Source organism: Arachis hypogaea, chromosome 1 (genome assembly GCF_003086295.3).
Source record: "Arachis hypogaea cultivar Tifrunner chromosome 1, arahy.Tifrunner.gnm2.J5K5, whole genome shotgun sequence".
NCBI lineage: Eukaryota > Viridiplantae > Streptophyta > Magnoliopsida > Fabales > Fabaceae > Arachis > Arachis hypogaea.
The window spans coordinates 98,868,246-99,011,112 of NC_092036.1; the positions used below are offsets into that span (position 1 = coordinate 98,868,246).

A 142,867-nucleotide genomic window follows, 5' to 3' on the forward strand; every position below is an offset into this window, starting at 1 on the left:
TTAACTCAAGTTTCCTACAGTGTTTATTTTATTTGCCTTGTCTGACTGATGGTGGTGCACATGTCGTAGGTGAAGGCAACGCTGCGGCAGAAGATGGCGAGTTTAGTGTTGGAATGGAATTTGGTTCGAGAGAGTCGGTGATATCTACAATCAAAATCTACACTATCTCTAGAGGAGTTGATTACATTGTGTATGAGTCTGAGCCACAGACGTTCTATGCGAAATGCAAGGGGTATGGTGCAGGGTGCGATTGGCTTATCCGGGCTAGCTTAATTCGAAAGAAAGCTTGTTGGGAGATCAGGAGATACAATGGCAAGCACACGTGCACCATGGGAACGATATCACAAGATCATGCCAAGTTGGACTCAGACACAATTGCAGATGCCATTAGGTCATTGGTCGAATCAGACCCCTCGATAAAGGTGAAGTCTGTAATTGCAAAAGTTCAATCCAGGTTCAACTACATTGTCAGTTACCGCAAGACTTGGTTGGCAAAGCAGAAAGCTGTTGCCAAGGTTTTCGGTGATTGGAAAGTTTCTTATCAGACTCTGCCAGTATGGTTGAAAGTAATGACGGTTAAAATGCCAAGTCTCGTCTTCAAATCAAAACGCTCCCTGTTTACCGTGAGACTGAGGAGGTTCAAGGTGTAAGAGTTTTGCACCGCATTTTTTGGAACTTCTATCCGTGTATTGTAGCATTTAGACACTACAAGCTACTGGTGCAAGTTGATGGCACGCACCTGTACGGAAAATATAAAGGTGCACTTCTGGTAGCGGTTGCACAAGATGGGAATCAAAACATTGTGCCTATTGCATTTGTCATAGTCGAGGGCGAGACGGCAGACTCAGTAGTGGAGAATGACCTTTCATTTCGCCTACTCGCAAAACGTGTTGAAACCCAGTCAATACCAATGTCGCTGCAGCTACCTCGTTAAAGGTATTTGGCGGATCCAGGGCAACAAATTTCTGATAATATGCAAAAAGAAAAATGATAATTATTACATTCTAAATAATATCGATTAATAATTTGTTCAAAAAAATTACCAACAACAACTAAACAGTATTATTATTATTATCTTAAAACATAATAATAAATTATTAAAAAACATAAATATTTATCTATTATTTATTAAATAGTATTATTAATTATTAAAAATAACTTATTTTCACTATCATAATCAGTATTATAAAATAATCATAATAACTCTCTAATTATAATAATAATTACTCAAATATAACAATAATAACAATAATAATAACCATTTATTATATTATCTATAACATAAACGGTTTGTTATTAACATACAGTATTAATTATTAGGGTTAAGTATTGAAATCGTCCCTAAAGTCTGGGGTGAAAATCAAAATCGTCCCCAACCTTTTTTTGTTATTAAAATCATCCTTAACGTTACAAAACGTTATAAAATCGCCCTTTTTTATTTTTTTGGACCAAATTACCCTTAACTATTAATAAAAATAATATTAAAAAATAAAACCCCACCCCACCCACACCCAGCATCCCTTCGTCTCTCCCTCCACCCCAAACCCACCCCCAATTCCATCATCACTAGTTCCCACTCCCTCGCCCCCTCACCCCACTCCCTCACTCCCTCACCCCCTCACCCCTGCGTCCAACCCGTGCGCCCAACCCGCCGCCGCCCCTTCGTTCTTTCTATTTTTCTTTTTATTTTTTTTAATTTTTGAAGAACATATATATGATTGATGATGGATTCTTGCTAATTTTGTGATTATTTTGTGATTGATGTTGTTGCTGAATTTTTTTATTTATTTTGGTGATGAAGAAGGAAATTGGGGGTTATTGGGTTAGTGGTGATGAAGAAGGGGGTGAGGGGTTGAGGAGTGGGGGGTTACAATGAGGGGTTCTGTGACTGCCTCTGCTTCTTCCTCTGCTCTGCTTAAACTTCAGCTTCTGAAATTGTAACTTGATGATTATTGAACTTTTGGATCTGAAAATTGGAATTGTAGTTGATGATTATTGAATTATTATTTATTGAAATTGATGTGATTATTGAAATTGTTATGCTTCTTCTGCTTTTGATTTTTTTGTTTTGTGAATGTTGCTGTTAATTTGTTTTGTTATGAGTAATGAATGGTGAGAAAAAGGAGAAGGAGGAGGTGGAAGGAGATTGGGTGAGTGAGGGGTGAGAGGTGGGAGGTGAGGGAGTTGGCTGAGGGAGTTATGGGAGGGGAAGGGAGGGGGAGAGTTTGTTTTAATTTTTTAATATTATTTTTAATTATTTTTATTAATAATGAAGGGTAATATGGTAAAAAAATAAAGTGAAAAAGGACGATTTTATAACGTTTTGTAACGTTGAGGATGATTTTAATAACAAAAAAATATCGGAGACGATTTTGATTTTCACCCCAAACCTTAGGACGATTTCAGTACTTACCCTAATTATTATTACAAAATATTACTAAAGTATTAAACATAATAATTTTTTTAGTTAAACATTATTAAAAAAACCGTTTATTATTATTATTATTATTATTATTATTATTATTATTGTTATTATTATAAAAAATAATAATGAATCTCTAAAAAATAATAATAAATTATTACACATTATTGTTATTATAAATTATTAATAAATTATTCTTATTAACATGGGATAATAATAATAATAATAATAACAACAACAACAACGTCGCTAACAATACAGAGATTAATTTGCCTATTAATAACAATAATAATATAATAACAATATTAAAAAAATTAAACAGTAATGAGAAATAAATAACAATATAATATTAGTTATAATAATATTAATAATTCTAATACTACTAATTACAATACAAATAAAAAAAATTCGAATAAATCTATATATTTATTGTTAAATATTAAAATAAATTACTTACAAATTGAGAATGATCTAAATACTCAATAATATGATCTTCTGGTTTGGTATAATACTATAGTCATGCACCATTTTTTTTCTACACCGTGCAGTTGTTTTTCTTCAGCAAGCTCCTTCACAGTTAACTCTTCCTTCTTCATTCTCATTTAACTATTTTTCAGTTCTCACTTTATTTCAGTAACTAGTTTTTAACTTTGCTTCTCTTTCAGTTTTTCGCTTATAAAAACCAAGATGAACACTCTTCGAAAACACGTGGCGCGCAATTCCAAGTTGGTCAACACTTGCTTCTGTCGGCATGCAGGACACGTTTTGTTTGCTGGTTCTTTTCCCTCACCAATGACAGCCTGCGTTTTGTAGGACCTGTATTTTTTTTATTTTAACGCCTGCAAAACGTTACCAGTATTTTGCACGTTTCTGATATAATTGTGAACAACACATCATGTATCTATATACAAATTTATCACTAATGTTTTATTCATAACCAATTTAATTTCTAGAAACATGAATCAAATTAAATTTTTAAAAGAAAATCGGGAATGAACGCTGACAACTGAAAGGAGCGAGGGTTTTATGAAGCTACTCTTACGATGATAGAAAATTGGATGTTTGGAATTGATGTGAGGCGATCATTTTTTAAATTAGACATACATTACAAGACAAGTGGTCCTATAGCTTGACCTTTGTTAATTGTTATTGTGGGTTGGACCATTTCACCACACGAGCTTCAAAGTTGAAAGAAGCCTTCACGAGTGGTTTTAATTCCGTTTGCAAATTTTGTTATAAGGCCCAGGATGCTGGGAATCACGTGGAATCCGCGTGCTATATATTCCTCTTCCTCAAACCCTAACAACAAATCACTGACACCAACAACCACTCTGATCGTGATGTGGGGAGCAAAATATGTGTTGTATTCATACCTTGATTCGCAACCGCAGAATCTAATTAACTTAATGATTTGATTAGTACTGTAAAAGTAATAAAGTACTTAGATTATCTCAAACAATATAGCACAGCATATATTGTTATTAATAATTAGAGTTTATGATAAGAATAAATAATTATTTGTATTTATAAAAAATAAAAATATTGAGATATATATATTTATATTAGGTTAAAATTAAATTTATATTCATATAAAAAAATTTTGTATGACAAAAATATTTTATATGGAATTTTAATTTTTTTAAAAAAATATTTTTGTTACATAAAAAATATCTTATATAAATATAAATTTAATATTAATTTAATGTGATATATATATCATTGTTTTTATTTTTTATGGATACAAAATATTTATTTATTCTTTATTATAATAAGAGAGAGAAAGAGGAGGGCAAGAGAGTGGTGGGGCAAATGAGTTTGATTTGACTTGAAGTTGTGTAAGCGTAAGGCAAGTTAGAGAATATGGTTTGGCTCACTCTCCTTGAAGGGAGCGTGTCTCTCACTCGAAGAAAGAAGTAGTAAACAACTTTGAAGGGTTGTGTGGCAGTGTGGGTGCGGGTCGGCAAAAGGAGAAGCATTGATACGGACACATTTACTCTTTTGTCCACGCTTCTTCATTGCCTTCTTTTGTATTTCTATATAGTATAATAAAGAGTAAATAATTAAAGTAGTCTTTTTAAGATTATTTATTTTTTAATATATTTTTTAATTAAATTTATTTTTTAAAAAATTTAAATTAGTTATATTAATTTTTTATCATTTTTTTATTAATGTTATCAAAATTTATTAATATGATATATTAAGTGACATTTTTATACACATTTACAAATTTTAATTAACTATTAATATAATAAATTTATAAAATTAGATCAAATAAAAATTTAATTATAGAGAAAATTTGAAGCATTATAATTTTTTAATTGGAGTTAATTTTATCTAATTTTATAAACTAATTATGTTAATAGTCAATTAAGAGTTTTAGGTGTATGTTAGGATGTCATTTAACGTACCACATTAGCAAATTTTGACACTATCAACAAACAAAATAACAGAAGGACTAACATGATTAATTTAAAAATTTTAAAGGACAAATTTGATTAAAAAAATCTTTTAAGGATCCATTTGAAAAATAAGTGATTTTTCACGGACTAATTTGACCATTTACTCGTATAACAAATAATGAGTTAATACTTAATTTCGCACTTTAATTTTTAAATTTGAGTTCAAATTTAAATTGATTTCTTAAATTGTAATTAATTTAATTTAAATTTTAAAATTTATAATAATAATCTATATTGACAAACAATTATTTTTATTGTGCGGTTTGCTTAGTATATGGTGCCTATATAAGAGAGAGTTGGGTTTTTTATTGAAAATATATCAAATTTTTCTTTGCTACATGGATGACTTTAATGAGGTTGTGCAGTTAGAATAAAGAAAAGACACTAGTGTGTTAACAACAACAGCGAAAGATTTTAAAACATGGATGCAGGATATGAAATTGGTGAATATAAAACTGAATGCTCATAAGTTTACGTGGTTTAGGAGTCAATCGTACACAGGAATTGATAAAATGTTGGTGAATTTGGTTTTATTATTATCATTTGGAGCACTTTGTTGAAAAGGAATAATAGAATATTTAAGAATCAAGAAATAGGTGTTGCGGAAATAGTCAATAAATCGATTAGGAGTTACAAAGAGTAAAATGATATTTAATCTTGAGTTGTTGATGATATTGGTAAAAACAATTAAAAATTAGTTTATTTTATCTTACTAGTACTTTTATATTGATACTCCACCTTATATATTGTGTTTAACCATTTATTTCAAACAAAAAAATTTGTATGAGTTTTTTAATTAATTTTCGTAAATGAGATATTGATTTTACATATTAATTTGTCAAAATTTGAATTTTTTATCGTTTATCTTTGATTTCATATGGCTGATATATATTAAACCTCTTATAAGGTTGTCTGGCTCTCTAGCATCCTAAAAAAGACAACAATAATAAATTCAATTTGAAAATTGAGGCTTTCGGAATAATAGTCAAACTTTCAAAAATTTTAATAACTCAATTAGCTCAAAAATTAATGTGAGATATGATTATAAATTTTGGGATCCAATTTGAGTCTATTGAAATTTTGAGAATTAAATTGAGTCAAATTTTAATTTTCATAGACCAAATTAAATATTAAATTTAAAAAAATAAAACTTAAATTTATGACAAATTAATCTTTAATCTGTCGATTTGAGAGATATTATAATCAATAAAAAAATTTAAAATAAAATAATCTGTTAAAACAGTTTAAATTTGCCAAATATAATAAATTTAAACTATTTTTTTGTTTTACTAGTATTATGTTAGGGAATAATACTATAAACGATAATGTTAGAAGACAAAAAAAATTAAAATTTATCCTATTTATTATTTATTAATTATTACAATAAATAATAAAAAATAAAAAAGATAAATTCTAGATGTTTTTTGTTAATATTTTTTGTTATCCAACATTTATGAAATTCACCAAGGATCGAATTCTTGACCTTTCGGATCTAGAACTTTAATACTATGTCATGAATTCACTCATAAGCATAACCTGACAGGATAATGAAACACTAATGTTCATATATCTAATACTTCCTGAACTTTTATTGTACACATTGTACGCTTAGGCCATTAACTTCTTATACTTTCTCGTTATAAATAGATAGTTAGGATAGATAGGTAGCAATAGCATTGGTGATTAGTGGCATGCAATTATGGATAAATGGGATCTTGAACTCGGTCTTGCTCTCCCAAGCAATTCTCCTTGTGCAGGCTCTAATGATGATATGGAGGAGGAAGAGGTTACACATCCCACTCTGTGTCTCCTTCCGTTAACTCCTGGCCACTCATGGAGGAAGAAACGGCATAGGATGTACGTGAAGGTGAAGATGGAAGGTGTAGGGATTGCAAGAAAGGTTGACCTCACCATGCACCATTCATTTCACACCCTTAACCATGCCTTGCTCCACATGTTTGGAAAACCCCCTCATCAATTCTCAAACTCCTATCGCCTCCTTTTTCAGGACCAACAAGGCCATTGGCTTCTCGCCAAAGATGTCCCATGGAGGCAAGTACCCACTTCATTAATTATTCTTCTTCTCTAAATAACCCCTTTATACTTACTTAACCTCATTTTCTCGTTCTAATGCAGAACTTTCCTTAACTCTGCGCAGCGTCTCAAACTGCTCTGAACCACCACCACCATCGTACGAAACTAATAATTAAAAATTATTAGATAATTTAATATGTTTGGCTAAATTATTATCAAATAATTTTTAATCATCAATTTCATAAGAAGATAAGTGTAGGTAAATTTTTATATTATCAATTGTGTATTGTCTGACTAGTTAGTTAATTTATATGCTATAATTGTAATATCTTCGATCTTATCACCAACTATCTTAAATATCTCCGAACAAACAAGCTGAAATATCAACCAAAACATAAGACTATAAGAGGACTCCACTCCATCTCTCATATCTCTCCACTTCAAATTAAGCAAATCCTCGCTTCCTATCAAAAAGATAAATATTATCGAAGCATCCGAGGGAGTTTTTTTTCTTACCAAAGGTATGAAAGCTTGAGTTTTTACTTTTTATAATCTTGTGTTAATTTTTCATTTCACTCTTGCTTCTCAACCATGGTAAATAGGAGTAGTGTTTATTTTTTAAGTGTCGAAATAAATAAAAGATAAACTAATTTAACCCAACTTCTTCAACATCAACATTTAATTTTTAACATTTTTTAGGCCTTTTTCTTTGGACATTTATTTTTTAGGCATTTAAATATGAATAGTAACCGTCGGTGGTTGAAAGTTAACGACTAATTTGTAGTCTTTGATATTTAACTATTTAGTTCAACTTATTCTTAATTCTTAATTAACATCAAAAGTAGCTGTTGACTCAAATTCACATCACTTTTTTTAGGTCATGCAACTAATTCCATTGTTACCATTTTGGTTAAAGAATTGATTGCATGTTGGAGTAGAAAAAAATAAAACAAAATTAACTATGTATACGAAAGAATACACCGCCATGAGGGGTTTTTTTGAGACGTAAACGGACTTAATGATGAGATTTCTCAAGCTTAACTTGGGCTTTCAAAAGTTGAAAAATGCATAAGATTTTGTTGGGTTTGGAAAGCAACAAAAGAACATGGACCGAAACGGCCGCGGGTAGCAACAAAGGAGCTCGATCCATGACGAAAAAAAGGAGGTTTAATTTATTAAGGTTTTGTAATCTTTACATGTATATCTATTAGGGGGGCAAAGCAGGCCAACCAGCCCCAACTTCTCCCGTTTCGCCTAGGTCTGTGCCATAAAAGGAACGGATCAATCCTTTCCACAAATTAAAATAGATTTAAAATGCTAAATTGTCCCACTTTATAGCGAATTAGCAAATCCGCACGCTATCTCGCTTGATTTTTTTTTAAAAAATTCATTAAAATTAATAAAAAAATAATAATTAAAAAATCAAATATAAATAAAAAATAAGTAAATTATAATATAAATTTTTTTAATTTTTAAATTTAATAAAATTATTCAAAATAATATTTATCAATAAAATCATCTTTATTTTAAAAAATAAATCACATAATTTAAGCATATATACAAAATTATAAAATAAAATAAATAACGTTAATAATTAAAAGAAGAATAAAAATAAAAAATATTTAAAAAGTATATAATTATTAATTTTATAGCAGTAATCACTTTTTAATTTAATAAAAAATAAAATAAAATAAAGAATTTGACCCGATGGGCCGATCTGCACCGCCAAACTCCGCAATTTTGATGGTGCGGATTTGGTAGATATCAAATCTTAACTCGACTCGCCTTTTTAGGAAATTCGGCGAGTTAGCCTGACGGATTCAACCTGTTTTAACACCCCTAATATACATGTTACAAAGAAAATACACTTTTAAAACTAGCTCATTTTGGTGTTTAAGAGAGAAAAAACCAATTAGGTTAGTGATATCAAATTTCAGATTTTACAATTAACTATAAGTAAAATGGTCCAACATCTTTAGCTCAATAGTTCAACTTTATATTTTTAAATTTTAAATATTATTGACTAACTACAGATTAAAAATAATAAATTATGCTGGCCTATAGTATTACTCAATTAAAATTTATATATTATTTTTTTAATTTTTTTATTTGTCATTTTTGTGTATGCAAGTATGTATCGGATTGTTTTAATATATGTTACGCTGCGATCAAATAATATTCACCGATGTCAATTTAACAAAGAAAATTATGTAGGCGTTAACATTAGACATTCACGTTTTTTTAGAACCTTCTTTGTGAAAACTTTGCCCCATGTTAAGTCCAGATTGACAAACTGAAAAGGTAGACCTTTTTAACAGAATTGATAGATTATGTTTGATTAAATCTATTACTTCTGCTTTATCTATTTATCATACGTAAGTCTCTCTTTTTTTTTTCTTTTGTGTGCATAAAAGCTAATGCTATCACAAGGTCTTTCTTGTGGAAGGAGCAAGTTGATGAGCGATGCCTTAAACTGGTCAAGTGAAAGATAGTTATTACTCTTCGTAAGTTTGATGGCCTAAGTATTAGAGATACGAAATGCATAAGTCTGACTTTAATGGGCAAGCTTTTGTGGCAATATCTTCATAGTCTTAATAAGCTCTGGGTTCGGGTCTTGAAGGCTAAATATGGTCAGGATGTTCTTATGGAGAGCAGGAATTTTATTAGTGTCTTGGGTATTTAGCGTGACATCATAAAAACTAAGATCAAGATACAAGAGAGGTTTTCTTGAAACACCGATAGTCTTTCTCAATCCTTTTGGTTTGGAAAGTGGCACCCGGATGGTTATCTTATTGCTTTTGTTCTTTTTGTTCATATTACGAACACAATTTGAGGGTGAAGGATGTGTGTCCCACGATCACTGGAATTAGAGAGTATTGTTCACTCCTATTGATAATGACTTTAAAATCAGGCTAACTTCTATTCGACTAGTTTTGTCTTGTGGCTCGGGATTTAAAATGTCGTGCCATCCAGTCGATTCCGTTGCCGTAGAGGCTTAGCTGTCTCTCCAATCTTCCCTTGTGCAACCTGGTGGAAGAAGATGTCTTGCATTGCTTCATAGATTGCATTAAAGTCCAAGCTATTTGGCATGCCTTGGGAATTGGACGAAACATAGATGGCATTGGCAGAAATTTTCATAGTTGGGCCAAGTTTAACCTTTATGCTAGCAATTGCTTATTTTCCGCGGCAATTTGGTGGATTTAGCATGATCGCAACAATGATGTTTTTAAGGATGATGATGCCTGAAATACTTTTAAGATAATTCTTCTAATTAAAGATGTAGCTAAGGAATTTGGTGCCATGTCTGTTTTTATGGGAATGCAAAATCGAATTCTCCTTCCTTTTCTTTAATTTCTCCTCTTAATTCAATGATTAAATTGAATTGTGATGCTAGTGTTTTGATTTTTCGGCATGTGGTTGATTTTGAGTGCATTCATAAAGATCACTTACGTAAATGGATTAAGGATTGTTCAGGTATTTTTTCTTGAGGTCAATATTGTTAGAAGTGAGCTTTTTGCCATATTGTGTGATCTCTGTTCGACTTGAAATTATGGATTTAAAGAGGTCATTTGTTAGACGGATTACATCGATGCGTATCATGCTATTGTTCAAAACTCTTCGGGAATTTATCTTAATCTCACCGTCAAGATCCAAAAACTATGTAACAGATCCTGGACTGTGGATTTGACTCTAATCCAACTGACTGCGAATGCAGCAGTAGATTACATGGCGAAAACTGCCGTGCGTTGCAATATTTCTTATATGAAGTGGTTGTTGCCCAGTAGGATTTGGTTGAGTTTTTAGCAAAGGATATGTCTATGGGTGTTCAACTGTTCATGGATCCAATCCGATCCATATATCTGCGGTGTTTATTCGAATCCAATGCGAAAATTATGGATATAGATCCGATTCGCACACTAATAGAATTGGATTGCGAAATTTTTGTATGTATCCGCATATTCGATCCACATATCCATGGATTCGCAAAAATAAATAAATAAATAAGTAATTTTTTATGTTTTATTTTAACTAATAATTATCATATATTTTGTATTATTTTATTTTTATTATTTTAAAAAAGTATATTTAATATTATTTTAAGAGTAAACATGTTTAAAAAAAATAGAAAAAAGGACTTTATTAAGTTTTTTAAATAAAAATAAGCTTTTAAATTTTTTTTTATATTTTGCGGATATATCCGATACACGAACCGATTCGCAAATGTACAGATCGGATCGGATCTACTCTTAAAACATGTGGATATTATATCTAATGATTTTAGTGCAGATCGAATTGAGATTTTGACCATAACCAATCCAATTTGATTCGCGTTCACATTAGATATGTCTATTTTATTTTAGTTTTTTTTTTGTGTTTCTTTTGCCTTAAAAAAAATCTACTAATGCCAGTTCAACAAAAAAAAAAATTGTTGGCACCGTCACATTTTGTTTTAGATCTTATTAATTATTAGTTGTTGATTTGAATTGATTATAGTTTACCCTAAGGAATATGATAGATTAATCATTAGAAGTTGAGTATTTAGAATTCTAATTCATCTTTTTAATTATTTTTTTAATTTATAAATAATTTTTTTTTGAATTTTTTATCTTTTTAATATTTTAAAAAAATAATATATTTAAATATTAAGAAAAATAAACAAGACACTTAATTATTTTTCATATTATATATTAATTCTGGAAAGATGATTAAAATAAATAAAGATGGAGTTTACTGCACATTGAATTGGCGTGGACTATAAAGAAGTCAAGAAGTGAAGAAGGAAATACAAGATGCAATAAATGTAGTATAACTAATTTAATATAATTTAATTTGATAAAAAGTAATAATTATTTTAATTCAAATATATTCTTGTATTGTTTGTCAACACTAGAATAATAATAATAATAATAATAATATAATTGAAAATACTTAGTTATTCCACCATGAATTTCAAATTTATTAAATTTTAAAACAAGATAAGATTAGCTAAATCTATTTCCCAATTCAGATATATATGATTTAATTTAATTTAAAATAAGATAAGATAAACAGCATACTCCCTCTATATATAGGAAACACCAACAAAGAAAAATAAGTAATTCTTATAGAATAGAGAAGAAATACGAAGAAGTTGCAAAATGTTTCTTAATTAAGTGAGACAGGCATTGATAGTTTGCACTTTGCAGCAGGATTGGTCTTCGTACAAAAGGTAATTTACCTATTTTATTTGAATACAAAATGCATGGTTATGATTACTTTATTACTTTCATGGTAATTTAATTAGTTTAGATAATAGATAGTAGTAATTTAATGAAGTGTAGATGAAGTTGAGGGATCCAAAGAAAATAGTGATTAATGAATTGTTAACGCGACGGAGAAGGCGCAGGGTCTGGCCGCTTCACCGCCGAAGCGACGTTTAGCGTTGTGACACGTCATCACCTTCATGTGGTGCATATTCAGAAAGTGCATAGTAGTTAAGAATGCTTAACATGCTTATTATGTTGTTGTCACTTGTCAACGTAACATTAACCTCGCTAACAACATGCTTTACTTAACTAGATACAGAGAGAGAAAGAGAAAGAAAGAGCTACCTTGTCTCTCACCCTCACGGTGTTTCTCTTCTTCTTCTTCCTCTTTCTTATACCTCTTTCAAAGTTCGAAAAGCCATATCTATCAATTTTTTTTTTATTATTGTGAATCCGTTCGTTTCTGTGAGGGGACAGAATCCATTGTTAAGATTCCTTGGAGGTTCCCTCAACTCTCTTTCATTCTCCTTTTTGGTCCTTTCTGTTCCATCTCTCCCACTTCAACCTTGCTTCCCGAATCTGGAAAAAAAATTCGTTCTTTCTAAATAGGTCGGTAAGTTTTCATTCTTGTTCCTCTTTATTAGGGGAACAATTGATTTTGTTGATGTTGTTGATAAAATCTGAATTAATGTATTTTGAGTAGTTTAATAGTTGTTATGTATCTCCATTAGGTTGTTCCAATTTTAGGTACACAAAAATAGAAATGGACGATTTTTCATTAATTATTTTGGTTTCTATTATAATGATTTGTTATGTAGATTATCTCCTGTAGCTCAGTTTTATTTTTCATTAATTAGTTGTTGATGAATGCTGTTGGCATTATTTTGTAGGTGAACATACAAATCCAATGGCAAATAAAAATCGATTGAGTTCTGGTTCTAAATACAAAGTAAAAAGGGTCCATTATTGTGTGTTGCTAGCATTATTGGTGTCATTATGTGTATTAGGGATTGTATTCCATGGTAGAAAGATTTCTTATTTCTTCAGACCCTTATGGGACAATCCCCCTAAACCCTTCACACGCATACCTCACTACTATGCTGAAAATGTAACCATGGATCACCTCTGCCATCTCCACGGTTGGTCCCTTCGATCCCACCCGCGCCGCGTCTTCGATGCTATCATATTCAGCAATGAATTAGACATGCTTGATATAAGATGGCACGAGCTTCAACCTTATGTCTCCAAATTCATCATCCTCGAGTCCAACACCACATTCACAGGCATTCCAAAGCCTCATTACTTTGAATTAAACAGAGAAAGATTCGCCTTCGCCAAAGAAAAGACTGTCCATGGCACCTTCCCGGGAAAACTTGCAGTGCAAGGATCATATGAGGACCCATTTCTGCTGGAGGGAAGACAACGCGCGGCCATGAATTCGTTGATCCGGCGAGCAGGGATATCCAATGGAGACATTCTTATAATGGCTGATACAGACGAGATTCCAAGCCCACAGACACTGAAGCTTTTGCAATGGTGTGATGGAATCCCTCCATTGATGCACCTTGAGCTTAAGCACTACATGTACTCGTACGAGTTCCCGGTGGACTACAGCAGCTGGCGAGCGACGGCACATGTGTACTCGCAGCACACTCAGTACCGGCACTCGCGGCAGACTGACCTTATGTTGGCAGATGCAGGGTGGCACTGTAGCTTCTGCTTCCGGAAAATGTGGGAATTTGTGTTCAAGATGACTGCATATAGCCACGCAGATCGTGTGAGGTACAAATCGTTCCTTAGCCATTCAAGAATTCAGGACATAATTTGCAGGGGTGATGATCTCTTTGACATGCTCCCTGAAGAGTACACCTTCAAGGACATCATCAAGAAGATGGGGTCCATTCCCCCTTCTGCTTTTGCAGTTCATCTTCCTGCTTACTTGATTCAGAATGCTCATAACTTTAAGTTCCTTCTTCCTGGAGGTTGCTTGAGAGAAACACAAACTCCACCTTAGGGTAACAATGTTAATTAATTAGATCATGCTAGGTTAATGTAACAACAATGTATATTTCTAGTTCTAATTAAACTTTTTAACAATTTTCATTTCTATAACTGCGTGTGCATTAATTCTTAGTCACAAATTACGTGAATGGAATAAGGATTTAATTTCTAATTAATTAAAGTTGTTGGTAATAAATTATGTCATAGCTAGGTGGTATGTGTGGGATAGTACCATAACCACTTGTTCAACACTCGCGGTTAGAACATCCCTAAAGTGTGGGTAGTTACCATTACTTTGTTTTTTTTTTTTTTTTTTCATACAACTCACACACACACATTTTAACACACTCTATCTGAGGGTTCTTAATCCACTGTCTCCATCGAGACTTGAACCCGGGAATGTAAATTATGAGATTTAAGTTTGATGTCTCCATTGAGATTGGTAAGATTTTTGGAATAGATGCTTATGCATTTTGTTTTGTATTTGGTAAATTAAAGAATTCATGTACTTATATTTGCATTTTTTAAAAATTATGACATTTTTTAAAGTACCTAAAGGAGAGTTTTTTTTTTTAAATTAGCTTGTATTTATCAAAATTAAAAAATCTAATATAATTTCATATATTGAATAACTGGGGCGGAGTTAAAAATTTTTTTGAGAGGGACCAACATAAAAAATATAAGTTAAGAAGAGAGAAAAATTAAAAATTAAAAAGAGACCAAACTAAAAAATTAGAGACTTATACATATAAATTATTAATTTTGAGGGGTCATTGCTCCCTTCCCTCTAACGGTTGATTAATGTCTAAATTTAATTCTTATATTAATTTTTATTATAATATTTTTTAATTTTAAAAATTATTTTATTAAATATATTTATTATTATTTGTATTTATTAAAAAATATTTTTAAATTAATTTATCAAATATAGATATTATAACTTCTAAAAAATTAATTTTTATAAGTTATTTTTTAAATTAAAAATTTTACCAAACTATGATGAGCATGAGAATTAATATATTGATATTTGTGGTCAAGATTTGGCTAAGATGGTAGCATGGTCCAAAATTTGATATACTCTTTAATTATTAATTACTATTATTGTTTGCTCTATAGTATTTTATCTCTTGAATGAATTAACTAAGCTAAATTGTTAAGTAATCAGAACTCCGAATAGTTAAGTAAAAAATTAATATTCCATATATGGATTGTTATCCTTTTAATTTTATACTCCCATGTAAGAAAAAGAAATAGTGCATCGCTCTTACGCTCTAGTCTATTGTGTTTTCCTTTATGTTTTACAGGTAGTAGGATTTATAATTTTATATTATGCTGGTTTTGCCAAATAAAGGAATGAGTAAGGCATAACTTTAGGTAGATATGTGTGTCTTTACAACTAACACTAGTGAAGCTATTTAATAAGAATAATATTATACATTCACATTTTTTAAATTAGATTAGTTTAATATAATAAAAATTAATTATAATCACTATTATTTTAAATTTTATTATTTAATTTAATTAAACTTAATTTATAAAAAAAATTAGGTATATAACATAATAAAATTGTTTACGGATTAATTAATGGAACCAATATCTATGTTATATTATAGGATTTAAGTAAGATGTATTTTTAAAAAATATATTAAATATATTAAAAATTTAATATTTATATATTTGTTAGTAAAATTTTTTAAATTGATCACTTTTAGGTGTCAGTTAAACACTATATAATAATTTATAAATGAAAGGACAGTAACAAATTTAAATATCCACTTAATTAATAATTAATTAATTAATTATTAATAAGTAACAGATATCAACAAACTGGCGTGAGTAGGCAAAGACTTATGTTTGGTTTGGCGTTTGAAATATGAAAAATATGAGTTAATATTTAAAATGATCTTTGGAATATGATTTTAATTTAATTTAGTCTTTTAATTTTTAATTGATTTAATTTATATTTTGTAAAGAAAATTTTATATTTTAAATTGTTCAAACTGTAATGTTGATGATTTGATAAACTAAAAGAGATTAAAAGAAAGAGAAAAATAAGTTATTTTTATTGCTGAATGAAAAATTCTTTTAAAATTATCTGTTGAGTTATTATACTTTATATATTATATACTTTTATGCATTCTCGCTAAAAAAATAATAACAAATAAGCTTATATCTACTATTAATTATTTTAGTTTCTATTATAATGATTTGTTATGTAGATTTTCTACTGTAACCCAGTTTTATTTTTCATTCAATAGAAAAAGGTGTTAATTGTTGATGAATGCTGTTTGACATTATTTTGCAAGTGAACATACAAAAATCAATTGAGTTCTGGTTCCAGATACAAAGTAAAAAGGATCCATCATTGTGTGTTGCTAGCATTATTGGTGTCATTATGTGTGTTAGGAATTATATTCCATGGTAGAAAGATTTCTTATTTCTTCAGACCCTTATGGGACAATCCCCAAACCCTTCACACGCATATCTCACTACTATATTGAAAATGTAACCATGGATCTTCTGTGCCATCTCCATGGTTGGTTCCTTCGAACCCACCCTCGCCGTGTCTTTGATGCTATCATATTCAGCAATGAATTAGACATGCTTGATATAAGATGACACAAGCTTTAACTCTGTCTCCAAATTCATCATCCTCGAGTCCAACACAACATTCACAGACATTTCAAAGTCTTATTACTTTGAATAGGAGAAAGAGAAAGAGAAAATTAAGTTATTCTTATGGATCAAAAGAATGAAAAATCCTTTTAAAATTATCTGTTGAGTTATTACATTTTATGTATTATGTACTATTTAAGTACTCCCACTAAAAAAATTATAATAAATAAGCTTACATCTATTATTGATAAAAAAATAATCTAAATAATATGGTGGTGATAGTGTGTGGTTCGGAAAACTATAGCTTACACCTCAACATGGCATCATCAAACAATGGATGCTCATCATCTGGTATTAGTACAACGTTGTCCTCATTCTCATTCAGCAACAAGGCAACCATAAGCGGCTGTGGAACTCCTCGTAATTCTAAAATTATCAAGCGGACCCACCACCGTGGTGTTTGGGAAAAACTCATGACCGTTTGTAGTTCACGGGAGGCTTAACAAACATATCTATACCTTGCATTTTGAAGTATGTGCATCTCAAAATTACGACATCACACATGATTGTATTACTAGAAAATTGAAAAGATTCAAGAAATCGTCTGCTTATTTGAAAGACTTTTATTGTTCAAGTTGTGATGTTGATGATTTGCTGAACCAGAAAGGATTAAGAGAGGGAGAAAAATAAGTTATTCTCATGATAGAAAAGAATGAAAAATCTCCAGAAAAATATCTGTTGAGTTATTACACTTTATGTATTATGTATTCTTTACGTACTCTCATTTAAAAAATTATAACAAATAAGCCTACATTTACTATTGAGCAAAACATAATCTAAGTAACATGACGATAGTGGTGGGTAGTTCGAAAAACTAAAGAGTAACCTACACTTCAACATGATATCATCAAACAATGAATGTTTGTCATCTGTTGTTAGTACAACATTGTTGTCCTCATTCTCATTCAGCAATAAAGCCACCATAAGTAGTTGAGGAACTCCTAGTATTTCTGAAATTATGAAACGCACCCACCCTACTGTGGTGTCTAAAAGACTCTGAAACATACACAACATGCGTAGTTCTCGGGAGCCTTAATAAAAATATCTACACCACTTTACATTTTGAAGTACGCATCTCAAAACTACCACATCACACATGACTGCATTACTAGAAAATCTGAAAGAGTTAAGAAACGTCTGCTTATTTGAAAGATTATTATTATTCAAGTTGTGATGTTGATGGTTTGATGAACCATAAGAGATTAAGAGAGGGACAAAAATAAGTTATTCTCATTGTTGAAGAGAATGAAGAATACCCTTAAAAATATATGTTGAGTTATTACACTTTATATACTATGTACTTTTTATGTACTCCTACTAAAAAAATTGGAAAAATATAAGGTACCAACATATTATTTGCCTAATTTATTGTCAATAATGATTAATTATTATATTTTAAACATATATATAAAGAGACACATCCAAAAAATATATCTATAAAGATACTTCTATTAAACACAGTTATAAAAAAGATATTTTTATTAGACACATCACAAAGACACTTCTATTGAACACACTTATAAATAAGAGTTGGCAGATATTGACAGAAATGTTGTTGGTAAAAATAACGTGGCACCCAAATCTTACTATATACCTCTCCTTTTTCATCTTTTAAGGGTAATGATTCTGCCTCCATCCTTTCCACTCTTCGTCTTTACCATTCTCATGAAATTAAAGAAAGCTCTAAGAATTTGAATCGTCTTCCTGATCTCTCAACTCGTAGCTCCTCTCTCAAGCCGTAACTCCCTCTCTCCCAACAAGAGCGCCACTGTCTTTCTCCTCAACATGTCACAACCCCTCCCTCTAATCTGTCGCAACACCTCCATCCAACCCTCCCTCATTGTCGCTTATTCATCACACCACCATCTGCATTTTTGAACTCGTCGCACCACTATGTCCGTCCCTGAATCCGTCGCGTCGCTGTCTCCCCCTCTATCAGTGGTCGCACTGTTATGTCTGTCTCCGAACTCCTTGTGTCACTGTGTCCCTCGCCAACAGTCACCGCGTCACCATCTCCCTCTTTCAACCCTCCTCCTCGCCACTCTCACCATTCAACAACACAGTAGTACTTCACCCTCTGCTGACCATTCTTGTAACTATTATCCTTTTTTTATTTTTGATAAGCATTCAAAGTTAGGATTTTGATTTTGTGTAACTTTTGTTGATTGGTATTGGTAATTTGATTTAATTGTTCATATTTTTCTATTTTTGGATTTTATTTAGTTTAATGTTCTTCTTCTAGGGATAACGATGCATATGATCCGACAAGAGGCGTGGCGACGAGTGAGCCTACGTTGGCGGTGAACCGAGGTGGGCCAAGTTGCTGAGGTGAGCTTTGATGGTGTGGTGGTGTCTGAGGGTGAGGAGTGAGCTCCTAGCAATGTATGAGAGAGTGAGAGTGATTGGAGTGTGGGGAGTGTATTTCAAAGATATTGAGCTAGGTGTTAACTATACGTGCCATGTCATCTCTCTGGTGACAAAAATAGATTAAACAGCTAACTTGAACCACACCTTAAAATTCCAATGTATAAATTGGTAAATTGGAAATTAGAGAGCCAAATTGAGTTAGAGTCAAATTTCATTGGTCATTTTGAGTATTAATTCTAAAAAATACATTCAAATTTTTTAAACATTTCAATTTTTTGTTTAGTTACTTTTTTTTATGAATACAAATGTTATTATGTACTCTAACTATGTTCACATGAAATTAAAAAATTTAGCTTTTGCGATCATTTATTAACATTGAACCTGAAAAAATGATTTATTTTATACCAATCCTATCAATCATACATATTATTGTTTTGTTTATGTTTATATGAGTTTCCTTTTTCTATTATTTTTATTATTTTTATTTTATTTTTTTGGTTAATATTTTTATTTGGCATTGTACAAGTTTATAATTATAGCTATTTGTGTATTATATTTATTATTGTTATCTTTTTATAATATAAATTATTGATCTCATTAGATAGACAAATTAAACAAAAAATTAACTATAAATAATAATAACAGTAAAAAATTATAACTGTTAAGAATACTAGAAAAAAATACTATATAAAAAATACTAAAATAAAGTATCAAAAAAATTAAACATGTTTAAAAAGATAACATTATAATTTAATATAATATCTTTTTTTATAATTAGCTATCTAAAAGTTATTTTAATTAACATTATTCAAATAATATTCATTATATTAAATTTAATTTTGGTATAAAATTATCAAATATAAATTATATTAGCACAAATTCACTTGAGTAAAGTATCATTAATTGTCCTACTTATATCTTTAATGTTTTAAAATCGTATCAATATTATCCTATCGTTAATTCTGTTAAAAATTAAAAAAAAAACTTTTAATAATTAAAAAACCTTGTTCATCTCTTTATTCTATTTGAACACCAAGCAGGCCTATTGGAGATGAAGCAGCCACAACATCTCTAATTACTTTCTTCCTCATTGTTAACGTTATCGCTACAATGTCAAGAAATTCATTGTTATCCATTCATTACGATGGTAAATAGTGTATGATGAAGAAGGTTCAATTGTCTTTAGATCGGTGGTGCGGTCTTTTTACAACCCACACTACTAACCGGCAAGTGCACCGGGTCGTACCAAGTAATACCTTACGTGAGTAAGGGTCGAACCCACGAGGATTGATGGATCAAGCAACAATAGTGTTTGATAGGATTAACTTAGTTAGGCAAGCAGAAAATGGTTTTGAGATATTCAAAGAGCATTAAACAGCAAATTTGGAATATTAAAGACATGCAGATAAATAAGTTGAGAATAAAGTATTGAGAAAGCAGTTAAGGTTTTAGAGTTATCTATTTTTTGGATTAACTTTTATTACTAATTAATTTAATCATGCAAGATTTAATTTCATGGCAAACTATATGTGACTAGACCCTAATTCCTTGGACCTTCCTAGTCTCCTCAAAATTCATTAATTGCCAATTCCTTGGTCAATTAATTCCAATTAGAGGGTGATGATCAATTTCTAGTTTATATGCCAAAAGAATCCTAATTATCCAAAAATAAGGGGATTATATGTCACGTATTCCGTTAAATACAAACAATTAGAAATTCAGTATAATATGTTTTCAAGCTGTTGTTAAAGTAAAGAGCTTTTCCAAGTTTTACAAGAATTCAATTAGAACATGAGTCATACTTCCGTTCCACCCATATTCATAAAATAAAGAACGAAACCAATTATTGAAATATAAATCAAGACATGAATTAAATTAAAAAGATCAAACGAATCAATCCATGAAAATAGACAGAGCTCCTAACCTTAACAATGGAGGATTAGTTGCTCATGGTTCAGAGAAGAAAAAATAAGGGTTCTGGTAACAATTGGGTATGTGTCTAAATGTACATAGTTCCTATTTATAACTAATCCTCATAAATTATTATCTAATTATCTAAAAATAATATCTTTTTCTAAAAATCAGATTTGAATTTAAATTTGAATTAATTAACAAGTCTTCCGCTGATGGGTGGAGACCACTTGATTTGTCCATTCTCCAGCTTCTAATATGTGTTTTCTGGGCTAAAAACTGAGTCAAAACGTGGCCCAAAATCCATGCTAGCGATTTCTATAAATTCTGCAGATCGCGCCCGTCACGCTTACGCGTCAGTCACGCGTACGCGTCGCTGGTCTTCTTCGCAAGCCACGCGGACGCGTCGCTGAGCAGATCTTCAAATCACGCGTACGCGTCAGTTACGCGTACGCGTCGCCATGGATACTTCCATATCACGCGTACGCATCAGGCACGCGTGCGTGTCGCTCATCGCAGCCTTCTCCTTTGTTTCTTGTGCTGCAGAAACTCCATCAAATTTTGCCGAATGCTACCTAAAATAAACAGTATTGCACAAAACTCAAAATAGCATCTATAGTGGCTTAAATATAATTAATTCTTAATTAAACTCAACAAATTAGATGCAAATTCACTAGGAAAAGATAGACAAGATGCTCACGCATCACAACACCAAAGTTAAACTGTTGCTTGTCCTCAAGCAACCAAAACTAATATAAGCTTAGGATGTGAATTTGCATGAGAATGAGAGTTCGATTAAGCTCGTGTCTCTTTTTATAGTGGGGTTTATAACTGTACTCCTGAATAGGTTTGGCATCTCACTCTCCTTTGAATCAGAAAAATGTTAATGTCATTCGGAATTAGAATCCAGATAATATTATGAATTCTTTATATTTCAGTTTAATTCTTGAACACAGCAAAATTTGCATTAATTTATTTTTCTTTGGTGCTTTGCACCTTGAGCCTAGCCGTGACTTTAAATGTTTTGTCTCAAGAGTTACTTGATACAGAAACACCACAAGCACTTAACTGGGGAACTCTCTTTGAGTTCTGATTTTTCTTTCAGTTACTCCCAGACAGTGGTGTTCAAAGCCTTTGGCATACTCTGTTAAACGCATTTGGTCTCGACTCTAAGTGTTCTGTCTCAAGGATTACTTGACACAATCACACTACAAGCATGTGACTAGGGAAATAACTCTTTGAGCTTTTAATCATGTCTGACCTCCCTAGTCATTGATGCTCAGAGCCTTGGACCTTGCTTTTTTATTTATTATTTATTTATTTATTATTTTTTTTCTTTTGCTGTTTCTTTTACTTCAAGGATTAAATTTTTGTTTATTTCAGAGAAGTCATAATAATTCTCTAAATTCCTGTTCCTTATACATCAACATCCCTTAATTCAAATTCAAATATGCACTGTCCATATCATGCATTCAGAATTACAATTAATACCACCACATTTAAGTAAATAAGACTATTTAAAATTAACTCACTTTCTCATGCAATATATCACTTCTTTTTCTTTTCTTTTTAGATTCAAGTTCAGTGAGTGGTACATAAAACATCTTTTCAGCATTAAAGCAATTAAAAGAAAACTAAACTAGTCCTAAGATTCTAACTAATAAAGGATCATACAACAATCAAAGCAAAATAGCAGAAAGCCGAAACATAACATAGAAAAAGAGGGGAGGAATAAAAATGAAAGAAACTCAACCACCTTAGTTATCCTAGCGGTTGCTCTATTCTTCAGGTTGTGCTCCTCAATGAAGATGATTCGCCTCCTTTTTGTGCCAGAAAACCAGTAAGCGCAGCGTCCAACAACACCAAACTTAAAGGTTTGCTTGTCCTCAAGCAAAGAAGAACTGAAAATAAAAGAGACGAAGATTATGAGGAGAGAAAAATAAAAGGATAAAAGAATAAGAGAGATTTTAGGATTGGGAGAGAGAGAGAGAAGAAAACTGGGCGGCGCAAGCGACGCGTACGCGTACGGCACGCGTACGCATGGGTCGCGCATTTTCTTAATGATGCGTTAGCGTCAGGCATGCGATCGCGTGGCCAAATTTGTGCTTTTAGCACACTTCTTGCCCCAAGCCAGCACAACTCTCTGCCCAAACACTCTTTTACGTCGATTTTGCAGGTCACGCGTATGCGTCAGTGACGTGCACGCGTGGATGGCGATAATCACAAACGACGCGCACGTGTGGGGTACGCGTACGCGTGGGTTGTTTGTGCTAAAGGCTTGGTTCCGGCGCCATTCCCACTCAACTCTCTATCGAATTTTATTTTTCACTCACACATGATCGACGCGTTCGCGTTAGTGACGCTTGCGCGTCGTATACGCTCTCTCTTTTTTTTTTGAAATATTTATAGAGCTTGAGATGTTCGGTTCCTGGAATAACATAGCTGTATGATCAGAAAATTAGTAAGAACTCAATAAAATAAATGAGAAAACTACTACTACGAAAAATAAAAATAGCTAAGGATACGAAATTATCGGGTTGCCTCCCGACAAGCGCTTTTTTATCGTCACTAGCTTGACGGTCAGCTCCTCTAAGGAGGAGGGTCATAGGGGCTCATCTCTTCACCCCTTACTTTAAACTTATTTCCTGTGTCTCTATAACGTAGCTCAATATGTTCCAGAGAGAGGATTCTGATTACTGTATAAACCCATGCTGGATTGCTGGTCAACACCGCCTTCATTCCTGGGGAGAAACCTTCAGTGGGGTTCTTTTTGTTTCTCCATCCTCTAGTACTTTCTTCTTTTTGGGAACCTCCTCCTTGGTAGATGATGCATTCCCAACACCAAACTTAGGTTTGATGTCAGGAGGAATTTTATTGATTGTTACCAAGGGAGGTTTGAACTGCAGATTCTGCTGTGTATCATCAGGGAGTTTTTGAAGGTTTGGATCAATAACCTCAGCCTGCATGCACATCTCTTCTTCACCTGTTGGATGTATATCTTTGAAGACATGAAAGACCAGTTGCTCATTATGCACTCTAAGCACTAATTCACCCACTTCTACATCAATCAAAGCTCTTCCAGTGGCTAGGAATGGTCTTCCTAGAATTATAGAGGCATTCTCATCCTCTCCTGTATCAAGAATCACAAAGTTTGCTGGGAGGAAGAATTTATCCACTTTGACCAGGATATTCTCCACTAATCCATATGCAGGCTTCATAGATTTATCTGCCATCTACAATGCTATCTTTGTGGGTTGTGCCTTTTGGATTTGCAGCTTCTTCATCACAGATAAGGGCATTAGATTTATGCTTGTCCCCAGATCACAGAGTGCTTTCTCAAAGGTAGTGCTCCCAATGGTGCATGAAATTTGAAAGCTCCCTGGATCTGGCATCTTCCTTGGCAAGTTATTCTGAATGATAGCACTACATTTCTTAGTCAAGACTACTGTCTCATCTCCTTTAAACACTTTTTCTTTGACAACAACTCCTTCATGAACTTGACATAGATAGGCATTTGCTCCAAAACCTCAGCAAAAGGAATATTGATTTGTAACTTTCTGAATATTTCCAAGAACTTTGAGAACTGCTTGTCCTTGGTCTCCTTTTGAAGTCTCTGAGGATATGGCATTTTAAGCTTGTACTCAGGAGCCTTTGGCAAAGTAGGGTAAGTGTCAAGAGAATCCGGAAATGGGTTGTCCGCACGTTTTGGAGGGGCGTGCTCCAATTCTCCCTTATTCTCCTTTGGAGCTTCCTTTTCAACTAACTCTTCATTGGCCTTGGTCTCAGAGCCAGCTACTTTACCACTTCTCAATTGAATAACCTTGCAATCTTCTCCTGGGTTCACCACTATATCACCTTGAAATGTACTTGCAGACCTCTCAAGTATTTGCTTGCTCAGTTGGCCCACTAGCACCTCTAAATTTCTAATGGAGGCTCTGATTTTCTGCATAACTTGTGCTTCCGTACTTGCCACTTGTCCACTTATCACGAAGATAGCCTTGCATTCCTCTCTTGGATTTGGAATTGTGTTACTAGAAAGGCTATTAGTGGTCCTCTGATTAATTTCATTAACTCTAGTGGCTATTTGACCCATTTGAATCTCCAGGTTCTTGATGGATGCTCTTGTTTCCTGTCTAAAACCTGTCAATATTGCTTCCAGATCATTGTTCTGTTGAAAACCGCCCTAAAAATTATTGTTGAAGTTCTGAGGTCTCTGAGGTTGATCCCTCCATCCAAGATTTGGGTGATTCCTCCATCCCTGGTTGTATGTCTTAGAATATGGATCATTATTGGGATTCCTAGGACCACTCTCCATGTAATTCACCTGTTCAAAAGAAGGTTGAGCATAATCATAATTATTATTTTGCACAAAATTACCTGCCATGTCATAGGAGACTTCCTGTGGTGGATTTTGGGTGTTGATAGTTGAGACTTACATGCCACCCATCTGTTGAGTAAGTAGATTTATTTGCTGAGACATCAACTTGTTCTGAGCAAAAAGAGCATTAACAGCATCTACTTCCAACACGCCTCTCTTCTGAGGGGTTTCAGAATTCACAGAATTCCTGTTAGAGGAGTATAAATATTGGTTGCTTGCAACCAATTCAATCAGCTCAATGATCTTCTCCGATGTCTTCTTCTTGTGCAATGAACCTCCTGCATAATTGTCTAAGCACATTTTGGATATTTCACCCAAGTCTTCATAAAAGATGTCTCATTTGGAGAACATGTCCGGAGAGCATTGCCTAGTTAGTAGCGTGTATCTCTCCCAAGCTTCATACAGAGTTTCACCATCCTTCTGTCTGAAGGTCTGAACCTCCACCCTAAGCTTAGTCAGCTTCTTTGGTGGGAAAAATTTTGTGAGAAACTCAATGACCACCTTGTTCCAAGTATCCAAACTCTCCTTAGGTTGGGAATCTAGCCATAGCTTTGCTCCATCCCTCAGAGCAAACGGGAAGAGCATGAGTTTGTACACATCTGGGTTTACTCCATTTGTCTTCACAGTATCACAAATTTGCAGAAAACTATAATAAACTGATTTGGGTCTTCGTGGAGAAGACCATGATACTAGCAGTTTTGTTGCACCAGAATGACCAGTTGAGGCTTCAACTCAAAGTTGTTCGCAGCAATGGGAGGCACCACAATGCTCTTTCCATACAGATCCGCTGTAGGAACGGAGAAAGAACCTAGTACTCTCCTTTGTTGTTCATTCCCATTCGAATTTGCTGCATTGGCATTCTCAGTAATAGTCGGATCCATAGTGGATTCTGCAGCCTTGTAAAGTCTTGCTTGTTGTAAACACCGCCTGAAAGTCCTTTCAGGTTCAGGATCAAAGTCTAAGAGATGTTCTTTGTCTCTGTTCCTGCGCATAAACAAATAGAAAACAACAAAGAATGGGAATTTCTACGTCAGAGTGTAGAAAATTCCCAGTAAGGTGATCTGTGTAAAATAATAAAATAAAGATACTAAATAATAAAACAACAACACCAAACTTAATTTCAGAAATTAAGAAAAATATTGGTGCTATTTATTTATTTAAAAAAAATATTTTTCAAAATATTTTTTATATATTTTTTTAAATATATTTTAATAAAATTAAAAACAAAACGCCTAATCTAAGCAATCATATGACTAATCGTTGTTAATCACAGTCAATTCCCGCAACGGTGCCAAAAACTTGGTGCGATCTTTTTACAACCCACACTACTAACCGGCAAGTGCACCGGGTCGTACCAAGTAATACCTTACATGAGTAAGGGTCGATCCCACGAGGATTGATGGATCAAGGAACAATAGTGCTTGATAGGATTAACTTAGTTAGGCAAGTAGAAAATGATTTTGAGATATTCAAAGAGCATTAAACAGCAAATTTGGAATATTAAAGACATGCAGATAAATAAGTTGAGAATAAAGTATTGAGAAAGCAGTTAAGGTTTCAGAGTTATCTATTTTCCGGATTAACTTTTATTACTAATTAATTTAATCATGCAAGATTTAATTTCATGGCAAACTATATGTGACTAGACCCTAATTTCTTAAACCTTCCTAGTCTCCTCTAAAATTCATTAATTGCCAATTCCTTGGTCAATTAATTCCAATTAGAGGGTGATGATCAATTTCTAGTTTATATGCCAAAAGAATCCTAATTATCAAAAAATAAGGGGATTATATGTCACATATCCCGTTAAATACAAACAATTAGAAATTCAGTATAATATGTTTTCAAGCTGTTGTTCAAGTAAAGAGCTTTTCCAAGTTTTACAAGAATTCAATTAGAACATGGGTCATACTTCCATTTCACCCATATTCATAAAATAAAGAACGAAAACAATTATTGAAATATAAATCAAGACATGAATTAAATTAAAAAGATCAAACAAATCAATCCATGAAAATAGACAGAGCTCCTAACCTTAACAATGGAGGATTAGTTGCTCATGGTTCAGAGAAGAAAAAATAAGGGTTCTGGTAACAATTAGGTATGTGTCTAAATGTACAGAGTTCCTATTTATAACTAATCCTCATAAATTATTATCTAATTATCTAAAAATAATATCTTTTCCTAAAAATCAGATTTGAATTTAAATTCAAATTAATTAGCAAGTCTTCCGCTGATGGGTGGGGACCACTTGATTTGTCCATTCTGCAGCTTCTAATCTGTGTTTTATGGGCTGAAAACTGAGTCAAAACGCAGTCCAAAATCCATGCCAGCGATTTCTGTAAATTCTGCAGATCGCGCCCGTCACGCGTACGCGTCAGTCACGCATACGCATTACTGGTCTTCTTCGCAAGCCACGCGGACGCGTCGCTGAGAAAATCTTCAAATTACGCTGGATACTTCCAGATCACGCGTACGTGTCAGGCACGCGTGTGCGTCGCTCCTCGCAGCCATCTCCTTTGTTTCTTGTGCTGCAGAAATTCCATCAAATTCCGCCGAATGCTACCTAAAATAAACAGTATTGCACAAAACTCAAAATAGCATCCATAGTGGCTTAAATATAATTAATTCTTAATTAAACTCAACAAATTAGATGTAAATTCACTAGGAAAAGATAGACAAGATGTTCACGCATCAATCGGGCCAGTCGATAATTACGTATATGACACCAGAAGTCAATAGTTTAATAGCTTTAAAGAATTTGATATTGCATGCCCTCGGACAGTAGGAATCTAAAAAGGTGAAAAAAATTTACTACAGATATCCCACCGAGTAAGATGGCAATTTGTTTTATAAAATATATATTATAGTTGTGTTGTCTTTGTCTCTATTACTAGTATATTTATCAAACCATCGTTGTGAGCAATATTTCTATTGTTTTGAATTAGGTACCAGTTGCGCGACGACGAGGACATACAGCTTATAAGGTCGTGGCATAACCGATGGATCAATATTTATCTGTTGGAATTATACGTATTTCTTGTTGACTTTGGTGGTCGAGGATCATCTGCAGATACTGTCGATGATAGTCCGATGAGTGGCTTTGTTAGACGAACTATCAGAAGGACAATGGTGGATCTAAATATGCCACCTGAGAGTAGTCAGGAGGGGTCTAATGTTGAAGTTCGTAACATTGACTTAATGGATGACGGTCTTGAAAGTCATGACAATTCTGCTATCAGAGATCCGATGATGGAGCAGTATGAAGTCAACCCCGATGATAGAGACGATGCTGATAAAGAACCACCCGAAATTCCTGATGATGGTAACGAGGAAGAGGAGATGAACTACTACGGTGACACACAGATTGCTCTGACACAGCCTGCCATTTCTCAACCATATGACCGGCCGGATCATTTCACTAGGTTGAATCTCGATGCAATGATCCAACCGTCTGGCCTGCATCGTCGGCACGGTGAGATGGCGGGCTGACAGGGTCTCTCTGGCGGGGAACCTCGCCTCCCACAACCTCCGCTGCGTCTGCCTCTCCCCCTGCCTCGCCCCCGTCCCGTACCTTTCCCTCCTCCGGCAGCTGGCCTGAGCTCTGACAGGTGAACGTCCTATGGCTGATACAGGTCTGGAGCAAGTGGATGATGTATGGGCAAGTCCTCTGGCACCACCCCAGCTAGGGGTGGCAACACTACCCGAACCCACGGGTACCCACCCCGCTCCTACCCGCTCGGGGCGGGTAATTACCCGCCCCCGCACCGGGGCGGGTTTTAACGGGGCGAGTTCTTGGGCGGGGCGGGGCGGGGTTGGGTTTAGGTTGAACCCGCCCCTACCCGCCCCGGTATATATAATATATATGTAAATATATATATTTTTAATATATAATATATGTAACATATATAAAATAATTAGTAAAATGATTAATAATATTATATCATATATAAATTTTTATTTTAATTTATATTATGTATGTAAATGGTGGTTATATAATTTTTAAAATTTAATTTTATTTGTTGGATTTAATAATTATAGGGGCGGGTAGGGGCGGGGCGGGTACCCGCAGGGGCGGGTTAGGGTTTAACATTTTACAACCCGCGGGTAGGGCGGGGCGGGTTTGATGCGGGTTTTTTGTAGGGCGGGGCGGGGTCGGGTAGAGCAAAAACCCGCCCCGTTGCCACCCCTAACCCCAGCAGGCACTAAGTGCTAGTCACCTAGACCGAATAACTCTGTGTGCGCCCACTGCAGGTACCATGTCATATACGGGAGGGACGGACGCAGGTTTATATGATGATATATCGGCAGACGATGGTCGGCCCGAGCATCCCACATCTCATGCCAGCCACCAAGCAGATGGCGGAACCACTCGCCGCGACCGAATCTCCCATCCAGCCTGTGCATGTCGTCAATGTTCAGTGGCCTAGTGGGAATGTGCTGCAAGCCACCGAACTAACGTACTACACGGTCCACCTGATGCCACTCGACGATAGCGAAGCTCAGCAGTGGACAAATAACCGCCGCCGAGGCATCCGCCTCTGCTATCGCCAGTGGAACAAACCCAACCAGCTGCAGGTCAGCATATGGAGTCCACTCAACCTGTTCACAGAACACAGATGCACGACGAAATTCAGATAATCATATGCAATAGTATCACCCCACGACAACCGGCCACATGCATCAAGGTCCTCCAGCAGGGGAAGCCACCTGATATGCACCCGAGAGTCAGATACATCGGGGAAGAGGATATCGCCTATCAACTGCATGATGTATCCTCTCGTATACCTCATCAGCCGCTCCTCTGTGGCATCCTGCTCTAGCTCTTCACAAACCGTGTTGTGGAACCAAGTGAGCTTGACAGTCCACTTCGTCTGTGGCTGTCTGTCCTCTGGGCTAGGAACAACACCAGTATCTGCTCACATAACTTCTCAATGGTCCGTCCCTGGTAGTGCTGCTCCCACCCACCTATGCATCCACTCACAAGATCACCATCAATCTTGAGTCCTAACTGATATGCCACGTCCTGCAGGGTGATAGTCATCTACCCGCACAGTAAATGAAATGTATGGGACTCAGACCTCTACCTCTCTATCAATGCTGAGGCAAGCGACCAATCATGCTTGAACTTGACCATATATGTGACGTACTCAAATTCGGCTCATCTCAGATATGGCCTAATCTGCTCCGGCGGCTATGTCATCAAGTTTCGTTTGGTGCACAATATCCGAGGCGCCTACCAAACGAAAAAAAATTAATAAAAAGGTTACTGTGAATAGATACAATAGTAAGTTCACTTTTTCTTCAATACAATAAAATAAAAAAGGTTAAAAAATCATACCACTCGATCAGGCCTCCCAGCGATGTGCTCAACCTGATCCAATCTATATATCTCATGCTCATAACCCAATGGCTACTGCTCTATCAAAACACAATCTAGTAAAATAAAATCACATACTAGATTTTTAAAAATTAAACTAAATGAAAAATGGCTTATAAACATACTAATTTTAAGCTTATCCTATTCAACTGACGTCGTCATGTAAGCAATTAATTTATAACTAACTCAACCTTAAATTTTATTGCTCACGTAATTACCTTCTAATTTACAACGCAATGTTATACCTCTAACTAAATTATCTTATAATATACTTTCTTATATTCTTTAATATGTTGATATAGAGCCAATATACTAAAAAACGGTGACACAAAATAATATACCTAACATAACAACACTAAAAAGTACGTCTAACTAACTAACATGTAAACAATAAATCTATTATTCTAACTAACAAACGATCTAATACCTAACAATTTTATCTAACATGTAAACAGTAAACTAAGTTAACATAAAAAAATAGACTATTATTTACTAACCTAAAACTGCGACAATCGTCCACACTAAACTTCACGGATGTCGAAAAGGCAGAAAAAAGTAACAGAAAAAATTTGGAGGAGAGAATAGAAGAAGAAAGCGACAAACCAAAATGGTCCTACCGATATATATAGTGTGGTGAACTCATCATAGAGTTCGCCAGAGGATACGGCGAACTTGCTGTTAATTCCAAAAAAGAAATTGTATTTTTCAAAATAAAGTTGGAAAATCGTTTTGGAGGAAATAATTATTTATTTTGGAACTGAAGCATACTAACATAAATAAACATCTAAAAGTCTCAATTTTTTATATTTATTATTTGGAATTGTATAACAATTGAGTCATATCAAATTGCTTTAGTTGATGCAATTAGAAGCCACAACAAAATAGACCTGTGCATTCCCCTTCGAAACACTCTTCACTGTAATCAAAATCTAAAAATTTAAACAGTGAAGTATCTTAACACTGGAATTGGAGGATTTGGTGGAGAATGAGTTGTCAGCAAAAGTATCGACGCGGAGCTTCCTCTTTAGAGGATTAGAAGCAACGAGAGCGAAAAAGTTGAGATCTAAGAAAGGATCATTCTCTTTTCAGGATTTGTGCTTGTGAGAGTTGCTCAGCCTGGATTTGGGGAGTTTTGCAACGGAAGCGTCTCTTAGAATCGCTTTTTTGGACAATGACGGATAGAAAGAGAGAGATTATAATATTGACGTCTACGTGTATGTTCTGTTAAAAGATTTTAACAAAATTGAGGTAGGATAATATTGATACGATTTTAAAATGTTAAGAATATAAATAGGACGATTAAATTTTTATGAACAAATTTAACACTTATTTTAAATATTAAGAACAAAAATAATATTTTATTCAATTTAATTCTATCCAAAATTAATTCTGCAAAATTAAATTTATTCAAATTTTAATTTAACAAACACTAATCTAAACACACTTCATCAACTTGCCCCCTTAATTGAAGCCTTTTGCTCATACATTGGATTTACATCTTATCCATTAATCCACCCAACCCATATACGGGGCTATTATAATGCTTTAATTTTTGGCTAACTGTCTAAAAGAGATCCTGAAAGGGAAAGTATGAGAAATCAATAAAATATTTATACAATGTGTATAATAAAGGTTTATGGAGTATTAGAAATATAACTATTAGTGTTACCTTTTTTTATTAGCTAAAATTTTTGGGATGAGTGGTATCATGACATGGTATTAAAGCGCTAGATCCAAAAGGTCAAGAGTTTGATCCTTGGTGAACCCCAAAATCATTTTAAGCTTTTGGGAAGATATTTATTATTTCTAGTACTCGGATGGTTATTCTAAATAGTATGAAAATGTTTATTTTATAATTCAACAGTCCATTATACATATTGTACAAATAGTTATTGTCTTCCTATCGAGATCTATACTGAAATTACGTTTAACTGCAAGTGTTTAAAGTTTAAAAATTGATAATCAAAATTTAATATTGATTAGTTTAGTATTTTTTTGTGTTAGCCAAAGAGAAGAGAATATATATAGGGTGAAGGGGACTGTCGAATAAAGCAAAAAAGGGGGCTGAAAAGAGGGATGGGGGAGTGATTTTGGACTTTGTTACCATGAAGCCACCACGAAAACTCATTGAAAGTGACATGTGCCGCTGAAGATTCATATGAATTATGGTAGAATAATTCTATATTTTATAAGTATTTTTCTTTTACATAAAGTTAACTTCTTTTTCTTAATTATCTGATGAAATGCTTCGTTTAATATCAATTTTACTTTTCATCTAGTAATAATAATGGACTCTTTTATTAATGCATCACAATTTTCAAAATTTATTATTAAGATGTTATTTTTCTAAAATTAATTATTCAAATGTCATTTTTTATTGAAGTGACAATTAATTTGTTATTTTACTTTTAATTATAATTGACTACAGTATCATACGAAATGTGACATTTGGATAATTAATTTTGAAAGAATAATATTGTAATAATAAATTTTAACAAATGTGACACATTGATAAAAAAAAATTTCCATAATAACGATAATAATAAAAAAATTAAACAATTTAGTATGTATAAAAATAATTGATAAAAGTACCATTTTGCTAATTATTTTTTATATAATAAACGAAGTTGTGTAATATACTAATGTGAATTCAAATTGGCATAATTTATAAATGTGGATTTTTTTTCTCATTTAAAATTATTATGTACAGTCTTTTCTTATCTTAAATACTTTTCATATTAATACATTACACTAAAATATTGTAATATTAACGAAAATAACGAGTAACATTTCAATATAAACGAATAGCCGTATCATTTATCTATAAAATATAAATATTAAGTTCCTACCTTTAATTTGGAGAAGTGGGGGTCCCCTTTGCAAAGGGAATGCTTTCTTTGATGCTAAAGTGGTAAAGTACACCAACACCAGTCACTGCATTAATCATTTTTATTTTTGATTCTTAAGGCACTGCTACATAGTTACCTACATTCCCAGTTATCAAGCCAGAAAGGTCTTCCATTCCATCATTCTGTGTTGAAAAAAACGATATATGCATTTTTATGTATTTTTTTATATTTTATTTTTAATATTAAAATTAGTTGGTAAAAACTTATTTTGCACATCACAAAAAAATTATAACAAAGATATATACAAAAAACAATACAAATATTATTCTTGTTTTTTATTAAATAAATCATATTAGGCAACAAGAAAAAAAAAGGAAAAAGACATAAAAAAATTCAAAATCACAGAAATTATTTTACATATAGAAAAATAAAGGGTGTTTTGGTTAAATATTAATGTTTGAGGTGCTTTACAAAAATGTGAAAGTGTCATATTCACACTAACAACACACAACTTGCGTGATACTTTACGCAGAAAATTGAAGCAATTTTAATAGAGATTCTTAACAAAAATTTGCCACATGTCATGTCATATGGTTTAACATGCAAGTTGTGAGTTACCTTTACAGAGATTCTGCACCCCTTCCTGAGACAGCTTTAGCAGAGATTCTCAGCAACCACTAGAACACGTGGCAGCATCACCGCAACACGCACGCTGTGTGATTCCACGTGGTAGAATCCCTAGCAGTATGCAGGCTGCGTGATTCCACGTGTTGACCGTGTGTTGCAGCTGCTCCAAGCGACGTGGTAGCCTCCCAGCAGCACGCATGTTGTGTGTTGGCTGTTGCTTCCCAAGGTGTCTCCATGCAGGAGACAACATGCAACGGGAATGGAGGGGATTAAATGCGTTGGTGAGTTCATGGGGTGTTGGCTGTGTATATAAGGTGAGTGAGAATTTAGTTGTGAGTGAGGTTGCTGTGTGAGTAAGTGAGTGAGGGTTGCTGTGTGTGAGGGTTGGGTGGTAGGGAGTTTGGAGAGGGTTGAGTGCAAGGGTTTATAGTTAGGTTTAAGCTAAGAGTGATTTTAATACGTTTAATATGGTACGTGATTATACGTCTTCGAAAGATCATTAACTATTTGAGACATTTAGATTATGTAAGTTTGTTATTTTTGTTAATATTAATATGTAATATAATTATAATATTTTGTGATATTGCAAAAATAAAATGATTATATTAATTTTGTGATTTTATGGAAATTAATAATATTAATTTTCGAATTTTATAGTAATAATATTTTATGATGTAATGTTATTTTTATTTAGATGTAATATGTATTTTTTTAAATGATTATGTTAATTTTGTGATTTTATGGAAATTATAAATATTAAGTTTCGAATTTTATATAATTATTTTATGTTGTAATGTTAATTAATTTAGTTGTAATGTGTATTTTGTATTTTTTAATAATTTATAATTTGTATTTTAGTTTTCCTGTCTCCAAGCTAACAGGAATATTCTATCCCGTAAGCTTGATTCGCCGAAACAGTGGCACCCGCCGGAACAAGTTTTTGTAATTTGTATTTGTTGTATGCTTCTTTAGTTGGGTCGAACTCAGTATTATCTATTCTTCGCATTTGTCGTATGCGTCGTTAGTTGAGTCGAACTCATTATTATCATTCGAACTTGCAATATTTGAAATTTCTATTAGTTGCAATTAACTTAGAGGTACGTTAACTTAAAAATACATTAACTTGGAAATACATTAACACTATGAACCACCACTGCCACCAACCCCACTTGATCCAGCACGTTGAGGACATCTACTACACTATGACCCTGCCTCCCGCAAAGACGGCATACCCGTGGCCCACGCATTTCTCGTGAATCCATTTCATTCAAATAGCGAGTTGATTTGGAACGACCTTTCGTCTCAGTGCAGGATTCGCGACCATTGTCGGTCCCTGGTAATCAGGACATGTCGCCTTGTCGCCCACTGGGACAAACTCAATTCTATAGACCTTGCAAATTTGAGACATCTTGTACACATGACCGACATACACCTGCCAATCGAGACGCTGGTTAGCACAATACGCAATCACATGGTGACATGAAAGTCACTCCATGTAACACCCTACCACACAAAGCTTTACGCTTAACCGTAAAACAGAGGTGGTGTGGTATTACGACCTCTAAAACAAAATATATACATAATAGTATCTAAAAGAGAGTAATATACGAGGAGTCTTGGAAAACAGGTAAAACAAAATCGCAAAATAAAAAACGCAACGCTCAGGAAACAAGATTACTTGTGTGCTAAGAAACCTAAAGATCATAGGTATAAGCAAATAAAAAGAGAGAATAGAGAGTCAAGGATATAGAATAACTAGCTCCTAACTCAGCCTGCGAAGCCAAGGCTGGCTGGAGAATATTTATATACATATATAAATCTCCCATCAACCCAAAACACAAGGATAAAACCTTAACTCTCCTTAAACCTCTAAGAGGAACAAAATAAACAAGTTATTCGAAAAGAAAGCTAAGTACATATATACATAAACAAACAACAAAAGAACCCAGGAACCACTTTGCTTCAGAAGTCCAGACGTCTAGTGAGGTGCCTCTCGACCTGCATCTGAAAACAACAACACAGTATAGGGGGTGAGAACCGAAGGTTCTCAGCATGGTAAAGGTGCCACGCATATAAGGTATAAGGTCCTGGGAATGCCAGAGGCAATCCCAGAACGCCTACACTCAGATTATAAAGCTTAAGTTATTAAACAGAAACCATAAAAAAGGGGTAGCTGTATAGGAAATTCTAAAAACTCAGCTTAAACTTAACTTTAACACCAAACCTGTCCACTTTTCCTCCGCTCCTCCATCACCGATGATTTAGCAGAGACAGACAAACAAGCAATTTCAAGCACAAGTAGAAGGCAGATAGTGCAAGTAGCAAATATAACAATTAACATAATATATATTCCGTTAGGCACTCCCAAGTATGCACAGCAAACAAACAAACAGAATGCATATGATGTATGTCTGTCCTATGGCTGACGAGGCTCATCTGTCGGTTATCAAGCCAACCCGACAAGTCTGAAACCCTTGGACTGTCCCTCGTCGCGCATCCCATGAGTCTATACATAGCTTTTTTTTCATATCATTTATACATTCATTCACTCATATATAATTTACTCAATAGGGGGATATCTATTCCTAGGAATTTATAAGTGTCTGGTCACCCTTACGACGTAGGGTCAACAGAGTATCGAGTCTCAACCTGGAACACGTGGTGGCAAGCCACAGTTCTATACCCAGGAAAACTCGTATCTCAGATAACATTAAATTCATAAGCCACACAATACTCATAACCATTCATATTCATTACATAATCATTCATCATAGCCATGGCATCATATAGCTGTCATACATATACATTCTCCTCATATAACTCATCACTTTTAACATTTACTTCATCCCCAAGTTACCTCTATTTCCTAGCTTCAACTTACTGCTAGAGTAACTACTATGATATGGGGCTAAAAGAGTGAAAATAGAGGTTTAGAAACTTGAAATTTGACTAAAAACATAAAAATCCATTTTTGTTGAAACAGGGGCCACGCATACGCGAGAACCCCAACCCAAAAGGGTTGGTCACGTCGCGAGCGACTGGTCGCGTACGCGAATCCCAGGTCACGCGTACGTGTGGGCGTGAAAAAGTCATTACTCACGTACGCAAGCTTCCTACTCGCGTACGCGAGAACCCCAACCCAAAAGGGTTGGTCGCGTCGCAAGCAGAGGAACGCGTACGCGTGAGCGTACGTTTTTCCAAAAATTTTCATCGGTTTGAAAAGCAGCAAAATTCCAACTTTTTAACCCCAAACTTCCGACGTGCATAACTTTTTTGTTTTAAATCATTTTTCCTATGTTCTTCAAACGGCGTAAACTTCACGAACCCAATTTTCATATAAAACAAATTTGAAACAAGTTGGGGATTCGAAAGCTAAGTTATGCCTCGTCGAAGTTTGGCCAAAAACTAATTTTTTTACAAAACTTCAAAAACTCAATTTTCCATCAAATGACCTTTCAAATCAATCTATAACATACACATTCGGCTCCAACTCAACAATATCATAACAACCTCATTCCACATTCAATCACCATACATCAAATCCCATTTTCTTTTAACAGTTCTAGCATATCAACATCATACCTACAACAACATAATCATCTACAATCCATTGTCCATACAAGACCATTACCATCAACTTGCCATTCCTCATCAACACATCATTCAATATTTGTTTTCTCCATATCCATGATCAAACAACAATCAACTATTAGCTTAATTCACCATTTTTCTCAAGGCACTAAACAATTTGACATACACATGCATTCAAATCCTATCCTATGGTCATTTAGCCTAAGTCTTCACAGAACATTATATATTACATATGTGAAACCTAAACCATACCTTGGCCGATTTCCACGTATATCCCGAAACACCACCAAGGCACCAAAAAGCAACCCTCAAGGTTCAAAATCTCCAAGGCAAAACCTTCCAATATCTACCAAGCCTCCAATGTACTCAATCAACTTCAATAAACACATATACAAGCCTAACTCACAAATATCACACCCAAATTCAATACCTAATATACCCAACACATAAAATTAACTAGAGTTCTAGGATTCTCACCTTACCAATGGAAAACTGGGACAAGACTCGGCAAGTCCACCAAGTTAATTTGATCCTAAACATCGAAATTTAAAAATTTTCAACATCTTTACACATGAATTTTCAAAACTGAAACTGAGGAAATCAAGGAAGAAAATGTGACTTTCTTACCTTACAATGTACCGGGCTTTGTAGAGTTTGACGCCACGGACGCGTGGCCGCAAACAGTGCAGCGATCGGAGCTCGGAGCGAAAAGTTACGGAGGATTAAATTGGAACCAAGGGTTTTGTGAATTACCTCATGTTCTTCCCTTCCTTGGAGCATTATGCATTCTTTGCATGCAGAAGAGAGAGAAGTGAGCTTCAGCTCACTTAAATGAGTGGATTGGTTGGGCCTACGGGTCCGGTTCAAGTCCGATTTAATCAGTTCGGCTTGTTCGGCTCAATTTTGGACTAAATTTTTTGAAATTAGTGTTAAAATTCTCGTTTTAATGAGCTCTATTCTAATTTAATATAATATTTATATTTATAATTTTCTTTATTAAAATTTAATTTATTGACAAATTATTCGCTAATTTTACAGAGTTTACATCCTACCCACCTAAATAAGAATTTTGCCCTCAAAACTCAACATACAACTCAATCCTTGGATGTTGCACCCGAGTTTGCTGATAAATATGAAACATCCGCTGAATACTTGTATCGTCAACGATCGACAGAACCTCAAACTGTACCAGGCCGCCAAATACCACAACTGGACTCCAATAGAGAATATTGCTCACCTTCTTTAACATATCACTCTCTATCTCTGATAGAGCCCATACTGTAGTTTCGCGAATGTTACCATGCATGGAGCCACAAACGAATAATTACTCTCACAAGCAAAGCTCATGCCCTCATATGTATTATGTATAACCTCACCGTTGTGGTAAACCACTATAATTGTAGTGTCCTTGATGCGTGAGCATCTTATCTATCTTTTCCTAGTGAATTTGCATCTAATTTGTTGAGTTTAATTAAGAATTAATTATATTTTAGCCACTATGGATGCTATTTTGAGTTTTGTGCAATTTTATTTATTTTAGGTAGCATTCGGAGGGATTTGATGAAGTTTCTACAGAGAAAAAGAAGAAACCAAAGAGATGACCAGCGAAGACCGACGCGGACGCATGGCTTACGCGATCGCACGAAATGGAGAAATCACCATGATGCGATCGCATGCCTAGCGCGAACGCATGGACTGGAATCTGCACAAATGACGCGAGCGCGTGGACGACGCGGACGCGTCACATGCGCGATCTGCAAAAATACAAAAAACGCTGGGGGCAATTTCTGGGCTGTTTCGACCCAGAAAACACAGACTAGAAGCTGCAGAATGGACAAATCAAGTAGTCCCCACCCATCAACTGAAGATCTGTTAATTAATTCAATTTTAAATTCAAATCTTATCTTTTAGGAAAAGATATTATTTTTAGTTTTAGATAATTAGATTTTAGATTTATTAGGATTAGTTATAAATAGAAACTCGGTACATTTAGACAGGGGACCATATTGTTACCAGAACCCTTATTTTTCTTCTCTGAACCATGAGTAACTAATCCTTCATTGTTAAGGTTAGGAGCTCTGTCTATTTTCATGGATTGATTTGTTTAATCTTTTTAATTTAATTCATGTCTTGATTTATATTTCAATAATTGTTTTCGTTCTTTATTCTATGAACATTGGGTGGAACGGAAGTATGACCCATGTTCTAACTGAGTTCTCATAAAACTTGGAAAAGATCTTTACTTGAACAACAGCTTGAAAACATATTATACTGAATTTTTAATTGTTTGTATTTAAAGGGATACGTGACATATAATCCCCTTATTTGTGGATAATTATGATTCTTTTGACATATAAACTAGAAATTGATCATCACCCTCTAATTGGAATTAATTGACCAAGAAATTGGTAATTAATAAATTTTAGAGGAGACTAGGAAGGTCTAAGGAATTAGGGTCTAGTCACATATAGTTTGCATGAAATTAAATCTTGCATGATTAAATTAATTAGTAATAAAAGTTAATCCGAAAATTAGATAACTTTGAAACCTTAACTGTTTTCTCCATATTTTATTCCCAATTTATTTAATTGTCTATACTTTTGATATTTTGAATTCGAACTTAAACCTTTTGAACATCTCAAAACCAATTTCTGCTTGCCTAACTAAGCTTATCACTCAAGAATTGTTGCTTGATCCATCAATCCTCGTGGGATCGATCCTTACTCACGTAAGGTATTACTTGGTACGACCCGGTGCACTTGCCGGTTAGTAGTGTGGGTTATAAATACCGCATCAGCCTCCATGACACAACAGAGAAAAACACCTCGCAGAGGACTCGCCTTCCCTCTTGTAACACAGTAAAATGGTACCAGGCTCCGGTTTTTATAGGCAAAGGACTTACCTCACAAGTTCTATGTTGCAAAGCGCTCCCATCAACCTTTGCCACGTGTTAATCACGCAAGTTGCGTGTTGCATGGATGAATGCCACGTGTGTATCACACAGCTTGCGTGTTGGATAGATGGTTGCCACGTGGGAATCACGTTGGTTGCGTGTTGGATAGATGGAGGCCATGTATGAATCGCACAGGAATCACGCAACCTGCGTGTTGCCTGTATTTTCGCCACATGTCCATCTCGCATGCTGCGTGCTGAGTCAGCACGCTACCTGTGTGTTGTACTGTACTCTCTGGCTCTCTGCTACGTCCACTCATCTGTATACACACCAAAAAGTTCCATTTTTAGGTATTACTTAATTATTTTTTCCATATTGAAATTATTTGGCCTTAAAATCACACGTAATTCTTGTTATTTTTTATTGCTCGCGGCATTCTTTAATCCGACAAGGCGACAGATTAATAATTAATTCGTTGTAGATCAGAATTTCATTTAAAAGTTTTATTGTTGGCCAATGGCTTACTGCATACACAAGACAAAAATTTAAACCCTCGACACTTATTTGACTAGATTAATAAATTAACCGTTAGACAAACCTAATTGTTGTTATGATCACAATAAAAAGATAATGCCCAAAATAGTCCCTGAAGTTTCCAACTCGCATCAAATAAGTCCTCCACTTTTTAAAATAACTAAATGTATCCCCCACTCTCAGAAGCATGAATCTCCATTAGTCCAAAAGTTACCAGACGTTAAAACGTCGCTGATGTATACAGTTAAGTGCCAAGTTGGCAGTTTGATGCATGCTGATGTGGACACACAATGATTTCAACTCAAATTGGTATCTAAAATTTGACTAAAACACTCAAATTGATCCATTCACACTTACAAAATCCTAGCCCCCAAACATTCATCTTCCTCGTATATTCTTCTTCATCTCCACTCCTCTTCGTTGTTATTCATAGTATCCTCTCTTCAAGCTCTGAAAATTCATTCTTTTGGTGAGGCATGATGGATGATGGTGATAGAAGTCAAAGATAACTCAAACAATAACAACTTTAGAGTCACATATAGCTACGAATATCATTATTCAATCCTATTTTAAGAACAACTCTCGTTGTTTTGAATTTGTGTTTTTTTTATTATTCAATCCCATTTTCGCCACACAGAGCTACAAATAAATACCATTAACAAATTAAAAGATATATACTCAAACAAAAAAATTCTAAAAAATGACAAATATACAAATTTATGTGAATTTTTTTTTCAAAAAACTATATAGATAATACAAAATATCAAAACGAGAAGTCCTACATTATCATTTTCAGGGCTGACAATGCTATATATGCAAATGCAAGAACACAATTTATAACATGCACCCATGGCAAAAATAGTGCTTCTCACAAACTCTCTTAATTGAATGGAATCTCAACAGTATTAATTTCAGCTTCATTTTTTATTGTTTGGCACCGTGTCAATAGTCTCCAAGACCGTGAGACTATTTAATTCATATATGTATATGCCTTGTCTTGTAAAATGACAATGAATCTGCATTGGAAAAAAATAGAAGAGAAATGAGATTATTCTTAACAATGAATATCTAACATTGTGTTGATTGGGTCATTCATTATCTAGCATGAATGATGCACTTCTCGTTCCAATTATCTAATATAGTAAATTAGTAATTGAAAAAAAATGGAATAATTTTATATGATGATCCATGTGTAGTTCATATATATACACACATCAAAGAATATATAGGAGTGCAACTATTAAGTATAACTACTATACAGTGACATAAAAAAATGTAAAATACACAAGAAACAACAATAGTGTGATAGTGAATATTAAGAAAATAGCATGATAGTGTAATCAAATATTCATAAAATAGACTAGAATCCAAATTTCACTAGGACTCAACTTCATTCAAAATTACCGCCAACCATCTTTCATGAGTACTTGATGGCTGTTCAATAACAATTTGGCAAAAATAAATCATGAGTGCACATAAAACAAAATATAACAAAATAAAAAAAATTGAAAAAGTTAAAATTTTTAGCTTTCTCTATTCATACGAACAACAAGTATTGAAGTTAAAAAGTTTAATTCCCTAAGAGCAACAAAAATAGTTGAATTAAATAAACAGAAGCGTCTTAAAATACAAAGATTGCTGCATCACTCAAAATAACCAAAATAATCAGATCACAGAGAAAACTCAATCAAAACTCACACAATACAACGAAGAAAATCAACTACCTTATCACTAACTCCAACAATAGCAAGAAGAGTTGAGCTGAACAACATCTCAACAATAACAAAACTTCCAACACCTATGAGGTAAAAAAGTTCATAAATATTTAACAAGATAGTAGGACATGTAAAAAGATTGAAATATTCATGGAGTTTGAGCTATACATGTTCAGTGACAAAGCCTTCCTGTATTGGTATTAAATATTTTGAATCTATCTCTAGTGCCAATGAAGAGACAACTGTAGCAAAGAAAAATAAAATTAGCAAGAGGGAGGGTTTATTTGAGAATGAAAGAGATTAGATTGGAAAAAAGGAAGAGAGTATGTAAGTATAGTCCTGGTTGAAAGAAATATAGCCAGAGATGAAGATAAAGATGAATGGTTTCATTTGATAACCCATAGAACGACGTCGTTTAGAATATAGCCGAGCAGTCAAGGTGGCAGCGTATATGTTAGCATACACTTAACATCAATCGATAAAAGGATAAATGGAAAATTACGTTTTACAAATTGAGGGATTTATTTCGCCATTTTATAAAGTCAAGAATCCAACTAAAGCGTGCTAGAAATTTCAAAAACTATTTTAAACATTACCTCTCATGACAAATATAAACGACAAATATAAACCAATAAAAATGAACTTACTCCCTTTTCGATGATAAATAATAAGCTATAAAAATTACAACTAGTTATTAAAAGTAAAATGCCAAATTTAAAGAAACTCAAACTATAAATTTAAATAAAACAATACAAAATTTTGAATTCTCAAATCATTATTTAAAATTAAGACATTAATTGAACTAGTTTATTAAACATTAGTAATAGTGTGTGTAAGGTATTTATAGATCAGATATGATTAAAATTTTAATCCAATATACACTAAATAAATTTGTCAGATTAAATTTAATATTTATTCTTTTTATGCTCAAATCTGATCCGATCAGATCGAGTGGATATCAAACCAATACACAAAATAGAAAATATATTCAAAAAAGTTATTTCTATAAAAAAAAGTCAATAAAATCCTCTACTTTTCACTCCTTTAAACATATTTACTCTTAAAATATTATGAAATTAATTTTTTTAGATAATAAAAATAAAATAATATAACATATGTTATAATATATTAGGATCAAGTAGCTTTATTAGAATTATTTAGTATATTTGAATATTTATTATAGGATATTACATCTTTATTATTTCGATTCTCTTAACACTTATAAATATCATTCTATATTACATCATTTCATACAACTTGAATGCACACAAATCCTTTCTTTACTCCTCTCTCTTACCTTTCGAACATGATACCAGAGCCATGGCATCCTCTTTGAAGAGGATAGGTCTTTTTCTTCCAGTGAAATCACCGTATTTGCTTTGATGTTTTTTCACCTCACTAATTAGTATATCCTCCCCGTCTTGTATCTTTCCAAGTCTAATTAATCAAACACTATTGTTATCTGCTACTTAACTATTCTCGTGAAGAAACCAAATATTTTTGTTATCCTTTGGCATTTTACCATCTTTTTGCAGTTTGCTACTTTTTCGACAGTTTTTGGACACTTCGCCATAATTTCGGCAGTTCTCTCTCCGCTTTTTTTTCGTCGGTTTTCTCTGTGCTTTCCTTGCGACAGTTTCGTCTGTGATTTTCTTGCGGCAGTTTTGTCTGCACTTTTCTTGTGATAGTTTCGTCTGCGTTTTTCTTGCGAGAGTTTTGTCTGTGCTTCTTTGCGACAGTTCCGTCTGTGCTTCTTTATGGCAGTTTCATCTGCGCTTCCTTCCAACAGTTTTCATCTGCCCCAGTTTCATCAGTTTATGTAGTTTTTTTCTTTATTTTATTGTTTTAAATAAGTTTGAGGGGGATGTTAGAATATATTATGATCAATTAGCTTTCAATAAAATTATTTAACATTTATTATAGGATATTACGTCTTTATTATTTCTATTCTCTTAGCACCTATAAATACTCTTTTATATTGTATCATTTCAAATAACTTAAATACATATAAATCTTTTCTCTACTGTCTCTTATCTTTTCTAACAATATATATGAATAATAATAATTAATTGCAATTGCATTCTTTCAAATATGAAGACGCAAATATAGTTTCAAGCATCAATAAACAAAAACCGCGATAGCCTCTAGCGATTTCTGTGTTCCCCTATTTACATGTAATCCGCAGCTAACTATAGCGGATTATGTGTGTACGTAAACCGCTACTGCTAGTAGCAATTTCTATAGATATACGAAACAATATATTTGTGTCTTCATATTTAAAAGAATACAATTGCGTAAATTTAAAGGACAAATAATTTATTTATATAAATTGTCCATATATTATTAAGTTTGAAATTTGACGGTGTGAATTTTATTTCATAATTTATATTTTAATTATTATTAATAATTAAGTGTTATTTTAAACTACAAAATAATAATTTTACTGAAATCAAATAGATATTAAACATTTGAACCAATTCAATTATATAACTACTAGAAATCAATTATTTGAACAAATAAGTGTTTTTAAACTTAAAAAGCGTAAATCAAATGATGAACACCATAACACCACTACGAATATTTTTGGCATAAACTACAAAGTTTTCTTATACCAAATCGTTTTAAAGAAAGGAGAAATATCTTAATCTTATCCATAATAATAATAATAATAATAATAATAATAATAATAATAATAAATCATCGGTCATTATAAAATTATCTGCGCTTTTCTTGTGGCAGTTTTGTCTGCACTTTTTTATGGTAATTTTGTCTGCATTTTTTTTGCGAGAGTTTTGTCTGTGCTTTTTTGCGACAGTTTTGTCTGTGCTTTTTTACGGTAGTTTCATCTACGCTTCCTTTCGACAGTTTTTATCTGCACAAGTTTCATCAGTTTATATAGTTTTTTTTCTTTATTTTATTGTTTTAAATAAGTTTGAGGGGGATGTTAGAATATATTATGATCAATTAGCTTTCAATAAAATTATTTAATATTTATTATAGGATATTACGTCTTTATTATTTCGAATCTCTTAGCACCTATAAATACTCTTTTATATTGTATCATTTCAAACAACTTAAATACACATAAATCTTTTCTCTACTGTCTCTTATCTTTTCTAACAATATATATGAATAATAATAATTAATTACAATTGCGTTCTTTCAAATATGAAGATGCAAATATAGTTTCAAGCATCAATAAACATAAACCGTGATAGCCTCTAGCGGTTTCTGTGTTCCCCTATTTGCATGTAATCCGCAACTAATTATAGCGGATTATGTGTTTACGTAAACCGCTACTCCCAGTAGCGATTTCTATAGATATACGAAACAATATATTTGCGTCTTTATATTTAAAAGAATGCAATTTTGTAAATTTAAAAGACAAACAATTTATTTATATAAATTGTCCATATACTATTAAATTTGAAATTTGATGGTGTGAATTTTATTTCATAATTTATATTTTAATTATTATTAATAATTAAGTGTTATTTTAAACTACAAAATAATAATTTTACTGAAATCAAATAGATATTAAACATTTGAACCAATTCAATTATATAACTAATAAAAATCAATTATTTGAACAAATAAGTGTTTTTAAACTGAAAAAGCGTAAATCAGATGATGAACACCATAACATTACTACGAACATTTTTGGCATAAACTACAAAGTTTTCTTATACCAAATCATTTTAAAAAAAGGAGAAATATCTTAATCTTATCCATAATAATAATAATAATAATAATAATAATAATAATAATAATAATAATAATAATAATAATAATAATAATAATAATAATAATAATAATAAATCATCGGTCATTATAAAATTTAAAAAAGAGAATAAAATGACTATTTTCAAATTTAGAAAACAACTGAATGCTCGTATAATCGTGTTGACAGCTTCAATGGTAGTACTAATTCATAAATTAATCGACTATATTACGTATATCAAAATTAATTGTTGAAGTCAATTATGAGTATAAAATATATATTAAAATATAAATATATATTAAAAATAAAATAAAATTATATATATTTATATATAAATATAATAATAATTAATTTTAATGTATAAATAATATTTTATAAATTAATTACTGAAAGAATAAATGATGGTGATTTTTTCTTGTTGCAAAGTATATAGTGCATAAATTCTGGAGAAAACGATATATTTATCGTTAATCTGTTAATTTGAAGACAAATACATTTTTAATTAAGAATAAATACAAAAAATATTTTTTATTTTTTAAAATAAAAGATATTTAAGTATTTCTGTTTAAAATATATAAAAACATAAATTTTTGGCAAAAGCTTAGATGTTTTGTATTTAAAAAAAATAAATATTTTATATTTTTAATTAATCAATCATTTATTTATTTTTCAGTTAAAAAATCAAGTAACTATTCACCTTTTTCTTTTCTAAATTCTGGCTCCTGATGCTGTCTAGGAGGATACCATCAATCTAAATATGTTATCCAAAAAGTGACAAGTGGCACTTTATTGCCCTTATTAACATCAATCATGTCGAAGATCAAAATAAAAAGTAATTAAAAAAAGGGAGAGCATATTTGAATATTATTCTATTTTTCACAAATAAGTAAATAACACATAAATAATAAGCATATATTTGTGCAAGACCAATTTGAATCAAAATAGAAAAAGAGAACATAAAAGGAAAGTGGGACGTAATAATGGAATAAAAGTGAAGTGCAACCCACGCTTATTTTATGCTTAAAATGGTTTGCCAAGCAGGTCCAACACAACTTTAAGCAGCTACTTAAAATGGTTTGAATTCCCTTCTTTTTTAAATATTTAATTAACTATTTAACCTAAAATTTCTAATTTAATTTTTAAAAATTAAAATCAGATGTAAATATTTAGACTATGTAAAACATATACTCCATTGTTTAAGAAACTTGAAATTCTTGACTATCTTTGGAGACATAAAACACATTTTATATATTTTATTTCTTCTATTAATTAATAAATGGAGTATAGAATAAATTCATATTATCATATGAATTTAGTAAAAAATGTCTTAAAATATTAAAAAAACTATACTAGAAAACTTTTTTAAATTTTTTCAGATGAATATAAATTAAAGTGAAAATTCAAGTACATTAAGATTAGGAGTAGTTGGTGAATATTATTAACACATCCTTTATAAGTTACGATAAATAAATTAGTAGTAAATTTTATAATTGGTGATAATAATGTTAAAAATAATTAAGAGTTGTTATTTTTAACATTATGAATTTTTGTTTCTTTCCTTTTGTTTTATCTTATTGTGTTAAATTTTTTTACATAAAAAAAATAATTTCATATAAATTTAATAATTAAAAATTATTAAATAAAAATATGATCAAATAATTTAAAACTGATTCTACTTGAGTTTTTTACACTAAAGTAACAAAAAAGAGGAAGCTGAGATAAAGTGGCAGATTTTATTTATGAAGGGGAGGTTTACATGTGAAGGGTGCACCCTGTTTCTAGATAAATACAAAAGCGACCTGATTACAACCGTTTAATATGTCTTGCGTCACACTGAATCGACATTTCTATTTCTCTTCGATTCTCTCCTTCCAATATATCGCGATAACTCGACATATTTCTATTTCTCTTTCTCTTCTTGTATGCACCTCTGCTGCTGCTAAGAACTTTATCCAAATTAAATAGACGTATGTGACACGCATGTATATAGTGTATAAATGCATAAAATATGGAAAACCATTGAAGTGATCAAGTGATGTATATGTGATTCCAACTTGCGCCACTAAGCAACAATGCTTACTAACAACTTCCAAAGGTCTACTAATCTTTTCTTTACAAGTGGCATTATCATTATTCGTAGAGTTATGTTATCATTAACAATGTTTTTTAATAAAGACAGGAAATTATTTTTTTATAGTAAAAAATAAACGGTAAACATGTTATATGCAATATATATATTTTAAAAATTTGATACAGTCTTTATTATTTATAAAAAAATTTTGTAGGTTAAATTATTATGTTAATTTTTATAATTTTACTAAATTTATAATTAAATTTTATATTTTAATAAAAAAATTTAATTAAATTTTTACATTATTTTTAAATTTATAATATACTAAAAAATATTCACTAGTAATATAAGGCGAATGAAAATATTTTTATAACGTTTATTGTTAAACAAATTTAAAATTGGTATATAAATCTAATTAAAATTTTTTAAAATATAAAAATCTAATTATAAATTTAAATAAATTATAAGAACTAACAAAATAGTTGAACTATTTTTTTATTTATATATGACATTATGAGTATTTTTAAGTTACTAGTTAAGATATAAAAAAAAGGCTATGCTACACATTTAAATATTTTTTTCATCCAAGTTTTATCTAAATAGATAACACCAACAAAAACCACTCTTATTGAAAGAGCGTCATTACACGCGTTTTATCTTTTTTTTTCTCTCCCACGCTTACACGCGTTTTATCTTCTTTTTCCCGCGCTTCTTCTTCTTTCAAATACACGCATATGTCATCTTCTCCTTTCAAATACAGGTATACGTCTTCTTCTTCTTCTTTCAAATTCACGTATACCTCCTCCTCCTTACACAGATTCTTCTTCTGCTTATCCTTCTCCTCCTCATTCGTTATCGTCATCACCAACAACACCAACATTTTGCTAATGAATTATTTTTTCAATCAAATTGAATGGACGCAGGTGTTCTGAATCTGAATTGAATTGATAATCTTTAAATTGTAGACAAAGGTATTTTGAATTTGATTTCATATAATGGATTATGTTTCGTTCATTCATTACTATACAATTGTTTCACAATGAGTACGTGTTCGGTTCATTATGCAGAAAGTTATTTGAATTTGATTTTATATAATAGATTATGTTTCGTTCATTCAGTACTGTACAATTGTTTCACCATGAGTACGTGTTTCGGTTCATTATACAAAAAGCTGTCTGAATTTGATTTTATACAATGGATTATGTTTCATTCATTCAGTACTATACAATTGTTTCACCATGAGTATGTATTTCGGTTTATTATGCAGAAAACTGTTTGAATTTGATTTTATATAATGGACTATATTTCGTTCAATTAGTATTATACAATTATTTCACCATGAGTACCTGTTTCGGTTCATTATAATAGATAATATTCTATTCATTTAGTACTATATAATTGTTTCATTATAATAATATGTTCGATTTATTTCTGTTTTGCACAATTACAAATTCTTCCTCCTCACCTTCTACTGCTTCTTCACCAGGGAGAGAAAAAGAGGAAAAGACAAAAAAAATACCGCATCAACAACAACAAAAGAATGACGATAAAGAGAAAAAATGTGAAGAAGAATGAACGCGAAAAAGAAGGAGGAGGAATGCGAGGAAGAAGGCGAAGAAGATGTCCCGTGTGTAAATGAGCGTGAGAAGAAGAAGAAGCGTGGAAGAAGAAGCGCAGAGAAGAAGGAGAAGCGCAGGGGAGAAGAGAAGAAGAAGAAGAGAAAAAGCGTGAGAAAAGAAGAAAGTGGAAAAAACGCGTGACTTAAAATTGCTTTGATGAACTTGAATGCCAAAATTGCTTGGATATAAAAAATATCTCTAAAAAAATATGAAAGCTTCTTTGAAAAAAAAAAGTAATATTAGGATATTGTTTAAGAGAGTAAAATATTTTTTAATATATTAAATACATATATAAGAACTTAAAGAATAATATTTATTCTGTATTTTTACAAAATATTTTATTTATGGTAGTATTTTCAAGAAATGTCTTTAACTATAAGATAGAGAAAAAAAATTATAATTTTTTTATAGTACTATATAATTAGATACGTATATAAAATTATTTTATATAAATAATATATTAAAATTAAAATTACAAATAGATAGAAAAAAGAACAAATTCTATGATTTTTTTTTTCAATTATCAAGTTAATGGGGGAGAGAATTTGGAAAAATTTTGTTTCATAATAAGAAGTGTATGTTTTATTCGCCTCTAAATATTTATTTTTTGTCTCCTATCTACTGATATATAGAACAAATGGTTGCGAGTTTCATTGAGTTGATAAAAAGATTGATTACGTGTCATCATATTATTGAAGAACATGACGCATGAGATAAAGAATTTCAAATATATTTTTTCTTTTATTTTTTGCTATAGCTTAATTGTTAAGTACTCAATTTTACAATTTTATCAGATTAGATGCATATTTTTGTATATTTCTTAGTTTGTCATAATAATAAATGTTGAGTAAACTCTTTTTAGTGATGAATAATAAATAATATGTTGCGTTTTACTAATAAATACCTTTAATTTTTTTATAATATAAAGTTTAAAAATTTTAAAATAAGAGAAAGTGAATTCATAGAATTTGTATTACAGCATGTTACAACTACTAAGACACGAGAATCATGCTAAAAAATAATATAAAAACCACAAATCTTAATAATCAACCTCCTTCATTAAACTATAGATTTTTAATTTTGATTCCATCTCACAACTTAGTTCTTATTTCACCATTGATAATGTTCAATACAGATTGCAGAATAACGCTGAGATTGCAGCATCACCCTTTTGGCATTGGCATTGGTACAACTAGGAGTGACAAATGGACTAATGGTTAGTCTTGTTGAGAGAGTTTTTGTTAATTCTTTTTTTATTATTTTTATTATTTTATTAATAAATTAATAAATATTAAATAATATATATAATTTTATAATTATTTTAATAATTTATAATTTTTAAAGACATAGAAAAATTATAATGTTTAAATTCACAAACATTAAAGTCTTTATAATTCTAAATATGTAATAAATATAATTATTAACTAAGTTTTTTGAAACAAAATAATAAAACTAACATTGTAAAAAATAAAATAAATATTGTCCAAAACATATACCTAAACATTTTTAAATCTCTAATCAATCAAATATAGAACATAATTTAAATTATAACTTAGATCATGTTCAATTATTATCTTCAAAGCAGTCCGCCCACCAAAATATGCGAATTAGGCAACGCGAGTTAGGCGAGCCTTTTAATTATACCGATTTTAATTTTGCAAACTAACCCACCTTTTTTAGCGAGTTATACAAGTTGACTCGATGAATTTCTGTCCATTTATCACCTTAGTTAAAACCCATTTTTAACCAATTATTTGTAAATTACTAATTTCTAGTGTTCTCCTTATCATTCTTTCCTTCCTAGCTTACACCATAAATGGAATATTATATATATTTTCTTTGGTGACTAATATTATTTATATAAAGCTCTTTATGAAGTTTTTTCTTTTTGAATAGAATAAATTGTTTTTCCTTACAATGTATTTGGTTAAATAAATGAATTAAAGAATACATCCTTCTCATAAACAAAATGTTCCATTGTATGTGACAAGAAAATAATTGAGAAAGGAATAAAATGAAAATAAAATCTACTGTACTTCTTCTTTGATTTATAAATTTTATTGTAGCATTTTTGCATAATTATTGTTTGTTATTTGAAAAAAATTGAGAGTGGTATTAACTAGTTAGTGACAAATTTTTGGTTCCATCGTAGTTGTTACATCAAATACCTGTACTAAAGTATATATTTAGCTATAATTAATTCTTGTAATGTATCTAGACAACAGTCACATTCTTTTGTGCTTTATACTTTATTCTTAGTTGTATGCTAAATTTGTCATTCTCTTTTAATTATGAATAATTCTTTTAGACAGAAAAATAATTAAATATTTAAACATGGTTGTAGTTTGCAAGTGGATGAAGATGGATATGTTTTGCTTGTGCCTTGCAAATTTTCCACCACGCATCGATGACATAGTGGGATCCACCATCAATGGAATAACTGAATAACAATTATTTTAGTTGTCCTTTTAACATCCTAAATTCTTAATCTTAATCTCATATTCTCTGCAGATAATTTTTACATTTTAAAAAGGTCGAAGTCAATTAAGAGTAACAATACAAAAAATATATTACCTTTTCAAGTAAATCAAATAAAAAAGTTTAGTTAAGATGTATTATAAAAATATATATTAAGATTATTATCGTTCAAATAAAAAAAAATTAATTTTAATAAATATATAGAAAATTTATAATATGTTTAATTTGTGTTTTTATTTTAGTAGTTTTTATTTTTAAAATTTTATAAAAATAAAAACTATAAAATCCTATTTTTTTCCTTTTACTTGTTATTTTAATTATTTTCTATTACAAAATCTTAAAACTATAAACCACTAAAGATAAAAATACAAAGTTTACGAATTTCTAAACTATGTATTTTTTTTATAATAAATATTTTATTAGTAATTTTAACATGCACGTTAAAATTGTTGTTAAATAAATTTAATATAATTTTGCTATATTTATATATTTTTATAATAAACACTATCTTAATACTAATATTTTTTAATAATTAAATATATATTTTAATTAAAAATAATTTAAATATATAATTAATTAATAATAATTATATTTTTATATAGATATTAAAAATATTTTTTAATACATTAAAAAATAAATGTTAGAAATAGATAAAAATCTGAACCAAATTATCTTACCAAAAACAAAGAAAATTATGACCCAAAACTAAGCACACACGTGGACAGAATGACAAATTAAATACAAACAAGAAACAAAGGCTACAGTATAAGTATTCCCAAATTTTAGTTATTCCAAAATCTCAAAATTAATGAAAATCTAAAAACGAATGCCAGCTCATCGCAAAATTTAGAAAGTAATTAATTAGTGTTACCCGGGTTGAAAACCCCGCAAGTCAAGGCGAGAATGAATCCAAATCTAGCCAAAGTTATGACTCCTGATAGGTACAATAGCTTATTACACTGTTAATAAGCACATTGACTTATCACAGGGTGCATAAGTAGTATGACTTATCCAACAACTTATAATAGGAAGTAAGGAAGGCGATGATTCCATCTCATCTCGTTCTCGCTAACGCTATTTAAACTGTCTGATACCTTTATTTCGTCGCTTCACACATTTGTTCTTTCTCTCTCTCTCTCTCTCTCTCTCTCTTCTTCTCATTTCTCTCTCATCGTTTTCTCTTTCTTCTTGAAATCCCTAGCCCCCTTTTTTCTCCTCTTGTTATAAATACTCAACAACAAGAGGAGTTCTAACACAGGAAAAGCTAGAGAGAGAAAGTAGAGCGAGAAAATACTGAAAACCCTCCCTCGCCATTCTCGTTCTGCTCCAACACCTCTCGATCTGCGCAAGGAATCTGTCAAGGTGCGAGCTCCTTCACCTTTCTTATCTTTAATTTTTGTTTTTTTTTTTTGGTTTTGGTTTTGGTTTTTCCCTTTCAGTAAACCTCCCTACGTTTTTTTTTCTTTACTGCTCCATGTGATTATGATTGTGATTGTGATGTTGATTGCGATGTAATTGTGTATATATACTTCTGCACGTTGATGAATAATTTGCGTGTTTTGTTATTTTTGGTTGTTCGCCGCTCAATTCGGTGTTTTGATGCTCAGGTGGTGTTGATCTATTCGGTTCTAGATCTTTGAGGCGGGTTCTGTTTTCTTTTTAAGCTTTATTGGGGACGCCGCCATGTCTTCGCTCAGCAGAGAACTGGTCTTTCTTATACTTCAGTTTCTTGATGAAGAGAAATTCAAGGAAACTGTGCACAAGTATGATAATTTCATAAAAAATATTTTTTTTCTTCTGTCGTTTTGTAATTTAATAATTTATTTATTTTTTATTTTTTTATTTTTTACGTTTTTTATTTCAATGTTGGGGACGTCCAGGCTGGAGCAAGAATCAACATTTTTCTTCAATATGAGGTATTTCGAGGATATGGTGACAAATGGGGAGTGGGATGAGGTGGAAAAGTACTTGTCTGGTTTTACGAAGGTGGATGACAATAGATACTCGATGAAGATCTTCTTTGAGATAAGGAAGCAGAAGTATCTAGAAGCATTGGACAAGTAGGTTACTGTTTTTAGATAATTTGCTTTGCCATATACTTTTTCTTCTATTGCTTAGAATTAATATGAACAAACGATGCAGGCAAGATCGAGCTAAAGCAGTGGATATCTTAGTGAAGGACTTGAAAGTGTTTGCAGCATTTAATGAGGAGCTTTTTAAGGAAATCACACAGTTGTTGACTTTGGATAATTTCAGGTTGGGACAATTTTCTTGGAATTTTGTCTTGATGCCGGGTTGATCTATTTATCCTTTTCTGGCTTATACAGTGTAATTTTTTTAATATGAAATTTGCAGACACAATGAGCAGCTATCTAAGTATGGGGATACAAAGTCTGCTAGAGGAATAATGCTTGCTGAACTAAAGAAATTAATAGAAGCTAACCCTGTTTTTCGCGATAAGCTTCAGTTTCCTACCTTGAAGAACTCCAGATTAAGGACTCTAATTAATCAGAGGTTCATAACAGTACCTTGCCACATTGAATATAATGCCTATTCAGTCCCTGATATGTTTGATGGCACTCACATTTTTATTTATTTGTTGACTTGCAGTTTAAATTGGCAGCACCAACTTTGTAAGACTCCAAGAACTAACCCCGACATAAAGACCCTTTTTGTAGATCACAGTTGTGGGCAACAAAATGGCGCACGGGCTCCATCCCCTGTCACCAATCCCTTAATGGGTGCTGTACCAAAGGCAGGAGGTTTCCCACCACTTAGTGCTCATGGTGTAAGTAAACACCAGATATAATTCTTTCATGCTTTACTGGGAAAGCTTTACTTTACTTATGACTTTGTTTATACGCTGTTGCATAGCCCTTCCAGCCTACACCAGCAGCTCTTCCGACATCCCTTGCTGGATGGATGGCTAACCCATCTCCGGTTCCACATCCTTCAGCATCTGCTGGACCCATAGGTTTGGCTTCAGCTAATAATGCAGGTACATGAAAAATTTCCCGTTTTATGATTCAGCGTTTCTGCTAATGCACACACTGAATTTACATAACTTATATGCGTGCCATGTATGACTATTAGAAATCATCAGTATGATCACCTATGATGGAAAACACATGCACTTAGCACTAGCAACTTTAAGGATATAAAGCTGAGAAGGCATGAATTTGATAGAAATATTGCTGTAGTTAGCATGTGAGTTGTGGCATTCAATGAAGTTGGGTTGCAGAATTCATATTTAAGCAAACTGATTTTCTTTTGCCCTTTGGGATTTTGGAATTTGGTAATTGTAGCAGCCATTCTAAAGCGCCCCAGGACTCCTCCTACCAATAACCCTACTATGGACTATCAAACTGCCGATTCCGATCATGTAATGAAGAGAACAAGGCCTTTCGGCATCTCAGATGAAGTACAATCTTGCCTCCCATCTGTTTCTTTTGTCTTATTTTTTAATTTAAAGTAACAGTTTGTATCTTGTTTATGATTCCTCATATATATAGGGCAGCCTAATGCACAAGCATCCTGAAGTATTAACACATGAAGCAGTTGGAGTATTTAGCAATTCAAATTTCCTGTTTGCAATGGACTAAAAAAAAATTATTTGGCACAACTGGCACTATGAACTTAAAAAGTACCATGAACATTGTATGCTGCTATGATTATGCTGATCAGTTCTGATGATTTTTCTTTAATTATTGAATTGTGTTTGGACTATTAAATGATCAATTCAGCATTTCTTAACAGTCCCCTTAAACTTGTGTTCCATAGACTCTTTTTCAGAAAAGATATTGTTTATATTGATTTTCTTGTTTACAGAATTGAAGACACTTTTGGTGAACCTTTATGATTGATTGTATGGGAAATGAGAGCATAATGGAAGAAGTGTGTTTTACTGCACACCATTAAAAATTGTTTTTACAAATTATTAAGTTGCATTTGTGTATACCCTAATTGGTGCAGTGGTGATTCTTATAATTGATACTTGATTGGACTAGTGTGTGTGTTGTATTTGTGTTCTTTCCATATTGGCAGAATAGATAATTTGTATTTTTCAGCGATTGCTTCCCCTCACATCTCAAAATGTAACATGTATTGGATGACCAGGATTCATTATGTATAACGGGCCTCACTTATGTGTATATATATTTTAGCAGGTGAACAATCTTCCTGTAAATTTACTTCCTGTTGCATACTCTAGTCAGAGCCATGGTCAGAGCTCCTATTCCTCTGATGACTTGCCCAAGACTGTTGTGATGACCCTCAGCCAAGGTTCAACTGTGAAAAGCATGGATTTTCATCCTCTTCAGCAAATTCTACTTCTTGGTAAGCATCCTTTGACCTTTGATCTGCATGCAATAGTTTTTTAAGTGTTTGATGTTGTTTTTGTCTTTATATATATATTGGCTAATTTGTCTGTTATTTTTCTCATCTGTTGATGGTTAGTGGGAACAAATATGGGCGATATCATGGTGTGGGATATTGGGAGCCGTGACAGGATTGCTCATAGAAATTTTAAAGTATGGGAACTTGGATCATGCTCCGTGGCACTACAGGTGTGGTCCTTAAAATTAAACTAATGATTGATGATGCTGTATAATTTTTTATTGTTTTCACGACAAACTTGTCACTGGTTAATTACTAATTCCCTGATTATTTTTATAGGCATCTCTTTCCAATGATTACTCAGCATCAGTTAACCGCGTGGTGTGGAGTCCTGATGGAACACTTTGCAGTATGCTTTAGTGAATTTTTCTTTCTATATTTCTATCTCTCTTGTCCACTGAATGAGTCGATTTGATTTTTGCACAAATTTGCATGGAGCCAAAGTTTGATTTTTACCTATTGATACATCAGGTGTTGCTTATTCGAAACATATTGTGCACATATATTCCTATCATGGTGGGGATGATCTGAGGAACCACCTAGAGGTTTGTTCATTTTTATAAGAGTTTGTCTATTGGATTTGTTTTTATTTCTGTTTATCCACTGACTATACATTGAAAGCAGTCAGAGCACAAGATTCATAACTTATCTGCTTAATCTATGCTGATTTCATCATTTTTTCATGGCTCAGATTGAAGCTCATTCTGGGAGTGTCAATGATCTTGCTTTTTCTTATCCAAACAAGCAGCTTTGTGTAGTAACATGTGGAGAGGATAGGGTCATCAAGGTTGGTTTTTTTTATAGTGTGTATTGTTGGGTGATAGATCTCAATTTTTTATTTTGTTTTATTTTATTTTATTTTAATGGTTCAAGATTTGCAGGTATGGGATGCAGTTACTGGTGGAAAGCAGTATACTTTTGAGGGTCATGAGGCACCTGTATATTCTGTATGCCCTCACCACAAAGAAAATATTCAGGTAAAAATTTTCAATGTTTGTTTGTGCATGTTTTGCATATCATTCCCTTGTGTTCTTTTAAATGTCTAATTACGTCCTGATGTGGCTCTACAGTTCATATTCTCTACTGCAACTGATGGAAAAATAAAGGCATGGTTGTATGATAACATGGGTTCCAGAGTTGATTATGATGCGCCTGGCCATTCATCTACTACAATGGCATATAGTGCTGACGGAACAAGGTTCTAACTGTTTTGCTTATTTTATATCTTCCTTTTCTGGGTGATACATGATCATGTGGTTTAAAGATTTACTTATTATCTTTGCATGGTTCATAGATTGTTCTCATGTGGCACAAACAAAGAAGGGGAATCTTCTTTAGTGGAATGGAATGAAAGTGAGGGAGCTGTGAAGCGCACTTATCACGGTCTGGGGAAGAGATCTGTAGGTGTAGTGCAATTCGATACCACTAAGAATCGATTCCTAGCTGCTGGTGATGAGTTTATGATCAAATTCTGGGACATGGATAATATAAACTTGTTGACGAGTGCTGATGCAGATGGTGGCTTACCGGTAACTTTGAGACTGCCATTGTCTTTGTTTACTTTATTTTAAATTTTGTTGTTTGTTTGATTTTTTTTTTTGGGTTTGTTATAACTTTCTTTTGTGGTAATTTATGTCTGAAACCCGCAGGCTTCCCCCTGTATTAGATTTAACAAGGATGGAATATTGTTGGCTGTCTCCACAACTGATAATGGAGTTAAAATTTTAGCAAATGCTGAAGGAATTAGGCTGCTTCGGACAGTGGAGAATCGTCCATTTGATGCTTCCAGAGTTGCTTCTGCCACTGTTGTTAAGGTAAGTGATTCAAATTCAGCTAATGTATTGCAAGTGCACATTCTGAATCCTTCATATTTATTTAGGCACCTAGTATGGGCGCTTTCCCTTCTACCAATGTAACGGTTGGAACAAGCCTTGCTGATAGAGCTCCTCCTGTAGCAGCCATGGTTGGGATTGTGAGTTATTTCTACTCTCAGTAAATTGATGCAGATTGTGTTTTTGTTGTGACAGTTAGTTGCTTTTCTTTTGCCCCTGTAGAATAACGATGCTCGAAGTTTAGCTGATGTCAAACCCAGGATTGCTGATGAAGCTGTGGATAAATCTAGGATATGGAAGATGACAGAAATCAATGAACCATCACAGTGTCGCTCTTTGAAACTTCCTGATAGTTTAGGGTCAATGAGGGTATGACCTCGTGCTAAAATTGTATATGTTCATTACATTTTGGCAACTGAAGTGGATGGATAAACTTGTAATTATTTATTATTATTATTATTATTATTATTATTATTATTATTATTATTATTATTATGTACTTTGCGAAATCAAGCATGTTGACATGACATTGCTTATGTGAATTCTTTTAGGTGCATGCAATTTGCATGAAGTTTTTTAGATGGTTTCAAGTAGTAAGACATTTTAAATTGTGTTTCAGGTAGCTAGGTTAATTTATACAAATCAAGGGGTTGCTATTTTGGCTTTGGCAGCCAATGGTGTTCACAAGCTTTGGAAATGGCAGAGAAATGATCGGAACAGCTCAGGGAAGGTAACAAAGCACCTGTAATATGTGTTGTTTATACATTTTAACATGTTCTTGTTCATTGGATTGTTAGTCTAAAAAATTTCCTGTGTAGGCCACTGCAAGTATTCAACCACAACTATGGCAACCAAATAGTGGAATACTGATGACCAATGATATCAGTGATACTAACCCAGAGGATGCTGTGTCATGCTTTGCACTGTCAAAGAATGACTCGTATGTTATGTCAGCTTCAGGGGGGAAAATTTCCCTGTTCAATATGATGACTTTCAAGGCATGTGGCTTTCTTTTTGAATGTTTTCTATTTTAATGTATCTTTTAATGTATGCTCTAAATTAAGCAGTTTTGAAAGTTCTATTAATTTTTATTTTGTTGAACAAGCTTTCTTTTACTGGTTAATTGTTTCTGATTTTTCAAAGGAGGGGACAATAAACTAGCGAGCTTAAATAGATATAGCATGAAATTAATAGGACCCTGTGTTGATGGAGTCCTCCTTTCAAGTATAAAAGTACTGCAGTTATCAGTGGCTTGCACCTGGTTCACTTGAGGCCTTGTGTAGACTGCTTTCCTTTTATGCTCATTGCAGTTATACATTGAGATTAAACATCAATTTCTGTGAATCTTAACTGCAGACAATGACTACTTTCATGCCACCACCACCGGCTGCTACATTTCTTGCATTTCATCCTCAAGACAACAATATCATTGCTATTGGCATGGACGATTCTACAATACAAATTTACAATGTTAGGGTTGATGAGGTATTATGTCTATGCAAGGCCTAAAGCTTATAGTTGAATTGTGTAGATTGTTAGTTAACTTTTGCTACTTTTCTCTTATTATATCCCATGCCAAAAGGCATTGGTTGAGTGTCACAAGTTGGTTTTTGAAGTTTTTGACATTGGCCTCTCTTTTGATGTTTCCACCAAAGGTCAAAACCAAGCTGAAAGGTCATCAGAAGAGGATTACTGGACTTGCTTTTTCTCATGTTCTAAATGTGCTTGTATCATCTGGAGCTGACTCTCAGGTAAGGAAAATTTATATGGAACTATCGTGCTGAGTGGAGTGTTTCTTGATTTGATAAATGCTCAACTGGTTTCCTTATGTCCAACAGTTATGCGTTTGGAGTACGGATGGATGGGAAAAGCAAGCAAGTAAATTCCTGCAAATGCCTAATGGACGCGCACCAGCACCTCTAGCAGATACCCGAGTTCAATTCCATCTAGACCAGACCCATTTAATAGCTGTTCACGAAACTCAAATAGCCATATATGAGGCACCGAAGTTAGAATGCCTTAAGCAGGTAGGCTACTGCCTAGTTATATCTAAACACAATTATTGGTTTATGCATTTCTTTGCTTTGGTCTTGACTCTCTAACTTGATATTCTGGTTTTTCCGTTTTATATGATTAGTGGGTTCCGCGAGAAGCTAGTGGTCCAATCACACACGCAACCTATTCATGTGATAGTCAATCAATATATGTAAGCTTTGAGGATGGAAGTGTTGGTGTTCTTACTGCCTCAACACTCAGATTAAGATGTAGAATAAATCCAACTGCTTATCTCCTTCCCAACCCAAGGTACCTTTCCTTTATCAATTTAGGAAAAGATCTATCATTGCAATATCCTTTTCTCTTGTTATATACAATAATTAACAAAATTTTTGACAGCTTGAGAGCACATCCTCTTGTGATTGCTGCACACCCGTCAGAACCCAATCAATTTGCATTAGGACTCAGTGATGGTGGAGTACATGTACTTGAACCGCTAGAGTCGGAAGGAAGATGGGGTTCTCCACCTCCTACTGAGAATGGTGCTGGGCCTAGCACTGCTTCAGGTAACACTATTTCAGAGCAACCACAAAGGTGACAAATGTATTATGAAGTACTTTCACCAAGGACTTGAGTGTATGTATTCATTTCGGTTGCATATGATCCCGCCCCCTGTTGCGTTTACTTGGCTTGCAAGGGGAAGCTGCGGAACTTAGGTGTTCATAATTTGTAGGAGGATAAATCAACAATGAATCAAATTACTCACCTTGTTAATGGCTCCTTAGCCAATTTCTGCTCCATGGGTCTATCAGAGCATGTTCATTCGTCCAGGATTATTACCCATTAAGTTTATGGTCTAATTCGGCTGGGGCGTTGCCGATGGATGCTTGGTCATTGTCGTTATTTTTTTTTCCCTCTCGGTTAGGCCTGCCTTTAATTTGTGTAGATTTTTATATATAGTGAACTAGTCGTTATAGTTTTTTTTTTTTTTTTTTTACCTCCAGCTAAATGTAGCAACTATATCAGTTGTGTTTATTTATCTTTACCTTCGATGCAAAGGATTCTTTTCTCAATATTTGGTGATTTGCGTTAAATGTTTTCAGAAGAAGTCAGACGTCGGCGATTGATTTCTTTGAAAATTTGTTAGATTTGCCGGTTGATACAAAAAATATCAAAATTCGCTAAAATGGATACTTGGTCCATGGCAAAATTTGGACATCTGTGGTTTTATAATATTCCTCTTTAATGATATCATATTTATCTTATATGCTCTCGCCTCTTGTCTCCTCCACTTCAATACTATTCTTCCTTGTACCGAACACACTGGTGGAAGTGGGAAGGATTACGGGAGTGGTCCAGAATTATGGACACAGAAGGGTTTATGTGTGGGAGAGATGCCAGATTGGGTTACTAAAGTAGCCCAGATCTTGATTATATTACTGGCTCAATTATGAATGTGGAAAGGAGTTGCGAACATAACAAGAAAGGTTTCATAAATATTTATTTTATTGCTAATGATGTCAACAGATCATTCTTTGTCCAATTTGTGGTTTGAAACTTAAGACGACATGTAAATTTGGATTTTTGGGATCTAAAATGTATATACACGCACACGTCACGACCCGACACTTGCATATACTTTAATTTCTACACAAATTTGGGACATTAAAGAAATATATTCATGCAGAGAAAACGTGTGATTGTTTCTTTGCAATGCTCGGCAGCCAAGTCAATATGACTATATCATCACAAAAAGTTGAATCTACCTTTATATGACTATATCATCGATTTACAGTATTAAACAAGTATCAGTGGCTGGTGGCGCTTAGCGATCCTTAGACAGTGCCAACTCCCTCGTGAAAACTTCAGTGTGTTAATGTTGCAACGGTTGTTTATTTGTTATGGTTGGTGGTGACAACTAACAACTAGTTTCGCCTTCGACCAGACTTCCTGTTTCTCTTACTGTTGCCGGGAGTAGATTGCTCATAAGCCACTGGTAACACTGTTCCGTCCTTGATTCCATTTGAATCTGTCATCTTATCAATTGTTTTTTGTGCTTGCACAAAAATCTTGACATCCCTAATCTGTGTGTCATATCATTTAACCCATCACATAACGATCAACTTGGGAAACTTGTACAGAATGAGAAGAAATTATTGAGAGTCTTTAGCAATACCTGTTCCTCCATATCAGTTATCTTTTGGTTCATGAATTTTACTAATGCGGCTTCCCTACAGGATCACATATTCAGACATAAGCTCAAGATTTAAGCAAAGTAAATGAAATATGTAATCAACATCCACTCAAACGATAAACATAGTGGTTAGGTAAGCAAATGGTATTTAACTCCTAACTACTTGACAGCTCAAATTTTGCAGACAACATGAAGTAAATATGTTTGTCTGCAGCCTTCCACTGCAAATAAAAACTATACCAACTACAATATTGTCATAATTACTTGAGTACTTGTAGTAGTTCAAATTTAAACTAACCAGGAAAAAAAAATGAAGAAAACTGCATTTACCTCTCTTCAGCTTCTTTAATTTTGTTTCGCCACAGCTGTTGATTTTGTATGAGCTTCTTATTCTCCTATGAGCAGAAAGAACTGGCTAAATGAGAGTTGAAGGAAAAATAATGAAAATGCAGGAGAAAACAGGAAAGCTCACCTCAGCAACACCATTTCTCTCTTCTGTACACTTTTCCAGTTTATCTTGGATGTCCTGCAATCCAGAAGTTACAGCTTTCTCCACTGCTTCAGAGACAGAACTGTCCACTTTGCTTTTTGCCTCTGCCAGCAAAGATTCATAATACTACAACAACAACGGCACAAAGAGAATCCGAGTTCAGACACACATCAACAGCAATATTATTGCATCAAAAGATCATCACATGGAGGGAATCATTATTTAGCTTTAGCTATAATCCTAAAGCATTTATGACAAACCAAAGCATGCAGGTTCAGTACTCCTAAATTCTAACCACTCCTGTAATTATAATACTTCTAATGACATGTCAGGAACAAGTCGTTTCCAGTCAACCTTGATGACATAATATAGTCTATAGTTCCATACATCCAAAGCAGAGACTGTTTTCCATAGTTATTAAAATATCCCAGAGAATGAGTTTCAGGAGCATCAGTGTCAACTTACTTGTCTTTGAGTTTCCAGCTGAGATGTTAGAAGACGGTTGTATTCATCCAAAATCTGTTTTTGAGAAATAACAATGAATCACTAACCATGTATTGAAATGGGAAATATACTCAGAAACAGTCGTGCTAATATAATAACAATGAAAACTTAATGTTGTTAGAAAATTAAAATGCTATCCTATCAAATGATGATGTGGAACTATGTCTACAAGACAGTATATCTATTAAATGTAAAGCGGTTCATGCAAGCAGGCCAGTGATAATTAATCACAGCGAGCAAGATTATATCAGACCCAGATATGCATATGTTTCTATTTCAGGCTATCTGTCCAAGTTAGCTTCAGCATAAACACAGACACTCAGGAGTTTATATAGAACAAACATACTGCCTCAACTTTGCTGTTGTAGAGGGCTCCATCAATTTCTAGATCATCATGACATTCACACTCATCACAGTCTCCATTCTGTAGAATACAGCGGTAATTCATTCCCTCGAACTTGCCATCAACTTTGGATTGATTCTGGTTCAGCCGATGGACGTAACTGTCACCTACATAATCCCATATTTGCTGTGTCTTGAAATCAAGAGAATAACAGTGCTGGGTGTCTTTCCAATGCTGGATAGCATGTCCTTCCTTATATCTAGAGGAGGGAGATAAAGGGAAAAAAAATTATACCAAAATCTTTCCACAATATGAATTAATTGGGGCTTCTGTACACAACTTATCACTGAAAATTGAACACTTCAAATGATTATGTTACCTTCCACATCCAACAAACCCGCAAATCATACAAACCCAGGAATCATCTAACGTTCCACAAACAAAACAACTTGGCTTCTCATCTTGCTGTTGACAGAATCGACAGACCTAAAATATGATCATAATCCCTTCAGAATAATTATCAGGCAACATTATAATCCTTTCATATCACTTGCAATAAAACCAGAAACAGCTGTTGGTACCAGAAATTCCCGCATAATAATAATAAATAAAACACAGAACAATCAAACTGCAAAAGTAGTGTTGAAAATTTATGTTCATATGAGGTCATTCTATTTCTAAAATCATACACGCCGAGATGTAGCAGGCATACAGTAAGCTGCTTCCTTCCTGAGATTTTTCAGAAAGTAACATTTTGTGACAATAGAATTGCCTAAACCAGCCAAAATAAGAACTTCAATACAAATTGGAAACAAGAATCGAAGGAATGAGAAACCTGCTTACCTGGCAAGACAAGTACGTCCACTTTGAAACACAAGGGCATTGAAAGGAGTGATCGCAAAGTGTAGTGAGTATTCCACTTCTATCCGGGTCCAATCTCTCTATCATTCAAAGAGCAAACCAGAACACACAAATCATAAACATCACTTCACAAGATTATTTCCATCCTCTAAAAAAATAATGAATGAAGCAAAACACACAAAGCCACAGCAAAAGCAAATGCAGCCTACCGAGGCAAACTGGACAAGTTGGTATTTCAGTACATCCATCAGGAGGAGTCCCAGCAATATCTGCACATTCTGAGTACTCCACAGAAACCAAAAACAGGATATGGCACACCTCTGCCTAAATTTTAATCATCATTTGCAAAAGAAAGAGAAAAGATAAGCAAACTAAGGTAATTCACTGGAAGATTGGTATACATATAAAGTGAATGAATCAAATTTCATAAACAAGACATTAACCTCTCCAGGAGAAAAAGTCTTGCCATTGAAATTGGTATAAAACGCATCAGCTGCACGTTGATCCTGAAGTTCAATCAGCACACTGTAGCGATCTTCCATTCCATCATTCCTACACATGTCAAATCACGATTTTGGGATTTCAACGAAAGAAATATGCAAAGAAAGCAACAAACGTTTGCGGAACCAAGAAGTAGAAACGGTACCTGATGAAGAGGAGGCGGTGGAGATGGTGGAGGTGGGGTCCGCACCAGCGAATGAGGTCATCGAAGGAGAGGTAATTGGGAACGGCGAGAATGAAGACAAGGGAAGAGCGAGAGCTAGGGCTTGGGATCGAGGAGTGAGAGGAGCTCCGGAACAAGTGGAGAACCCCTCTTCGCTCCCTGAATTTAGGGCTCGAATCTTCATCGTTTTCGGAGAAGATGGATTCAGGGTCCAGAGGCTGCTCCGAGTCGACCGAGTGAACTCGGAGGAAGAACATGGCGCCGATTCTGAGAGGAAGAACTCAACAAGAACAAGAACGAGTCTCTGCTTCTCACTTCTCAGGGGTGCGATGTGGCGCAATTGTGAAATTCGTAAATGTAAGGGTCAAAAAACTAAATATAAATTAAATTCTCCCCGAGAGATTAGAAAATCAGGGGCAATTGTGTAATCTAATATACATGTGACGTTGGTTTCATGAGATTTCGCAAAGTAGATGAGGATAAATAGGAAAAGCTTTAAACTTTCCACTTCGAGTATGTGAGACTTCTTTTTGCTGTTAATTGCTAGTGATTCATGACTAGGTCTGTATCATTTCTTAATTAATTTTCCTTTTAAACAAAAAGAAAGCAAAGTGTGACGTCAGCGTGTCTGGTTTAAGACTTAAGACGACGACGTTCTGCGCCAACCAATTAAGCAAAGCATGCTTAACATTACTAATTTCAAATACTAATTAAATATCTAATATATAAAAAAAATCTAAACTCAAATCGGATTCTCCGTTCATTACGCGGTTTCGCAATCTCTGCTTTGTCTTAACCTTTTCTCTTTTCTCTCTTTACTCCAATAAACTTAACGCCATAGAACTCATCACAGACACAAAGAGACTCTCTCTCTCTCTCTCTCGCGCTCTCACTCTACACGCTCACACCGCTCTTCATTTCTTCATCCCAATGCTCTTCTTCTCTTATCCCTAAGATGTTATGATCAAAGTCAACGGATCTTTCATTCTCATTCACGGATTTTGACTCTTCAAAACAGGTAAACGAAACTCAACTAAACGATACCCGATTCCCCCATTTCGAAAAAGTTTCGTTTTTTGATCCGATTCCGATCCAACAAGATAAAAATCGATCACGCCCGCCATGGCATCCAGCACGATCCGGAAGGCAATCGGTGTAGTTAAGGACCAAACGAGCATCAGCATCGCCAAAGTCGCCGGAAATTTGGCCCCTGAACTCGAAGTCCTTGTCGTCAAAGCCACAAGCCACGAAGAGGTTCCCGCCGATGACAAGTACGTAAGGGAAATCCTGAGCCTCACTTCGCATTCAAGGGGCTACGTCAATGCATGCTTGATCACGATTTCTAAGAGGCTTTCCAAGACGCGTGATTGGATTGTTGCTGTCAAGGCACTTATGCTTGTTCATAGGGTTCTCGTTGATGGGCACCCTCTTTTTGAGGAAGAGCTTGTGTATGCAACACGCAGAGGGATGAGGATCCTTAACATGAGTGATTTCAGGGACGAGGCTCATTCAAGTTCTTGGGATCATGCCGGTTTTGTCAGGGTTTATGCATTGTACCTTGATGAGAAAGTTGAGTTTGTGGCTTATCAGAGGATGCTCAGAAGTGGTGGTGGTGGTGGTGAATCTGGTGGTGATGGTGAATTTAGGGATGAGTTTGGTTCTGGAATTGGTAGGAGGACTAGGTCTTATGGTGATGTGAGTGAGTCATATGGAAGAGAGCATAATCCGAGGAATGAGGTTGTGACCCCTGTTAGGGAGATGGGATCTGAGAGGGTTTTGGAGAGGTTGAAGCATTTGCTTCGGATCCTCGACCGTGTTTTAGGTTGTAGGCCGAGTGGCGCCGCCAAGAGTAGTAGGCTTGTGCTAGTTGCGCTTTACCAGGTTGTGAGGGACAGCTTCAAGGTTTATGTGGAATTGTGTGATGTGTTGGGAGTGTTGTTGGATCGGTTCACTGAAATGGAATATGCACATTGTGTAAAGGCCTTTGATTGTTATGTTGGCGCGGCCAAGACGATGGAAGAGCTTGTTGGCTTCTACAGTTGGTGCAAGGACATGGGAATTGCAAGGTCATCTGAGTACCCTGAAGTGCAGAGAATCACGGATAAGCTTCTCGCCACACTTGAGGGTTTCTTGAAAGAGAAGACTATTAGAGCAAAAAGTCCTGAGAGGAACATAGAACAGGCCAAGGTAACTGTCATAGAGAAAGAGACAGAGACAGAGCCAGAAATCAATGAGATGAAGGCACTCCCGGCACCTGAGAACTTCACACCAGCACCGCCGCCCTCGTTTGTTGCGCAGCCTAAGCCGGCAGCTCCTACTCATAAGGAGACAAATGATTTAGTGGATTTAAGGGACAATGGCAATTCAGCTGATGAGCAAGGGAATAAACTAGCATTGGCATTGTTCAATGGACAAGCAGCAGTGAGGGGAGAAGGTTCTTGGGAGGCATTCCCTTCAAATGGTGAACCTGAAGTGACTTCAGCATGGCAAACGCCTGCTGCTGAACCTGGCAAAGCAGATTGGGAACTTGCATTGGTAGAGACAAGTAGCAACTTGTCGAAGCAAAAAGCAGATTTGGCAGGTGGATTTGATCCACTGCTACTGAATGGGATGTATGATCAAGGTGCTGTGAGGCAACATGTGAACACAAATCAACTGAGTGGTGGGAGTGCTAGCAGTGTGGCACTCCCAGGACCCGGCAAGAGCGCCACGCCCATTCTGGCTCTGCCTGCCCCGGATGGAACAGTGCAGGCAGTAGGGCCGCAGGATCCGTTCGCAGCGTCGCTGGCAGTGCCGCCGCCGTCTTATGTGCAAATAGCAGACATGGAGAGGAAGCAGCATTTGCTTGTGCAGGAGCAACAAGTATGGCAGCAGTATGGGAGAGATGGGATGCAGGGTCAGGTGGGGTTAGCAAGGGTTGCTGGTTCTGGCTACTATGTTGCTGGCCCTCAACCTGTGATCATGCCTTATGGAATGCCACAGTTTGGTGTTGGTGGTGGATACCACCACCATGCACCTTTTTGACTTGCATTGGTTCGCTTTTTATTGGGGCTCTTTGTTTTTGCGCCAAACTATGTTTTTTTCTTTCTTTTCTACGAGCTGTGTGGTGTATCTAAGTTTGTTTGGCAATGCGGTTGCCCAGGTGCCAGAGGGGATATCTATACATATTTAAGAGTTTTGTACTTGTCAAGTATTAAGTTACATACTACAATCTACAACAATAATAATAATTGTTATTATGAATGTTGTGTACTCTTTCTTCTTTATGCTTTTCTTTGAAGATTAACGATAATAGTTACAGAATGTAATAGATGACGAACAACCCCTAGCTATAGCATCATTGTATGTTTCTCATCTCCATCCGCATTGGCGTGATTTCATTAAAAATGATACTAATATTACAAGGTGGACAACGACCAGGGCAATGACGTAATAAAAATTGGCTCCGCCCGAAGCCTGAACCCTATTGTCATTAATGAGTGACGCTAACGAGAAACCCTATGTAATTTGTTTAGGGAGAGTATGAGGAGCCAATGGAATATTTGTATAATAGAAGTTTATGGAGTATTAGAAATATAATCATTAGTATTATCTTTTTCCATTTTGGGATGAATGGTATCATAATATGGTATTAAAACGCTAGATTCAAAAGGTCAAGAGTTTAATCCTTAGTGAATTCCAAAATTAGTTTAAGTTTTTAGGAAGATGTTTATTATCCTAATATTCGGATAGCTATTCTAGATAGTATAAGAAATGTTCATTTTATAACTCAATAGTTTATTGTACATATTGTACAAATAGTCTATTGTCTCTTAGTAAGACTCGTTTGTTTAAGTCCCTCTAATTTAGTATTGGCAATGGTAACTCCTGTTTACATCGCATATATGAAATGACATTACTTTATCCTTCGTCTATAATTTGTATTTTTTTTTAAAAAAAAAATGCTTTCATCGAAGGCAGCAGGCGTCGTGTCTTTCCCATCAGCCCGCTACAGAGTTGGTGTAAGATAGAACGATTCACGCGACCGACAAATGTATTATCCAACACCGACAAGAATTAAATACTATTATTAATTATATAGCTTTCTCAGTTCCATGCATCATGCATCTTTAGACATATCCTTTTCCATGTCAAATAAAATAAAAGGTATAACCTTTTCAACTACCAATCAAATACCGTTCAATAGAAATACAATTATGATTTTGTTAGCAACAAAAATGTATACACAAGCTACAACATAACACTCAACCATGCTATTGCAACCTGAACTCGAGAAACGTAGCGTGAAACAATCGCTGGTGACTGCGACCATCGGATTTTGTTTCACAAAAGACTATGGTATCATGCTACCTACAAGATTCTACGTCCCTACAGCAAAAGGCATTCTCTGTTCGGTGCATTCCATTTCGGAATGCTGCCAATAACTTAATAAGAAAAATGAATGCAGGCAGCACCTGAATGGAAATCAAACTACAGCTTTCTTTTCACTTGTTTCATGGATATCGAAATGCATCGTATCAAAGCCCCATACACTCATTCATAGTATGGAGGCGCATCCATGCAGAGATGGACCAATTTCCTCTGGTATTGCCCAAAATATTCACTAACGGCAATGACATCTTCATTCTTCGGATCTAAGGCACGCAAAGTTAGTAGATTATGGCCTATTGAACTTAATTCATCTTCATCAACAATACCCAAGTTGGAAACAATATCTGCATGAATTTCACGGCATGCAAGGATAAACATTGCAGCTGTGTCAGGAATTTGTGCTTCACGAAGAGCTGCCAATGCCTCTTGAAGTGCGCCGGCGGCAACGTACAAAATCAGAGCCCTGCATTGGGTGATTTGAACTCAAATTGAGTGAATGGTCAAATAATGTGTTATGTTTTAAATAATGCAAAGCAATGGTACCTCCAGATATTATGTTCAGTGTGTAGGACGTACCCAGCCCACCTTTGCAACACCCTGCAAGAATCAACTACGAGTCAGAATCTGGAAAGCTCAAGAACTAGACAACAGGTATAGTAAGTTCAAGACACAATATTACAAATACTAATGTGAAATTGTTTTTATCATTCAGCTAGAAACTTGGTAGCTATGCTGCACAGGGTAGTGAGGATTATGACGTCAAATATAGATTACTTAAAACAAAAATGTAGCGAGTTGAAGTTAGAAATCTGTTTCAGAAATGAGTATGAACCTTGCGTAATCTGATCCCTTTAAGTGAGTAGCAGCTAAGGTTGCAGCATCTGCCCAACACCCTGCATCTTGTAGCTGCATAAGAAAATCGAGCATATTATGTTAATAACTTCAATAATTTTTTAATTGAAATCGATATTGCACACACAATCCATCAAGCACCAAAGCCATTGTTTACAACTTCAAAAGTTAACCATAAGATAACATATCTTAGAAGTTGTGCGCATTTGTTTCAATGTATTTGGCACTCTTAACAGTGACTTTAAGAAAGCAAAGCAATACATGAATTGTATTATAAATGCAGCCTCACCTGGGAACATGCTTCTTGGTGTCTTCCAACTGCGCAGAGAAGATGAGTGCCAGAAAGTGATCTGTCAGCCCTCACCATGTTGGCTGCAACAACCTAAAAAATAGACCTGATATTGTAAATTACTGAATACAAGAATTACATTCTTGATGTCAAAAAAAAATAAATCGAATTTTAAATACCTAATCACCTGCATGTGCCAGTTATACTCACCTTCACTGCAAGTTCATTAAGAGACGTTGAAACGGCAGATGAGAGAGCAACAGCACGAAGTGCATTCACATAAAAGTAAGAGCTTTCTGGGGGAGTAGAAAGCAATAAACTAACCGCGGCTTCTAGGTTGCCAACTGACACAAGCCTGGTTGCAGTGAATTCAGGAATTTCCGAGTGAATATATATTTAGAAGGGTAATATTCTTACTCAAACTAGTAAACAAACAAAATTTCAGTTTCAGTCATATAACCGCAAAGTTGCACTCATTCCTACTACTCGCGTACAACTAAATATCGGTTATATATCAACATGGGATGGATAAGACCTATATACAGTGTATTGAACTACTATGATTTCAAATTAGCACATCGAGACATTAGTATGTTGAATTAAGCCATATCCACTCATGTACTCTCAACATGATAATCATCGAAACGAGATATTTACTTACTCATGTATACGTTTCTGTATAGCTTCTTCATCTTCTAATTTTTCATGCCAAGAAATACGTTCACTAGCGCTTTTCCACAGCTCTTCTTGGTCAAAAGCCATCATCCTTAGTTGACCTTGACTCTGTTAAAGAAAATGAAGTCACTTACAAGACCTTGGCACATTATGTTAAAAGGAATCTATTCAAACAACAATTGGAGTGAGGGAAACTAAAAACCAGGTCAGCTGATAGAAACCTAAACGATGAAAGATGCTACTCAGGAACCTATGAGCAACGGATCCTGATGTGAAAGATGCTACTCAGAAACCTAAACGATGGATGTTTTTCAATGACAATATATCTTACCCCCATTTCTTCTGTTTGTTTTCCCTTTGACGATATCCTAGATAGTAAAGATGTCTCGTCATCTTCAGAGATAGTTTGCGCTGTTGGCGCTTTCGGGGGAGGCTTTCGCAGTAACTTCTTCATCAAATGTTTAAGCGCTTGAGGCAGCTGTAACCAAAACAAAGCTTCCGAGAATTCCCCAAATATTGTAGCTGTGAAGGCAAACCTTGCAGCACAGCCTTTATCCACAATAGTAGCATACAACTTGGCTCTCTCATCATCAAGTATGCAACCTTAAGAAATGGCAATATTGGTAAACACCAAAAGCATATATCGTTGAATAGCGAAATTTCAGAATCAGAAAACTCTGCATAAGAAGAGTGATAGACCTTCTTTTCGATATGGTTCCAGTACTTTTAAAAGCATCTCTGGCACCACAGAATCACCAAGAGATGGTATGCCGATCATGTATGTTCGAAGATCCCCTGTAGATGATGGAGTCCCTGGAATATAGTGAGGCCTCTTCTTTATCGTTGTACTACAAGTATTAAACCAAGAAGGTTTAACACCAAATTGCAATATCATGCGTAATGCCTGTAGCATTAGCAAAGATTTACTTAAGCAATAAATAATAATTAACAAGGAGCTGAGACAAGTAAAATTTGACATGCATTTGCAGAAAAGAAATACGAAAACGAAAAACCAGATTAAAATGATGTATACAACCTGTACCAGAAGTAAATAATGGTCCAACCTAGACTAAAGAATGAAGCCCTAATTGTGACTCAAAAGTCAAAACACAAGAATGAAGCATATTCAATTTAGTTTTAATTTTTAATTAGTAATGCTTGTTGAAGATTAAAAGAAACAAAATTTTAAGTTACCAAAGAATGCAATGCATTGAAATTTCAAATGCTTCCATCATTACAAAATCCAACACGAAATAATGATATTCAGCTATGTTGGTAAAACCAGTAAATTAGTGCAGGAATACTACCAGGGCATGTGGTGTGGGAAAGAGTATGGGACAGCATATAGGCATTGACCGGAATCTTTCCTTTATATTTCTGAACTGGGGTGCACGACCAAATCGTTTATCACTTCTGGAGAGAAAAAGAAAAAAAGACCATGTCATTCGCTTTAGATCCCCCGATAATTGAGAAAACAATTATCAACTTCATGTTGCATCAAACCCTAAATGATCTTTAAGAGAACACCAAGTTTTGAAACATAATGAATAATTTGAGCTCGAGAAAAACTATGCACACATGCACTCAAGTTTTAAAAAAAAACTGAGATGCATGATGGTTTAAAATTTCCTCTTTTCATAATTCAGTTGCATCCATGTCACAATAAGATTCTTGCCTCCCCTTGCCACCCGCCCACCCCCACGTGCCAGCAGCACCACAACAGGAGGAATAACTTTTTATCCAATCAAATCAATGCTAAGATAAATGTTTCCATCTTGACCACCAAGAAGCGAAGGAGCTCACAAGTAGAGGGTGGTTCATAAAGTACTTACACATTAATTTCAACAAGGCGAAAGCTACTATCTGCTCCTGCAATGCACAGTACCAGTGGGTCATTTTTATCAGTTCGCAAGGGCAACCAATCAAGTTCCAACACCAGTGTTCCAGGAAATTGTGGTTGCAAAAGTGAATTGGCTAAGGGGTTTGGTGTATCCTGAAAAGAAACATGACAAAATAATTAAAAGAACTGCTCAGTGTGTAAAAACAATAAAAATTCTTTGCCACTTTTTCTGTGTTCAAAATAGCAAATAGCTACAGAAAATCTGCTAAAAAGGAGAAAAAGAAAACATTTTTGATTATATGACAATATTCAGTTTCTTAGTCTTCAATCAATGCCCTGTCAAGACAGATGTTCAATATGAATTAAGCAAAGTTGTGAAAAGGCCGATCATAAGCTGCACAAAACTACAAATATTTATGCAAAGTATGAAATAAAATATAACAATTAAACAACATCTACGATCCAGAAAATAAATTCTTATCATACCAATTCAAATACGGAGAAGGTATTATCATAGAATAGAACAGCAATACGACCACGGGTATGGTCCCCCGGTGCAACAGGAGAAAATTTGATTCTCCGGATTCCTTCTTTGTGTGTGTTGAATGATGAAGAGTTCCCAGTTGTCACGTCCCACCACCTTATGTTCCCTATTCTGTCTCCCATGACCTGAAAAACTAATTTAGTCAAAACTATCATTCACTTCAGAGTGAATTCAGATTATATGTATATACTGAACCAATTCTAAAGTAATGATGTATACCACATAAGGCAAGCGGTAGGCCATTGCAGTAATCAATCCATCTGATGATACAAAGGAAGATGAAGGCCATTTTGGTCTGCGGACAATACTAACTTAATCAGATAAAGCAAGGAAGAACTGCATGTGTGATGTAGCGTATAAACAAAGAAAGGCAAATCAATTCATTAGATCAGAGACTAACCATTAACAACTGCAGAAACAAGAACATACAGGATCTTCTCTTTTTTTAGGATAAAAAAATATACGAGATAAATCATACATGCCTTAACAAGGATTAAATAGGATCAACAGTCAACACAAATTCAACCATCCATATAAAGAAAAACAATTGGGTTGCACCTTTCCCTCAAAGAAAAGGAATTAAGACCTGAAATCTCGAATTCTTCGACCATGTACTTCAAAAACTCCAAGTGCCCCATTTACCAGAGCAAATGCAAAACTTTCAGAAGTGTCTTCCTGAGATCCTTCTGTGCTTGAACCCTCTGATAAGAGAAATTAACTTTCATGAGCCATCTTAATCTTGCACAAAAAGGGGGGAAATCATTGATTATTGACTAGCATCTTTTTGAAAACATCTAAGCAACTCAAGCAAACAACCCACTTGAATCCGGTGAGGAAACCTTTGACGGGTTAGGTGTTTCATCTGATGCTCCAGATGTTTGCTCCTTAGAATATGCACTTTGAGCAGGGTGCGGAACTGTTGGAAGAGTCCATTCCAATACCGTAAATGGAAGAGCCAATGATCTAAGCTACATAGAGACAGCAGAACACCAAGCTAATCATATAGCTTCTACAGTACAGGCATTATATTTAATCTTAACTGATGATCAAAGGAAGAGCACTGCAAAAAATAGGGCTTTGAATTTTCTTTTCTCGAAGAAATAAATAAAATATTTTGTGTTTATCCAAGTTCAACATGCAATTATGAAGGCACTTGAAGCAAAAACTAGGAGTGATGAAGCATGAGCATTCAACTGCAGTGCCAATTTATCAGATCATGTATGACCAAATATTCAAAAGAAAAAAATCAAAATAAAAATAAGAGAGAGAGAGAGAGAGAGAGAGAGAGAGAGAGAGAGAGAGAGAGAGAGAGAGAGTCATGGGTGCATCAACCAACTTACCATGACGGGATTTTTAGTCATTGCCCAAACTTCAACAGGTGCATCACGAAACAAAATTAGAAGATACCTGAAATATGGAGGATATCAAACTACTGAAAACCATGATAGGATCAAAAATTTATATGCTATGAAATGTGGAAGTAAATCAAATGAGAATAATGATTTATAATGAGAGTAAGAAGATAAAATCTGGACCATTGAATCTTACATGAAAACTAAGATTAGAACAAGAAGTCACGATGACTTTTTTAAGTGGTCATGCGATATTTTAATGACTTTTAATCCTAACCATCCTTGTATGGTTATACAGCCCACATTTGCACCTCTCACTCCCACTAAACCATTGTTCTCATATAATACACCCCCTATATATAGAAATAAGAAAGTTCCTTTGCTATCAAGTTTTAGAATATGTGGAGCTTGCACATCTTCCCAACCTACTATTTCTTATTCTTAGTAATCATAGTGGTAGGTCTGAAAATAAAAAAGGATAGAAATGAAGTTTTTTTTTTCTGGAATTTGTTTTTACACTCAAAGTAGTTTAGAACCAACAAAGAAGTAAATCCTGGTGGCAACAAATAACAATTTTGTGTCCCACCTGTTTCACTAAGATCTCAAAGTTATGGAGGATGAATAAGTGAATACACCTGAATTAAAGTATCAGTTTATATAAACTCTAAGATTCATTACACAAAGCATACATACCTGTACTAAATCATGCATACAAGTTCCATATGAGTGTAGATATGGAGAAACAAAAAAGTGGCCAATCAATGAAATTTTCAGTAACTAAATTATTACGAATTAAAATATTTAGGATTCACCTTCCAGATGAAGATGTTCTCAAAGCCCTAATTGGTGCACGTTCAGGCTTTTGCAAAGCCCGGAACATCTTGTTAATGCCACTTCGAAGGCAGGTTACAACTAACTTGTTAATATATCCTCCAGTTTTTTCATTAACCTGAGTTGAAAGCACATACATAACCATCGAAAATGCTGAATATATATATATGCTCAAGCAAAGTATCAAAGATTAATGAAGTACAAATTAGTAAGAATCTTAAAGCTTGTAATTCAAATAGATAATACATAAATTATTACAAAACAAGACTGCAACAGAATGGGACCAAACTCTGTAGGGAAATAAGAAAACAAAAAATATGTACAAATATAAGTGCCAAATTACAATATACCTGAGTATAAGAAAATGAAACCAGTCTGGAATTTCCTAGCCATCGTAGTCCTCTAACAATTCCATTATGTACAGCTAAACTTGTTGCAACAGCATTGGCTGAAACATCAACCACATCTATGGTTCCACTCTGTGTTCCTAAAGCAACCAGAGGAACAGCTACAGCAGGATAGTTTCCTCCACCTTCATATAGCATTATCTCATTGATCAATGCAGAAAACATGGTTCACATAATGAACTTAGCACAATACTATATTTGAACAAATATTTAATTTGGATATAAGTCAAACTAACGGGCCAGAGTAGCTGTTAAAGAAGGAGTTGGTACTGCCAGCATAGTCACTGTTGAAGAAAGCAGCTGAAGCTGTCCAACTAAGTTCATCTGCACTAGTAGGAAAACACACAGCCATTTGCTAGCATTAGTCAACTTCAGCTTTTTTGGCATAGAAAAAAGTAGGAGACTTAATTCATGTAGATCATGCCTTCGCCACAAATATAATTATAGAACTAAATGGCATTACATTTATCACTTTCACAAACATAGCAATGATTGAATTTTATGACTGACAGTATGCCAACAACATCAAAGTTTATATTGTTGAAGTCGTGTCCTCATTTGATGTTTGATCTATCAAAGCACTGTAAACATAGGCTTGCCTTTATTAAAATTTCTTCCTGGTTTAAGATTGAGCTTGGTAGGTGCCTTTTACCATCATTGAGATGCTCCTGTTGCCTGCCTACATTTAGGTCCCGTCCACCAGCAGTATATATATACAAAGTTAGAGTTAGCATCGGAATAGAGTTAATCAAATAAATAAAGAAATGAGTTGGCAGCTAAAAAGGATACTCTACCATCACCACTAAACAAATTCAACTTCTTGTCCTCTTTTTGAGTGTCTACTTGACCTTCAGCAGTCAAGAGCCAGTTCCATACTTTTCCATCATCGGAAATGGAGATCAAATGTATTTTAGAAACAATCGTGGGTTCATCACAAAAATCAAAAGGATTATCAAAGTCCTCGTGAAGGTAAGGAGAACTAGGTGTATCAGAATAATTCTTGCAAACATTCTGAAGTGTGGAATCTGATAGGGATAGAATTACAGAAAGTATTGAAGGAGACGGGACACAGGTTCCAACAGATGGCATTAACTCTTCCATTGAGCACATAAAGTGTGCTTGTTCCCCACTGTAATCACATGCAGATAAGAATAACTTTAGATTACAGGAGACGGAAAGAAAAAAAAAACTTGTGTAAATCAGCATTTTAAGACCATTGACCATGAAAGATGGAGAGATTAGGAGTCTGTAACTCCAATGAGTTGTAGAAACTTCATGAATTATGTGCAGAAAAGGCTTACGATTTACCAGTATCATTTACTGTTACAGACACAGATATTCTGGAAATTAAATAAACCATGCACATTGCACAACTACAGTTGCATAACATGGCCTCTGAAGGGTCAAATGACACCGTAAGTGGTTATCTATATGAGGAGCTACGAGACAGAGCAAATCTAGTATTGAACTACAAAAATAGTACTAAAAAGGCCTATACATATTTAAACAGGAGTTGATTACAAACAACTCAAATGATGTTTTGACAGTGTATATCATAAGTGCATAACTAGAGTTGCATAAATGACTAATACCTATAACTAGAGCATGTTGTAGAAACTAGAATTACCCCCCCTTTTTTTCTTACTCAAACTTCGCTGGACAACAAAAGAAACTCTCGCATAGATCTACCATGTTCTCATTGATTTATTTTGGGCTAGGGATAGCACTACAATAGCCGGCATCTTCAAGGTTCATGCAGGTATTTGAGATACAGTGCTCTCAAATACATGGAGTCCAAGCATGTTTGCCGCTCCAATCAATTACAACAACCAAAATCAACAAACAAAAACAGCGATAGCTAGCACAAGAGATGAAGAAGGCTATTTTATGTTAATAAATAAATAAATTGTTCTATATCCACCGGTGGTTCCTACACATGAATTGTCGAAGCATGTTTCCGTTACTATACTAAAACCACAGACAAAACCCCTAAAAAGTAAAAACTGTATTCGACAATGTAGGTGTGCATTTGCATAAACTTATCAAAGTTGAGATTCAAATTATCCAAATATAAAAGAGTTCGAAGATAGTTAGAGCTTACCGTTTCCTCTTCCATGTGCTGAGCTTGCCATCTAGATGAGCACAGTAAACCCACTCGTTGTTCGGATCAGGCAGCACGTCAAAGAACTTGCCGCACCCACGAGGCAACGCGGAGGAGAAGATCACAGTCTCGTACTGCAAATCAAACACAACAAACTCCCTCGGAAACGTGACAAACAAGATATGCCTCCACTGCTGCGAGAAGGCACACTTCACTGCGTAGAGCGGAAAAGCCGCAGAAGCCGGCGACGGTGTGGCGCCAGGAACGACATCCCTCTCCAGCTTAACCAGCTCGCTAGAATCGGTTCGAATTTGAAGCTCCTTGATCGCGACTCCGTCCTCGCTCTCGCCGTGTGCCAGCACAGAGACCAAGAATCCCTTGAGCCCAATCGCGCAGATCCGCCGTGCATCGAAGGGATCGCGGCGGATACAGGAGAAGTACTCCGGCGAGGCGTCGTACTTCCAGATGCAGCGTCCAGTGGCGGCATTGTAGAGAGAGAGGATGGAAGAACCGGTGATGGCGGCGATGAGGTAGAGGTCAGGGCGGGCCTGGAGCCAGCAGAGGTCCTGGATTGCTAGCTTGGCGTTGTCGGTGTCAAACCAGAGGATCGGGGAGCGGAGACGTAAGTCGAGGAGTGCGATGCGGCCATGGCGGTCGCCAGCGGCGAGGAGGAGGTGAGAGGAAGAGGGTTCGGTGGAGAGGAGGTCGCGGCTGAGGGGAGCAGGTGTCCAGCGGAGAGCGGTGACGAAGGGAGAGAGGGAGGTGGTTGCGTTATTGGTCGTGGTGGAGGAAGCGGAGGAGGAAGACGAGGTAGAGGAAGAAGTAGATGGCGGAGGAGGGATGGGAAAGGCGGTGACAAGCTGCATGGAACGGGTGTCGACGACGGAGATTGAACTGCCGGAAGGGAATGCGAGAAGGCCATGCGGGCCGAGATCTGAGGATCCGAAGTTGTTGCGGCCCGGTGGGCCTGGGAGCATGGACTCCCATGAGGATGAGTCGGAATGCGAGTTAGGGGACTGCGGTGACGGTCGCGGGCTCGCTATCATTCTTCTTCCCTGTTTCTTCTTCTCCGCTTGGCTCACACGGACTACTATACTTTTTTTCTTTTTTTCTTTTTTATTTTTTACCTGACTCTAATGTTTTATTTGATTCACTGATTGGATTAGTTGGTTAAGATCAGAGATGAATGTATTGAAAATACTAGACAAAAATGTGCGAAATTACGTCATATGACTATATGGTTTTTATATGAATCAGATTAATGGTCAGTTTAGTCAAATTTTTATTTTTTTTAACAAATAAATTATCAAATTTGGCTTTTAAAAGAGGGTTTCTAAAAGAAAATAATTATTGGAGTAAGGCTTCTGCATTAACTTGTCAAATAAAGGGAGACACTTGTAGTTTGTAGAAGACGACATAAATGAAATTGTTCAAGAGTTTACATGCAACAAATTAAATCAAACAAGTCATTAGTAGAGTGTTAAACACAATCCACCAAAGTTGGGTTATAAAGTACTACGGTACTTTATCAACCTCGTTTCTTATGAAGTATGTTTACACAATTTTAGACATCTAAATATTCTTTACTAGCCGTGTAAACATTTTATAATACATTTTTTTATTTCGAAAATTATTTTAATTTTAGAGAAAAATTTTTTCCTCTTCCTGAAAGATCTAAAATAACATTTTTCTTTCGTCTATTTATATAATGCACATTTTTTTATAACTTTTAAAAAAAAATTTTAATTCATTTTAAATTTTTTTGTTGACTAATATTAATTTTATCTATTTTTTAAAAAAAATAAATTATTTTTATAAAAATATTCTTTAGCAAAAATTTTATTTTTTGTCATTAAATTTTGCTTACCAAAATACTTTTTAATAAATTATTTTTTATTAATTAAATTGTATTTTTATCAAAATATTTTTAAAAAATTAATAATTAAATTATTTTTTTCTAAGATACTCTTAAAAAAATTTTAATTATTAAATTATGATTTTACCAAAAATTTCGTTAATAATTATTTTTATATTTTACTATTAATTTTTTTATATCAATATATATTATTTTAACATTAAATAAAAAAATCTTACCACTATTAATATGTATAACAATTAATATATATTGATATCGAAAAATAATCTTACCAATAATTTTTTTTATTACATGGCCTAGGTACTCAACTTGTGTTTTTCCAAAGGAGCATTTAGAGAGTTTGGCAAATAGGGAATGGTGCTTGAGCACGCTTAAGACATACACCAGATGATGTAGATGAGACTGCCAATCAGCACTATAAACCAAGATATCATCAAAAAAGACAAGGACAAATTTTCGTAAGACCTCAGAAAAGATGAAATTCATCAAACACTGGAAGGTAGCAGGGGCATTAGTCAGACCAAATGGCATAACGAGCCATTCGTATAAGCCCTAGTGTGTCCTGAAAGCTGTCTTAAAACAATCCTCCGGTCTGACACGAATCTGATGGTACTCCGAGCGGAGGTCGAGTTTAGAGAAGAATCGAGCACCAAACAATTCATCGAGTAATTCGTCCACCGTATAGGAAAGGAATCCTTGATGGTGGCATGATTGAGGGTCCGATAATTAGTGCAAAACCGCCATGAACCGTCTTTCTTTTTCACCAACAGCACGGGCGAAGAGAAGGGGCTAGTGCTTGGCTATATGATGCCCTCGGCTAGCATCTCAGCGACGATCCACTTAATCTCAGCCTTTTGGCTATGAGAATATCGGTAAGGGCGGACCTTAATAGGTGTCGTTCTAGGCAACAAGGTAATGGTGTGATCATGTACTCTCGGCGGGGGCAAGTCTTTTGGAACCTGAAAAACAACGGAGTAATCCCGCAATATAGTAGCCAAGTCGGGCGCCAAATCAGAAGGTAATTCCAAAAGAGGGGGGTGTCTGTAACCGGTTCATGGAGCTGGAGTGTGTACATTTCCATAATCTCATCTGTTATGTGCAAATACCGCAACTGATAAAATTGTGTCGGGGCCGGGTTTGCATATTTTTCACCCTGCAAAGTAACCATTTCAGCCCCAACCATGAAGGTATTGAATTTTTTCCTGTAATTTACTAAATGGGTGTCTAGTGTCTCAAGCCAAATATCCCCTAAAATCAGCTCCTCACTAGCAATAGGAAGTACGAAAGCCGATATAAGGAGCAAATGATCCTGAATAGAAACAAGTAAATCACGAACCTCACCCTTGCATTGGAGCAAAGTACCATTGCCCACCTCAACCTTGAATCTTGGGGAATGATGAACCGGCACTGCCAGGCGTCGAACCAGAGCCGGGTGGATGAAGTTATCCGAACTGCCACCATCCATGAGGACGCGGATGTCCCTGCCGTGCACCAGACCGCGGAACCTAATCGACCGTCGGGCAGGGATGCCAGCCATGGCATTGTACGAAAGGTGGAGGGGCTCGACCCTGTCCTCAACTAGTACCGGCGAGATTTGGTCCACTTCAGAAATCTCAAATGCAGAGTCTTGGTCAATAGGGACTTCCTCTACAATTTGGATCAGAAAATAGTGCTTGGAAGCACATTTGTGGGAAGGGGAATAGCGCTCGTCACAGGTAAAACAGATGCCTTTTTCTCGCTGAAATTATATTTCCATTGGGGTTAATTTGCGCATTGTGTTAGGCTTTGGAGGAGTGGGGAGCAGTGGAGGGTTTTGAGGCGGTGGTTGTGCAGGAAAAACGATAGTGAGTGGTTTGGGGCTAGGGTGGTGGTAGGTCGAGCCGGCGGTTGCGGTGTCTGAGCAACGACAGAATGCCAGCGTTGGATGTGGGGCAGAAACTTTTCTTCGAACAATTTGGCAAGAGAAACCGCTTGCAATGAAGAGATCGGTGAATGGGCTTTCACCTCCCGTTTCAGTTCCGGATGAAGACCACCCACAAAGCAATCCAGAAGCAAAGCATCATCTAGAATTTTTTTTGATACAAATTTGTATCAAGAACTAGAGAGAATTAGAGATAATTAGAGAGAATAGAAGAGAAATTCCTAGAATTAGGGCCAAAGAGAAAAAATAGAGTTTCCAATTACACCATGCATATCCTACATTATTACATCATACTCCTAATTATAGTATAATTCTCTTATTTTTTCTATGTTTCTCTCACTCATTCTTAGTCTCTCTTATAAGTTAAAACTTAAAACCAATTTGTTATTCTTCACAGATTAATTTATCTGATTAATTTTATTAAATAATGAAAATATTAAATAATAATGATAATATTATAATTAACAAATTATATTAATACCTAGAAATTAGAAAAAATACATTTAGTGCCTATAATAATAATAATAATAATAATAATAATAATAATAATAATAATAATAATAAGGTGTTATTATCAATGCAACCATAGTGTCACTTTAAATTAAAATTGAAAACAACCATCATTTTCCATCTTTACTTTTCACAAAAGAAGAAACAAAAATCTCAGCATATTATACCGTGGAAAGCTAGAAAAGGAAGTGATTAGTGGAGAAGAGAAATACTTTTTTTATGCATGTTCTACTAAAAACATGCCCAACCACTCATTTTTTATTTTTAATATAATATTTAAGCACTAGCATATAAACAAGAAAATATATTATTAATTATTTTCTAAAAACATTTAATATTATCCTGTTGGATGTAATATTAGTATGTTTAATTTGCTTGGTGGTGATGGTGGAGAGAGTGAGTGAAGTAGCTTTCATAGCTATATTTGTCTTTAGGCTTGGTACGGTGTTGCCTATACCCCCGCCATAAATACCATAAAAATGAAATTGAAAGGCACCAAGCATTTGGGGGACTACAATTACATACAAACCCTTCCTCACCACTCATCAATTATGTCATATTGTTTATTCTTATGACATCCATATGAATCCATGCATGATGCATATTTTCCATCTGTTCTCTCTCTTCTTGCCCAAGTAAAAACTAAAAAGTGAATTTTATGGTGTTTATAGTTTGGTATCTAAATTTTGTTTAATTTAATTTTTATGATACATTTTAAATATTTAATAATTATTTATTTTTATATTTTTAAAATTAAATATTAATTTTATTTTTTTTAATAAGCTAGACAAACACTTTTAAATACTATAACAATCAACTAATAAAAAACACTTAACACAAAATCAAACCAAAAATATCTTTAGATATCTTTTTGTCCACATACATATGCATACACTTGGCCTATGGGCAAAGCTTTATGTGAGTAGAACATTGTTGAATTTCCATAGAAAATTGAGTGTACTTAAAATGTTTATTTGATTCAAACAATTATATTTATTAAAATATACACATAAACATAAATAATCAATTTGAATTGATAAAATGATAAATTTATTCTGTTTATTTATTTAAATAAATATTAAAAATTCAAATACAATAATCTATTAATGAATGATAGATATTTTTAAATAAAATTCAAATTTTAATTTATATATAAGAATTTATATATCTTCTTTTTTGTGCTATTAGAATGAAAAATTGAGAAAATAAAAGAGAAGCTTAAGTCTTGAATTAGCACATCCTTTTCATTTTTTATATTTTAATAATATTTATCGACTATTAACTTTAATAATATAATATTTTAATAATGTTTTTTATTTAATGAGAGCACAATTGATATATGAAATTGTTTGCCGTTGGAGAATGGAGATTAAGGATGGTAGCACTATTAATTCGTGGATATTTATCCCATCTTTATCTGTTTAGGGTGGATTTTTAGCAGAGATAGAACAGAATTTAGGTAATATGATCTTTATTCACTTTTACTATATCAATACATGTAATATATATAAAATAATTAATAATATTATATTATATTTAAATTTTAATTTTAATTTATATTATATATATAATAATAGTTATATAAATTTTAAAATTTATTTTTATTTATTAAATTTTAATAATTATAAAAATAAGTAGAGATAAAACGAATATCTATAAAATCGAATTAAAATTCAATTTTTTACTACATACAGATAAAAAAATTTTATGCAAATTATTATAATACGATGTGAAATCAAGTAGGACAAAAATGTAAAAGCTGGCCCTACCTATTCCATTACCACCCCTATTCCAGATGCTGTAATGGATTTTGTAACAGAAGAGCAGCCTCACGGATAAAATTTGAGCTTGTAAGCAACCACATGGATATTTTGGAATGAAGCAGATGATGGTTGAAAAATGTTGCATATACATTAAGCAATACACAAGAAAAATAAGATTCTCTGATATAGTTTATATGTATTCCATCATTACCGTTACTACCAATGTTATTATATAAATAAAAAATAATAATAATAATTAATTATAAAGAGCTTCCGACAGTGAGCATGCTTGCTGGTTGGGGGATATTCACCTGAGAAACAACAAAGGAAACTGACTTATTATGAGCAATAATGATTATGTGCAATGCCACAAACTTTTTTTCCCTTAGAATAAAAATATCTCTAGGGCCTTTTAAGTTTTAAGAAAGTTAATTTCTAAAAAATTAAGGTAAAAAAATTATAAAATAATAAAATAAAATGATTAATTATCGTTAAAATTATGGAGATCACTTTAATAAAGACATTAAAAATATTTTTTTAAGATGTTTTCATATTATTATTGGACATCTTTATTAAACTGATTAATAATTTATTTTTTAATAAACCATAACAAAATCGGTTTATAATAATAATAATAATAATAATAATAATAATAATAATAATAATAATAATAATAATAAACCCAATTATCTGTCTTATAATTATTACAACCGATTTGATCCGATCGAATTACATAATCTAAACTGAAAAAGATAAATATATTCCTAATTTTTTGTTTTGCAAACATTTAAATCTCTAAAAATTTAAAAATACAATTAAATTTCTAAAAAAATAGATTTATTGTTATTGTTATAAAAAATCGATTTTATTCTAATTTCTTAACAAAATTAAAAATTAACCGATTCATTAATACGTTAAATAATAATATTTAAGCGTCTTTACAAAAAGATGTTTTATGAATCTGTACGAGAACTTCCCCTAAAATTATAACTTTTATGGTACTTGAATTCTATAACCGTAATTTTAGGACGATTAGATTTTTATTTTTGAGTGAGTTTGATTTTTAATTATATTAAATCAATTATATAACAAAGAGAAAATGAAAATAAATATTTAACCTTATTTTAAAAATTAACAAAAATAAATTGACACCGCCCACCTTATAATTATCCAATTATCCATTAAAAAAAATCTTTGTTATTTTTGTCATTTTTTTCTTTCAACCATAACATACACTATTGTTAAATTAAGTTGGATTGATTTAATGGTTACTTCACTAGTCCGCTTCAACAAGTATCGGAATTCAAATACTGTATTGTGTATGCAGTAATTCCATTTCGCAACGAATTAATCTTTAGTGCGACGGGTTAAAAAATACTGTGAGAAACCAAGCAAAAAATAACATGCACCATTATATTAGATGTATGTATGTATGTATGGTATTGGAATGGATGAAATTAGGGTAGACAAAATAGCATCCCTTTATGAATTATTAATATGATATTGTTTCCTTTGTGGAGTAATACAAATTGAAATGTGTACTTGGGGGAAGTGTGAAGAATCTAAAAGTACCAAAGATGAAAGAGCAAAATAAGCAGTGAGAGGGTGAGAGAGAGAGAGAGAGAGGGGATAACACTACACACTAGCTAGTGTTTGTTGAAACATTAGGCTTTAATTTTAATTTGGTGGAATGCAAGTACTGTACCATAAAGGAAAGGAAAGAAAGGGGGAAAAAAAGAAGAGTGGGGATGGTGAAGGGACAAAAGTTGTTACATAAAAACTGAAAAAGGATCATAGCTTTGTACAGTGTGTGGAGTGGGCATGTCATAAGAAAGATGAGATTGTGAGAGAAGTGGGGAAGGCCCATGCCAGCACCAGTACTTGTGCTAAAAGCCTGTTCTCATCCACATAAATCATACATATATTCACAAAATATTACTTTTTTTTTTATAAAAAATCACTTGAATCCAAAACTTTGTCATCTTGCTATGTCAATATTTAATTTAGATAATTACTCTTGACAAATAATTATATATTTAATTATTCTGATATATAGTTAAAGTTTTTTCATAAAAGTAAGCTTCTGAATGTGCATTAAATAGATGAGTATTTCTCAAATTTTATAATTCTATGAGAATAACAAAATATGATAAATTAATTCTTTAAAATTTAATTCAAATATAATATTTCATATTTAATTTATAGAAATTATTTCATGTGTTAAATACATATGCAGTTAGACTTAGTATATAATAATATATAAGAAAAAATAATTCATCCTCTAATTTTTTTTAAGAATATCTTTAATTTAGTATATCAATATGTTATTAAAGAATAAATTAATGATAAAATTTAATGTAAATAAACTTTTAAGTTTCATTAAGTCAAAATCTGAACGTAAGTATTTTAAAAAAACCTAAAATTTATTTAAATTTAGTATTTAATTCACGGTTTTTTTTTAACAATTGTGTACTTTTTTTTACCAAATATAGAAAAATTCGAATCTGCAACTTCTTAGATGAGTATGAAGAGATTATATCATTTGAATTATAACTCATTGGCTTTAGTAATTGTGTACTTGCAAGTAAGTAATACAACAACAACAACAACAACAACAAAGCCTTATCCCACTAAGTGGGGTCGGCTACATGAATCAAACGACGCCATTGTGCTCTGTCATGTATCATGTCTACAGAGAGACCGTTTACATGTAGATCTCGTTTGACCACCTCATGGATGGTCTTCTTAGGTCTTCCTCTGCCTTTCGCCCTTTGTCCATCTTCCATCTCATCCACCCTCCTGACTGGATGTTCTATCGGTCTTCTTCTCACATGTCCAAACCACCTGAGACGCGATTCAACCATCTTTTCCACAATGGGTGCTACTCCAACTCTCTCCCTTATATCTTCATTCCTTATTTTATCCAATCGCGTGTGACCACTCATCCATCTCAACATCTTCATCTCTGCCACACTCAGCTTATGTTCGTGCTCTCCTTTAGCCGCCCAACACTCCGTACCATACAGCATAGCCGGTCTTATAGCGGTGCGATAGAATTTACCTTTAAGTTTTAAAGGCACTTTTTTGTCGCATATAAAACCAGATGCACTCCGCCATTTTGACCAACCTGCTTGGATCCTATGATTTACATCATGTTCAATCTCTCCATTATCCTGTATGATGCACCCAAGATACTTGAAACTTTTAACTTTTCGTAAGGTATTCTCTCCAATTTTCACCTCTATATTGGAGTTTTCCCTTCTCAGACTGAACTTACATTCCATATATTCCGTTTTGCTACGGCTTATGCACAGACCATACACTTCTAGAGCTTCTCTCCATAACTCCAACTTCTTGTTTAGGTCTTCCCTTGACTCTCCCATAAGGACGATATCATCGGCAAAAAGCATGCACCATGGCACAGGCTCTTGGATGTGCTCTGTGAGTACTTCCAAGACTAATGTGAAAAGGTATGGACTTAAGGATGATCCCTGGTGTAATCCTATACCAATAGGGAATTCCTCTGTCACACCACCTTGAGTCTTCACACTAGTTGTGGCCCCATCATACATGTCTTTAATTGCCCGAATATATGCGATCCTTACTCTCCTCTTTTCTAAAACCTTCCATAAGACCTCTCTTGGTACCCTATCATACGCTTTTTCCAAATCAATAAACACCATGTGTAGATCCCTTTTAGTAATAAGATTCTAAAATAATATAAATATAAATATAAAGAAGAAAAGAGGACTTTGCGCATAGTATTTATTTATTTGCAGGGCCTCAGGGCTTTGCAGAGACGTACCCCTTTACTCTCATCAATGTCTTCCCTGCACATTCATTGCAACCCTTAATCTCCACCTTATCAATTATTAATTTATTATTTTACACTCACATGTGTTTCTACTTTATGTGATAGTTTTCACTAGTTAAATTCATTTGCTAGAATTTTAAATTGATGATAAATCTCATCATGCAACTTAACTTCTTGTGGTATATACAAAACCATAACTAATTATGCGTTATAAATTAGGTAGTTAAGTATTGATTTATGAACTTCATTATCAAATAGTAATGTATGTTGATATAATATAAGATAGGCTTTGTTTAATTTTGTGATTTTCCTAGTAGTGTTCATTCATTGTGGTTGATGAAATAAATAATGAGTAATTTTTGGATTTTGTTTTGTCATTTTGGTAGTAGTGTGAGATAAAAAGAGGTAGGAGTGTAATTATGCAAAGGAAAGAGGAATTGATAATGCATGTAACCAACCCAATATTAAATACTAGGGCATTGTGGAAAGGAGAGGAATATTAATGGACTTTTATTATGCAGGTACTTTTTGATAGTAACCTAACTCTCCTATACACTCACTCACTCAACTCTCAAGCCTCCAGACCCCACCTTCCCTACTCATTTGGTTATGGTGATGGGGTAAACCAAAACAAGCACAAGAACCCCCCCTCCCCCTCCTCTAAATTATTGGGCCAAGAATGACACCAACCTAAGCTAACCCTACTACTACCCTCAAAGAAAACAGCATTGGGGAATGAAATTCATAACCCATTCATACCACAAACTTTTAGGAGGTAACTGTTTTAGTATTGGTGTATAATTACTAGCAAAGTAGGAAGGAGGGGAGATAGATAACACTTTTGATTTTCTTATTTATTTATGATTCTGACACATTGAAAATAGGAGACGGGGGTAATGTAATGTACTAATGTAAAAGAAATGGTAAAGCTATATTTTTGGAAGAGGAGGGTAATTGACCCATCAAGGGGAAACAAAAAAGAAAAAGCAAAAGAAAACAAAAACCCTTGCAATGTAGAGAGAAAGAAAGAAAGAAGAGAGCACTTGCTAATTGCTATTACCACTGTGTGTCTATAGTATTGTTATTGTTATTGTAAGCTCCTCTCACTCACTCCCCAACACTACAACACACAAAAACTCAATTATTTGTGACCATTTTTCTTCTTCTTCTTCTTCTTCCTTGGCTTTCAACATGCCACGCCCAGGGCCAAGGCCTTATGAGTGTGTGAGGAGAGCATGGCACAGTGAGAGGCACCAACCTGTTAGAGGTTCCATCATTCAGCAGATTTTCAGGTTCTCTTCAAACATCTTTGCTTTCTCTTTCGTTGCATTTCTCTTTTTTGCTCACTCTCTTCTCGTGCACACCATGTGTTTGATTAGGGTCGTCAACGAAGCTCACACCCCTGCTACCAAGAAGAACAAGGAATGGCAAGAGAAGCTACCCGTCGTTGTTCTCAAGGCCGAAGAAATCATGTACTCCAAAGCCAATTCCGAGGTTTCCCCCTTTTCTTCAAAAATAAAAGCTTGTTTTGGAATGTGGGATTCCTTTAGATCTTTCCACTCTTGCTTAGTTTTTGCTGATTTCGTTGCTTAGGCAGAGTACCTGAATCCTGATACCCTCTGGGAACGCCTCAATGACGCCATTAACACCATCATAAGGAGAGATGAGACCACAGAGACCGGTGACCTCTTGCCCCCATGTGTTGAAGGTACTCAAGTTTTCACCTTTCTGTATGGGTCCACTTCTCAGAGTTTGTGTCAAAATTGGATTTTTATGTGTCATTTAGGGGGATATATCATATCTGGGACTGTAGAGTTTTGTGCACTTGATATTAGTGATTTTGAGCTGCCACTGATGTGTGATTTTGTTCTTTTGGTTTTCTGGGTCCATTCATTCCTGTTATGCTCTTCATCAGCTGCACTTAATCTGGGATGCAAACCTGTGAGGACTTCAAGAAGTGATAGGCACAATAACCCCAGGACATACCTTTCTCCAAGAACTCAACACCCTCCTCCTCCTCCTCCTCATCCTCCTTCTGGTCCTCCTAGGCCTGTTGGGGAGAATCCTTATGCAAGGGTATCAAGTTCTGCCGTTTCACAAATTCCTCTGTCAGATTCTAGAATCCATGCCCAGCAAAATACTAGGATGATGGGTTCACCTAACTACCCCTTCTCAGAGAGTTTCCCTTCTGGTCATCACCAGCATTTGGCAATGGAGACCAAACCCCAATCAAACTTTGGTTCAGTTTACCCCTTGTACTACGGATATGAAGCCAAAGAGCCTCAACTAAGGACAACCACCGTCGATAACTCGGGTCCTGAAACTATTTTTGTTGGCAGACCAGTCATTACTCCGGTCCCCGAGCCATCTGGAATTGGTTTGTTGGAAAACTTTCCCTATGGTAGATACCCCCATTTGCCAAACAGAGCTGGGAAAGAAACTGTTGTAGGCATGACGGAGGGATTGCGAGACACGGAATGTGATTTATCCTTGAGGTTGGGTCGGTGTTTTCATCCATGTTCAAGCAGCAAGAATTGTTCAGCATATGAAACAGAAGATGCTGGTTTAGGAGCCCCTCAAGGGGGCACCAAGTTTAGTCATCTATCATTGCAGAGAAATAAAGAGTTCTGTTTTTATCCTAGAGAGACATCTTATGGTACCATTGGCCCCAGTTCTGCCAGATGTAATAGAGAGCGTGAATATCAGAACTTAGAGGCAACTTTACGGAAGCGAAAAGCACCTATAGGTAACAACGAGGAGGATGGGCAATTTTGCCGGCATCTAGGAGTCCCATCGAATCAGTTTACCGGTAGAATGCAAGGACCAGGTTCGTAGACAGTCTTTTTTATTCGTATCCTGCATATGCATTTGCAAATCTAGATGATATGATCCAAAATGTTGTCGAATCCTCATTTGTAGAGACTCTTTGGATGTGTAGCTCTGCTTGTGAAAAGTTTTAGAAACTGGCTTGAGTTGCTAATTGCATTGCTGCAAATGTGAACTGTATATAGAATCTTAAGCTTGCTTTGTTTAATTTCTGCTTGCCTTGGATTGGCTACCAAAGATCAAAAGTAAAGAGAATGTCATGTGAACTTTTGAAATGGAGTGCTTTAAAGAAGTGGTCTAATTCAAATTTGATGCAGAGCAATAATGTGACAGATGAATCAATGTTTTACTAGCTATGTGAACCAAACCTCAGAGTTTTCGGATTTCCGCAGGATCTCAATTTGGGTCTCCAAAGGGGTGTGTGTGTTTTTATACCAAAATAACTAGTATAGAACAAGCTTGAGACATCGTATAACCCAAATTACCGACTGCTTAAACCTTTGGTGCATGAAAACTCTTTGGAGAGATCTATGCATTTCATAGCCTGGGCAACTTTGGTTTGACATTAAACATGTGTGATGTTGTGTGGGCCACATTACAAATGCACTCTTCTCCTTATGAAGAATGCTTAATCATTCGCCAATTTTTATGTTTGTTCATCCAAAGTTTTAGGGTCATTTCATGCTCAAAGTGTAACAAGCTTTGACATGTTTATAATGATATATTGGAAACTTTCCTGCTGAATTCAAGTTTAACCTTTTAGTTCTTGGAAATCAGGTATGTATCAACCACTGCAATGAAAATCAAACAAGTATTATCATGACTTGTTAAAGTTGATGAATCCCAAAATTCAAATAAATAAAGCTAAGATATTTTATGTTGTAAGAACTAATATATGATTTGAAAGCACATTATGTTATATGAAAAATTGGGCATGCATGATGCACTATTTAACCAATGGGGATTTTAACCAGACGTTTGGTTTTGTCAACGTCATGGGTTGAGTGTTGTAAGTGTTCCACATTATCATGTTACCTGTTGTGTAGCTGTCACTGCAATGTACTGCATGACGAAGTTGTCGTGATTAGTATAGGGAGTGTAGAGAGAGGCATATACGACAATTCTTATCGATCAAAATACTAATATCTATGGCACTTGTTTCGTGAGGATTGATGTAACATGGCACTATCAACGCGAATGATGCGAGCATTCAGGTTCCTCTTTGGTCCTCTCTGCATTTGATTTTTTTTTTAATAAATATCGAAATTGAATTTCTTCCATCATGCATGACATGCGTTTCTAACAACAGATTAATGAGACAATAACACCCTAAAATAATGCTTAAACATTCTTTCAAAATATTAAATAAAGTAAAAGAAACGAAAAATATCATGTTTATATACATATTTTTTATAAGTTTAGTAAATGTCATTACTCTCTGCCAAGAAAGATAATTAATTTTTCTTTTATTTAATACTTAAGAGGGTATTTAAAATGATTTGATATAATGATGATATACTAATATTGTTTGACTTTTGTTTTTGAGCGGCGTTGATTTGGCACCTTTGCTTGTGGTTGGTGTTCCCCAACCATAAGATTGTTCATTCTTGATTGTGGTGTAGAGAACTCCCACGACTTTCTGCCAATGTGCAAAATCATGGCTTAGCTGATGTGACATTCGCATTAATAATCATGTTACAATCATTTAGAATTTCATAATCAATCAATTATTCTGTTACATTTAAATAAAATAAATGAATAAACAAAAGTATAGTAATAAAAGAATAAAGAATGTCAAATTTGAGCCAGTTTATGGATTGGGTATTTTTCTTTAAATAAAATCTTAGAGGGGTAAATAACAATGGATTCATAAAAGAATGATATAATTTCAGCTCAAACAATTTAATCATTTTAGAAACGTATCCGGTGTTGTAAATGAGTACATAATAGTCTTGTATGAAAAATGAAGATGCCGTTTTTTTTTTTTACGGTATCCCTCAATCCGGCAGGTCAAAAGTCAATGGGTTACTGTATAAGCAAGGTTGGATTCAAACTCTCGACAATTAAGTAAATTAATGAGCTCACCACTAGGCCAATCCAACTTAATTAGATGCAACTAGTTTAATATAGTTAACTTTTACATTTTATCATTCTATGGAACCATTGGGTGATATTAATACTGGGGGATTATACTAAAAATTATGTTCTTAATGCCTAATCTCAGCATTGCCGTATTTTATTATTTATTCTTATTATTTTTTTGTTTGTACCAGGCTATTTATTTATTTATTATTATTAACCAAGTATTTGTTTTGTTTTTGAATGGGTTACTAGGGAAATTTTTATTGATTTTTGATAGGCCCACTAAAGGAGGCCCAGGGCTAAAGTAGCCCGCTAAAGAAAAAAAAGGCATAAATAGTGTGTATAGAAATCAACTTAGTTTGGTCCAGTAGTTAACTCACTCGTCTGCTTAAATAAGTATCAAGAGTTTAATTTTGTCTTATACATACAGTAATCTATTCGTCAATATCAATTTATTAGTCAACAACAAACTTTTAAATGACTTGATTTTTATTGTTTAGGGTTCATGAGTGAGCATGATTACCCAGCTAGTTAATTCAAACATGAATAGTACTGCTTGAATCTTATGAGGAATCTCATAAGCACTTTCCAGGGGGAGAGGGGTTGCAAGCCATGTGCCTTCAAAATCGTATGCTAGATTTTATATATATATATATATATATATATATATATATATATATATATATATATATATATATATATATATATATATATATATATATAGTCGTGATTCTTCTTACAATTATAAGATATCTATTTATAGAGAAATTTTATTTGTGCATTAAGAATATCCTTTAAGACAACTGGGCACACTATCTGAGTAGGATACACGGGGAAATAAATATTTTAGGAAAAGTATATGGAATCAACTCTAAATCAATGAAGAATGGAACAACTTAGTTAATTATAGATATAGTTATTAGTTTTATTTATTTATGATTTAAAATATTGGTTATTAAATGTTTCACCACATTTAAATTAAGAGAAGATACGTTCAGTATCATTGCAACGTGAATCATTGAAACTGATTCAATTAGCTTCCGTCTCTTCACCTTATTTTTCTCTCCAGATGTCTAAAACATGATAAATAAAAAATAGATTCAGAACCATCCAATTACAAAGAAAAAAAACATTCTAATATCTAGCATAAGTACCATCCACGTAGAAATTTTAGATTCACTCAAAAGTATTTGACTAATTTTTTACTAGAACCATCTTAGTTCTCTAACATTATTGAATATTTTAATATGTTTTTTCTACATACAATAGTTAGAATATTTATAATATAGAAAGAAAAAAAAGTTGGGATAATAATTTTATTTTTAATTATATATTTATGTATAAATATATATATTGTTTAACTCATTTTTAATATTATTTTATATTTAAATATAAATTTAATATTAATGATTAATTTTAACAATTAATTTTAATCAGGTTGAATTTTTATTTATCTTTCCTCAATCCTCATGTATGTACTCTTTTCAATATACAATAAATCATTGCACAAGTTAAACTATAGCTAGGAAGTCCAAAAAAAAAAAAAAAAACTATATATAGACACGCACACTCAGTTTGCATGAAGTTTTAATGGTATAGCATGTACGATAGAGAAAATTTCCATTATTATTGTAAGATTGTGCTATTCATTAATCCTGTTAATGTTGGATTTTGAATATAAATTTTCCTTTTACCATTTAAAATCAAGCACTTGTTGTTCAGAGTACAAAAATCATCAGATTAAGCATAGCTGTCTGATTGATGGTGGATAATCTAATAATAGTGTGTTTCCACGTTAGGGTAACTAGCTATTTTGGTAGATTAGTCATCTCTCTCTCCTTAATTAATTAATTGCAATCAACCTTGTTCAAATTTCTTTAATAATAATAATAATAATGAATTTAATTAAGAAACTATTTTTTTTCATTCAGTATTAATTTTTTAAATTATTTTTTATATTAAATTCTAAATCCTAAATTTTAAATTTTAAATTCTGAATTTTATTCTTAAATTTTGAATAAAAAATAAACAAATCATGATAAAAATATTAATTAATAAAAAATTGGTTTCTTATATTTATTTTTAATATTATAAAAAATATGCAAACACGATATTAACCCAACATATATAGGCTAATGTGCCCTTCGTCTTGGTTATTGAGATCATTGTTGGCACAAAAACCCCACTCCTTAATTAGTATAATAAAATAATATTAGTGGAAACATATCATGGGCAATCCTTATCTTTAAGCTGTGCATAGGATGCCAAAATCAAAAGAAGACATCCAAAAAACTTAAATTAAACCTTCTAGTCTTTGTCAAGTTTCTAAACATTTGTAATTTAATCAGACATGAAAAGAAGATATATACTGGCTCTTTTTTTTTTTTTTTATCATGGACGAGGACATTGTGCAATTCAACTATATTAGTTATATAAGTGTTTTTTTTTTTTGTACCGATAATATATAATCAGATTATCTAATTATTATGTATGAAGATTTTTAAAAAATATTTAATATTAAATCGGATAATTTGTTTTTATTGTAATTATTTTTTTATTTTTAAAATTAACACTCTTATGATTCATGATTTATGAATCTAAAAAACACTATTTTTATCCCAATATAAAAAATAATTTGCGTTCAACCTCCTAACAAAAGACGCGCATAAAAGAGCAACGTAGGCCACCATATGCTAAAATAAAATGAAAAAACAAAAAGAGCTTTATGTTTAAATAATGGCCTAAAAAACTAGCTTTACAAGTCATACACTCCATAATTGACATATATTAAAGTTGTTGAACTGCAAGTGCCATTAGTCTAACCCAAAGTTAACCATAAAATAAACCCCATGTTGATCTCAAAAGAGGACTAGATGCTTCGAGAATAGAGTTGAAAAAACAATAGAGTAATTCTAATTCACGTCCAAATGTCACGCCATAATTCATTTTAAAGAGGGTAAGTCATCAACTCTATCAGAGGTAACCATTGAAAAATACAATATACGTGTTGAAAATTATATAGTTGTTATTATCACCACGCAATTAATGAATGCACTAGAGAACTCAATTGGTTTGAATAATTGTTAAAACTTAATTAAGAAGGGTTGATTAAAGTAATAAATAAGATACAAACAAACTCATATCCCATAAAGAATATAATCAAAATAAATATGATAACACAAAAATACAGTGATATTTACTAAGTGTGATTAACAATAATCACTCTCTCTCACTCAATCAAAAACTGTAGCCAGCAATGAATGGAAAGCTAACTTTATTGTAAAATGCTCTAACTGCCAAAAAAAAAAAGAACTGAATCTATGAAACACGATGAGAGAACGAAAACAATCAGAATTCGGAACTATAACGATAACATCAATCTCTGTTCTTCATCATCTCTAACAGAAAAATGCTGCAGCAACTAGTGAGATCAGAGTGGCAGAGAACCCGACAGCTTTGAGAGACGAAGCACCGGAGTCCTTTGGTGGTGGGCTAGTGCTACCACCGGAACTACCTGCCGGAGAGGGAGAAGAAGGATTGGAAGGTGAAGAACCCGGAGAAGGTGTCTCGGAGCCGGAGGGGGAAGGGGAAGGAGAAGAGGGGGTGCTGCCCGTGCCACCGGTAACGTTGATGGCAAGCTTCTGACCAGCGGCACAATGGCCGGAAAATCCACAGATGAAGTAGTGTTCACCGGTCTTGTTAAGGGTGACTCTGACCGGTGAAGCGTTGTAGGTTGCGATCGGAGAACTCGTACTGCATGCATCGTAGTTGTTCTTTGTTACCTCCTCCACGTTGTGTTGGTTCTTTGCGAAGTTGAACACTGTAATAAACATTCAAACAGTTACTAAAATATTACAAGTAATCTTTAATAATAAAAATTCAGATTCAATTAATTTTATATGAATTTAATAGTTTAAAATTAATTAAATAATTTAATTAATTTTTATTTAATAAATTTTTAATTATCAATTTTACCTTAAATCCACTGAATCTAAGTTTTTATCTTTAATTTAATTCTCATGGAATAATTATGGATTATCAAATTCACCCGAAATTTCCAAAAAATAAAAAATCATACCTAGAATGTCTCCAACTTTGAAGGTCTTGCCGGAAGCCCAAGAAGTGTAGAAAGAAGCGCCGCCGCTAGTAGGAATGATCCATCCTGAGCTGCCTCCAACGGTGTAAGTCACCGGAGCGGAAGCTGGAGCGGAAGCCGGAGTGGGGGCAGGGGAGCTTGATTTTGGGGCAGGGGTAGGGCTAGCCGCCTTGGGTGAAGAGCTAGGCTGAGGAGCAGGGGAAGGAGAAGAAGCCTTGGTGACGTTAACTGCGAGCTTCTGACCGGCGGCGCAGTGACCAGTAAAGGCGCATATGAAGTAATGCTCGCCAGTCTGGTTGAGCGTGATGGTGGCTGGGCTGGTTGTTACGGTGGTAATGGCATTTGTACCGTTGCATGCATCGTATGCTGATTTTGTCACCTTTGCAACGTCGTGTTGACCGTTGGCGAAATTGAACACTGCAATCAACAAAAATGAATTCATGTCAATAAGCATGATGCACACCATTGAAACGGTATATATATATATATATAAATAGTTATGTTTTGTACCAAGGGTGTCTCCTTGCTTGAAGGTTTGTTTAGAAGCCCAACTGGTGTAGGTGGAGGCGCCGCCGGAGGGGATGGTCCATCCAGTGGAGTCTCCGACCACGTGACTTGTAGCTGCTGAGCCATGGAGAAGCGTGGCTACTATTGCTACCACCAACACCAAGTTCCTTGCCATGCCTAATATATGTGTTCTTAGTTTCAGATCGCCCCTGCTCTTCTATAATTGCTTTCTACTTTCTAGCACTCTTCTTTTCTTTGGTTAAGTTTTGTGTTTGTATTTATAGAGAAAACAGAAGAAGAGTTTTGATAGCTATCTTAATTTTATTAATGTTATGAATATGAATATTGGGCGGTGTGTTGGAAATTAGTAAAGTGATTTGGTCAACAGAATTGTTGTTATGGTTATTGTTAAAGCTTAGTTGAAGGGTGCCGAGATTTGTGACTTAGGCGCGTAAAGACGAGAGACTAAGGCTAGTTCAGTTCACCAAACCATTATTGACTTTTATGCTTCTAACGCTGTTAACATGGACTCAATCTCAATGCTTTTGGGAATTGGGACCCACCAAATGGAGAAGCTGCCAGGAAAATTCCAACTTCCCTTGATTCATGAACCTTCAAAGTTCAAACTTAACACAACGCCATGCTGACGATTATGCTGTAATTTCATTCTATTTGTTTGTAACATAACCAACCTTCTTCAGCATTTACAATTGCTATTACCGTTGAAAACAGCTAGAAATAGAAAGATGAGAGAGTATACTCAAATAATTATCAAATTGCTCCACAGAATTTAAGAGATTATTTTCACAAATCAAAATTATTCTTACTTTATTTAACCTTATATTAAGGTGACATAAAATTGTACCTATACAATTAGTAATTCCTCAAATTATTTTCAAACAAGAACAATTTTGACTTGTGAACATAATTTTTAAGAATCTATCAAACTTTTTTCTAATTTTTTAAGTATAAATGACCAATTTTTATTCTTTTATATATATTTTTATTTATTTATTATTTTCTTTTATGTAAATTTAAATATATATTTCGGATACGTTTATTTTTAAGCTAAAAAAACTATAATTCGATGGTATCTATCAATTGTTGTTTAACTTTTGTCTAACTTACTTTTTGCAGTAAGTTTTGAATTTTTAAAAATAATTTATTTTTATCTTTTTTAAATTAAATATTAATTTTTAATTTTTTTTAATAAATAAACACCACTTTTTAAATACCATAGCATTCACCTAAAAGGAAATGGCTAAATTAAAGTAAAATTTTTGTGACAAGCACGTTTTGATACAAATGTGCAATTTTGGGTGGTGAGTTGTGACTATCCAATTACAAGAATTGGATTTCATCATAGAATAAGCTGCTCAAACTTTAAAATGATACTTTGTTTATTATTTTTGAGTCACAAGTTCCTGCTTGAAGAAGTCTAAGAACTTTTATTTATTCGTGAGTTTCCTGGGTCAGAACTTCCCTTGAAGTTTCATTATTAGCACTATAATGATCACTTCTTTATTGTCCCATATTCTTTTACTTTTCTTTCTATATGAATTGAAGATTGGGGCATAGCACTTCTAGAATTGGTCATAATAATAATAATAATAATAATGTATTATAATTGCTATTTTCATGGCAAAGGAAAGCTAAGTTGACTTGACACCGATGATACAATTGACTTGCCAAGAGGTAATGTGTTTTCATCATTAGTTAACTAATTAATCTGGAATTATAAATGTGTTCAGTTCAAACTTCAAAATAATGGTGATGATGCAGCAATATTCAATTGAATAAAAAAATACTAAACCTGTTGTGTTTTCACATGTTATGACCTGATCTAAAGCGACCAAGTTTGTCAAAAATGGCAGCTTCACTTCTAATTAAGAAGCTATAGACTCTACATTATGACATATTATTATATCTTAATTTAACATCATAAATTTGTATCTCTCTTATTTTGAATTCTCTTGCTTTCTACAAGAGAAAAATTGGAATCATTCATAGCAGAAATCCATTCTTGTTGGCATGGTATTAAAGTTTCTTAAACACAAGCTAAGGTCTTTAGTTTGTAAAATGCTCAAAGTCAAAAATACTGAAATCCATAGTTGTATAAATTCTATGCCTATACATAATTGCAACTTTGCTCTAAAATATTTCAATTTTCTGAAGAGTTTGTAATGTATGACTCTTGAACCCATGACCTTAAGGTCACACAAAGACAACTCAAATGTCAAATATATATTTGATCACTCTAATCATCCATCACCATTTTGTTCCAAACAAACTATTCTTTGAGACTCTGACTCCATATGAAGTTATAACTCAACATGCCACAAATTGCTATCTCACAAGTCACAACAATAAGAACTGTTCTAAAATTGGAACAAAGTTTTGAAGGTAATGGTTGTAATGAAAATAGAAAAGGTAGTAGAAGCTACAGAAGCAGATGAGCCACTTGGAGGAAGAGAAGGAGGAGTAGAACTAGAAGGAGCTTTTCTTGGTGCAGAAGAAAAATTACCAGTGACTACTTCAACACTTAGCTTTTGGCCACTGCTGCAATGTCCTGAGAATGTGCATGAAAAATAGAACCTTCCAGCACGGTTAAGGGTCACTCTGGCTGGTCCTATCACATAGAATTCTATCTTCTCATTTTTGTCGCATTTTTCGTAGTTATTCTTTGTAAGTTCTGCCACTGAATGGCTCCCAGATTCAAATTTAAACACTGCAAAATCAAGTTACCTCAAGAATAAATGTTCTGAATGTATCAAAAATGTAAAACTAGATATGAATGTTTTTTCCTTTTCTTTTACCTAGGGTGTCATTCACTATGAAAGTATGGTTTGAAGCCCAATTTGAATAGAAAGAAGCACCACCAGGTGGATAACTAGTCCACCCTATGCTTTCTCCTCCAACTATGTGTTCTTCAGCTTTTGTCACAACAATCATGATCATTGCAACAATAATTGCAACATTCTTCCTCAATTGACCCATCTTCTGAAGAGAAAAGGGCTGGAATTGTATTCTCTAAGTGTTTTATTGAATATATAAAGAAGAGATATAGAATTGAAGCAACCATTTCCAGTTGCCTACTTGGTTTGAATTTTTTATACACAAGTGTTGTTGGATCATTCATAAAGTCAATGGATGGAAAACGGTAAAATAAGCATGTAAAGTATGTTATTAAATATGAGCATAATTTAGCTGATATATCAAATATCAAGTCACTAGAAATTAATATAAACTTTTAAGAATGCTCCTGTCTTTGTCCTTGAATTATTTGGCTACAAAAAATCCATAGTAGTATCATTTTATTCATTAATTCATTCCATTTTCAATGCAGCTGGAAACAAAAGCTTACAAAATAAACATTAACATGAACAATGAGACACCCTAGTAAAATTGTAACACACATAACTTGGAAGTGCTGTCATGCTAAAATGGATCAAGCTGATACAAATTCTAGAACAAGATGTTTATGGCAATGAGCATGAGAAGAACAGAGAAAGTAGCAGCAACAGAGAGGCGTGACGCCGGGGACGAAGGAGCCACGGCTGGTGCAGCCTCCGGGGAAGAAGAAGAGGCCATGACATTGACACTAAGCTTCTGGCCAAGGGAGCAATGAGCCGGGAAGGCGCAGGCGAAATAGTATTCTCCGGTTCGATTGAGCTTGATCATTGTAGGTCCAACCTCAAATGTTTCCATCTTGTTCTTGACACTGCAATCTTTGAAATCATCCTTTGAAAGTGTGACAACATTATGTGTCCCAGTTGTGTAGTTGAAGACTGCAATAAAGAAATGAAAGCAAGTAGTTCTTACTTCTTAGAGTACATGACATAACAAAATGTTTTCAATAATTCTGCATGGCAAAGAGATTGAGTACTTACCAAGAATGTCGTTTAGATTGAATGTAGTTTTAGCAAGCAAATTGGAGTAGAAGGAGGAGCCTTGAGTAGTAGGAATCATCCATGGAACTACATGCTGTGCAGCTTGTGCTAGTGATGATGCCACAATTAGTAGCAGTAGAATTCCAATGTTAGTAGCCATGAAAGTGTAAGAAATGTGTGTGTTGAGAAGAGTTTGAATGACCTTATCTTTGTTCAAGTTGCAACATATGGTTATGGAAGCAGAGTTGAGATGAGAAAAGGCCAAGGTTAAGCCATTACATTCTTGTCTTAATTCATAGAGACAATGATATCCAGAAATATTGGAAGACAATAAAAATCAGTCATTACTTTTGAATTTAAATTTCAAAAATATCAATAAAATAGAAACAAATATTATACTCGCAAAATAAATAATTCAGAGTAAAAATATTCATTTGTTCTTATAACACAAAAATTTCACCTTATAACTTTTTATGTATATTAATATATTAAAAAATAGATCTTCTCCATTTTTTTAATTGTTGTAAAAGATAATCTATCATCGTATATTTTTTAAGTGAAACAAAAGAACATGTGAAAAAATGTCAAATAATAAAAGATTACACCTGAGAATATCAATTAAAAGAAAAAATTTTAGAAAATCTATTTTTGTAATATAGATATATGATAGAATTTACTAACGTCGTTTAATCCATATAGACCATATAGGCGGTGACCCGGTATTTTGCAGTAGTATTTCCGTGACATACCATATTAAATTACACATATTTTATAAGACATAAATTTTGTTTCTTTTATTTTTTCCACTTCTAAACATGTTGAATCTTGGTAAGACTTCAACGGATACTCTCAGAATATAAAAAATAAACAGATTTCATAGAAAAAAAGACAAATTTATAGCTATTTAATATAATTGGAAACTTTAGAATCTTATATTTTCAATATCATCATTCCACTTTATATTCTTTGTTGACAAAACCCCTAAAACAAATGATAAATTTTATAGTAGACCACATCCAAGTAAATATGGGAAAATGCTTTATGTGAATGTATATATAAATGATTAGGCATTTGCTGAATATTGAGTTCAAAAAAAAGGACATCAGCATTTTTTGATATTGCTTTTTATGAGAATATGACAATGAAATTGTATACAGTGGCATGTCAAAACCCTTCATCAGAAAATCAGCAGCATCAAAGCACACAGAGATACTATCATGGTGGCCATGCTATCAGCACTTATACTCTGCAAATCAGTAAAATCAAATAGGAACCAGTTAATACCACTTGTAATCACATAATGTTTTCAATGTCAATGCTTGTAAACTTTCACTGAAAATGATTGCAGAAGAATAAAGAGACATCTGTTTCTCAAAACACTACAAATTAATATTCTGTAATTCACAAACACAATCATGATTCATGACTCATGATAAAGATTTCTAATTTCTTAAGGGTATGGCCTTACTAAGGGTTGAATTGCTTCTCATGCTGTCTCATTAATTTAGACTTAATTATCACAATCATGATATACAAAATTCCAAGGAACTATTATGAGGCTAAAGGTGAAATACAGCCAAGAAATATAGTGAAGGAAATCTATCTACAAATCCAGCATTCATAAATAGCTGCTGGAATTTGTCGAAAAGAACAGGGAAGCATCCGAGTCGGTTGAAATCATTGAAGAAGAAGGTTTTGGTTTACATCCGTGTTTGCACAACCAACCACCAAGAATTATATGACCAACTTGATTGTTGATCCTCTAGATAGTTTCACACATGAACACAAATTTCCTAGAGGGATAAGATCATCAACTCAAAAGGAAAATAGCTTGTATATGCATATATTCCAAAAACCTTGGAACATGGTCTTTTTGTTTTCCTAGGAATAAAAACAAATCAGCCTACAACAGATGAATGGCAATTAGAAAAAAAAAATGCAAACTTGTTTGACACTCCTTTTTCTGGATGTGCAAAAACATTTAATTGAGCTTTAAAAAATATAAAATAAAATAAACAAACAAGTATTAATTGAAATTTATGGTACCTTCAGAGATAAGCGAGATGATCGCGCTGCATTAAGTCCGTGAAATCCAATATCATATGATATATTACCATCTGCCTTGAACAGTCCATAGTTCCTCTCAGAACTTGCTCCAGGCTTCGAATCCTCATTGAAAACCGCAAAGATGTATGCCTTCACAATATTTTTAGGCCTATGTGGAGTTCCTTTCCTCTTCGCAAGCCTTTTACGCAGATTATAATTGTACGTCCTCGCATTAGTCATGTTTGCTCCGGCTTCATTTGGATCTCCATTCGAGGCCCACCCAGTCTCAGTAACTATGACTTCCATTTTGTTAAATCCAGCATTCTCCAAAGCAGAATAAGCTGCATCAATCTGAGCATCAAGCATGTTATCATAGTGCAGACGAAACTTCGGATCATAAATTCCCTTTGTCGGTTGAAAGAGAGCATAATTCAAATCTATATGTTCTGGATCACTTGCGTAGGCTAGGGAAGGGTAAGCATTCAAACAGAAAGGAGAGCCAATTTGTGAGAAGAACTCCAATAGTGGCTTCATATACTGAGTAACACTGTCCTTAAACTTACAAGAGGAGGGAGGGTATGAATTCGAAAATACAGCAAACGAGTTAGCCGTAGAGATCTCAATTTGCTCATGTAGATTAAGTTTCTTCGTAGCGTTATAAATATTTTTTGCAGCACCCAAAAGTTCCCCCCACAAACTGTAGTCTTCCCCACCCAAAACTTCATTCCCAACGGCAATTCCACGAATAGGCGTGCCCGGAAGAAACGACTGCACATTGTCTTTGACCCAGTTCAGAGCATGATCTGCGTTCGAACTCATGTCTTGCAGCTGCCCATTGGGAAGTCCAATAACAAGATTAAACCCAGTTCCACTGAATGCCTTGAGAACACTGTGATCAGCATCATAGATTCTAACATTCCTTATTTTTGCTGCTCTGAGAAGAGTAACAACTTGATCAGGTGAGGGGATGTTATCTGCAATCCTCCCATAATTTATACCGTATGTTCCGGTGAATGTTTGCACTGTTAAGGGCACTGAAAATCAAACAAGGAGAGGAAATAGCTCCCATGAACATGATGTGACTATAATGAATATATCACTAGAATTAATTTGTATAAGCCAACATCATGTAGCTATTCACAGTGATTTGAATGAATGAAATTGGTGCTAATTATATGCATATGACAAGTCAAAGTCTAAAGCTATCCAGTTAGAACTTTGAAAACTCCATAAGGAAAAATCCAACCTAGATTGCTTAGATTGGAGCTACAAATTGATACAATAGGAATAATCATCCTACATCAAAGGAACAGTGGTCCCAGGTGAATCAGTAAGGAAAGACCAATTAATGTCATCATCATCATCATCATAATTTTTTGTTATTTTTTTAATCATATCCATATATAAGTGAAAATTAAAACCTCTCACTGGAGAAGAGACAAAGTGAAACGCCAAAGAAAGAAAAGAAAGACAGAAAGAAAGCTTGGTCTCCATAAAAGACTCAAATTTTAAGATGAAAATGACAAGAAACGATCCAAAACTAAGCGAAACAAAATCATCAAGTACCCAAGCACAGACCCATGTTGATACAGAAGCATAAGTACACATAAAAATTAGAAAGAAGGAAAAGAGCATAAGAGTAATCAATAAAAGTTGAAATCAGAAACAGAAAGAAGATAAAGAAAGTACCCATTTGAGCGAAGGAGAGCAAGAAGAGTAGGTGAAAGGGGCCATGAAGAAAGCAAGAAGAAGAGATGTGATTGGCCATGAAGAAGGTGTAGTGAGAGTGAGTTGATGATGATGATGATGATGGGGTGGTCCAAAAGAGGGTCAAAATTGGAAATTGAAAAGAGTGGTTGCAGTTGCAGGCAGTGCTTCTTCTTCTTCTTCGAGAGGCATGCCATAAGACAACAAAGGAACCCGCTTTCTGCGTTTGGTGCGTTGAACTAGACCTTCAGCGCTTCTTCCATCGTCTCTCTCTCTCTCTCTCTCTCTCTCTCTCTCTCACACACACACACACACACACACACAGACACAGTTACTCTCTCTGAATGCCAAAGTTACGATCTTTGAATCTAATTTGAAGCATGTGAGAGAGAAAGAGAGCGACTTGGGAATCAGCAGTGGTTGAAGAGTGGAAGAATGAAGAGAAAGGGAAAAGCCAAAAGGAAGGAACACGGAGAGTGGTTTTGGTCTTCTTATAGTCTCCAAAACTGCCATAAACTCTTTATTTTCTTTTTTCTTTTTATTTGAATCTTTCTTTCTTTTTGTTTTCAATTATTTTCAGGTTGCAACAATAACTGATCCCCTTTTCATACCATGAAAAATAAGTATCTTTCTTTTCAACAAAGAATTGTTAATAAAAATAATTGTTCATTATATTACAGTGAAGAATTTCCTTTATGTAAAGATAATATTATATACAATTATACTATATGTACATAAAAAAATTAGTTGCTTAATCAAATATTATGTATTTATATTTAAATATATATTATTTTATATATTTATATTTTAATATATATTTTATATAAATAAATAATTTAGTAGTTGAAATTATCTGTATAAAAAGTCAACGAATTATAATTTAAATAATATAATTTTTTATTTTATAAAAAAATTTTGAATTTAAATTTTATTTTTAATTTTAAAAAAATGTAAGAAAATAAAAGGTATAATTTGATTAAATGATTAGTGCAATTTTTTATTTTCATGTTATTTTTCAGTTTGACAAGTTGAGGACTAATTCGTTGCTGTCCATTTAAAAGTTGTCGCTAATAAATTGTAATTACATAAACAAATTTGTATGACAGCATCTAATAATTGGCTAAATTACATTCAACAAGAAATAAATAATGCGTATTTTGTGAGAAGATGAGAGTGTAGCTTCCAATTTTACTGAACTTGGTTCAATTGGTCAATGCCTAGTGCCTACTGCCTACTATTATTTTCATTCAACTTCTCAATGCCATGTTTTAGGTTCTGTCTGTGGTTTCGTATTTTCCATGTCAAGTCATTGTTTACTTCAATCCCACCGCTTCTACTCTGGCACGTGGAGTTCACGCGCCTCCAACGTTGGTAGCCGACCTTGGTGATTGATGCAGAGAGTCGGTTATATTATGTGCCAGCGCTTACAAAACAACAAACAATATCCTCATTCTCTTTTCTCCATCTTTCACTTTTCTGCACTCTGCTACTTTTCTTAAATGCCATATTTTTTTCTCCAAAAGAATTCCCACACAAACAAAGGACAAATGTGGCCAAAGTTCTTGGAATTTCATAAATTCATGTTGTGTTTTTGAACTGTGTAGAAATTAGTATATATTGAATAGGAGAAAGTATAGAGAGGTAATGGCCTAGACATACGACGCTTATAATGGAGGTTTAGAAAGTATTAGAGATATGACTATTAGTGTTACATTATCCTATCAGATTACGCTTTTGGGATGAGTGGGTTCATGACATGGTATTAGGGTTCTAGATCTGAAAGGAGGTCAAGAGTTTGATTCTTGATGAACTCCAAAATCAACTTAAACTCTTTGGATGAGTGATTTTATGACATGAAATGTTTATTATCCCTGATATTCGGATGGTTATTCTGGATAGTATGAGTGATGTTCATTTTATTCGTGGATCAAAGATTTAGTCTATTGTACACATTATACGCTTAGGTCATTAACTCCCTAGCACTACTCATTGAATAATTGGATTAATACAAAATATCTAATGATAAAAGTTTTACCATTAACAAATATTATTACAATTTTATTAGGTAAATAACGAAAATTATGAGCAATGAACTTCATTTTTTTAGTTTACTAAACATGAATAAATACGATTAATTTAAAATTTGAATTTTAAAATAAAAAAGTATAAGAAAATAATGTATATAATAAATAACATAAACAACAAATTAAAAAAAGAATATAAATTAATTTAAATCCTTAATTAATTAATTAATTAATTTTAAATTTTCAAAAATAAGAATTTGCACGTAACTTCATTCTCCATTCATACGGTTATTTCATTGTCTTACATCCGTCGTTTACTATACATCTTTTATATTCGGTCCACTACCACAATTCGTTATCGTCACCAGAAATCGTCGTCCAGACGCAATAGAACGTCGCCGTTCCGCCTCACGCCGTTCAGACGCAACAGAATGCCGCTGTCCCTCCACCCCTTGCAGACGCAACCAAACGCTGCTCTCCCCAGCACCCGTGTAGTTGCAGCTGTAGCCACTGTACCCGCACCGCTCTCAGATGCTGCTATAGCCACACTCTCATAAGTTTTTTTACTGTCTTGTGCGCCTTCCGTAGCCTCTTCCTGTTGTTGTTTTGTGATCACGGTTCACAATTGTCGTTGTTAGAAGTCCCAAGTTGTAGACGTGGTATTGGTACCGTTGTATACTGGATGTTCATTTTATTAGATATGTAGATGATTATTTTCATTTTAAATTAGATGTTTAGTTTTTTGGATTTGATTCAAGTATATACAATTAAATTATACTTGATGTTCATTTTATTAGGCATGTAGATGGTTAATTTTATTCTTAATTATATGTATTTTTTTTACTGATAAGAGAGCTGGGTAGAGAAGAAGCAACGACACTGATGCTTGCTGTGAGAGATGGATTAACGCAGGCCAGTGTGATTAGTGAAAAATGAAGTGCTGATGATGAGAGGGTTTGGGAGTGTAGTGTTGCAGTAGTTAACAGAGTAAGAAGGAGATTGTTAAAAATTGAAATGTGAAAAATAAAATTTTTGATAGGAGTAATTAGGAGTGAATTTTTTTGTTTTTAATTTTATTGGGCTAGAATTGCAGTCTATTGTTTATATTATTTACAATTTCCATTGTTTATCTAGCAAAGCTATTTAAAATTAAAATTAATTTTTTTAACCTATTATTTACGTTATTAAAAAAATGTTTTCTTATGCTTTCTCATATTCTTATTTTTTATTAATATTTTTTATGTTTTTATAAATAAATTACATAATTATTTATATATATAAATCAATATAATTTATAATTATATTTATCAAATGTATATATATAAATTAATAAATTTTATTTATTAACGATAACTTAATATTTATGTTAACAGTTGTGGATCAAAATTACTAAATTTTTTTGGCTGCAAGACTTTTTAAATACCCAATTCTTTAGTATATAAATTATTCAATATATACTAACCCAATTATTAATTCACCTTTTATTAGCATCATGCTTACTATTATTTTATATATTTAGTTAATAAAAGATAGGTTAAATATTTATTGAGACTCTCACAGAGGATATTACAAACTTGTTCGATTGTGCGGTTACTGGACGGTTCGGGTGGAGATTTAAGGAGGCGGGAACGCTTCGCTCGCAATTGTGCTGGGATCAGACCTGTCGAGTAGCCGTGCTCTCTCGTTGTGGATGGTGGGGGTGTCACCTGCAAAGACACTCCGACGCTCTAGTCAGTTAGTGTGCAGGCGAGAAATAGGTTAGGTGGAATGTGTGACGTACCTTGGGGGAGGGGTAGGACCCTCCCCTTATATACTATGTTAGATGTGGGTCCCACGAGGGCGGAACCCACCTTCCTCGAAATTTCCCTGTACAGCTGTGGCGGCCAGCTGTCCCGGACGCGTGTTCGGGTCGGTTATAAGTGCGTCATCCGATCGTCTAGGTCGGGTGGTTTGTGGGTCGGGTCGGCCCAAGTTCCCTTTGAGCCAGGCCGTAACAGTGCCCCCAACACGTCAGCAATAGTTGCGTGGGCTGTTGGTGGCGTGTTGTCTCCGATCTCATGCGTTGTCGCCAAGTCGGCTGTCCGTGGGGGAAACGTGCCTCTTGCGCACGTGCCTGTTTGTTGCTGGGGCGATCATTTATTGCCTCGTTCTTCGTGTCGAGTAATAAATGCTCATAATGGGTTTAAAACCCTTTGTGCAAAGACTAATATGCCCCTCGGCTTTCTCGCTCCTTTTGGTGGCAGTTTTAAAACACTTTTGTGATGCCTTTAGTGTTCATCTGACATTTACCCTTTCGTTTCCAATTCAGCTATCCCCATCTTCTTCTCCTTTAGTGACTCCAGGGCGTTGTTCTTGTCTTCCTTTCGGATTTCGCAGTTCATACAGGTAATTGTGCATCCTTTTTACCTTCTTTCGTTGTTCTTTTGCTTCTGTCGTTGCTTCCTTTGCATGTTGTTTGTTTTAACTTTGCATGATGGTTGATCCTTGATCTTAAGTAGGCGCTTTAGGGGGAGGTTGCCGTGTTAGGATGGGTTTTGTTTGGGTTTCACCCTTTGGCCGTGTTTAGTTTTAGTTGCAGAATAGGTTGTGTGTAGTTTCGGCGTTCACTCCGAGCACCCGACCTCTTAGTCTAACTGGGTGGTGCCCATGTAGGTATGGCTCGCATCGCCTCCCGGGCTTCCCCTTCTCCCGCGGCGTACGACCCCTACGCCTGGGTTGTTTCCGATTTAAGGGACTCCCCCAATCAAATGGGCGAGGAGGAGCTCACCGAGTTCCGTCAAAATGAGTATTTATGCGGCGGAACTGACGAGGAGTCCAACTACGACGTCTTCGTCCCGGCTCCCCACGAGCGTCTATACGAGATCAACTTCAGCGCTCCCCGAGTTGCCGATTGGATTTGGTTTTACAAATCCATGTTTACTCAAGTAGGGGTTCGTATTCCTTTCTCCGCCTTCCAGATGGCGCTTCTGGGCCGGGTTTCCGTGGCACCGTCGCAGCTGCATCCGAACAGTTGGGCTTCAATCCGCTGTTTCGAGATGGTTTGTGAATATCTCGAACTGCCGGTGTCCGTGGATGTTTTCCTTTTCTTTTTCAACCTTACAAACCCTTCGAAGGAAGGGAAACATAAGAAGGGGTTCATGTCTTTTCGGTCTGCCCAAGGTCGGAGGATTTTTGGCTTGTTTGAGGACTCTTACCACGGGTTCAAAGATAAGTATTTCAAGGTCCGCCCCGTCAAGGGTCGTCATCCTTTTTGGTTGTCGTTAGAGGGGGCACGCCTCATCCTGACATATTGGAGCTTCGGGGCGGGATCCAATGCCTTTATTAAAGTATCCTACAAGGGTATGTCCGCGGTGGATAGGAAGATTGTCGATGTGTTACTGGCAGTCTTCGGGAGGAATCATGTGAATCCTCACCTCCTCATGGGTGATCGGAAAGTCGGTCGGAACTATATTTGTGAGAAGTTTTAACTTGCTTTGCTTTTAGTTTCTTGCTTTTTTCAATATTTCATTGCGACTAAACAATTTTCCTTTCCTATTTCAGTGGGGATGTCTGCCGAGGTGACGGGTCTCCCTGACTTGTTCCAGACCTTTTTGTGCGCGAGTGATGACGAGGCGGCCAATGAGAAGACGGCTGCTCCCCCCGAGGACAAGAGCAAGGCCACTTCCGATCAGGGGGTTGTGGCCGATGAGGTCAGTAACTCGGTTCAGGATGCCCTGGCTCGCAGCGACAAAGAGGTGCGCGTTTCTCCCTTTCGCGAAGTGGCCAGTACTGGGGGTTCGACGTCCAACCCAGTGACTGACGATGATGTGGAAGAGGTGCCCAACCTCAAAAGGAGGAAGATGTCTAGTAGTCCCGAGGGGGTTCTTACTGTGATGGAGAAAAATTTTGACGCCGGGAATTTCATAGATGCGCAGCTGATTCCCGGCACTGAAGAGCATTTCCACGAGTCATCTCTTGCCGGGCAAGCGAGGTGGATGTATCGTACCCTCCTGCGCGGCGCAGTGATAGCTCGGAAGGCCGAGTTTGAGTTGTCTGGGATGGAATCTCTCCGCAAGAGGTTGGAATCTGCCGGGAAGGCCAACAATGCTTTTAAGCATGAAGTTGAAAATCTTCAGGAGCAACTTACCCAAGCTAATGAGAAGCTCCAGGCTGCTGAAAATAAGGCCTCTTCTACTGAGAAAAAACTGGAACAGTCTGATGCCACCGTTTCACGACTTGTCGAGCGGAAAATGGCCTTGAAGGGTCAAGTCGGTGTGGCTTAAGGGCGGGTCACCGCACTAGAGAAAGAACGCGACGAGGCTGTTCTGGCGAAGGAGGCTGTCGAGACTAAGCTCGCGGGCTGGAAAACAAAGTATAAGGAGGTCGTTAAGCAGGGGAAAGGTGCAATACTGGCGACTGAGGAAGCCCTAAAGGCTCAGGTCAAGATCGTTGCCCCTGACTTCGACACGTCGGCAATTGGTGTCTTCAAGATGATTAAAGACGGAAAGATTGTTGACATGCCTAGGAAATGATTTCTTATATTGTGTAACTTCGTGAAACTTTTCGTAAGCTGTTTTGTTTAACTTTTGTGAACAATTTTTGGGTCGTTTGCCCGTCTTATTGTAGCTAACACTTTCCTGTTCGTTTGGTGTGTCACCGTTTATATTCACCATTGTCAATCGTACTAGTTTTACCGTATTGATGGTATTCTGGCTGAGCTAGGTCATGGCTCTTTAGTGTAGCCGTTTGTTGTTGTGGTAGTTGACGGGCTCCCAGGGTGATTAGTCCCGGGGCCGCGTATTATCATCGCGTCGTGTGGAGTTCATTTGCGCAATGGGTTGTTCAAGAAAAGTAAACAAACGAGAATTTTGACAAGTATATGTTAGTCGGTAATTGCACAAAAGGTCTATAAGCCATAGTGAAAAGTACAATTTCATGGATTGACTACTTAGCTCGTTTGGTCGGTAAACCATCACGCGCACTAGGAGTAGAACCTTCTCAAGTTGCTCGCGTTCCACGTTGTTGGGATCTCTTTACCATTGAGCCTTTCCAACTTGAAAGCGCCTTTGCCGATCACCTCTTTAACTTTGTAGGGACCTTCCTAGTTTGCCGTCAGTTTGCCCTCTCCCGGGGTCGGTAAGCCGATGTCGTTGCGCCTTAAGACGAGGTCGTTTGGTTCAAACTCCCTTCTGAGTACTTTGGTGTTATAGCGCAGGGCCATTCTTTGTTTCAGCGCTGTTTACGTCAGGTGGGCCATCTCTCTGACTTCGTCTATTAGGTCCTTCTCCACAGCTTCCTCCACTCCCTTCAAAAGTAGTCGTGGGCTCGGCTCCCCGATCTCCACGGGTATTACCGCGTCTAGCCCATATGTTAGTCGAAAGGGAGTTTCTTCGGTAGATGACTGTTCGGTTGTGCGGTAGGACCAGAGGACCGAGGCGAGCTCGTCGGCCCAAGCACCTTTTTTATCATCCAGCCGCTTCTTAAGTCCTAACAGGATGATCTTGTTTGCGAACTCAACCTGTCCGTTTGTTTGGGGGTGCTCAACTGAGGAGAACTTTTGTCTTATGCCCAGGTCGGTGAGGAACTCCGTGAACTTCTTGTCGGTAAATTGTGTCCCGTTGTCAGAGATAACGATCTCCGGGATGCTGAACCGTGTTATCACTTACCTCCACATGAACTTCCTGCAATTGGATGAGGATATGCTGGTCAGCGGCTCGGCCTCTATCCATTTGGTGTAGTAGTCAATGGCGACTATGAGGTACTTAACTTGTCCAGGACCAACCGGGATGGGCCCCAAGAGGTCGACTCCTCATTGAGAGAATGGTCGGGAAGACGTTAACAAGCTTAGCTCGGAGGCCGGTGCCTTGTGGAAATTGGCGTTCTCTTGACACTTGACGCACTTTATAATGAATTCTTTAGCGTCTGCCATCATTGATGGCTAATAGTATCCAGCTCGGATTAATTTTCTTGCTAGGGCTTTGCCCCCTATGTGATGGCCGCAACACCCTTCATGGACTTCCCTGAGGACGTAGTCCGTTTGGTCAGGGTGTAGGAATTTCAATAGGAGCTGGTTGAGTCCTTTTCTGAACAGCTGCCCCTGGATGATCGCGTACTTGGCTGCTTCCCTTCTCAGTTTCTTAACATCTTTTTCGTCGTCGGGGAGTTTGCCGTTTTCTAAGAAGCTGGTGATGGGGTCCAACCATGAGGGGCTTAGCCTTGATAGGTGCAGAGTGACCGCCGGCTCCCTCACCATACCTTGGATGAGAGATCGGTTACCTTCTCCCGGTTTCGTGCTAGCCAGTTTTGATAGGATATCTGCCCGTGTGTTCCTTTCTCTTGGAACGTGGTGGATCGTGACCTCCTCAAACTTCTGGCTCAAATTCTTAACTTTCTCCAAGTACTTTTGTAATAGTGAGTCTCTGGCTTGGTAGCTCCTGTTTACTTGGGAGGTGACTACTTGTGAATCGCTGCATATTTCCAACCTTGTCGCTCCAACTTCCATTGCTAGGGTTAAGCCCCCTATGAGGGCTTCATATTCTGCTTGGTTGTTCGAGATGGGAAATTCAAACTTGATCGACTGTTCGTATACGACCCCGGCTGGGCTTTCCAAGATGATCCCGGTGCCCCCGGACGTCTGATTGGAGGCTCCGTCCACGTGGAGCTTCCACCGTGTGTTCGTCTCTTCGATTGGATCCCCCCTCACTTCTACCAAGAAGTCAGCCATCGCTTGTGCCTTGATTACTTGCCGGGGTTCGTACCGTATGTCATATTGGGAAAGTTCAATGGACCAAGTCATCATCCTTCCCGCCAAATTTGGTTTTTGGAGCACTTGTCGGATTCCTTGGTCCGTCCTTACAACAATCTGATGACCTTGGAAGTATTGTTTTAACCTCCGCGAAGAGGTCAGGAGTGCCAGAGCTAGCTTTTCCAGTTTGTTGTACCTTAGTTCTGCCCCTTGTAGGGCTCTACTCATGAAATAGACTGGCTGTTGAGCCCTTCCTTCTTCTCGTACCAAAACCGCAGCCAGGGCTTCTCCTGTTATGGCGAGTTATAGATATAACGGCTCCCCGACCTTTGGCTTTCTGAGCACAGGGGGTGTCGCCAGGATTTCCTTGAAGTGTCTAAAAGCTTCTTCGCATGCGGGCGTCCATTCAAATGCTATCCCTTTCCTCATGAGGTTAAAGAAGGGTAGGGCTTTTGTTGCCGAAGCTCCGAGAAAATGGGATAACGAGGTGAGTCGTCCTGCCAATCTCTGGACGTCCTTGATACAACCCGGGCTCTTCATCTAGAGTATCGCTTGGCATTTCTCAGGGTTAGCTTCTACCCCCCTTTGGGTTATCATGAACCCTAGGAACTTTCCAGCTTCCATGGCGAAGGCACATTTGAGGGGATTGAGCCTCATACCGTGTTGTCGGAGAGACGCGAATACATTTGCCAGGTCATTCAGGAGGTCGTCGGGTCGCGTAGTTTTCGCGAGGATGTCGTCTACATAGACTTCCACTGTCTTGCCTATGAGGTCGCGAAATATTTTGTTCATCAGCCTTTGGTATGTTGCCCCTGCGTTTTTTAGGCCGAATGACATCACCTTGTAACAAAAAGTTCCCCCAGGCGTTATAAATGCTGTCTTGTCCTCGTCGGGTCGGTGCATCAGTATCTGATTGTAGCCGGAGTAGGCATCCATGAAGCTCAGATACCGGTAGCCCGCCGCCGCATCGACGAGTGCGTCTATGTTAGGGAGGGAGAAACAATCTTTAGGGCATGCCTTGTTGAGGTTGAAGTAGTCTACGCACATTCTCCATTTGCCGCTGTGCTTTTTTACCAGAACTACATTCGAGAGCCAGGTTGAGTAGTCTAGTTCCCGTATGAAACCTGCTTCTAGGAGGCTGACCGTCTGCCTGGCCACCTCCTCTGCCCTCTCCCGCGACATCTTTCTTCTCCGCTGGGCTACCGAGCGTGCTTCCGATTTGACGTCCAGGTGGTGTGACATGACTTCGGGGTCTATGCCCGGCATGTCGGCCGGTGTCCAGGTGAATAAATCCCCATTGGCCCTGATCATTTCTATCAGAGGCTCCTTCAATTCGTGTGGAAGGTTTCTATTGACAAACGTGAACTTTTCTTCCGTGTCACCGACCCTGATCTTTTCCAGGTCCCCCTTCGGTTCTGGTCTGGGCTTGTCGTCTACACTGCCGTCTAGGTCAGCTAGGAACACCCCCGACGCCTCTTTAGATTTCTTCCTTAGGGAGAGGCTGGCGTTGTCGCAAACGACCGCCGTCTCTAGGTCTCCCCTAATGGACCCTATGGATCCGTCGTCGGTAACAAACTTCATGACTAGTAGCTTTATGTTGATTATCGCTTCAACATCGTTAATCGTCTTCCTCCCCAGGATGATGTTGTAGGCCGTGGAATCTCGAAGAACCACGAACTCAGCCATTGCCGATCTTCGGCCTTGGGCCTGTCCCACGGAAATCGGCAGGGATATCAATCCATCTGGCTTGATGAAGTGGTCGCCTAATCCGATGACCCCGTGCTGATGAGTCGATAGGTCGGCGTCCCTTAACCCCAGTGCGTCGAACACATTGCAGAACATAATGTTCGAGTCTTCCCCCGTGTCGACAAGGATTCGTTTGACGAGGCCAGTTCCCACTCTGGCCGTGATGACCATGGGTGGATTTTCGGGGGTCTCGTCGAACCACTGATCTTTCGGGCCGAAAGAGATAGATGGGGGCTTCTTAGAGCTTCGCATCTGCGAGGAGGAGACCGCCAAGACCTTGGCGTCTTTCTTGTGCGCCGATCTCGACCTTGGTGCGGTGTTTTTGGTGGTTACTACGTTTATCACGGTGAGACCGTGGTCTTTGTCTTCTGGCTCTTGTCGCCGCTTTGCCGACCGGGTCTTGCCTTCCTCGTCTTGGTTGCGATGTCGCCTCCTCGGCTCCCTTATAAGATGGGAGAATTCTGTTAGTTTACCGTCCCTTATCGCTTGCTCGAGTGCATCTTTCAGGTCAAAGCAGTCCTGTGTTTGGTGCCCATAACCTTTATGGTAGTCACAGTAGAGGCTCTTGTTTCCCCCCGTACGGTCCTTGAGTGGTCGGGGCTTCGACAAGATTCCTTTCTCAGTTATTTGCTGGTAAACTTCCATGATGGGGAGAGTGAGTGGAGTGTAATTGGTGAATTTCCTAATCCGGGGAAACAGTCTGGGTGCCTTGCTCGGCCCTCCCTCTCTGGCTTGCTCTTTCTGTCTCTCTCCGTTACTTTGTTGCCTAGGTTGATTGTAGCCGGAGTGTCGTTTATTGGCAGCCATGACCTGGCTGACTTCCTCGTCGTTTATGTATTCCTTAACTACCGTTCGGATCTCGTGCATCGTCCAAACCGGTTTCGTGGGGAGGTGTTTTCGGAAGTCCTCGTTGAGGAGGCCGTTCGTCAGACAGAGGCTGGCCACCGAGTCGGTTAGGTCGTCAATTTCTAAGCATTCCATGGGCCTTTGGGTTATCCCGAGCAAGTTGATCGGGTGCTTTGCCTTTGCTATTCGTGTTGTGAATTGAGCTAAGAAGGCACGGCTGATGTCCGAAAACCTATAAATGGATCCCTGCAGGAGGCCGTTAAACCATCGGATTGCAGGTCCTGCCAGGGTGACCGGGAAGGCCCGGCACCTCATCTCGTCTCCTACTCCCTCCAGATTCATTCTAGCCTCGAAGGCTGTGAAGTGTTCCAGAGGGTCTTGGGTTCCATCGTACCTCATGTCCGTTGGTTTGTCGAAGTGCTTCGGCAACCGGACCTTGAGGATGGACCGATGGAACGGGGTGACGCCCATTATCACGGGGCACTGTGTCCTCACAGGTCTTCCTTCTCCGTCCTTGCGATCTCGTCCCGTGGGGCGCGTTTCCTTGCCTCGGGAGTAGATGATTGTGTCGTTTCGTCTTCACGGGATGGGCGAATCTTCTCGGGTGCTTTCCGCTTCCGTTCTGGAAGCGGAGGCATGCCGGGGGTGACTCCGGTGGGAATCTCTCTCCCGGCTTTCAGGGGACGGGGAGTAGCTAGGATCGGTGGTTCGTCGATCATGCTCCTGATCGGCTAGTTGTCGTTCTAGGTTCTAGACACTATGCCGTAGCTCCTGCATTATTCTGGCGCTGTCACCGCCAGTTCCTCCGAAGGGTCGCGTCTCTCGCGTCCTTGTGCGTGGTTCAGTGCGTGGTCGGGGGACCTTCGTTGCCCTCCCGGTGAGGCGACAGAGGCTGCCCCCTCTGCGCCAGCGTTCGGCCTTGGTCTCCAAAGCCCGGCACGACGTCCATTTAGGCATTCCCACAGATGGCGCCAATGTTCGGTTGTGCGGTTACCGGACGGTTTGGGTGGAGATTTGAGGAGGCGGGAAAGCTTCGCTCGCAATTTCGCTGGGATCGGACCTGCCGAGTAGCCGAGCTCTCTTGTTGTGGATGGTGGGGGTGTCACCTGCAAAGACACTCCGACGCTCTAGTCAGTTAGTGTGCAAGCGAGAAATAGGTTAGGTGGAATGTGTGACGTACCTTGGGGGAGGGGTAGGACCCTCCCCTTATATACTATGTCAGATGTGGGTCCCACGAGGGCGGAACCCACCTTCCTTGAAATTTCCCTGTACAGCTGTGGCGGCCAGCTGTCCCGAACGCGTGTTCGGGTCGGTTATGAGTGCGTCATCCGACCGTCCAGGTCAGGTGGTTTGTGGGTCGGGTCGGCCCAAGTTCCCTTTGGGCCAGGCCGTAACAAAACTAAATTTGACGAGTATTATATAGAGATAATTAGTTCCTCCAAAAATTAAACTTTTTACATTTTAGTAGGCAGAATTTATATTAAAGAGAGATTGAGTAGACTAAAAATTATTTATTATAGTAATAATATTTATGTTTTATATAAAAAAATATAAAATTTATACATAATTTATTTTTTGACTGTGAATTTACATAATAAATATAGTACATTTGGTTGATGTATACTGATAAAATTTGAGCTGTTACAAAAATTATTAAAGAGTTTTTTAAGAATTGGATTAGAGTCTCTGATCAAAACTTTGAGCAAAAAAAATGGCTAGTAGAATTTTTTGCAGTTATTTAAAATATCTTATTAGAACGGAATAATAAAATATTCCTAAACTCATAAACATGTGTTGATAATATTAAAAATAGGTCATTTTTAATTATAAAAAATAATGTAGTATTAATTTATTTAGTTATTGATGACAACGTCAGAAATGACAACTGTTCATACCCTGGGTCGAGCTGTCCGACCCGGGAAGTTCGACAGACAAAGCGACCGACCTCTTTAGGTCAGGACAACCCGACTTCTTTCTTAAGAGCTCGGCCAAGTCACCAGGAAAGCCCAAAGAAGGGCCCAAATAGAGGAACATGCCCCAAATCCTAAGGCAGCCCAAGCCTATAGGGATAAAGGCAGTTCCGTTGAAGATACGCTGACCTCAACTCAAAGATAAAAGATAAGATAAGATAACTAACTTATCTTATCCAAAAGGTCACATCTCACCATTATAAATACACTGGAGCACCCAGGTATAATTCATACTCTGATTCTACTCAATACCTGCTTAATACCCTTGCTAATTTAAGCATCGGAGTCCCTTGCAGGTACCCCCACCCTCCGGGGACAAAGGAATCAGCACCACCACCAAGTCCAACAAGTCGGACACAACAGCTCCGGCCGTCTCCCACCAGCCGGACACGTTAGCACCGACCAGTACAGAAGATCTCATCCGAGATCGACCTCCAGTTTCAGGTAACCCTCGGAATATTGGCGCCATTGCCGGGGAACCTAGAAGTCATCCCATTACCTTCGCGGACGACCATGACAACAACCACGATTCAGGTCTGGAGGATCTGACACCGCACAAAAACGCGGATGTCACGCTACAAAACACTTCGGAAACCAACAAAGACAAAGACTCACCAAATTCAGGGGCAATAGAAGCGCTCCTGGATCGCCTAAAACAACTGGAAAAAGAAACCCAACAACAACGGGAAATTGGAAGAGATCTCCAAAGAGAGGTGCGGCGACGTCGGGAGTTGGAAGAAAAACTACAGTAATTGGAAGCCGATCTCAAATCAAAAGCCCCCCGGGCTAATCTCGAGGAAAATGCACGCAAAGAGCAAGACCCATTCACTAGGAAAATCATGAAAACCAAAATTCCAAAAGACTTCAAACTCCCGGATATGACCCTGTATGATGGCACCACGGACCCCAACCACCACCTCAGCAGCTTCAGAAGTAGAATGTACCTCACTGACGCCCAGATGCTGTTCGCTGCAAGGCTTTTCCAACAACTCTCACAAAGACAGCGATCCGATGGTTCGACAACCTACCCCCGAAGTCCATCTCAAGCTTTGATGACTTAGCTAAAAAATTCCTAGCCAGATTCTCCATTCAGAAAGATAAAGCCAAGCACGCCCCCAGTTTACTAGGGATCAAACAAGGAGATCGAGAGAGCCTCCGCAGCTACATGGAGAGATTCAACAAAACATGCATGGACATACAAAGTTTACCAACGGAGGCCGCCATCATGGGACTCATCAATGGCCTACGAGAGGGACCTTTCAGCCAATCTATATCGAAAAAGTACCCGACCTCCTTAGACGAAGTGCAGGAGCGGGCAGAAAAGTATATCAACATGGAGGAAAACGCTCGGTTAGGAGAAACCTCAAAATCAGGGGCCTCCTACCGAGACAAAGACAAGGAATCCAAAAGAAAAGAAGATTGACAAGGGGAGAAAATCAAAAAATACCATAAACTACATCCCTCTCAGGGCATCCCTGGTCGAGATATACAAAGAAGTCTGCCATACGGAAAAAATTCCCCCAGCACGGCCACTCAAAGGAAAAAGGGGAGGAGGAAACCGAAAGGAATATTGTGAATACCATCGAGTCCGAGGACACTCCACAAATGAATGTTTTGACCTAAAAAACATCATAGAAAAATTGGTGAGAGAAGAAAAATTAGATCGATTTCTGGCCACCCGAGAAGATGATCAAAGAAGGAGACGAAGGGATGAAGATACCGACCGAACTGAACGATCACCTCGGACACCGGAAAGACTTGTCCACATGATACATGGCGGATTTACAGCAGGGGGATCTCCAAAACCTCTCGCAAAAGATATCTCAAGAAGTATATCATGTCGAGGGAGATGAGGAAGCCCTCAACATCCCAGCAATAACATTCACTAAGGAAGACGCATCCGGAATCATCACACGACACGATGATCCCATGGTTGTCACCATCATATTAGCAAACGCCAACCTACACCGCACCTTGATAGACCAAGGGAGTTCTGCCGACATCTTATTCAAGACAGTCTTTGATAAACTCGGCTTAGAAGAAAAAGAACTTAAGGCATATCCAAACAGTCTGTTCGGGCTAAGAGATACCCCGGTGCGACCACTAGGATACATACCGCTACATACGACCTTCGAAAAAGGAAACCAATCCAGGACTCTCAAAATAGACTACATCATAGTCGATGTACGTTCAGCTTACAATGCTCTCATAGGTCAGACAACACTCAACCAACTCAGTGCAATAATCTCGACCCCACACCTATGTATGAAATTCCCAACTCCAAAAGGGATAGCCACGATAAAAGCAGACCAGAAGATGGCACGTCGCTGTTATAACGAAAGCCTAAATCTCAGAGGCAAAGGAGAAGAATTTCACACAATCGAGCTAGGCGGAGTTCAACGACGAGAAGAACTTCGTTCCCAGCCAGAGGGCGAGATAGAAAAGATTCAGATCGGGGACACCTCAGAAAAAACAACTAATATCGGCACAATCCTAAAAGGAGATTTAAAAGAATTATTAATACAATTCTTGCGAGATAACGTCGACCTCTTCGCATGGAAAGCTGCAGACATGCCATGTATCGACCCTAAGCTAATGTGTAACAAGTTGGCGGTCTACCCAGGATCTCGACCGGTGCAGCAGAGACGAAGAAAACTTGGGCCAGAACGATCCCAAGCTATGGAAGAGCAAGTACAAGCACTCCTGGAAGCAGGATTCATAAGAGAAGTCAAATACCCACTATGGCTAGCCAACATTGTCATGGTGAAAAAATCAAATGGGAAGTGGCAAATGTGCACCGATTACACCGATCTCAACAAAGTGTGTCCAAAGGATCCATATCCACTCCCAAGTATTGACGCTCTGGTAGATGCTTCCTCCGGATACAAATATCTCTCGTTTATGGACGCATACTCGGGATACAATCAAATCCCCATGTATCCACCAGATCAAGAAAAGACCTCATTCCTAACACCAAAAGCAAACTACTGCTACATTGTAATGCCTTTCGATCTCAAGAACGCAGGAGCTACTTACCAAAGGCTAATGAATAAAGTCTTCTCAGATCACATTGGAAAGATCATGGAAGTCTACGTGGACGACATGCTAATTAAAACACAAAGTGAAGAGACATTATTGTCCGACCTAGCCCAAGTGTTCGACACCATTAGGAAGCATGATATGCGACTCAATCCAGCAAAATGCACCTTTGCGGTAGAAACAGGCAAATTCTTAGGTTTTATGCTCACACAAAGAGGAATTGAAGCAAATCCAGATAAATGCCAGGTCATACTCAACATGAAGAGCCCAACCTGCGTCAAAGAAGTACAGCAACTCAACAGGAGATTGGCTGCCTTATCCCGATTCTTAGCAGGAGCCGCGATAAGATCCCTCCCCTTCTATGCTACTTTAAGAAAGGGAAAACAGTTCGAATGGACGACAGAATGCGAACAAGCCTTTCAAGACTTTAAGAAGTTCTTAGGACAGCCACCTATCCTATCACGACCACGAGAAGGAGAACCAATCATATTATATCTCGCAGTAGGAAGTAGGGCAGTAGCGTCAGCACTGGTCAGAGAAGACGAAAACGGACAATAACTCGTCTACTTCATTAGCAAAGCACTACAGGGATCCGAGCTGAACTATCAGAAAATAGAAAAATTTGCCTATACTCTCGTTCTAACATCTCGACGACTCCGCCCTTACTTCCAGGCCCACACCATTAAAGTTCGAACTAACCAGCCCTTAAAAGGAATATTGGAGAAAACAGATCTGGCAGACAGAATTCTACAATAGGCAGTCGAGTTGTCAAAGTTTGTCCTCCAATATGAAGTTCGGACGGCCATCAAATCACAGTATCTGGCCGACTTTATCGCAGAATTCACAGATGCCCTAGAAACCCCCACAGAATGGAATCTTTACGTGGACAAAACTGGAAGCGGCGCAAGCGTGATAATAGAAAGCGACCAAGGAACCCAAGTTGAGCTCTCCCTCAAGTTCGGGTTCCCAGCCTCAAACAACCAGACAGAATATGAAGCATTATTAGCCGGTTTGAAGCTAGCTAAAGAGGTCGGAGCTCGAAAACTTAACATTTACAGCGATTCGCAAGTGGTCACATCACAAATAACAGGGAGCTACCAAGCCAAAGATCCCACCATGAAAAAGTATTTGGATAAGACCAAGGAACAGCTCGGACAAATCGGGGAATACAAGATCTGCCACATACCCCGTGAGCAAAACGCCCGAGCTGACGCACTCTCAAAACTAGCCAGCACCAAAGCAGGGGGCAACAATAGAAGCCTCATCCAGGAAATGTTACAGAACCCATCAATCTCGGAAGCAGAAAAAGTCCTAACCATAACAGGCCAGGACCAAGGATGGATGATCCCCATAATCAACTACCTCAAAATAGGAACGCTACCCACAGAAGAAAAGGAAGCAAAGAGGCTAAAAAGGGAGGCATAGTACTACACCATCATAAACAACATCCTGTATAAAAGAGGGATCTCGGTACCATTACTAAAATGTGTGCCGACCTCCCACACCAAGGAAGTGTTAGAAGAGGTACACGGCGGCATTTGTGGCAATCATCTCGGAGCACGGGCTCTCGCCAAAAAGATACTTTGGGCAGGGTTTTATTGGCCAACCTTACAGAAAGAATCTACAGAATTTGTAAAGACATGTCCACCATATCAGAAACATGCCAACTTCCACATCGCCCCGCCAGAAGAACTCATTAGCGTGACTTCGCCTTGGCCGTTCGCAAAATGGGGACTCGACCTTCTCGGTCCCTTTCCCCAGGGATCAGGGCAAGTTAAATTCCTCATAGTAGGGGTAGATTACTTTACAAAATGGATCGAGGCAGAACCCTTAGCCAATGCCACCGCCCAAAGAAGCCGAAAATTCTTATTAGAAACATTGTCACGAGGTTCGGAGTCCCATATTCAATAACTACAGACAATGGCACCCAATTCACAGACGCAGACTTCAGAAAATTAGTAGCCGACTTGAATATAAAGCACCAGTACACCTCTGTCGAACATCCACAAGCCAATGGACAGGCCGAAGCTGCCAACAAAGTCATATTGGCAGGGTTAAAACGAAGACTGCAAGATGCAAAGGCAGCCTGGGCAGAGGAGCTTCCACAGGTTCTATGGGCATATCGAACGACGCCACATTCCACCACAAAGGAATCCCCTTTCCGATTAGCGTACGGAATGGAGGCAATGATTCCAGTAGAAATTGAAGAAGGATCACATAGAGTAGTCCATTATAATGAGGGAGCAAACTCCCAACTTCAGAGGGAAGAACTCGACCTACTACCTGAAATCCAGGAAAGAGTTCAGATCAGAGAAAAAGCTCTAAAACGTCGAATGGCTTCCAGATATAATCAAAGGGTAGTACCAAGAAGTTTTGCTGAGAACGATCTCATCTTAATCCGAAACAACATTGGAACAACTCGGCCCGGAGAAGGGAAGCTGGCAGCAAACTGGAAAGGACCCTACCGAGTCATAAAAGTACTTGGGAAGGGCTACTACCGACTGTCCGAACTCGATGGACGAGAGCTTTCCAGATCATGGCACGCCTGCAACCTAAGAAGGTACTACAGCTAGAAAAGGCAACGGATCTCACTAGTGGATGTGCTCATTTTCCTGAAAAGGTTTTTTAATGAGGCACCATGTTGAGATCTAGGTCTTGCCCGATTTAAAGGGATAAGAAAATTCCACATGTATATATTTGCATTTTTTCTTTGAATAAAGTCTATTTAGATATTCTACAAAGAATCCAAGACACATTAATCTGAAGTATTCATCGTCCGATTATAAAGCGACAGGTCGGCAGAAAGTGAAAAACAATTTCCCTGCACGACCACGATAAAGATAAATCGTTCGATAAAGGTGAAAACGCGATTCACCCAAAGGACGATCTAAAGATGCCAACCACTTTCTACAAATCGGCAAAGATGAACACAGAATAATGTAAGAAGTTATCGAAAGTGATCTAAAAAAGAACCTGACGAGGTCTTACGGATCGCTAAAATAATAACTTAAGGACTGGTCGAACGAACCAAGTCAACCCAAGTTATAAGTAAACCCTGGAAAGAGGTCTGGCCAACCCTATTAAAGAGGATTACTTTAACTTAGAAGGGCCTGACATAACAAAGTCAGCCCAAAACAAAAAGTTATACATGTAGTCCCTGAAAGAGATCTGACAAAGATCCAAGAAAGAGGACTACAAAAAATAACTTAAAGGAGACCGACATAACCAAGTTGGATTCCTATCACTAAAAAGTTATACAAGTAGTCCCTGAAAGAGATCTGACAAAGATCCAAAAAAGAGGACTACAAAAAATAACTTAAAGGAGACCGACATAACCAAGTCGGACTCCTACCACTAAAAAGTTATCAAAGTAATCCCTGAAAGAGACCTGACAAAGGTCCTAGAAAGAGGATTACAAAAATAACTTGGAAAGAGGTCGACCTAACGAAGTTGATCTCCTACAAATAAGTTATAAAAGTAATCCCTAAAAGAGACCTGACAAAAGGTCCTAGAAAGAGGATTACAAAAATAACTTGGAAAGAGGTAGACCTAACGAAGTTGATCTCCTGCAAATAAGTTATAAAAGTAATCCTCGAAAGAGACCTGACAAAAGTCCAAGAAAGAGGATTACAGAAATAACTGAAAGGGGACCAGCACAAAAGAACCACCAAGAAACAAGTTGGACCCATAAGTCACAACCTCAAAGGATCTAAGCTACAAACAATAAAACAAAGCAATCCGAGGAGGTCGAGATACAAGATTTCAAACATCAGTAGAAAACTGAAAAGATGCCAAGTCAAAAAACTACCTCTATTACTCCATAAAAGTTATAAGGCCCTGGAACAGCGGCCATCAACACCTGCTAAAGATAGCGAGCTACTTTTTGTTTTTCAAAATAAAGTTGCTAAAACAAACAACTAGAAACCGTCAGCAAAACAAACAAAGTTTTAAAAAGCCCACAAGCTGGGCCAACTACATAAATATCTAGAAAGAGATCAGCAAGCATCAGGAGCCTTCTTGGCATCATCAGGACAAGGAGAAGGAGGATGAGTCTGAATAGGCACGGCATCTATAGTTCCATCCTCCCGGTTCAGAACCTGGCAATCCGAATCAGGTGCAACCGGAGGAACAGAAGAGGTCGACACTTTGGCAGAGGACACAGGAGGAGGATCAGCATCATCATCACCATCGTCATCAGGGACAATCTTGCCATCCCTGACAACATTGTCCAGGCTGAAAGGGGTGAGATCGGCCTCGGGAGCAATGACCCGAACTTGCTCCTTTAAGTTCTCGTAAGCAGCAGTCACGCTGCCAACGAGATGACCTTGGAGCTCAGAATAATCTTCCCGGGCATTGTTCAACTCCTCCCTCAGGCGCATCACCTCCCGATAAGTCGTAACGTAACTCTCCTTATGCATCAAGGCTGTGTCCTCGGCCAATCTCAAAGAAGCCGCCAGTAAAAGGGAACTCGCCTTCTCATTCTCTAGATCCTTCTCCAACTTGGTCACCTTCAATTCAAGCTCCTCCTTCAGCCCCTTCATCCGGTCAAACTCCTGCTTTGCCTCCTCCATGAATGCTTTGGTAGCATGGAGAGGAAGATTCTGAACAGTCCGATGTATAGCAGCCGACATATATGCCATCCTTACATGATTTCGGGCCATAAACTCCAGATGATGGAGAATGGACACATCGTCCATGGAGATGGTACCATAGGGCCCAATTTGTTGATCTACAAACTCAATGGCATTGAAATCAGGGGCATTGAGGTCGAAGGGCTCGGCCGTCTTTTGCTTCTTACTTGGAGGGACAGCAGATGGAGCGGCAGAAGTAGGGTGAGGATCCACCAAGCGGACCCGAGGTGTTGGGATCACCTTCTTCACCCCAGGGGAACTCGGTACTGATGGCTTCTCGCGCACTTGGGAGGACCCCTCCCCAGCCGCCTTGGCAGGAATATTTCTGGCAGTAGTCGCCTTCTGCGCCCTCTTAAAAGCTTTAATAGATTCGTTATTCTTCATTGTCTCTGCAAATAAAACAGAAAGTTAAGCTACAAGTCGGACAAGTCGGAAGGACAACTACAAGCAATATAAACAGATAAAAAAGGAAACACAAAATACCCAACTCAGTTTGAAGAAGAGAGTGATTGGTTAGAAATTTCTTTGTGTCGAGATGAGGAGGTTGCCCCCAGTGTTCTTCCAAGACAGTCACAAAGGCTCGCTCAACCTCATCCAACATTTCTCACGTACATCGGGACACCCTCACATCCTTTTGCCATTCCAAGGAAAAAGCTGGCTCGTCATTTTCATCCAGAAAGAAGGGCCGAGCTCCTTCAACAGCTCGGACCTTGAAAAAGTAGTTTTTAAAATCACAGAATGACTCGTCAAACATGGAAAACACCTTCTTTCCCTGGGTAGAGCGAAAGGAGACCCAAGCTGCCTTCTTTTTTACCACTCCGGGCTTAGTCAAAACAAACATATAGAAAAAGAGAGATTGGGAAGCAGGGATACCAAAACCATTGCACAACAATTGAAAAATCTTTATGAAACCCCAGGAATTAGGGTGAAGTTGAGAGGGGGTAACATTATAAGACCATAACAGGTCGGTTTCAAATTGAGTAAAAGGAAGGGTAATACCCAGCGGACCAAAGAAAAAGTCATAAACATAGAAGAAAGGGTGATCGTCAACAACCCGAGTAGAGAAGCAGACTCTCTCTTCGGAGGAGGGAGGGACAAGTTCTTAGTTCTTCTCATCACCTGGATTACTACAGACCCTATGAAACTGCCTAAGCTGCGCGCAAAACTCGGAATCAACCAAGGAGACACACATAAGGACCATTGAGTCCACCCAATCAGCCATGCCCTCAGGAATCCGGGAAGGCATCTCTACGACGTTATTGCGAGAAGACATGAGGCCAACTAAATCCTACAATAAGAAAAGAAGAGTGGATTACTAAAAAAGCATCTCGGACAAGGGGCAAAAACAACTCGACGGACGAACAAAAAAGGAAAAACCCCAAGATTCAAACCAAAATCCTGGGGCATCCTTTGGAGGCAATAGCAAAGCAAGGATTCAAGAAATTTCTACAGCTTACGCCCCGGCACTCATCAGAAAGAAAATAAAGTCCCAAAAGAAACAAAGGAAGTAAAAACAAAAACACAAAGTCACCACCTTCCTACAATCTATCAGCAAAAAGCATTGTCAAACATCAAAAATGCCAAGCAGAAAATCACCAAAGACGCAAACTTTTTCAAAGATCAAGCAAAAAATCATCATCAAAGGCGCAACCAGAAGCGGCGACAACATGCAAAAGCCCTAAGAAAGGATTCAAGAAACGAAAAAAGCAAAAGACTCGCACAAAAAAACGAAAAAATTCCAGAACACGCAAACAATTAGGCATGGTAAAAACAGAAAGATCCCAACTTTCTCTGAGCAAAATTCAAACTTTCTACCGACATATCAAAGGAGCAGAGGAAGAAAAATTAAACCTGGAGAAATAGAAGAGAAACCTCGAAGCGAAAAACCGCAAAGATAGAAGGAGAAAATCTGAAAATCACCCCTCTTCCACAGAGAGCAATAACAGAACAGATGTTGCAGGAAAAAGTTACGAAAGAAACAGAAAATGAGAGAGTAAAGGGAAAAGTTACGAAGAAGAGCGAAGAAAATAAACCATTTTTGATTGAGAAAATTCAAAATAAAAGCCAGGAAAAAACAGGGCAATTAATACCAATTAATGAAGGTATTAAACCCTTTCACGTTTCCAAAAGCAAAGCGTTGATATAAAAGCGCGCGCCTTTAGAGGAAAACGTTCTACATTCAAAAGATTCTACAAAAAGAAATCGACAAAATGCTTGAGTTCGGCTTCGTCATGAAAGGACCGAAGTCAAAAAACTCGACCTCAACAGAAAGACCGAGCTCAAGCAGGGGCATTGTTCATACCCTGGGTTGAGCTGTCCGACCCGGGATGTTCGACAGACAAAGCGACCGACCTCTTTAGATCAGGACAACCCGACTTCTTTCTTAAGAGCTCGGCCAAGTCACCAGGAAAGCCCAAAGAAGGGCCCAAATAGAGGAACACGCCCCAAATCCTAAGGCAGCCCAAGCCTATAGGGATAAAGGTGGTTCCGTTGAAGATACGCTGACCTCAACTCAAAGATAAAAGATAAGATAAGATAACTAACTTATCTTATCCAAAAGGTCACATCTCACCATTATAAATACACCGGAGCACCCAGATATAACTCATACTCTGATTCTACTCAATACTTGCTTAATACCCTTGCTAACTTAAGCATTGGAGTCCCTTGTAGGTACCCCCATCCTCCGGGGACAAAGGAATCAGCACCACCACCAAGTTCAACAAGTCGAACACAACAGCTCCGGCCGTTTTCCACCAGCCGGACACATTAGCACCGACCAGTACAGAAGATCTCATTCGAGATCGACCTCCAGTTTCAAGTAACCTTCGAAACAACAACTAATTATATTTTTTTTATTTTGTGTTATATTCTTAATTCTTTTATACTCTATTTAATTGTACCGAACTTTCTTTGTTTAAAAAAATTAGAGTCCTAACATTACTATTGATTCATCTTTCTATACGTTACTTGAAAGTAATATTTAATTGAAATAACAAATAACTTATAATTTAATTAAAAGAATTTTATTTGTATTTTAAAATGTTGATGAAAATAAAATGGGCATAGAGAGAAGCGCGTGGGGTGCACGGTGGAGAGCGAGTGAAGTGAAGGTGCATTTGTAAGCACGACCATTGGATTGTATCATAACACGTTACTCCGTGTGTCAGTGTGTCCGACTCGCAGGTGGAATCTCCTAACTCGCTCCTTCACTCACTCACTCACTGTGTCAGAGACAGAGTCACGTGTACGTGACCAAACTTAGAAAAAGTCACGTGAAAAAACCACTTCACTACTTCACTCCCTCGGCATTCCTCAAAAAGGAAACGCTGCCTCCTACGCCAAATAACATTTTTTTTAAAGAATTCCCTAGAAAGCTAATGGTACAAATATAATGTGTATAATTAACTGTTTATTTAATTTAATATGAATCAAAAAATAAATATTTAAAATAAAATATTAATAATTTATTAAATATAATACACCTATATTATTTATAATAATTATTTGGATATTAAAAATAATAAATATTTTATATCTTATTGAATCGAATATTTAATTTAAAATACTTAAAATTAATCTCACAAATTAATTTTCATTATATACATTATACAATATATATATTGACTTACTGTACTTTCTATTTCTTTAATTATTCAAAAAATTAAAAAATAATAAAAATTCACATATATTTATTTTTATGTAAAATTAATAATTAAAAATTATTAAAACATAATTTAATTAAATTTATTAAATTATTTAACTATTTTTAAATATCAATTTTACAATAAGATTGATAATTATATGTAAATTTTTACATAAAAAAATACATTAAAATTTGTATTTTTAAAAAGAATTTACCTAACTTATATTTTAAGAACATATTTTAATATTATCAATTAAAAAAATTTATATAAAAAAATATAAAATTTAAAATTTTAATATGTTTATTATTTATTTATTAATTTTATAATTAATATTTTTAAAAAGTTATACACATCAAAATTTAATTATATTTATTTTTAAATATATATTATTTTTACATATTTTTAATATATATTTTATATAAATAGATGATTTTATGGTTGATTTGGTTTTTACTTCCTCGTATCTTAGATCTGTCCTTGCACAACAGTTCGCAGCAGTCACTGATTTAGGTCGTGTACGTGGCCTTAAACTCTTCTTAATTTAAATGAAAACAGTATTGGGAAAATTCTTCAACTGAATTCAGTAAATATCAAAATATAGTTTAGACTTTAGTGTGAGAGGAGGAAAATTAAACTACTTTAAGAAAAATAATTGAAGCATGCATATACGGTGGAAGAATCTAATGAATCCTTCTATGATTAGAAGCTATAGCAAAGTTAGTATTATAAAGGATTCTTCTTTAGTTATAACAATAAAACACAATTCATAAGAGAATTTATTCTTGTTGGAATATAATCATGCTATATTTTCACCAAATAGATAATTAATGGCACCAAACTAGTACTTCCTGACAACAATCTATGCATGCTGATGCTGTGAAATTCTCATAAAAACTCGATCGTCCTAATTATGATATGTATAAAACGCTATGTTTTAGATAAAAAAAATCAACTATCGACATGAATCATTTTATATATTTATGTATAAATATATATTATTTAATTTATTTTTAGTATATATTTTATATTTTATATTAATAATTGATTTAATATTTTTTTGTATATTTAGTATATCTATTATACATTATTAACTTTACAACTTAAATATATCACATGACACTTTTTTTATTATAATTAAAATTAATTTTTTTAAATTAAAAAGTTTTTTTTTTATCTCTTTTATTTTTTTACTCACTTTATCTCTTTTTCATATTATTATCAATGACTAATATAAATTTGACAATCAAAATATGCAATATGATATTCTCTAATTGTAATTAAAATTAGATTAAAATTAAAATATAGCTATATTATATTATTAATTTAACAATTAAAGTGTGTCACATGAGACTCATTAAAATTGAGATAAAATATTTCTTTTTAAAATTAATAAACTCTTTTCTTTTATCATCTTATCTATCTCTTTTTCTCTTTCTATTTCCTTTTACCCTTCCCATTATATATATATATATATATATATATATATATATATATAACTTATAATTTATATTTTTATATTATTAATTTAACGAACCAAAATATATCACAAGATATTTTTATTATAATTAAATTAAAATTTTTCTTCTAAAATTAACAAACTTCCTCTCTCTTTTTTCTTTATCTTTCTTTTTCTTTTCTCTCTTATTCTCTATCCTTTTTTTTACGTTTCTATTCTATAAAAAATAAAATTAATAAAATAATATAACTCAAATAAATTCATAAAGTTATAAAAAATACATTAAATTCATAATTAAATATAATTAAAAATTCTATAATATTATTCACATACAAAATTTATTATTATATACATATATTTTTATTTTTTATTTAGTTTTTAATTTTCACCTCTTATCTTTTTAATATATATTTCCACTTCTCTTCTTTTGAATATTTATTACATATAATTTGGAGAAAATACTAATATATTATGATTAATAATTAGAATTAAGATTCGATTGTTTTAAAAAATTATTTTAAATTAATTTTATAACTATCAATATAAATTTTTTATATTAATATTTAATTATATTTTTATATATAAAGAGAAAGAGAAAATCTTATTTTTAAATATAATAAGCATGAAAATTAATTATTTTTATTTGTACAATAGACTTAATATATAATCAGATGTAAAAGTATGCATACTTAAGTTTTAGATAATGAATGTTAAAATTATTTATTAGTAAAAAATTAAACTATTTTATATAAAAATAATAATTAAAAATTTTATTATTTGATTTTTTTTTATCTACGAAGACCTTAATTTTTTTATTTAATGAAAATTTTTATCTTCTTACCACTTTTTTTATAAAAATAGTTTAATTTTATTAATTTTTTATACTATAATCTATAATATTAGAATAAAATCGATATAATTTAAAAAAAAAATTTGTTCCTCTAATATTATTTATTAGAGACAAAAGTACTTAGTTATATGTTAAATGCGAGACATTATATCTATTTATAATTTTCTTAATCATTAAATAATGTATACATTCCATTCAAATGAAATAGATGAAAAGTAAGCCAAAAACATATACAATTTAACATAATTCATTTGTATAACAATCCCTCTTTTCTTTTCCGAGTAATTATTATATACAAGTAGATAAAAGTGAACATGTTGGTCCTTTTTCTTTCTATCCTATATTCAATTGCATTAATTAGGCTAAGACTTGTTGAGAAAACAAAAATGGCGATAACTTCAAATGGAAGTAGCCTTCAAAAGGGATACTCATTACTTAATACTACTACTACGTTGTGTAACAGGAGTGGAGTTTTTTTTTTTTTACTTAATTGGTCAGTGTGATTATTTTTTATTATTTAATATTTTTTTACATTTTTTTTGTTTCACTTAAAAAATATAACGTAAGAAATTACACTTTATTAAATAATTAAAAAAATTAAAAAATATAACGTAAAAAAATTACAATTTACCAAATAATTAAGAAAAAAAATAAAAAAATATATCATGAAAAATTACACTTTATCAAATAATTAAGAGAAAAAAATTAAAAAGATATATTCTCATTGTATAACTATGTTTTATAGCTTTTTAATTTGCCCTTTTTAAGAAAAAAGTGTTAAAAAGCCAAATATCCCTAGTCAATATGAGATCATACACCTACATTAGTTTACTTTATACAATTTTCTTGGATCAATTTGATTATGATATGCCGTTGATCCAGTTCATGGCAATTAAGATCAAAAGTTACTTACAAAAACCACTGAAGATCATAAAGCATTAAAGTAATAGAAGATAAACAAAAAAAAGAAATAAATACTATAATAGTAGGAATAACCAATTGAAAATGTTAAGCAAGCAAAATTGACTATTTAAGAAGGTGGAAGCACTTTTTTAAACGATGAAACGCACCCAATAAGGCATAGCAATAATAAGCAATGTGAAAACCCATCTCTTAATACACTTTGTTGTAAGGGGAGTGTCATAGGCATAGACGATGATTTGTCTTTAGAGCTGGCTTGGGAGGATAGTGTTTGGTTTTATAACGAAAAATTGCAAATAAAGTTGCTTTAGGCTCAACCACTGTTCATAACCCACGTAATGGAATCTGCTTTTTACGTATCAAAAAGTGGTAGCAAATTATCATAGCTTACTTAACTCCCCTTTTGGAAAAACACACATACACTCTCTCTCTCTCATATAAATGGAGCAACTTAATTTTTAGAGAAGAGATTGTTATATCAAGAGAAAGGAGGTTAGATAATCAATTTTTTTAGACTAATATTAATTAAATTTTTTTAATTATTTTATCTATTTTAAATTTTATACCATAAATTATAAATACTTAATCTTAAATTTTTTAAATTCTAAATTCTAAATGGTAAGTTTTACAAAAAAAAAAAAAGAATGTTTAGAATTAAAAAAAAGTTAGTTAATATTAAATTTCTTTTTTCATATGTTTATAGATAGAGTTCTGTTAGGAAGTCAATAGAATATTTGTACAATGTGTACAATAGATTATTGAGTTAAAAAATGAACATCACCCATATTATCATTCCATAATAACCATCCGTATACTAGAGATAATAAATATCTCATATCATGAAATCATTCATCCCAAAAGTTTAAGCTGATTTTAGGGTTCACTTTTCGGATCTAGAGTTCTGATACCATGTCATGATACCACTCATCCCAAAATGTTAAGCTGATGAAAAAAATAACACTAATGGTTATATCTCTAGTATTGAATCGGACATCCCTAAATCTCCATTGTATACATTATACAAATATTTCATTGACTCTCTATACTTCCTCTTATAGATAAACTCATGAAAAAGTTTAAGATAAATTTATAGTTTTTCCTTAAAAAATAAAATACTAATTAAGTCGTCCTTGAAATTCTCTTTTGATATGATTATAGATTTTGGTAAAAAAATACAAACGTCATAGAAATTAAAAATTGCACTATTGAACATATAGGTTCCTAAGAGATAATATATATATATATATATATATATATATATATATATATATATAAATTAGATTTCTACACTATTTTTAATTTTGTAATTAGGTCTTTTTTATATAAAAAATATGAAAATTAACAAAATATTTTATCGCATATTAAAAGTATTCATAGTTAGAAACCTAATTTGATTTGATTTTATGAATTTTTAAAAATATATTCTATTAATTTTAATGTTTTTGACATAAAAAAAACTTAATTATAAAATTAAAAATAATATAAAAATCAAACTAAAAAAATATAAAAATTTAATTAAAAATTTAATAAAAATATAAGAACTAATAAAATAATTAAACCTATATATATCTTTGAAAAATTATATTGCAACACTAGCACATTTCATTTCTCCTTAGTCTTCCATCCTATATATATAACTTGCAATGCTTACAGATCCTGAAAAGCTATAATATTGTACACAATTCGTCTTCTTCAAGGATATTTGGTATTTTAATTTTCTTAATAACCTATAAATTCATCACAAAATATTCAATAATTGACTTATTTGTCCCATTACTCTTGTATTAATTATTATGATATAGTTGGAATTTTATGAAAACAATAACAGATATTAAACTTTGAAAATAAAAAAGATCACTTTTTGTTTAATGGTACAAGAACAATATACAGATAAAAATAAACACAAATATACAACATCATCATGAATCAGCATCTCACTTGAAAGGAAGATCTTTTTCTAAACGCGTCCCATCCAAACCAAACGTGTGTTCTTGTACGGACCCATTGGATATTATTACATATTAATACAAATAATTATTGATTTTAATTAAGCGTTAAGTTAAATCATTTTGACTAAAGTATAAGGTTGTGCGGGGATATTGGGAATGATATTAATGGGTCCGCTTCAACCGAATTAATCGAAAAATCGATCTAAAAATCGATTTAATTTAAAAAAATTAGTCAATAAATTAGTTAAAAAATAATAAATTAACCAAATTATATAATTTAATTTTTTAATAATTAATTAATTTAAAATATTAAAATATAAAAATTAAAATTTTTAGTATATAATTTTTATGGTAAAAACTTAGGTGCAGTCGACTTCACGTGAAATTGATACTTGAGAGCCATTAGATGATTTGAGTGATTTGACTAAAATTTCATCTAACGATTCCCAAATATTAACTTTACGTGAAGTCGACTTCACCTAAGTTTTTACCGAATTTTTATATATAAATATATTATTTTATTATATATAATTTAACTTACGATCAATTATGATTGAATTTTAAAACTTTTAAATTCGCTATGCTATAAAATTTAATAATAATTGATAAAAATGTTTGCACTTTGCAAGATGGAAGCGTGGCCAATTTGCATCGTGTCAATTTGTTTGAGAGCCACTTCTCCAAAATGACTATAATGCCCTTGAGAACCTCACAAAAGAAAAAATGACTGGATCACATTAGATTACAGAATCCAGCAACCTTATCTTCAAAAAAGTTCCAAACAGCCAATGTCTTGTGAATTTTTCATGTCCAAAATGTAGGACATAAAAAAAGGAATAATATTGAAGAGAAAAACAAAAATATGGCTACAAATTTTCTCTCAACTGCAAACACCTTCCTCCTACCACCACCATCCTCATCACAATCTTTGTCATATGTTTACTACCCCATCAAGTGCAGTGTGAAAAGACAAGTAAACCCTCCAAGTGTCAGCAAGAGAGGGCTATCCATCAGCATTGTCACAAGCTTAGTGCTTTCATTGGGTGGTAAGGGATTCTTTGTTGATCATGCTAATGCAGCAATACTTGAAGCAGATGATGATGAAGAACTCTTAGAAAAAGTGAAGAGGGACAGGAAGAAGAGGCTTGAGAGGCAAGGTGTGCTTAGTTCATCCAAGAAAGAAACAGGTCTCAATCTGATCCTCCACAAATATCAATTTTTATTCCCCAACATTTGAATATATTTGAAAAAGTTCATAACTTCAATGCCTTAAAGTTTTGGGTTGAAAGTGGTTAATTCATTTGCATGTTCCTTTCTTTGAAGTATTAACTGATTTCAGTTGCATGCATGCTGGTGCTGATATTTGACACCATGAGCATGTGTAGATTGTAAAGTTTTCTCTGTTACTTGACAATGGTGATGAATATCTGTAGGATATCTTCAGGATCTTGTGTACAAATTGAGTGAAGTTGGTCAAGCAATTGAAAGCAATGATCTACCTAAAGCAGGTTCTGTTTTGGGGAAAGGAACTGATACAGATTGGGTCCAAAAGGCTAATATAGCTTTGAATAAGGTAATTCTAGTTCCTCAATATGATTCCTTTCTATTTACAAGTTTGAAACTTAGTATCAGTGAACCTTTTTAACAGCTGAGTTCAAGTGCTGAAGAAAAGAGTGAGGTGGACATATTCAACTCTTCATTAGCTTCATTGATTTCATCAGGTCTGTTTATAACTAACTAAGATTCGATTTTCATATATAAGATACAAAATATGATTTCTCAGAAGTCTTCATATGACATTGTTAAAGCACACATTGACTTTTTCATTTTTGTGCAGTTGCTAGCAATGATGTTGAGTCCTCTAAGCTTGCTTTTGTGACTTCAGCTGCTGCCTTTGAGAAGTGGACCTCCATGACAGGGCTGGTTGGTCAGCTTAAGGGGCTTTAAGCCCAGGATTAGAAGCAAAGCAATCAGACATTTTATTTCATTTCAAAATTTATTTATTGATGAATATAGAGAACTCCATTGACAGCCACTGCCTTGGTTATGAACTGTCTCACCCAAAATTGCAATTTTGATGTCATTTGGAATTTCATGAGATGTATTATATTTCTTCACCTCACAATGAAAATAGAAGGCACTTTTCAAGATGATATGGCAATGAAATTGTAGTGTTGGTCAAAGAATGAACCATTCTCTGATTTATTTCCTTTTCACTGCAACTTATGGCTTCTTTTTTCTGCTGGTTTAGTAGACAAACATAAGCAATAACCACCACGCAGAGAGTTTAAAGAAATGCAAACTTCAAAGCCAATAAAACAGCATAAATGTTACCTGATAGAAGAATAAAACCTAGGAAAATAGTGCAGGAGTAACAGGAATATTTAAAATCACCATAGTATATGGTTACAGCAGGTTCATATCACATTACAAGTGTCATAAAACAGACTGTCACGAACGGAGGAACTAGAAGCTACACATCAATCCAATACATGGAAGGATGGTGTACATTACAGGGCTACTCTACAACTGTCTATGGTAGTTTTCAATAAACAATCATATAAAAATAACATTAACAACAAAAACTACAGTCATCCTCAGAAGGATCTAAAAGGGGGTCAGAATGAGAGAAGAGAAGCCAAGAGTTTATTAAGTTCCCTGCTCAGGGCTTTGACCTAACCAGTTCAGCTTCCATTCCCAGTCAACTCTGCCTCAGTCTTCGCGTTTATATCATTAATCTTGTGATGCTCTTCATCATTCACTTTCGTTCCTTCTTTTTCCTTGGTTTCTCCTTCAAACTCATGAGCGCTTCTGTTGTTCTCTCCTTCCACCTCAACTTTTTTCTCAGCAATAGGTGCTGTTTCTGGTTTCTCTGACTCCCCAGCGCCACCATCTTTCTTTGTCTCCTCCTCAATCTTTTCTTCAACTTTGTTCTGAGCAACATCAGAACCCTCAACATCAGCAGTCTTGGATTTCTCCTCATCATTAGGTATGTCAGCATTTTCTCCAGCATCTGTGGATTCTTTAGCATCTGTGGATTCCTTAACATCTGTACCCTCTGCTTTCTTCTCATCTTCCTTATTTTCCTCCACAACATTCTTTTCCACCTCTAAATCTTTACCATCCTTAGTTTCATCAGCTTCTTGCATCTGCACTTCTTTTGTCTCCTCTTTTTCTTCCTCTTTTTCTTCCTCCTTTTCTTCCTCTTTTTTTGAAGCAGATGATTTCTTGCCACGCTTCTTCGGGGGCTCACTTTCTGGTGGAGGAGCCGCCTTGGCCTTCTCACTAATTCTTGCCGATCTTCTTGGGGTCTCACCAGTACCCCAATCAAATTCTGATGCAGCAGGGCCACCAGGGTGAGATTTCAAATATTGCTCCAGCTGCTTCCTGTTATTGATCTCCTCTCCAGTTGGAGCAGTGAACACAATCTCATTTTTCTTTGGTGTTCCAGCCTTTTTTGGTAAGTACTGCAAGGAAAATGTGATTTGTGATGATCTTTATATTGAAAAGCATGAGACAAATTAACAATCGAAATATAGTAGAATTTGGTTAATATCTCCAGATTCTCATAGCAATCCTTAATCTGAAAATGAATCTACGTTAACCATTTCATATTAAAATTACATTGTAGCATTGTTTCTAGTGCTCATGCGTGATTTTTCATTTACACTGAACAAAAACCCACGAGAAACTTTATTACAATTTTCATATGGGTTGACATAAAATTCTTGGTTTCAAGGTGTATTTTCACCCAAATATCTTACAAAATATATGAACTTTTCTATACAATATGTCAATATTCATCCCTCGCTATTTTGACCAACTCAAAACAGTGAAACAGTCCTGTTATTAACTAACAATGGTCCTTACAAGGGCATTGAATTGATGCCTAGTTAAACATTATAGGCTGTTACAAGCTGATGCCTAGTTGAACATTATAGGCTGTTACAAGCTAGCAGTTTTACTTTTAAGCTTCATAAAGAGAGTAGCATGGCACTAAATTAACCTTGTTCAGTGAGAAGGCTTTTTCTTTCCCTCTTTAACTCTTCCATTCAGGCTATACTTGGGAAAGGTGAAAGTCCATAGAATGGTGTGGAAGAGACACAAATGTGAAGACAAGTATCCAGGGTGTCTCATACTGTGACCAAAAAACACAAAAATTCCCGCAGATGGACTGTATATAAACCATTTACCCATTTAAAACTATAGCCATGAAAAACAAATAGACAATTTCATGCAAGTAGGAGGACCCAAAGTTCATCCAAGTAGATATTGTAAACTGCACTCCCCTACAAATATCTCTCTAATTTTATACTTTTCCAGAAGATGCATGTGTTTAGGAGATCCGGTGAGTTACAAGGAGCATGAGTTCTCCAGATGCCATCTGGTCTATTAGATCACCATAGAGGATATGAACTTAATTATTTTAGAAGATCATATCAAGTTAATATGTAAATCTCTTGAATGATCCAATTGACAAGGTAGAGCTAAACTAAACAGCTCGAACACATCCATACTCACCCAACAGACATTTACATAAAACCACGTGTTTATAAAACAGTTTTCAAGCAGTTTTTGAGTTGTATTATAAAACTCAAGGGAAATCAACATAATTTTACATCAAGAAACATCATAATAATTAGTAAATGGTGCCCTTCTCCAGTGTCTAATGAGTGTAAAAATGAAATGAATAACCTTCAATGAAATTTCATAAATGTCACAAAATATTAAGATAGAGGGTTGCGGATATGGCATGGATAATATTCTGATTGTTACATGTGAGAAATGGTATGTTTTTTCGTTCCAGATATAGGTAGCTGTGTTGTGTATGAAAGGCATAAATTAATCTTACAGAAATCTGACAACTTGCAAGAAGGAAAGTAACAAAGGCATATGAATGTTAAAACAAAGGAATGTAGTAAAACTTAATTTTCTTTTTCACATGATTGTACACCATAACATACAATATATTTAAGAGGGGTTTCTTCTTGCTCAGTTGAAGTTAATCAGCAAGAGTAATATAAATTTTCACATGAAATGACAAGTGACTTTATCATCTGATGAAGTGCAGCCTTTGTATTCCAAAGACATTGTAAAATGACAAACCGAGGTGCCCAACTTCACTGGCTTAAAGATCTATTGTGGCATGCAGCACCACTAAGTGTTTCTACAGTCTAACCAGTTATGTGAGCAATTTAAAGATAATTAGCATAAAATTATATGTTCCATGATGCCATGCCATGAAGCATTTTGAGATGTGATAATAAGAAATCACATATCAGAACAGTATCAATGTAATAGGGCCAGCTGAACACCTTAACAGCAACCATCCCCAAAAAGAATTCGAATCTGAATGTTGGAATAAGTTTTGCTGCATCTCAAACATTAATTTATTCAAGATACAATAATTTCAGCCATTTTTCCTTTTTCATCTCTTTTGGTTGAAGAAAGCTATTTGTCAAACAGTTGGAGAATGATTATGCTACAAAAACAAAATCATTCCTTGAATGAGGATTTAACTCACAATCCTGGAGTCTAACCTCATCTACAACAAACCAAAATATTTCAGTCTAGCTACCTACGCATTGGGAAAACTAGGAGTAAGAATGGTTGGGGCCTTGTAATTTTGTCTGATAATAAGAACAAAAGAATGATGAATATCATAAATATGTCATAATAAGACAATCCTGAAAATGAGAAATTCTGTTGGGCTTGAAAGAGTGGAGAAAATTGTCATGATTTCAGCAACTTAACTAGTTATGACTCCCAAGAATTTTTTATTTTTTTGGAAAGATATCTTGGAAAATAAAGAATCATATCTTTACTCATAAGTAAATTCAAGTTAAAATATGTTTTCCTGTCATTTTGAAAAAAATAATACAATAAATTCATCCATTATTGTGAAAAAAGGAATTCATTTGCCAATCGATTTTTCCTTATTAGGAGTATCTCTAGAACAAACAATCACAATAGACAAAGCTAGAGTTTTTATATTTTGTAATTCCAGTACAGATGCTCAAGATCAATGATAGAAATACCTTAAAGAGGAATAATTTTAATCTAATCACATGGTACCGATGTTACACCAAGGCTAAAATTTTAAACCATGTAAACAGAGTTTCAGTAAATAAAGCCACAATATATTAGTTCAACAACACCTTCACACACAAAATTGCTGCCTTATATGGGCTGCAAACATCACACGTCCCATCATATATATATATAAGGATAAATACAGGCATAAAGAAAGTTTGAAAGCAGCCCTTCCGAACAGAGCTAGTTTTTAGCAGCATTTTTCATGAAAGTTTTATCAATTGTATGAATGTAAAAGAGAAAAAGCACTCTTTAGAAATATTACATCAGATTAACTAATAGCATGTTCGGATTTTAGTTTATACATCTCAAAAAACATGGAATGAAGGGTCTAAAATTGGTTCAAATTTGGATAGTTTCTTTTAACCATGAATAAATATATAATCCTAAAAACACGCATATAGAAAATTTATATGCAATC

The 142,867-nt window shown here is 35.1% G+C and overlaps 12 protein-coding genes, 1 long non-coding RNA gene and 1 other non-coding gene across 29 annotated transcripts in view; 6 read left to right on the top strand and 8 right to left on the bottom strand.

The window, feature by feature from the left end:
- Positions 1 to 6,471: 6,471 nt before the first annotated feature.
- LOC112701813 (uncharacterized) lies at positions 6,472 to 7,243 on the top strand. The gene is made up of 2 exons (XR_011864464.1): positions 6,472 to 6,933; positions 7,018 to 7,243. It is a non-coding gene; the product is annotated as an uncharacterized protein (transcript).
- Positions 7,244 to 12,008: 4,765 nt separating this feature from the next.
- On the top strand, positions 12,009 to 14,273 carry LOC112701793 (uncharacterized). Of its 3 annotated transcripts, none has more exons than XM_025752569.2 (2): positions 12,009 to 12,124; positions 13,052 to 14,273. In XM_025752569.2, the coding sequence occupies exon 2, from the start codon at positions 13,069 to 13,071 to the stop codon at positions 14,173 to 14,175; it is 1,107 nt and encodes a 368-aa protein (XP_025608354.1). In that variant the 5' UTR covers positions 12,009 to 12,124; positions 13,052 to 13,068; the 3' UTR covers positions 14,176 to 14,273. The 3 variants fall into 3 exon arrangements, with proteins under 3 accessions (XP_025608354.1, XP_025608340.1, XP_025608347.1); XM_025752555.3 differs by lacking the exon at positions 12,009 to 12,124 and adding an exon at positions 12,266 to 12,770; XM_025752562.3 differs by lacking the exon at positions 12,009 to 12,124 and adding an exon at positions 12,419 to 12,774.
- Positions 14,274 to 41,363: 27,090 nt separating this feature from the next.
- On the bottom strand, positions 41,364 to 43,457 carry LOC140183990 (uncharacterized). The gene is made up of 3 exons (XR_011880598.1): positions 43,252 to 43,457; positions 43,093 to 43,166; positions 41,364 to 42,384 (listed from the first exon to the last, which is right to left on the bottom strand). It is a non-coding gene; the product is annotated as an uncharacterized lncRNA (long non-coding RNA).
- Positions 43,458 to 54,028: 10,571 nt separating this feature from the next.
- LOC112701821 (topless-related protein 4) lies at positions 54,029 to 62,267 on the top strand. Of its 8 annotated transcripts, none has more exons than XM_025752608.3 (26): positions 54,029 to 54,334; positions 54,580 to 54,735; positions 54,853 to 55,032; positions 55,115 to 55,228; positions 55,328 to 55,486; positions 55,583 to 55,760; positions 55,847 to 55,970; positions 56,281 to 56,393; positions 57,136 to 57,307; positions 57,428 to 57,537; positions 57,647 to 57,716; positions 57,839 to 57,912; positions 58,059 to 58,154; positions 58,249 to 58,344; positions 58,438 to 58,565; positions 58,662 to 58,896; positions 59,017 to 59,181; positions 59,247 to 59,339; positions 59,422 to 59,568; positions 59,819 to 59,929; positions 60,018 to 60,197; positions 60,556 to 60,684; positions 60,855 to 60,950; positions 61,038 to 61,226; positions 61,337 to 61,503; positions 61,594 to 62,267. In XM_025752608.3, exons 2-26 carry the CDS (start codon positions 54,656 to 54,658, stop codon positions 61,790 to 61,792), a joined length of 3,405 nt encoding a protein of 1,134 aa, XP_025608393.1. In that variant the 5' UTR covers positions 54,029 to 54,334; positions 54,580 to 54,655; the 3' UTR covers positions 61,793 to 62,267. The 8 variants fall into 8 exon arrangements, with proteins under 8 accessions (XP_025608393.1, XP_025608377.1, XP_025608410.1 ...); XM_025752592.3 differs by having other exon boundaries at positions 54,079 to 54,334; positions 56,278 to 56,393; XM_025752625.3 differs by having other exon boundaries at positions 54,079 to 54,334; positions 56,278 to 56,393; positions 59,247 to 59,330.
- Positions 62,268 to 62,682: 415 nt separating this feature from the next.
- On the bottom strand, positions 62,683 to 66,814 carry LOC112701860 (BRAP2 RING ZnF UBP domain-containing protein 1). Its single transcript, XM_025752642.3, has 11 exons — positions 66,233 to 66,814; positions 66,030 to 66,138; positions 65,796 to 65,910; positions 65,569 to 65,666; positions 65,105 to 65,211; positions 64,729 to 64,984; positions 64,344 to 64,397; positions 63,861 to 64,004; positions 63,719 to 63,783; positions 63,371 to 63,425; positions 62,683 to 63,278 (listed from the first exon to the last, which is right to left on the bottom strand). Exons 1-11 carry the CDS (start codon positions 66,505 to 66,507, stop codon positions 63,120 to 63,122), a joined length of 1,437 nt encoding a protein of 478 aa, XP_025608427.1. The 5' UTR covers positions 66,508 to 66,814; the 3' UTR covers positions 62,683 to 63,119.
- Positions 66,815 to 67,000: 186 nt separating this feature from the next.
- LOC112701849 (probable clathrin assembly protein At4g32285) lies at positions 67,001 to 69,493 on the top strand. The gene has a single exon (XM_025752633.3). The coding sequence runs from the start codon at positions 67,373 to 67,375 to the stop codon at positions 69,272 to 69,274; it is 1,902 nt and encodes a 633-aa protein (XP_025608418.1). The 5' UTR covers positions 67,001 to 67,372; the 3' UTR covers positions 69,275 to 69,493.
- An 878-nt stretch (positions 69,494 to 70,371) lies between these two features.
- LOC112701868 (uncharacterized) lies at positions 70,372 to 80,728 on the bottom strand. 3 transcript variants are annotated; one of them, XR_003810934.2, is made up of 21 exons: positions 79,513 to 80,728; positions 78,206 to 78,540; positions 78,011 to 78,090; positions 77,648 to 77,735; positions 77,355 to 77,536; positions 76,986 to 77,122; positions 76,162 to 76,228; positions 75,642 to 75,789; positions 75,408 to 75,522; positions 75,041 to 75,116; positions 74,764 to 74,946; positions 74,270 to 74,430; positions 73,745 to 73,850; positions 73,137 to 73,341; positions 72,769 to 73,040; positions 72,424 to 72,545; positions 71,950 to 72,117; positions 71,763 to 71,855; positions 71,454 to 71,527; positions 71,165 to 71,218; positions 70,372 to 71,084 (listed from the first exon to the last, which is right to left on the bottom strand). XR_003810934.2 is itself a non-coding variant. In XM_025752660.3 (21 exons), the coding sequence occupies exons 1-21, from the start codon at positions 80,556 to 80,558 to the stop codon at positions 70,784 to 70,786; spliced, it is 3,987 nt and encodes a 1,328-aa protein (XP_025608445.1). In that variant the 5' UTR covers positions 80,559 to 80,728; the 3' UTR covers positions 70,372 to 70,783. The 3 variants fall into 3 exon arrangements, 2 of the variants coding, with proteins under 2 accessions (XP_025608445.1, XP_025608437.1); XM_025752660.3 differs by having other exon boundaries at positions 71,973 to 72,117; positions 73,745 to 73,847; XM_025752652.3 differs by having other exon boundaries at positions 71,973 to 72,117.
- Positions 80,729 to 90,282: 9,554 nt separating this feature from the next.
- On the top strand, positions 90,283 to 93,468 carry LOC112701882 (uncharacterized). 3 transcript variants are annotated; one of them, XM_072200445.1, is made up of 5 exons: positions 90,283 to 90,688; positions 90,776 to 90,890; positions 90,990 to 91,104; positions 91,312 to 92,223; positions 92,316 to 92,574. In XM_072200445.1, the coding sequence occupies exons 1-5, from the start codon at positions 90,588 to 90,590 to the stop codon at positions 92,354 to 92,356; spliced, it is 1,284 nt and encodes a 427-aa protein (XP_072056546.1). In that variant the 5' UTR covers positions 90,283 to 90,587; the 3' UTR covers positions 92,357 to 92,574. The 3 variants fall into 3 exon arrangements, with proteins under 3 accessions (XP_072056546.1, XP_029143541.1, XP_029143542.1); XM_029287708.2 differs by lacking the exon at positions 92,316 to 92,574 and adding an exon at positions 93,000 to 93,468 and having other exon boundaries at positions 90,285 to 90,688; XM_029287709.2 differs by having other exon boundaries at positions 90,288 to 90,688; positions 92,540 to 92,966.
- A 3,903-nt stretch (positions 93,469 to 97,371) lies between these two features.
- LOC112701890 (blue copper protein) lies at positions 97,372 to 99,419 on the bottom strand. Its single transcript, XM_025752681.2, has 3 exons — positions 98,911 to 99,419; positions 98,383 to 98,817; positions 97,372 to 98,124 (listed from the first exon to the last, which is right to left on the bottom strand). The coding sequence occupies exons 1-3, from the start codon at positions 99,080 to 99,082 to the stop codon at positions 97,703 to 97,705; spliced, it is 1,029 nt and encodes a 342-aa protein (XP_025608466.1). The 5' UTR covers positions 99,083 to 99,419; the 3' UTR covers positions 97,372 to 97,702.
- A 1,312-nt stretch (positions 99,420 to 100,731) lies between these two features.
- Positions 100,732 to 101,904, bottom strand: LOC112701905 (early nodulin-like protein 14). Its single transcript, XM_025752706.2, has 3 exons — positions 101,724 to 101,904; positions 101,503 to 101,635; positions 100,732 to 100,810 (listed from the first exon to the last, which is right to left on the bottom strand). The coding sequence occupies exons 1-3, from the start codon at positions 101,902 to 101,904 to the stop codon at positions 100,732 to 100,734; spliced, it is 393 nt and encodes a 130-aa protein (XP_025608491.2).
- Positions 101,905 to 102,189: 285 nt separating this feature from the next.
- Positions 102,190 to 103,313, bottom strand: LOC112701913 (mavicyanin). Its single transcript, XM_025752718.3, has 2 exons — positions 102,798 to 103,313; positions 102,190 to 102,695 (listed from the first exon to the last, which is right to left on the bottom strand). Exons 1-2 carry the CDS (start codon positions 102,955 to 102,957, stop codon positions 102,373 to 102,375), a joined length of 483 nt encoding a protein of 160 aa, XP_025608503.1. The 5' UTR covers positions 102,958 to 103,313; the 3' UTR covers positions 102,190 to 102,372.
- Positions 103,314 to 103,818: 505 nt separating this feature from the next.
- On the bottom strand, positions 103,819 to 107,218 carry LOC112701895 (glucan endo-1,3-beta-glucosidase 14). Its single transcript, XM_025752695.2, has 3 exons — positions 106,533 to 107,218; positions 104,844 to 105,877; positions 103,819 to 104,043 (listed from the first exon to the last, which is right to left on the bottom strand). The coding sequence occupies exons 1-3, from the start codon at positions 106,609 to 106,611 to the stop codon at positions 103,975 to 103,977; spliced, it is 1,182 nt and encodes a 393-aa protein (XP_025608480.1). The 5' UTR covers positions 106,612 to 107,218; the 3' UTR covers positions 103,819 to 103,974.
- A 29,752-nt stretch (positions 107,219 to 136,970) lies between these two features.
- Positions 136,971 to 138,536, top strand: LOC112701935 (thylakoid lumenal 16.5 kDa protein, chloroplastic). Its single transcript, XM_025752760.2, has 4 exons — positions 136,971 to 137,540; positions 137,787 to 137,926; positions 138,002 to 138,074; positions 138,191 to 138,536. The coding sequence occupies exons 1-4, from the start codon at positions 137,216 to 137,218 to the stop codon at positions 138,298 to 138,300; spliced, it is 648 nt and encodes a 215-aa protein (XP_025608545.1). The 5' UTR covers positions 136,971 to 137,215; the 3' UTR covers positions 138,301 to 138,536.
- A 178-nt stretch (positions 138,537 to 138,714) lies between these two features.
- Positions 138,715 to 142,867, bottom strand: part of LOC112701922 (uncharacterized) — a 5,407-nt gene continuing 1,254 nt past the window's right edge. For all 3 annotated transcript variants that reach the window (XM_025752739.3, XM_025752729.3, XM_025752748.2), the window contains exon 3: positions 138,715 to 139,820. In XM_025752739.3, the coding sequence (XP_025608524.1) occupies positions 139,038 to 139,820 (783 nt within the window). In that variant the 3' untranslated portion in view covers positions 138,715 to 139,037. The remainder of the gene's footprint in view (positions 139,821 to 142,867) is intronic.

What these genes read in the sequence shown, in the direction of transcription:
- LOC112701793 (XM_025752569.2), top strand. Translation starts at nt 13,069, where the DNA reads ATGGCAAATAAAAATCGATTGAGTTCTGGTTCTAAATACAAAGTAAAA.
- LOC112701821 (XM_025752592.3), top strand. Translation starts at nt 54,656, where the DNA reads ATGTCTTCGCTCAGCAGAGAACTGGTCTTTCTTATACTTCAGTTTCTT. An exon ending in CACCACTTAGTGCTCATGGT is followed by an intron (nt 55,761 to 55,846) that starts GTAAGTAAACAC and finishes GCTGTTGCATAG; the next exon opens with CCCTTCCAGCCTACACCAGC. An exon ending in CTTCTGCCACTGTTGTTAAG is followed by an intron (nt 59,182 to 59,246) that starts GTAAGTGATTCA and finishes ATATTTATTTAG; the next exon opens with GCACCTAGTATGGGCGCTTT.
- LOC112701860 (XM_025752642.3), bottom strand. Translation starts at nt 66,507, where the DNA reads ATGTTCTTCCTCCGAGTTCACTCGGTCGACTCGGAGCAGCCTCTGGAC. An exon ending in GGGTTTGTTGGATGTGGAAG is followed by an intron (nt 64,985 to 65,104) that starts GTAACATAATCA and finishes TCCCTCCTCTAG; the next exon opens with ATATAAGGAAGGACATGCTA. An exon ending in ATTAAAGAAGCTGAAGAGAG is followed by an intron (nt 63,426 to 63,718) that starts GTAAATGCAGTT and finishes GTGATCCTGTAG; the next exon opens with GGAAGCCGCATTAGTAAAAT.
- LOC112701849 (XM_025752633.3), top strand. Translation starts at nt 67,373, where the DNA reads ATGGCATCCAGCACGATCCGGAAGGCAATCGGTGTAGTTAAGGACCAA.
- LOC112701868 (XM_025752652.3), bottom strand. Translation starts at nt 80,558, where the DNA reads ATGATAGCGAGCCCGCGACCGTCACCGCAGTCCCCTAACTCGCATTCC. An exon ending in TTAATGAACTTGCAGTGAAG is followed by an intron (nt 71,856 to 71,972) that starts GTGAGTATAACT and finishes TCTATTTTTTAG; the next exon opens with GTTGTTGCAGCCAACATGGT. An exon ending in ACCAAGAAGCATGTTCCCAG is followed by an intron (nt 71,528 to 71,762) that starts GTGAGGCTGCAT and finishes TTTCTTATGCAG; the next exon opens with CTACAAGATGCAGGGTGTTG.
- LOC112701882 (XM_072200445.1), top strand. Translation starts at nt 90,588, where the DNA reads ATGCCACGCCCAGGGCCAAGGCCTTATGAGTGTGTGAGGAGAGCATGG. An exon ending in ACTCCAAAGCCAATTCCGAG is followed by an intron (nt 90,891 to 90,989) that starts GTTTCCCCCTTT and finishes TTCGTTGCTTAG; the next exon opens with GCAGAGTACCTGAATCCTGA. An exon ending in CTTGCCCCCATGTGTTGAAG is followed by an intron (nt 91,105 to 91,311) that starts GTACTCAAGTTT and finishes GCTCTTCATCAG; the next exon opens with CTGCACTTAATCTGGGATGC.
- LOC112701890 (XM_025752681.2), bottom strand. Translation starts at nt 99,082, where the DNA reads ATGGCAAGGAACTTGGTGTTGGTGGTAGCAATAGTAGCCACGCTTCTC. An exon ending in CAAGCAAGGAGACACCCTTG is followed by an intron (nt 98,818 to 98,910) that starts GTACAAAACATA and finishes TGTTGATTGCAG; the next exon opens with TGTTCAATTTCGCCAACGGT. An exon ending in CAAAGTTGGAGACATTCTAG is followed by an intron (nt 98,125 to 98,382) that starts GTATGATTTTTT and finishes TGTTTATTACAG; the next exon opens with TGTTCAACTTCGCAAAGAAC.
- LOC112701905 (XM_025752706.2), bottom strand. Translation starts at nt 101,904, where the DNA reads ATGGGTCAATTGAGGAAGAATGTTGCAATTATTGTTGCAATGATCATG. An exon ending in CATAGTGAATGACACCCTAG is followed by an intron (nt 101,636 to 101,723) that starts GTAAAAGAAAAG and finishes TTGATTTTGCAG; the next exon opens with TGTTTAAATTTGAATCTGGG. An exon ending in ACCCTTAACCGTGCTGGAAG is followed by an intron (nt 100,811 to 101,502) that starts GTTCTATTTTTC and finishes GTCATAATGTAG; the next exon opens with AGTCTATAGCTTCTTAATTA.
- LOC112701913 (XM_025752718.3), bottom strand. Translation starts at nt 102,957, where the DNA reads ATGGCTACTAACATTGGAATTCTACTGCTACTAATTGTGGCATCATCA. An exon ending in CAATCTAAACGACATTCTTG is followed by an intron (nt 102,696 to 102,797) that starts GTAAGTACTCAA and finishes TCTTTATTGCAG; the next exon opens with TCTTCAACTACACAACTGGG.
- LOC112701895 (XM_025752695.2), bottom strand. Translation starts at nt 106,611, where the DNA reads ATGGCCAATCACATCTCTTCTTCTTGCTTTCTTCATGGCCCCTTTCAC. An exon ending in GCTCTCCTTCGCTCAAATGG is followed by an intron (nt 105,878 to 106,532) that starts GTACTTTCTTTA and finishes TTTGATTTTCAG; the next exon opens with TGCCCTTAACAGTGCAAACA. An exon ending in CATCTCGCTTATCTCTGAAG is followed by an intron (nt 104,044 to 104,843) that starts GTACCATAAATT and finishes ACTGATTTGCAG; the next exon opens with AGTATAAGTGCTGATAGCAT.
- LOC112701935 (XM_025752760.2), top strand. Translation starts at nt 137,216, where the DNA reads ATGGCTACAAATTTTCTCTCAACTGCAAACACCTTCCTCCTACCACCA. An exon ending in CTAATATAGCTTTGAATAAG is followed by an intron (nt 137,927 to 138,001) that starts GTAATTCTAGTT and finishes CCTTTTTAACAG; the next exon opens with CTGAGTTCAAGTGCTGAAGA. An exon ending in AGCTTCATTGATTTCATCAG is followed by an intron (nt 138,075 to 138,190) that starts GTCTGTTTATAA and finishes ATTTTTGTGCAG; the next exon opens with TTGCTAGCAATGATGTTGAG.